General features: G+C 37.0%; 1 long non-coding RNA gene across 7 annotated transcripts; it reads left to right on the top strand.

The window, feature by feature from the left end:
• Positions 1 to 59533: 59533 nt before the first annotated feature.
• On the top strand, positions 59534 to 115941 carry LOC129058785 (uncharacterized). 7 transcript variants are annotated; one of them, XR_008524178.2, is made up of 8 exons: positions 59534 to 64923; positions 66281 to 66373; positions 70584 to 70639; positions 71058 to 71106; positions 81760 to 82267; positions 84950 to 85039; positions 91657 to 91826; positions 100014 to 100858. It is a non-coding gene; the product is annotated as an uncharacterized LOC129058785 (long non-coding RNA). The 7 variants fall into 7 exon arrangements; XR_010139862.1 differs by lacking the exon at positions 59534 to 64923 and adding an exon at positions 115360 to 115941 and having other exon boundaries at positions 65296 to 66373; positions 100014 to 100411; XR_008524180.1 differs by lacking the exon at positions 59534 to 64923 and having other exon boundaries at positions 65296 to 66373; positions 100014 to 100067; positions 100369 to 100858.
• Positions 115942 to 137814: the final 21873 nt, after the last annotated feature.

Genomic DNA, 137814 nt, shown 5'->3' with positions numbered 1-137814 from the left:
CTTGTGAGGCTGAGGCAGGAGGATTGCTTGAGCCCAGGAGGTTGAGGCTGCAGTGAGCCATAATTGCACCACCGCACTCCAGTCTGGGCAACAGAGTGAGACAGAAGGTTGACTTTTTAATAGAAGTTTTCTGTTCACTTGAAGATATGGTCAGGATTGTGGCATATGAAAATTCTTCATAAAATAACTATCTAACTCAATTAACGCTGGAATTGGGAACAGCAGAAGTGTCATCTCAGAGCTACTCACAATGAAAGGTGATGTCTGGGGCTCAGGTGTGTTGAGGTCCCCATGCCTGGACTATGGGTGCTGAGTGGGATTTACTTGTTCATCATTTTCTATATTCCAGCACTGGGAAACTAGGGTTTATCCATCTTGATAAGATGTCATTTAAATTCCACTTCACAAGAACGACAAATGGAAGAAAGGTCATGAAACCACAGGACAGTACTTGTTCTCAAGGGAATCTTCAGCTTAGGTGGCTCTGCAAAAGAGAAATTACATTGTTGAAAAATCGTTGCAGGTCAGGTGAGGTGGCTCATATCTATAATCCCAGCCCACTGGGAGACTAAGGCAGGAGGATCCCGTGAGGCCAGGAGTTCAAGACCAGCCTGAGCAACACAGTGAAACCTCATCTCTACAAAAAATTAGAAAATGAACTGGGTGCGGTAAAACATTCGTATAGTCCCAGCTACTCTGGAGGCTGAAATAGGAGGATCGCTTGAGCCCAGGAAGTGGAAGCTGCAGTGAGCTCTGATCTCACCACTGCACTCCAGGCTGGGTGACACAGTGAGACCCTGTCTCAAGACAGACACACAAACACACACACACACACACACACACACACACACACACACACACACACACACACACACACCCCTAATCTCAGTCTGTCCAGCCTTGACTAATCAAAAGGGCCTTCTGGGTTACAGAAGACGTATGCTCTTTTGTAGGACAGGGAGAAACCAGCAAGCTTGTTCACAGACTTTTCCTCATCCTCTGCTTAGTTTTCCAAGAACCCTCACAGTGGAAATGGAGTCTCTGGGAAAACGACCTAAATCTTTGGGTTACCAGGGGAGAAATATGCCTCCTTTGTCAATTAATAAATGGAACACCTGCCTTAAGATCCAGGGAGTTCTGCTAGAATGAATCACTCCCTAAGACCCTGACCTATGCATGGAACATGAAAAACTGAAGTTTAACTGGGCACGGTGGATCGCACCCGTAATCCCAACACTTTGGGAGGCTGAGGCAGGTGGATCACCTGAGGTCAAAAGTTCTAGACCAGCCTGGCCGACATGGTGAAACCCCATCTCTACTAAAAATACAAAAATTAGTTGAGCATGGTGGTGGACGCCTGTAATCCCAGCTACTCGGGAGGCTGAGGCAGGAAAATCGCTTGAACCTGGAAGGCGGAGGTTGCAGTTACTTCTAGAAGAATTTCCATTAGCCCTTTGAAATCCTTCAACATTCATGAAGGCCAAAGGGTTTTCACCTAATTTAATCTGATGGGTATGTGACCAAAGTCTTTCTAGGGAATACAGACTCCCAAACCGTTCAGCTGGGAAGTGAGGAGAGAATTTATTACTCAAAATCAAAGGGAAATGAAAAGAGGACAACATAGAATTGTCACTATTCTTTCTTGGCGGGGAATGGATTCCAGAGTCATTCTGTGACCTTTACATGACCTCCTTATTGGCATCTAAAAGCTTCCAGTGTAGGATGCAGCCAGCTAGGTTCTCTTCTAATGTAATAAAATTTGCTTCAGCAAATCTTATGCAGAGCCATCTCCAGGCTCCAGAAATAATAGGCTATAAATTACTGGATCTCCCATTTGATATAATGAAGTATAAGCACGGTCCTGAATGACTCTTCTACATACTACTCTGGGTGGCTTGAAGTGAATTTGATACAAGAACTGGAGCGAGCGCAAAGCAGAGCTAGATCTAGGATTAATGTGCTTGGGCCCAGCTCTTCACTACTCACCTATGAGTCCAGTTCCAGAACCCAAGTAGAGGGTGGGGAAAGAAGGCTCCTGACTTTTTTCCCTAATGTCTGCATCTCTTTCACATTTCTTATCTCCTTGCAAAGAAACTAAACAGGCTCAACTGAAATAACTAAATGATTAAACCCTATACAGAGAATCTCCAAAGACTGACAAAACATCATTCAAGACTGTTACACAGACAACCTTGAGGATGACTTGATGTACCAATACCATATTTGGGAACATTCCAAATTCCCATCAAGGATCTGCCTATATCAACACAGGAGCCAAGGACCAACCATTCAAATGGGCCCTGCTGCCAAGCCTTTTTTTTTTTTTTTTTTACAATGCCATCTCTTCATGTTGTTCCATTTAACAAAACTGCAGCCCTTCATCTATCCTTAAGTCCCTTGGCCAATGGTACAGAGCCAGAGTATGCTACTCCCTAGCAGGAAATCAACAGGATGACCTACTAAATACCATTCAGAAGATGCTAAGACCCATGAATTGCAACAAGAAAGAAAAGACGGAGAATTAGTCAGATAGGTACATGCTGTGCCAAAAATGCACTACAGCCCCCACCCAATTCTGCCTAATCCTAGCTGGGCTGACACCAACCTGATGAGACAGGCCTATAAGATCTCAAACTAAAACAGAAACTCCTGAACTGGGTTCTTTCGAACCCAGGAAGCAGCAGTAAATCATTAAAGAACAGATAAGTTCTTAAGGTGAGGGAGAGTTTCAGATAAATGGAATGCTGGTAGAACACAGGGCCCAAAGGAGCAAAAGTTAACCTAAGCCCAGGTAGAACCTTGTTTACTAGAGTATTAGGCATGGGTTGGGGCAACTATTCTAACCAGAGAAACTGGCTTCAGTGAGGGCAAGTTGGCAATCCAAGGTATAGCATGCATAGGGCTGGCAAAATTCAGGGTGACTGAAGCAAAAGCTTCAGAACCAGAAAGACCACATCTGGGGGTAGAGCACAAAACTCTCAAGAGATGAATCTTTGTAAGAGTGAGGCAGAACTATATAGCAGTTTTAGGAGACCTGCTGGTGCCCAGCAAGAGCTCCAAACAGGCTATATGCAGGGATGCAGGCTGTAGTCTCAGGAGAGGAGGTTCACAAAAGTCATTCAGTCCAAGACCTCAAACTGTGTTCTCTACTAAAAGGAATCAAGGTTCCCTAGAGAAACGGCTGACTCCATGTATGGTGCAGTATATTGATCCTGGAACATCTTTTTTGCCAGAAAGCAAGGAAGCCATCAAAGTCCAACAGGATCACATCAAAAAGACATGAAAGTCAACTTGAAGAGATAATTATTAACCTAGATGAGACAATGTAAGCATCCAAAACAATAAAGACTGCAATGGCCTGAAATACATCAAATGCAAACAATAATCTATGAGTTCATAATGGTATTCAGAAAAAAAACTACTGGTCATTAGAGGGAAGGTTACTAGGTCACTAACTCACTACTCTGAAAAGTGACTTAAGATGAGAGGTAGGGTGGAGAATTAGCCATTTATTCAGTTTTTCCTGTACAAACATAAATTTTTAGGGAGATTGAAGCAGATGAAACAAATCTGGAAAAATGGAGGTAACTGCTTAATCTGCGGGTTGGGTGCATGGAGGTTCAACATATTTCTTTTGTGTGTATTTGAACCCCCTACAAAAAAAGCACATGATAGAATGTGAGCCAAGCAGCTTAGGGTTTAGGCAAGGCTTCTGCCTACAAGAGACACTAGGATATGAGGGGTAGTTTTAGCCCTGATGGGCTGAGCCAACTGGAGGTATATACGGAGGTGCTAAATTGCAGTGGTATCATGTTGCCCAGCACTTGATCAAATCCTAGATCCTAGGTCTCCTTGGTAGCATGCTTCCTAGGTAGTGGATCTGAGGCTATCTATAGAACTTCCTTTGCCGTCATAATTCGCTCAGAAACTACAAAAGTGCTTGCTCTTGAAAATGGAGTCTGTCTTTGTCCATTTCATGCTTCTATAAAAGAATACCACAGACTGCATAATTTATAAAAAGGAAAAAAGGAAGGAAGGAGGGAAGGAGGGAAGGAAAGGAAGGAAGAGAAAGAAGGAAAGGAAGGAAGGGAAAGAGGGAAAGAGGGAAGGAGGAAGTGAGGGAAGGAGGGAGGGAGAGAGAGAGGGAGGGAGGGGAAGGGAAGAAAAGGGAGGAGAAGGGAAAGGAGGAAGAAAAGGAAAGGAAAGGAAAGGAATAAATTTTATTTCTTAACAGTTCTGGATGTTAGAAAGTCCAAGGTTGAGGGGCCTGCATCTGGTAAAGGTCTTCTTGCTGCATCATCCCACTACAGAAGGCAGAAGGAAAAGAGAGCGCAAGAAAGCAAGAGGGTAAAAGGGGCTGAATTCTGTTTTATAATGTGCCCACTCTGTGATTCCTAATCTATTACCACAATAACAACATTAACTCATTCATAAAGGCTATTTTATTAGGCCCCACACCCCAACTGTTGCATTGAGGATTGAGTTTCCAGCACATAAACTTTGGGGGACACATTTAAACCATAGCAGAGCACTTAATTCAACCAAGAGGAGCTGGGAAAATCAAAGGCATGAGAAAGACAGCAAAAGCTAGCAGACAGAAATGCACAGGTTAAGGGAAAAAGTCACAATGAATCCTGTAGTGCAGGCTACTTTATCAAAAGCACCTAAAAAAGATCTCATTAACTCCCCCAGCTCACCTCCAACCACATCTAAAGAGCCACACACAGCACCACCAAAGACAGCACAATGAGAACAGCATTTTCCTCAACAGACAAGCTGGGAGTATCTAGACACCTGACCTCTATAGCTCCAGAACAGCCCTAAAACAGCTCCTCCCTAACCACCACTCAAGTCACCAGCTTGGAAAGTATTCAGAAAACCCAAATCCTGACACACCACTATGAAACAACTTAAAACAGCAAAGAACAACCCATTTAAACAGCAATGCCAGCTGCTGGGAAAAAAAGGAACAATAAGTAGAGGAGAAACAGACCTCTTGTGGTCCACCAAGACCCAGTCTCTCAGCTTCAGCACTTTCAAATGCAGAATCCATACCCCTCTGGGGCCTGTGGAGCTCCACAAGGCATGTCGTCCTCAAAGATAAATGAGCAGGCAAGCTGGCTAGAAAACCACTAAGGGTATTATTCTTTAAAGAATCTTTATAGGGTCAAAGAGGAATGGGTCTTAACTGGCTATGTGAACTCCCCACAGATTCTGAGGATGATGTCAGTATCCCTTTCCAGATGTGCTTAACACTTTGCAGTCACTTGTATTCCTGCCACCGAGTGCCAGTGCTTTGCTAATTTGAACTGATTCCAGCTCACGCTGACCCCAGCTCCCTGGATGTTACCATTAGCCAAGACTGTCACCCATACTGTACCCTTTCAAAGAGTCCTAAAAACAGCTCTTCACCTACTCTTCCAAGACAAGTAAAAATGTCTGCCAAAGAAATGGGGAAAAAAGATTCACAGAGTGAAAACAATTAAAATACTAACAAGAGAGCAAAAAGCAAAGGGGGAGGAGAAACTAGGAAAATCATATATGGGCTCACATCTATTTCCAAAGCTGGGCTAATGTCCTTTTGCTTGTGTCTGAATAAGGCACCAATTTTAAGCTGCTAATGAAACAAAAAGAAAAAGAGAAAGAAGCAGGCCCAGGCCGGGCGTGGTGGCTCATGCCTGTAATCCCAGCTACTTAGGAGGCCGAGGCAGGGAGAATTGCTTGAACCCAGGAGGTGAGCTTGCCATGAGCTGAGATCATACCACTGCACTCCAGCGTGGGCGACAGAACAAAACTTCAACTTCCCAAAAAAAAAAAAAAAAAAGAAAAACCAACAACAAAAAAAAACAGCTAGCAGGTGACATTTGCTACGGGGAGACTACAGATATGATCTTGCTGCAATCCTTCGATTTTAGTAAATCTAAACAGTGTGAATCCATTCTGTTTCATCCCCACTCCACTCCAGAGCCAAAACAAGAAAATCAATTATATTTCTATTTCTTTAAAAACATATCTAACTAAATCATCTAATTAAAAGATAATATGCATGGTTCCATACTCTAAAAGAAATCTTATGTCCTGCATATCATGGACATTTGATGAATGCTTATTCAGTTGACTGGTGTAGACTTCAATAATAACCTGTTCAATGCATTATGCCAGATGAATCTTGCATCTCAAAAGTAGAACAAATATTGTTCTTTCAGTTTTGTCTACCCATAAATGCAATATCTACTAATAAAAAGAAAATGAGTTCATTGTTCTAGAGAGTATGAGAATTTTGACAACATGAATTCTCCTGTCCTAGGACATAATTAATACTTTGAGGCATACTATTTCATGTGGAAGCTACCATTAAATCAATGTTAAGTGTTAATTACGTCACATAATCTTCTAATCTGACTTAAGACTGAAGATGTACCTCACAAAGCTGATTTATCAAGTTGTAAATCTTCACCTGTTGAATTCATAAGTTCATGTCTGAAAGGTGAGAATACTTAATATTCACTAGGCAATATTCAGCAAAGTAATATCCACTAATACATATTTAATATTTCATCATGAACTGTGGGTGTGAAGAGAAAAGACAGGCTGGGCACAGTGGCTCACACCTGTAATCCCAGCAGTTTGGGAGGCCGAGGCAGGCAGATCATTAGGTTGGGAGTTCGAGACCAGCCTGGCCAACATGGTAAAACCCCATCTGTACTAAAAATACAATAATTAGCTGGGCATGGTGGCAGGCACCTCTAATCCCAGCTACTCGCGAGGCTGAGGCAGGAGAATTGCCTGAACCCAGGAGGTGGAGGTTGCAGAAACCACGATCACGCCACTGCATTCCAGCCTGGACAAAAGAGCAAGATTCTGTCTCAATCAATTAATCAATAAAAATATAAGGAGGAAGCATTTACTGTGTATGTATATGTCTGGTATTATGTGAAGCACTTTACTATCTTATGAAATCTTCGGGACAGATCTTCAGTTCTCATGACCACAAAAGAGGATACTAAAGCTCAGACAGGACAGGAGACATGGCCAGCCTGTGTCCCCAGGGCCTATGGTCTTACCACTAGGTTACAGTGTTTCCAGGTGTCACATGTTGTGAGATTTTTGTTTTAAAATGAACCAAAAAAAAAAACCAAAGGCGAAAAAGGCATAAGCTATTAAAAAGTGGGAGAAACACTAAGAGAACCTTAAGCATGTAACTAAAAATATTATGGAAATGTTATTGAATTCATTAGCAAATTTAATGCTAGGTTTTCATTGAGGAGTAGGTTATATTACTCATGATGAAGAAAAATGTTCATTTTAAGTATATTAACGTAAATACCATCAATATGGTTTATCATGTTTAAATGTCCACTTAAAGCAATTCAGTTAAAATTCTGCATATCATACAATTTTATAGTTTGCTAGTAGGTTACAAGTAGTCATCCAAATAAAAACATCATGTGTTTTCCACTGGTTGTTGCTCTTTTTAGGTGAGCATTTGATGTATACCAACAGAGAGGATAATAACAAATCGCTAATTTCTTTCATCATTATATAAAGGTGGCTTCAGCATAGAATAGTATAAGGGCAATGATGAATTTGAAATCTAACATCAATTCAGTGATGCATCAAGATAAAGTAGAGACAACAGGGGCATCTTGGTGAGTACTGAACATTTTATTTATTTATTTATTTTGAGACGGAGTTTTGCTCTTTTTGCCCAGGCTAGAGTGCAATGGTGCAACCTCGGCTCACCGCAACCTCTGCCTCCTGGGTTCAAGTGATTCTCCTGCCTTGGCCTTCCGAATAGCTGGGATTACAGACATGCACCACCACGCTCGTCTAATTTTGTATTTTCAGTAGAGACGGGGTTTCTCCATGTTGGTCAGGCTAGCCTCGAACTCCTGACCTAGATATCTGCCTGCCTTGGCCTCCCAAAGTACTGGGATTACAGGTGTGAGCCACTGCACCCAGATGAATTCCAAATTTAACAAAGCAGACTAAGAGAAACAATTCATTTAAAAAAAAAAAAACATTTGGCCAGGCATGGCGGCTCACACCTGTAATCCCAGAACTTTGGGAGGCTGAGGTGAGTGGATCAGGAGGTCAGCAGTTCAAGACCAGCCTAGCCAAGATCATGAAACCCTGTCTCTACTAAAAATACAAAAATCAGCCAGGCGTGGTGGCTGGCGCCTGTAATCCCAGCTGCTCGGGAGGCTGAGGCAGAGAACTGCTTGAACCTGGGAGGTGGAGGTTGCAGTGAGCCGAGATCGTGCCACTGCACTCCAGCCTGGGCGACAGAGTGAGGCTCCGTCTCAAAAAAAATGAATAAATAATTCAATGAAATCCCTAAGATCCAGGGCTTTGCAATAAATATGTAAATAAATTTCCAATCTCCATACTGAAAGTTTAAAAGAAATGCTAACTAATAATTAAAGAAATACAACTTTTCCCCAGCTTTGCAGCAATCTAGAAACAAAGTGTGTAGACACTACAAACCACCTTACAAGGAGAAACGTGTAAGGATGGCATGACTCGCCGGCAGCCCTGGGCTTGTCCATGGTACCCCCATGATGAACAGTAACTCCGTTGTGCAAATGCCCATGAACATAAGATTACAGGACTTTTCCAGTTTAGACATACCATATTTTCTTTCAGACAATTCTTGAATTTGTTTACGTAGATCAGCAATACGATTATTCCATTTCTCTGAAAATCAAGCAAAAGTTGATTCTCAATAATGCGTCCCTATGTCAGAGCAGCACTAACATATAATGACTTATTTCATATATTTTACATTCTAACAGTCCATGTCATTTTACTGCTTTTAAAAAAAAAATTTCCCTTTTTTGGTGGTTCTTAGAATTGATTTAATGGGAGACTATTAGAGAAGCTGAAAAGCAGGAGGGCAGAAAAGTTCAATCAAATTAAACACAACAACAGGGAGGTCACAATGAGGAGGTCTCCAGAGGTCTTTTAGCAAACTTCCTAAAACATGTGTCAGCTGTGTGAAATAAGACTTTACAGCAGCCAGGTGCAGTGGTGCAGGCCTGTAATCCCAACACTTTGGCAGCAGAGGCAGGTGGATCGCTTTGAGCTCAGGGCAACATAGCCAAAACCCCCCCTCCCTAGCCCGACCCCCACCCCGTCCCTACCAAAAATACAAAACAGCAGGGCATGGTGGCGGGCGCCTGTAGTCCCAGCTACTCAGGAGGCTGAGGCAGGAGAATCACTTGAACCCAGGAGGCAGACATTGCAGTGAGCCAAGACCACGCCACTGCCAGCCTGGATGACAGAGCAAGACTCCACCTCAAAAAAACAAAAACAAAAACACAAGGTTAAGTGGGACCCCAGACCTTACAGATACAAGTTTAAGAGGGACCCCTAAGCAAAAAATGCCAACCCTTTTTCTCCCAATCACTGAAACACCAGGAGGGTGTAACAGTTTTGCAGCCTAGCTGTAGCAGGCTGATGCCCCCAAGATGCCCATATCCTAATCCCGGGAACTGGTGAACATGACCTTATATGGCAAAATGGGCTTTGCAGATATAATGAAGTTAAGGGTCTTTGGCTTTTGGGGTTGATGTACTCACCCGGATCCTTACAAGAGCAGAGCAGGTGATGGAGAGGGTGGGCGGTGTAGTGACAGAGCAGGAATCTCCAGTCCTTTGAGACGGGCAGCACAAGCTGAGGAGAGCAGGCCACCTCCACGGCCAGGAAACGGATTCTCCCGCAGAGCCTCGGAAGCCACTGAGCCTGCTCCCACTTTGACTCAGCAGGACTTACTGTAGAATTCTGGCCTTCAGACCTGTAAGGGAATACATTTTGGTTGTTTTAAGTCACTAAGTTTGTGGTAATTTTTTGCAGCAGCCACAGGAAACTGGTATTGTAGTGGAGCCTCAAAACCCCCCTGAAGGGGCTGGGCTCAGTGGCTCATGCCTGTCATCCCAGCACTTTGGGAGGCTGAGGTGGGTGATCACTTGAGGTCAGGAGTTCGAGACCAGCCTGGCCAACATGGCGAAATGCCATCTATACAAAAAATACAAAAATTAGCCGGGCATGGTGGCACATGCCTGTAATCTCAGCTACTCAGGAGGTTGAGACAGGAGAACTGTTTGAACCCAGAGGGGCGGAGGTTGCAGTGAACTGAGATTCCACCACTGCACTCCAGCCTGGGTGACAGAGCGACACTCCATCTCGAAAACAAAACAAAGCAAAAAAACCCCACCTGAAGGTTTCCAGGTCTGCCAGCAGTCTCCCACCCAACCCCCAGAAGCAGACATTCCATTGCTGTGGGCCACGGACAGGCAGAAGGAAGTGCCTCCTCATGGCAGAGGCCTACCCAGGAGAAACCCAAGGGGAGGCACTGCCAGAATGGCCCCTCTCTGCCAAGGCCATATTCTTTTCTTTTTTTGAGGCCCAGTTTCACTCTGTCTCCCAGACTGGAGTGCAGGGGCACAATCTTGGCTCACTTCGACCTCTGCCTCCCCAGTTCAAGTGATTCTCCTGCCTCAGCCTCCTGAGTAACTGGGATTACAGGAGTGTAGCATGCCTAGCTAATTTTTGTATTTCTAGTAGAGATGGGGTTTTGCCATGTTGCCTAGGCTTGACTCGAACTCCTTGCCTCAAGTAGTCCACCTGTCTGAGCCCCACAAAGTGCTGGGATTACAGGAGTGAGCCACCGCACCCAGCATTTGCCAAGACCTTTGATGGCAGGCTTTTTCCAGGTGATCAGTCCTTGTCTGGTCTGGCTCTGCCCCGCTCTCCTACTTACCTAGTTGGAATCCCTAGCTACTTTGCAGTAGAGGAGAGTGTGTACCTCAGTCCCAGCTTGGTTCAGATCTGCATTTAACTCATGGAACCTGGCTGCTCCCCAGGTCCTGAAGAAAAAAAGGGTCTCTCTGTGGGTATGATAAAGGATGGGCCTGTCCCCAGGACCCTGTAAGAGGGAAGCCCAATGTCCCACCAGGTTGGCAGGGCTGGGGAAGGGAAAGTGTTATGGTAGCCCCAAGGAATAAAAGAGGCAGCAGAGGGAGGAGGACAGCACTCACATGGAACTCATGCCACTGCCTGAGTGAGGGGAGGGAGGAGTGCACGCCAGTGACATCGGGGGCAGAGAGGCGCAGTTCCAGGGTGGCTTTCCCCCTCACTTCCTGCCATGTTACTCTGATCACCTCCAGGTGAGCCTGCCTACTTTGTGCCCAGGGGCCTGTAGAAAACCACAGCTCCCCATGGTTATGGCCCCAGGAGTGGGGCACAGCAGGGAGGAGTCCTGGACAGAGGAGAGGCAGGGGCAGGAGGGAGTGGGCCTCAAACTCTAGGAGGGGGCCCTTCTCATGGGTCCTGCTTTCTGGCTTCTCCTTCCTTACCCCTGGGCTGATCACTCGGGGTAAAACTGAGACAAAGTTTCTCACCCTCAGGCCCAGGGGGTTTAATTACTGGGCCCTTAGGGAGGTGTGAGCCCCCTGAAAGGATGCAAGGTTTTGTTTTGTTTTGTTTTTTTGAGACAGAGTTTCGCTCCTGTCGCCCAGGCTGGAGTGCAGTGGCGTGATCTCACCACACTATAACCTGCGCCTCCCGGGTTCAAGTGATTCTCCTGCCTCAGCTGCCAGAGTAGCTGGGATTACAGGTGGCTGCCACCACGCCTGGCTAATTTTTTGTATTTTTAGTAGAGACAGGGTTTTGCCATGTTGGGCAGGCTGGTCTTGAACTCCTGACCTCAGGTCATCCGACTGGCTCCACCTCCCAAAGTTCTGGGATTACATGAGCCACTGTGCTTGGCCACGATGAAAGGTTTTGTGTGGAGAGCATGTACATGCCTTTCTGGGAAAACAGTCCACAGCTCTTATTCTCAGCAGGCTTCAGGGTCAAAAAAGGTTAGAACTCTTGCTACACAGCTGTGGAAGCAGCTAGGTGAGAGGCCTGCCAAGGGCACTCTGGGCACTACCTGGGCACTCTCGAGCCCATCATCCCCTAGGCAGGCTGCACTACTTGGTATTTGCAGAGCTGAGGGGGTGGGGCATGTGGGGACTGTGAAATCGCCCTGAGACGACCCACAGTCCTCAGCTGGGAAGTGAGCGGTGCATCTCCTGCAGCATCCTCCATCCCTAGAGCCATGGGGCCAGGAGAACTGGCCCTTGCAGCAAGTGAAAAGCCTATTATTGACTCCCTCCCTAGTCATGTAGACAGTGAACCAAGACACTCATATCAGGTAAATGCCTTGGTCTCTGTCACCGAGGTCACCAGTAGGCATTCCCAGATACAGTGAAGGTCCTCACACCAAGATATGCACCTGGCCACCTGAGGAAAGAGAAAGGACTATCTGAGGGGATGGGGCTGAGCTGGGTGTGGAGTGGTCCTTGTGGGTCTTGGTGAGAGGGAGGGGGTGCAGCATGAGCCAGGCCTCAAGGCAGAAGGACAACCAGGAGACAGCCTGGAAAAAGTGCTGGGCCCACAAGGGCTCAAGGCTGGACAGAGGGGAGGTGGGATAGGCTGCAAAGTCCTGAGGTCTGAAGATTGGCCCTGGCAGGAAGAAACCAGGTAAGGTGGGGAGTTACCTACACCCTCGGGGCCAGATGCAGGCCAGAGCCAGCCAATTACCAGGCCCTTAGGGAGGTGTGAGCCCCTTGAAATGATGCAAGGGTTTTTGTTTTTGTTTTGGAGACGGAGTTTCACTCTTGTCGCACAGGCTGGCACCTTTGCCCAGAGCAGGCACCAAGATTTCTGGCTCTGGGTGTGACCTCAGTCTGGCGAAAAGCCCCAGCCCCCACCAGGACCACCTACCCCCTAGACTACTTCAGGTGCTGAGCCCAAGCCAGGGGCAGGAAGCTAGACTGATGCCTAGGGTAATCCCAACAAAGTCCCTGGTTCCCTGCAGCTATGGGGCTGATGGGGAATTACAGCCCAAACCCCAGATGCTGGCTCTCAAACTAACACTGAGCCCTTAGTGCCCACAGGGAGATACAATCAGCACACTTTCCAGATGGGGAAATGGGCTCAGAGAAGTGCAACAGCCTTGCCCAATGCCCCAGACCAGGGCTCCAGGCCCAGAGTGTTCTTTTGTCACTATGTCCAGAGGGCAGCAGCTGCTGTGATGTACCCACCTGAGCCTGGCAGCTTTCTCCAACTTTGGAAGCCCAGGAGCATGGCCCCTGTCCACAGATGCAACCTGGCATGAGGCGTGCCCAGAGGGACAGAGGCAGATGATTTTCGTCTCCTCCACTGGATTGTGAGGGCCTAGAAGGAGACAAGGGTCTGCTTGAGAAGGCAGTGAATAGTGAGCAACCTCAGGCAGTGCCCCTCTGGATGGATCCGCAGTGCCTGGATGGAACCTGGCTCAGAGAGAGCTCAGTTCTGCAGGTCCCTGAGGCATGGAGAGTTCACAGCTACCAAGTGTAGGAGTCTGGATTCAAAGCCAACAGCGTGACTCCAAAGTCCCTGCCCTAGCCCCTGGACCACCCTTGCAGGCCCATCAGATGCTCAGGCCAGCAGCACAGCCGGCCAAGACCAGGGAAACTTGGGGAGCCTCAGAGCACCCCCAGGTATTCCAACCTAATCCTGGTACCCCTGCCTCTCACCACCCTTCTTCCTGCTTTAACCTCAACCCCTACACAAAGCCTGGGCCACTTAATGTGGCATCAAACAAATGCCTCAATAAATCAGAGTCTAATCTTGAAAAAAAAAAAAAAGACTTAACAGATATACAATTGCACATTAGAATGCTAAAGACCATAAACATATAACAACTTAAAGTACATATAAATTCAATATATATCCAATCATTGTGACTATGACACAGTAGAATATTAAAATACTATTTTCAAAATGTATACAAGCTTAATGTTCTGTGTATTCAAACTATTTATTCAAAATACAAATCATCAACATAATTTGCCACTAATATTCAGTCCCTTCACAGGACACATGATTCACTGGGAGTTAATAAATTAGCAGCCGGCAGGCAGTGACACACAGCAAAAATGAAAACCAAGAGGTGAAATAGTTCTGAAATAAAGGTTTTAATGCTAACAGAAATCACTGAATTACTAAGTCATTAGCACTAATTTTGAGCCAACTAACTAATTAATATGAGATGATACAATGTCCTATACTTTGGTAAATACGGACTATGTTTAAACAATGTCTGTAACGTGACTTTCAAAATGCTCCTGGCTTTACAAAGATGTGATTAAGATGTAGTAATACACGCTAAACCATTTCCCCCTGCAGAGCATGTGGTAACTTTCATCAGTCACATTGAGAGTCCAGAAGATAAAGGAAAAGGTCGTGGATTTCGCTGAGAACTTACCAGAGTTGAACTCCCTCATTTTCCATTCCCCAGCATTGGCGGGTTCTGGGACTGGTGGCTACGGTGGCTTGTTGATCTCTGTCTCTTAGAAGGTGGGGAATAATCATCATCTTGAAAAAGAAAAAATGGTCATTACTGAAGGAATCATCTTTGGTTACAGCCACCTCTGGGTCAATTCCCAACATTCAAAAGCTGAGCAGGGCTTTAAAGCTATCTTATTAATAATTATTTCTGTATTGCAAACTTCAGCATACTTTTTTCTAGTTACATTTGAAATGTTATTCTTTTGGGATGTGCTCAAGTGAATACTGCTTTTTCCTCTGTCTTGCTTCATTATTTTTTAGTTTGCTTCATTTGAATCATCACTGTAAGTCTCCCCTTCTCCTCAAATAACTTTCAAATTGCTGCCAAGAACTATGTTCTATTTTAAGGCATTTGAGAAAAAACTTTCAATGAAGATAGCCACCTGAAGTTATATAAATATAGAAGAAACAGGATAAAATAAAGCTTAGATTGGAAAAAATATTTAAGATTATACAAAATTCAAGCTAAACAAGGGAAGCTGAGTAATTGTATGTTCAAATACTTTTAACAAGTGCAAAACATGTAGGCTTAAAGAAATAGAGCTGGCCAGGCACGGTGGTTCACACCTGTAATTCCAACATTTGGGAGGCCGAGGCAGGCAGATAACTTGAGGTCAGGAATTCGAGACCAGCCTGGCCAACATAGTGAAACCCCCTCTCTACTAAAAATACAAAAATTAGGCCAGGAGCGATGGCTCAATGCTTGTGATCCCAGCACTTTGAGAGGCTGAGGCGTGTAGATCACCTGAGGTCAGGAGTTTGAGACCAGCCTAACCAACACAGAGAAACCCCGTCTCTACTAAAAATACAACATTAGCCGGGTGTGGTGGCACATGACTGTAATCCCAGCTACTCGGGAGGCTGAGGCAGGAGAATCCCTTGAATCCGAAAGGCAAAGATTGTGGTGAGCCGAGATTGCGCCATTGCACTCCAGCCTGGGCAACAACAGCGAAACTCCATCTCAAAAAAAAAAAAAAGAAAAAATTAGCCAGGCGTGGTGGTGCATGCCTGTAATCCCAGCTACTTGGGAGGCTGAGGCAGGAGAATCGCTTGAACCCAGGAGGCTGAAGTTGCGGTGAGCCAAGACTGCACCATTGCACTCCAGCCTGGGTAACAGAGCAAGACCCTGTCTCAAAAAAAAAAAAAAAAAAAAAAAAAAAAAAGAGAGAGAGAGAGAGAAAGAAAGAAAGAAAGAAAGAGGGCTACATTATTTATGAAACAGATACTGTTAACTCAGTCACCAGAAAGCCTGTGTATAAATGAGCAGTGAGATATTCAAGCACAGCACACACACACTTCTCAGGACAGCTGTTGTGAGAGTTCCATGCTTGTTTCCTTCTGGATACATCAGCAACTCACTCTGCTATGATCCTGCAATATATCTCATGTTAGAATTAGAGACATCTGGGCCAGGTACAGTGGCTGACGCCTGTAATCCTAACACTTTGGGAAGCCGAGGCAGGCAGATCACCTAAGGTCAGGAGTTCGAGACCAGCCTGGCCAACATGGTGAAACGCTGTCTCTACCAAAAATACAAAAAATTAGCTGGGCATGGTGGCAGACGCCTGTAATCCCAGCTACTCGGGAGCCTGAGGCAGGAGAATCTCTTGAACCCGGGAGGTGGAGGTTGCAGTGAGCCAAGATCGTGCCACTGCACTCCGGCATGCGTAACAGAGCAAGGCTGTCAAAAAAAAAAAAAAAAAAAACAGAAAAAGAAAAAGAAAAAAGAATTAGAGACATCTGGATCAAATCAGCTGCCAGTCTCGCAAAGTGTTGGGTAACATCCGATTAAGATTGCTGCTTACACATCATCTATAAAATACTGAAAATATCATTTTAAGAAATCTCTTTTTTATTTTGAGACAGAGTTTTGTTCTTGTTGCCCAGGCTGGAGTGCAATGGTGCGATCTCAGCTCACTGCAACCTCTGCCCCCTGGGTTCAAGCAATTCTCTTTCCTCAGCCTCCTGAGTAGCTGGGATTACAGGCATGCACCACCACGCTTGGCTAATTTTGTATTTTCAGTAGAGACAGGGTTTCTCTATATTGGTCAGGCTGGTCTCAAACTCCTGACCTCAGGTGATCCACTGACCTTGGCCTCCCAAAGTGCTGGGATTACAGGTGTGAGCCACCATGCCTAGCCAAGAAACCCTTATTTGAAAACAAGCCAGGCGCAGTGGCTCATGCCTATAATCCCAGCACTTGGGAAGCCAAGGCAGGTGGATCACTTGACGTCAGTAGTTTGAGACCAGCATGGGCAACATGTTATAACCCCACCTCTACTAAAAATATATTAAAAAAATTAGCTGGGTGTGGTGGCGGGCACCTGTAATCCCAGCTTCTCAGGAGGCTGAGGCAGGAGAATCACTTGAACCTGGGAGGTGGAGGTTGCAGTGAGCAGAGATCATGCCACTGCACTCCAGCCTGGGTGACAATAGAAAGACTCCATCTCAAAAACAAAACAAAACAAAACAAAACAAAAAACCACTAAAAAAAAGACTCCATTTCAAAAACAAAACTAAAACCAAAAACACAACACAAATGAAGTATACAAATGAAAATAATTACTGTGTTAAACACAGTTTCATAGAAAATAAAAGACCAATCAAATACAATAAGCTGCCTTCTTAGATGGGTATGTTATTCTTTTACAGCTAAAGAAACGGGCTCAGAGAATGTTCTTTGATTGGACTGTGTTGCATCTCTGGACAGTGCAGCTGAGATCAGACTTTGTGTGTAACTCCACTAGCCTATCAGGGTGCCTCTCATAAAGGTAAGAAATGTAAATTTGGCCTAATATACAAAGTTGCCAGGGCAGCACTGGGTCAATTCTACATACAGTACTTCTATGTTCATCAAGGGAAACCTTAAAGGAAAGTGAAAATGCTTCTAGAAGGTGACTGGACACCAGCGTCTTTGCTTGTTGCCTTTGGGCTCTTCTTCTAAGGCCAACAGTGACCTGAAATTATTGACTAACTTTTCCAATCAAGTGGACAAAATGGTACCAAGGTTGCCAACATCAGACAAATTCACTTGAGGGCCTTATCTATGTACTTTGAAAGACAAAACTGCTTTTGTAAAGGATACTGTATTTCAGAAAAAAATCATATTAACAACTAATAACACTGTAAAATGCTGATGTGTTGAATGCTACTTCAGAAAAACATGTTCAAATCTAGGGAAAAAATTTGATTCAAAACTACATATCAATTATCTAGCTAGCTAGCTAGCTATCTAGAGACATGCTTTCATTCTATTGCTCAGGATGGGAAGCAGTGGGATTACCATAGCTCACTGCAGCCTTGAGCTTCTGGCCTCAAGTGATCCTCCTGCCTCAGCCTCCTAACTAGCTAGGGCCACAGGTGGACACAGTTACGCCTGGGTTTTTGTTTGTTTTGTAGAGACAGGGTTTCACTATATTGCCCAGGCTGGTGTCAAACTGGAGTCTCGCTGTGTCGCCCAGGCTGGGGTGCAGTGGTGCGATCTCGGCCCAATGCAACCTCCGCCTCCCAGGTTCAAGTAATTCTCCTTTATCAGCCTCCCAAGTAGCTGGGACTACAGGCATGCGCCACCAGGCCTGGCTAATTTTTGTATTTTTTGTAGAGACTGGGTTTCACCATGGCCAGGCTGGTCTCCAACTCCTGACCTCAGGTGATCCACCCGCCTCGGCCTCCCAAAGTGTTGGGATTACAAGCGTCAGCCACTGAGCCTGGCGGAGCACTTTCTTCTCTTATTAAGTAGCCTAACCCAGGTGGGGCGCGGTCCCTCACGCCTGTAATCCCGACAACTCTGATGGCCAAGGTGAGAAGATCGCTTCAACTCAGGAGTTCGAAACTGGCCCGGGCAACATAGCGAGCCCCCCCCCCCCCCATCTCTAGAAAAATACAAAAACTAGGCCAGGTGCGCACCACGCCCGGCTAATTTTTGTATCTTTTGTAGAGACAGGGTTTCGTCATGTTGCCCAGGCTGGTCTCGAACTCCTGAGCCCAAGCCATCCATCCTCCCGCCTCGGCCTCCCAAAGTGCTGGGATTACAGTAGGGCCCAGCCAGCCTCATGTTTTATTTAGCAGTCCCTCCCTGTTGCACACTTTGATAGTTTCTTAATTTTTTTAGACAGGGTTTACCTCAATCTCGCAGGCTGGAATGCTATGGTTGGATCATAGCTCACTGGAGCCTTGAACCTTTGGGCTCAAGTAGCTGGGGGGCTGAGGTAGGACTACAGAGATGGGGTTGCACCATGTTGCTAGGCTGCTCTTGGCCTGAAGGGTCCTCCCGCTTCGGTGGCGCCAGACATAGTTTTCTATTTTTGATCAACATAAACACTGTGCTGGGTCTGAATTTTTCAGCTACCTTTCTTCAGCCGGCAACACACAGACCTGGCGGGGAGGTCGCTGTTACCAGCACCCACTCTGACGAGAAGACTGCCCAGCCCCAGGCACTGTAGCGCCCCAGTGAGGTAGCCGAACACCCGGCGCCTGTGACGTCGCCGAGGCCCACCTCTACGGTGTCGGCGAAGACGCGCGCTTGTGACGTCACAGAAGGCGCGCCCTTGTGACGTCTCAGGGAACCGCCACTCACGCGGAGCCAATCGGAACTCGCGGCGGGGCTGCTGGGTCTTCCAGAAGCGCGCATGAGCGGACGCTGGCTACGGGTGGCCGGTCGGGATGTAACCGGCTGCTGAGCTGGCAGTTCTGTGTCCCGAGGCTTCTGCCCGGCAGCAGCCGCACATACGCTGCGAGGAGGAGCTTTACGACTTCCCGGTCTTCGGGGCCGGGCGCAGCAAGGGCCAGACGCTGCCCTAGCAGGCGCTCCGCGCCAACCGGCCGGCACCTGTCGCAGAAGGTGCAACCGATCGCACTGTCGCGCAGAAGCTCCTCAATGGCCAGCTCCAGCTGCAGCCCCAGCCGCCCACTCGCCTCTCCTGAGCCTGGGTACCTGCGTCCCACAACACCTCCCCCAGCCAGGGCCCGGGGACCCCCGGGAGCGTCCCCGGCTACCTGGCGCCGCTCATCCTGGGCAGGGTCGGCCCCCTCTGAGGCTGCCGGGCATGAGGGAGCTGCACCGCTGAGCTTGACCTCTGACGGCCTTTTGTAATAGCATTAAGTCTTTGAAACTTTGTGGCGAGGTAGAAGGGGCTAGGAAACGAAGAAAACATCTTTTTAAAAATATAAGCGATTGGCTGGGCGAGGTAGCCCACGCCTGTAATCCCAGCACTTTGGGAGGTCGAGGCGGGTGGATCACGAGGTCGGGAGTTCAAGACCAGCCTGGCCAGCATGGTTTCACTGAAACCCCATCTGTACTAAAAACACAAAAATTAGTCAGGCGTGGTGGCGGGTGCCTGTAATCCCAGCTACTCGGGAGGCTGAGGCAGAGAATTGTTTGAACCGGGGATGCGGAGGTTGCAGTGAGCGGAGATCGCGCCACTGCACTCCAGCCTGGGCAACAGACCAAGACTCTGTCTAAACAAACAAATATATGTGTGTATATATGCGATCGAGCCCGGGAGGTTGAGATTACAGTGAGCTGAGATTATATAAGCGATCAAGCACGGGAGGTTGAGGTTACAGTGAGCTGAGATTGCGCCGTTGCACTCCAGCCCGTGTAACAGAGGGAGACTCTGTCTCTAAAAAATTATATGCAAGTGAGAGCTTTTCTTCCAGCCTTCATGCTCAGACTGAAGAAAGTAATTAGGCCAGGCCCTGTGGCTCACGCCTGTAATCCCAGCATTTTGGGAGGCGGAAGCGGAAGCGAGTGGATCGCTTGAGATCAGGAGTTCCAGACTAGTTTGGGCAACATGGTGAAACCCTGTCTCTACAAAAATACAAAAAATTAGCTGGGCATGGTGGCACGCACTTGTAGTCTCTGCTACTTGCCGGGCTGAGGCGGGAGGATCGCTCAGCTGCAGCCTCGACCTCCTGGGGCAATCCATTTCAGCCTCCCAAAGTGCTGAGATTACAGGAATGAGCCATCGTGCCTGGCTTTACACTATCTTTTAATACTTTTTTTGAAAATGGAAACTTTTACAGGCAATTCACTTCCTTCAAACTAATGATAAGGAAGTGATGCTGTTCTGTTCTGTTTTGTTTTTTGTTTTTGTGGTTTTTTTTTCTTTTTTGAGATGGGGTCTTGCCCAAGTTGGAGTGAGGTGGTGCAAACAAGGCTCACTGCAGCCTTGACCTTCGGGCTCAAGGAATCCTTCCCCGTCAGCCTCCCCAGTAGCTAGGACTACAGGTGCATGCTACCACGCTTGGCTAATTCTTTTTTTGAAATGGAGTCTCACTCTGTCTCCCAGGCTGGAGTGCAGTGGTGCAATCTCGGCTCACTGCAGGCTGGTCTCAACCTCTGACTCGGATGGTCCACCCACTTCTGCATCCCAAAGTGCTGGGATTACAAGTGTGACCCATTGCGCCTGGCGATATTGCTCATTTTAGATACTAGAACTTTTTAATTTAAATTTTTTTTTTTTTTTCTGAGATGGAGTCTTACTTTGTCTCCAGGCTGGAGTGCAGTGGTGTAATCTCGGCTCACTGCAACCTCCGCCTCCTGAGTTCAAGCGATTCTCCTGCCTCAGCCTGCCAGAGTTGCTGGGACTACAGGTGCGCACCACCACACCCAGGAGTTCAAGGCTGCAGTGAGCCATGATCGTGCGACTGCACTCCAGCCTGGGCAACACAGCGAGACCCTGACTCCACAAATAAATAAATCAACATCATATGATCTGTACCAGGGTATAGGCAGGTGCTATGATCCCCACTTTTCATCCTCAACTCTAAGTTGAGTCATACATCAACCTCTAGTAAAAAGTGGCATGCTCTCAATCAAAGGGGTAAGCCCAAACCACGTGGAGAGAATCTTATCTCTTTTGAGAGCTAATATAAAAAGAATTCCTCCTAGGCGTAAAAATATTGTGACATCAGTTACTTAGGCTAAACATGCCTATTATGCTAAGTGAGTTATTAACAATAAATACTTTAACTCTGTGCCATGTTAATTATCATAATCTGATTTATAATTTGTTTTAACCTTAGGTTAAACAATAACCTAAGTAATAAAGTAAACAATATCTTAAAACTTGAAATATATGCTTATTTGTTAAAATAAAAAACAGTTTAATTTGTTTGAGACATTTGTTTGGCATGATCATTTCTTTTCTCATAAAATATATATTAGTGCTTAAGAATTTTAAGAGGTATAGTCTTTCCTTTTATAATGGTGGTTGTTTTTAAAATGAATCTGTTATTTCTGTTACATGAATACAGATACTCCTTGACTTACGATGGAGTTACATCGCAATAAACCCATCGTAAGTTGAAAATACTGTAAGTCAAAAATGCACTTAATACACCTAACTTACAAACAGCACACCTTTGCATAGCCTATCGTAAACATCCTCAGAACACTTACATTAATATTTGGGCAAAATTATCTATCACAAAGCCTATTTTATAATAAAGTGCTGAATATCTCATGCAATTTATTGAATAGTGAACTGAAAGTAAACAACAGAATGATTGTATAGGTACTCTTAAGTATGTTTTTAAATGTGGATCACTGCATGCAGATGACATTCATACTATTGTAAAGTCAAAAAAAAGTAAATTGTACCATCATAACTGAGGAAGTCTGCAGTTTATGATAATGTAAGGATTTTGGAAAACTGTTGCAAATATGTTAAAATTAATTTGTACTAATCTCTTGCACATTTGTATATTAATTGATTAAATGCTTCACCTATAGTTTTTTTCACAGAATTCATTTCATTTAAAATTTTAAGCTCAACTTTGAAAATTATAAACTGTGGGTTGAAATATTATAAATAATACTTTTTGCTTATTTTCTTTAAAAATATAAACCTATATCAAAATATATACATGATATATGTGTGTTTTTATGTATAGACACTCTGAATGCAACACATATTTTTATTTTACACTACATCTTTTCTTTTATTCCACAAATCTTGTATTAATACTAAATATCAGTCGAATTCCCAAGATACTTTTTTATGTGCCTGCAAATAAGAATTATCCTAGCTGATCTTTTCAAAGTAACTTTACCAATGAAATAAATTTGACTTTGTTTAAACATTTCCAATCTTGAGAGCTTCAGAAATCTCATGACAGAAGGTGTCCCTCCATTTGGTATTTGGCAAGTTACAATTTCCGAGTTTCTTGTTTCCCTTCTGAGACACATCAGGCAAATGAGCTTTTTACTTGGAATTAAACAGATTGTTTTGTACGTTGTGCTTCTATCGTGTTAATAAAAAGTTTCATTAGTCTGTCCCTAGTGACTAAATGTGGTAATTAATAGCAACAGTATTGGGTGGGTGACTGTGTGAGTGTGCATGTAGTATATATTTGTGGTCTTTAAAGCTATTTGTTTCAATAAAGATGACAGCATCCAAGATCCCCAAAGTTTCCATTCTGAAAGTATTTTAACAATACAGTTTCTAAAACAACCTGCTAACTTTTCTGTTAATGCACCTGTTGTTCTCTGACATGAGAAATGCTGCACTCACATAAATTGAACTGAAAATGTTTAAGTTCTTCCCTAAAGTGAGAAATTAGCTTCCCCTCAAAATCATCAGCATAATAAAAACATTATATCATGAGATGAAAGTAATTCAGCAACTAATATTCTCTAAAGAGCTAGGCCAAGATGTATTTGACACATAATGTGCTAGACATTTTGAAGAAAGTAATACAGTTCTTGACTTAACCAGAGTATAGCTAGGCACCTTCAGTGCTCAACTTCACTGAAATATCAACCATCTATTAAGAAACTTGACGCATAGTGGGCAAAGTTTAATATGTTTCAGATATGGAAGGGAATCTAAAGTAGTGAGGGGACAAGTGCAAGTTATAAGACACAGAATGAATATTGTTTTGTGTCACTAAGTGAAAAGCCAAATGTACACTATGAGATTTATGACATAAGCCAGAAACAAGAAAACATTTGCAGTCCTGAACATCAATATTTTCTTCAACTATGTGAGCCAATGAAAGAGAAACTCTGAAGAAAGATTTATACAAAAGTCACAGCTTAAAAGGGGCCAATGGTAATAGTAATCTTTTAAATAACTCTATAAAACATAACAATTCAGGTGAAAGACGGGCCGTGGACATAGACCACATATTCTATCTCTGTCACCAAATGAGTTAGTTTTCTACCCCAATATAGTTATCTTAGGTTATATATACACAATAATTTAGCAAAGAAGGGAGTGGCCATTAAGGGAACAAATCTATAACTAGGAAGAAATTTTCCCTGATAAAAGGTCCTGACAGTAGCTTTAAAAATACAAAACTGATGACTGCTATCACTCTGCTAACTTTCCATTATTACAGCTGTTTTGACAGATATGTAACTATCTTCAGCTATGAAGCATAAATTTTATGTCAAGCAAGGTAATGTCTGTTAGTGACAACCTAGCCATATTTCAAAAACTGTTGCTGCAGCGCGGGCAATGAAATGTTTAACTCTAGTAACTCTTTTAAATGATATGGTCAAGGCAACTCAGCGGAGTATGTCCAGGGGGCTTGCAACTTTCATAGCAACCATCACTTGATGGCATGTTACCTCCTCATTCATGAGAAGCTGTGGACAGAGACAGAAAAATCAAGGAAACTGGAGCAAAGTAAACCTGTGTTCTCCAGACTGCTTAATAGGGGTGGTAGCATAGCGTTTTAGTTTTGTTTTGTTTTCAGCTTTGGCATTAATTACAGAGATAGAGAGAGGAAAACGATTACAGATACACTAGGATTCTTCATTTTAGCAGTTGTGTTTTCTGAATACAATAGGCAGCGAGCCATATGTTTAAATACCGTAACCTAATGACCCCTTTGCACACTCAAACCCCTTACAGGACGGGGAGCATGCAGACTGGCAGGTACATGAGCTTAGACGAGTGCTTTGGGGCTCCAGCGCTGTGTTAGCATTTAGAGGTGAGTGCCTGTGACTCCCAAAGCCCACATGGGTGTGGCCTGTCTTACCGTGTGCTCTTTTAGCTTTGCCATCCACATACGGCTTAAGTGTTCAGCAGCTCAGTGCCCTCTTGGCACCCAGGTCTTTGTCCAATATCCAGGAAGAATCAGGTCACACATGAACGTGAAGATTGTGAATGCAGGGGTTTTACTGAGTGGTGGAGGTGGCGCTCAGCAGGATGGATGGGGAGCTGGAAGGGGATGGAGTAGGGAAGATCATCTTCCCTAGGAATTTGGCTGTTCGGTGGCCAATCTCCTCTCTGACCACCGACAGCCAAACTCCTCTCAGCATTCAGACGCTCTTTCTCTTCTTTCTGCTGCGCCGCTCTGCTGTTCTCCGGCTCTTCTGTTTGTCTCCTTCTCATCTGCTTGTAGAGCCTGGGGTCTGGGGTTTATATGAGTATAGGATGGGGGTCATGACAGGCCAAAAGGTAACTTTTGGGAACAAAAACAGGAATGTCTGTTCTCATTTAGGGCCACAGGTTTCCAGGATTGAAGGCGGGGCCTTTGCCAGGGAACTACCCTCTTCAACCCAATATTTCCCTGTCTCCTGTCCGTATCAATTGCTGGGAGAATTAATTTGAATTTAATAGCTTTTCTGAAGCCTGTGAGTCCTTCTAGTGAGTCAGTGAGCCTTCATGTTGTATTGAGAATCCCTGACACCCTATGCAATTTTAATTGTTTTCTTCTACACAATTGAAAATTTTAATTACTTTTAAAGGAATGGGGTTTTACATTTATTCATTCATTAATAAATTATTATTGAGTGCCTTGTATGTATCAGTCTTATTTTAGGTTGTAGAAATACCACAAAGTATGAAATAAAATTTCTATCTTTAATATCCATTTAAAACACAGAATAAAAAAGGAAACAAATTAAAATAATATTCTAATATAATTTGCATTTTACCAAATAAATAGACTGTGTGTGAAGAATTTATATTAAAGCTATTGGAGAGAACTGATCCCCCTTAAGGAATTTCTTTTTTGTATAGCAGATTATCTGAAGGTGTAATATCAGGGCTTTCTTCCCTGCTAGGAGTTTGATTTCAATTAATGCAAGTATCAGATGTAAAGAAGGGCAATAGCAAGTGATAAAGACTTACACTCAAGTGCTACTCTATTATACTTGGGGATGAATATTTCATGGTCAATTCTGGAAGGGGTTAAGTATAGAAATTGAACAGTGGTAAGTGGCTGCCTCAGGAGAAAAGGTAGCAGTAATTACCTCTGAAGGGAAGAAGATTCAATAAACAAGGATGTTGGAGAGCTTTGGAAATAAGCTTGACATATCACAAACTATCTATTAGTGGAATGTGCCTAGTAAAAAAGAATAAAAAATGTAATTTCCACAGGATTCTCTATGCAGAAACAAAACACAAAAAGGGGAAAAAAATGGCCTTTTCTTCCCACCCACTCAGGGTAATTTCTTAAGTCTTTTATGATCTGATAAGAAATGGAAAAGAAATTCAATTTGTAGTTAGAAAAGAAACTAAAAATTAATCACCTAAAGAAAAAAGTTTACAAATTTTTCATAGGTATAATTTTTTAAAGGTTCCATTGTGCTTCCTTTAGAAAACTTAAATATGATTTAACAATTTGGCATTTTGGTGAAAGAACTATTTTATTTCTTTTATAGACCCATTGATTTTGTCCTCTAAATTACTGCAACTAAATGGTTTTCTTCTCAACAAATGATGATTTTTTCTTCCTTTTGTTCAAAGTTGTGAGGGTTTTTCTTTGCTATTTACATCTGTGAATTCCATTCATTTGAACAAACTGTAAAAATGTAAATGAAAATAAAGGAGTAGGTGTGGAGAATTATAAGTTTGTAGTAGAGTGGGATTTCTCAGTCTCAAATCTGTTCATATTTGTTGAAATTTATTTAAAGTTTAACACTTTGGAAAAAATCAAAATTAACAAAAACATTCTTAACACCTACAAATTTCTATTCACCTCTTAATTTTACTTTCAAAAACATTTTAATCCATATATTTTATTAGAATGTATTCAATAAAGAAGAGAAATATTTTTCTATGGTACATATTCCCAGGTCTTCTTATTTCCTATAACTAAATAAAATGAGAATGGAAAATAGTCAGTGAAGACTGAACTTCTCTTCCACTAAAAGAAGATATCAAAATATTTTATTAGAAATCACAAAGAAACTGGTGAGCTCACTGTTCCTATTTTAAGTATGAAAACTAAAAACAGGTACACAAAATAATTTATAATCTTTAATTTTCTAAGTTAACTATATTCATTTATTTCTTTGTATATTTTATGTTATTACTCACATGCATATAAACATGTTTAAGCAAAAATTTATGTAAAATATCATTGTTACCAGCTGAATTGTTCCTGTCTTGTCCCCCTCCTCAAAAACATTTCTATGTTGAACCTCCCGGTATCTCAGAATGTGACTTTATGTGGAGACAGGTGTGGGGTTGAGATAGGTAAGTAAGCAGGAAGGAGGAAGGGGCCCCAGGTTGGGACAAACAATTGTTCTGAGAGACAGCTAATCACAATCCATTGGCACAACATTCTGTTCCCAAATACCTGGTTCCCCACATAGTCTCTTCAGCACCACCTTATAAAACTTCCCTCCAGCCCCTGCCACTTTCCAGGCAGCCCCTTCTCTGCCATACTGCCCATTGCTTTTTTGCAATGTACTTTTCCTCTAATAAATCTGCCTTTCTTCCCCAACAACTGTGTTGCTAGATTCCTTTACCAACAGCAATGCTGGCCGTGGCCATTGCATCCATGACAATAGGGTAGTTGCAGAAGTGGTTAAGTTAAAATAAGGCCCTTAGGGTGGGACCTAATCCAATATAACTGGTGTCCTTATAAGAAGAGGAAACTTGGACACACAAAGAGACACCAGAAATGTGCACACACTGAATACCATGTGAATATATAGCAAGAAGGTAGCCATCTGCTAACCAAAGACAGTGGCCTCAGGAGAAACCAGACAAATCAATCCTTTGGTCTTGGACTTTCAGTCTCCAGAACTTAGAGAAATAAATTTCTAGTGTTTTTTGTTGTTTTAGCCAAGCAATCTGTGGCATTTTCTTATGACCATCCTGGCTAACTAATACAATTATTAAACAATTAAACTTTCTATAAAAATTATGCTTAATGTTCTATTATGATGATTAAAGAATACTCTATCAAAGAGTGTTATATTTAATGTAAAAAAGTAAGACATATACAAATATAAAGAACAAAAGTAAAATAAGGTACTCTCTTACTGCAAAGATCCAAGAATCTATTGTAAATTTCAGTATGACAGTGGAAGCCCCAGTGTATTTGGTTCCTAAAGAAAGAGAGATTTGGGAAACTTTGGAACATTTCATAACTGTGGGCCAAATAGGAATGTGACTAGACCATGTGAAAAATAACAATAAAGAAATCATCATATTTTAGAATCTTGGAACAGAGCTAAAGTAGTATACAAATGAAAACGGAGCATAAAATACATGTTCTACAAGAATATAAGCCTTGTATAAGAAAAATAGATTAATGGAATGTCTGACTCCAGTAAACACTCAAAAAAGAAACAGTGACATAAACTATAGGAAAGAAAATGAAAGAGGTAGTAGAACATACGGATGAATAAGATTATAGTAAAATAGCAAAACTATAAAAAGTTTTATTTTTAGAGGAAATGATTAACATGTGTAAACTGACAATTAATATGCATTGGAGGGGAAAAATTAAGAAGGTATAACTTGCTCCAGAAGAGAAAGATCACCTAAAAAGGACTGAGTGAAATTAAAAAAAAAATGAAAAACAAATTGCTGAAGAGGCTCATGAAACATGTTCACCATGCATCAATTACCAACTTGTCTGAGTCCAGTGACACTGGACACCCCCCAACTCACAGAAGGAAATAGAACCAGTTTACTGGAACACAGGTCAGTAGTGCACATACAAACTAAAGCGCCAAGAAAAAAATATGAGAACAATTCAGAAACATTGCAAGAGGCATGAGGAGCATGCTGAATAAATCTGACTCATGTGTATTTGTGATTTAAGAGGAGAGGACAGGGACTACGGAGCAGAAGCAATGTTTGAAAAGATAATGAATAAGAATGTTCTAAAACTCATTAAAGTCAGCAACTCACATACTGAAGAATTCTGCAAACTTCAAGCAGGGTAAATAAACAAGAAAACACATTTAGGCCCAATGTGGTAAGAATGCGTAAAATAAGTACAAAGAAAAACATCTAAAAGCCTGAGATAAAAGGCAGATTACAATGAAAAGATAAACAATCAAATGAACCATGACTTTATTACGAGAAATTACGATTTCAATGCCACTCAGTCATATATCACCAGGAACACACCTGTAGTTGAACAAATTGGGTTTATTCTTTTCAGTGAGCAAGGACACACATCATGGGAAGTCAGCTGGCTTTTCAGTAGTGAGTATTAGGGAGGACTTTGATGGGATGATTTTGGAGACCATCCAAGGAAGCAGGCACTCACTATGCATTGGGTGCTCTTAGGAAGTAAGGACCATTCTATGACTGGTTATTTCAGTAAATCTTACCTAGGAAGAGGAGCCCCTAGAATGAAAATAGAGCTTCAATTTGCAAAGAAGAGCAGTCATATTAGCCAGGAGAGGATTGTGTGTGGTATTTTGTGGGTTGCACAGTGACTTTGGCTTTGCCCACTCTCAGACACAAAATTATAAAGTGAGCTCTTGTGTCTCACCTTCCCATGGCTGCAGAGTGGGCTTTGCTGGTGGTGGTGTGGGGTGAGAGTGTGTGCATCTAACAGGAAGACAGCATATCCTAGTTGTTTCCTTGCCAGGCCAGCCTTAAATGACACTGAGTCTAACAGTAAGTGCAGACCAGTTCCAGATGCCACCACTGCTTTTGAAAATTGTAAAATAATTGAGTGTCACCTTCAAAGTGTGAAGAAACAAAAACTGGAAATCCAGTATTCCAAACTAATGAAAGTGTCTTTCAAAATTAAAGAAGGCTGAAGACATTCTCAGACAGACAAAAAACTTTGGGAGCACTGTCTTCATTGGGTCTGCCCTGAAATTACTAAAAAGAACATCCGTCAGGCAGAAGAAAAATGATTCAAAATTATGAATCAAGGATAAAGAAAGAATTAAATGTAATATAAAAGATAAAGCTACAGATACATCTAAATAAATACTGACTATATTAAAATAAGAATACTAATGTCTGGTGGAGTGTTTGTGTGTGTACATATATACTTATGTATATGTGTGTGTATATATATATACTTATGTATCTATGTATACATATGTATATACATGTGTTTATATATACATGTATATATGTGTATATATACATATACTTAACATAATATCTAGTGTGGCAAAAGTGAAAGTAATACAATTAAAATATTCCAAGAGTCTTTTATTTTTTGGAAGGAAGAAAAAGTCCTAATTTGTTTTAGACTAAGGTAAGTTAGGATAAACTTTATGATGTCTACTAAAATAATAAAGAAATAGCAATAGTCTAATTATCACATTAATAAAATTGCAAAAGAAATGATAAATAGCTGATAAGGAGGAATAAATTCAAGAGATATTATTCAACATGGGGACTATAGTTAATAACAATATAAAAATGAAAGTAATAGATTAATCAAAAAGAGACAAGAAAGTAGAAAAAAAGTAACATAGAAAAGTGGCCTCAGTAGAAAAAGAATAGTAAGTTGGTATTAATCATGATATTAAAAACAAATGTATCACATGCTGAAATTAAAAGGCAAAGATTTACATATATACACATATACATAAATCATTTCTGTTCGACTTTCAAAATAAGGATGTTTTAAGTAAAAAGTATATAAAAAGGTATTTATGATTAGTAACCTAAGGAAATGGGTGCCTTTATACTAAAGCAAACTAACGTCTTCTTGAAACCAAGAAGCACAGCTAGAGTTAAGGTAGGACATTTCACAATAATGAATCAATTCATTGTGGAAATATTACAATTGTATACTGCTATGTACATAACATAGCTTCGTAGCCTTAAAATCTTAAAGAAATTCAAAGTAGCTAACACAAAATAGTAAGAAAAGCAGACTAAAGAAGTCAGTAAGGAAATAGAAAATTGGAATGTCATTAAGAAATGTAAGACAATAATGTCAAAAGTGAACATATGACTCCAGCACTCACGCTTGTCAACTGCACAAGGAGCACTTAGCAAACTTTTATGCTGAACAGCAGGCTATGAAGCAAAAACTTCAGTAATGTTGAGGAACTGAAATCATAATGGGTAGGTTTTCTTACCATTGTAGAATTAATCCAGAAATTAAGTACAAAACAATAACTTTTAAAATTCGAAAATGTTTAGTAATTAGCAATGCATTTAAACATAAAACATGTATCATAAAGGAATGATTAAGTTAGGACATATATTCCACTGAGTACACGCACACAAAAAATAGATACTTAAGGATGTGAAAGTCACCAAACACATCCAAAAGAGAAATATTTATAGACATTCATGCATCTATGATCAAAGAAAACCTGAAAATCAGTGATTCAAGCATTTTGTTCAAAGAAGGGAGATGTAATCTTAAAGAGAATAGCAGATAGATAATGAAATATAAAATATAATATGGATAATTAAATCAAAGTTGGGTCTTTTGAAAAGACTAATACATACTCTTCAAAATGCTGACAGTGTGGGCTAATAAAATGAAAAACAAATGCACAACACTCCCTCCCCTAAAGTAGTCTAGAGGCATAATTTGTCAGTACCAACAATAGAAACAGAGATATCCTTTAAAATTTATGGTCATCAAAAGAACAATAAGAGAATGGGATAAACACATGTATGTTAAAAATAAGTGAAATGAGGCCAGGTACATGGTTCACACCTATAATCTCAACATTTTGGGAGGCCCAGGTGGGTGGAGCACTTGAGGCCAGGAGTTCGAGACCAGTCTGGCCAACATGGTGAAACCCTGACTCTACTAAAAATACAAAAATTAGCAACGCACGGTGGTGCACAACTGTAGTCTCAGCTACTAGGGAGGCTGAGGCAGGAGAATCGCTTGAACCCGGGAGGCAGAGGTTGCAGTGAGCCAAGATTGCCCCACTGCATTCCAGCCTGGGTGACAGAGTGAGACTCTATCACAAATAATGATAATAATAATAATAATAATAATAAAATGAAATTAATCCTCATATAAAAATGAACGCAGTGACAGAAATGACAAAATGCTGCATCTTGATCAAGCTGGGATTATTCTTGAAATGCAAGAAGGATTTAGCATTCATATATCAACCAATATAATATGCCATATTCACAAAAGATAAGTAAACAATAGAATAGAAGCTAAGACAAATAGAAAACTTCTGTCGTATTTTCAATAAAGGCAGAAACAATCCATTTCATAAGATTCATAATATTATCATAACCTTTCTTATCCACCTAAAGATTGAAGAAACTTCCTATTTAAGAGCTTCAGTTTTGTTTTTTTGTTTTTTTGACGGAGTCTCGCTTTGTCGCCCAGGCTGGAGTGCAGTGGCATGATCTCGGCTCACTTCAACCTCTGCTTCCCGGGTTCACGTCATTCTCCTGCCTCGGCCTCCTGTGTAGCTGGGACTATAGGCACCCGCCACCACACCCGGCCAATTTTGTGTATTTTTTAGTAGAGACGGGGTTTCACCCTGTTAGCCAGGATGGTCTGGATCTCCTGACTTCGTGATCCACCCACCTCGGCCTCCCAAAGTGCTGGGATTACAGGCGTGAGCCACCGCACCCTGCCAGAGCTTCAGTTTTTGTTAGAGCCAAGGTGGGGTGCGGGGAAGAGGCAAAAAAAAAAAAAAAAAAAAAATCCTACGGTAAATATCAGATTAAATTAAAACAAATTAAAAACTTTCCTTGCAAGATCAGAAATAACACATTGCTGTCCACTGTTACTACTTTTATTCTCCTATGTAATATTGTAGTGAAGCCTCAGCTAGTTTAATCAAGCAAATAAATAAATGATAAATAAATATCAAATAGAAATATATAAATAGTATTACTTGATAGTTACATAAATATAAAATAGGATATTAAAAATCTACAAATAGGCTATTAGAATTTCTAAAGAAATTTAGCAAACTTACTGGATGCAAGTAAATATTTTTAAACACTGTGTTTCTAAACACCGTACCAACAACAGTTTAAGAAAAAAATATGGCTATTACTTCCAGTAACATCAAAAACATCCCATTCCTAGGAATAAGTTGAATGAAAGAGCTACAAAATCTCTATGCCAAAAATAACAAAAATAAGGGAGTAAAATTAAAGAACCAAATCAATGTAAAGACTATGTTCATTATTGAAAGACTCCGTATTCCAAAGGACAGAATTTTACCCACGTTGTTCTTCAGATTCCATGAAATCCCAATCAACATTTCAACACGTTGTTCGTGTGTGTGTGTGTGTGTGTGTGTGTGTGTGTAAATTAAGAAGATGATTTGTATGGAAATACAGTGCTCAGAATAGCTAAGAAAATCTAAAAGAAAGAATAGAATAAAGAACTTTCACTTCCAGACCTTAATACTTATTAGAAAGATCAGTAAAGTGACTGTGTGATACTAGTGTAAGCATAAACATTTAAGCCACCAAAATTGAATGACAAGCCCCCAAACAGAACCACACATGGACAGAGTCTTGATTTGTAATTAAGGTAGCACAACAGGACACTTAGGAAAGATTAGACTTTCCAATAAACCTTGCTGAGTAAACTGGTTAGCCATATCAGGAAAACAAAGCAAAAGAAAAAAAAAAGTTTGCCTAACTGTACACCCCCAAACACTTTAATTACAGATATCATTGTAGAAGATAAAAATATATAAATATTTTGGAATATAATATAGAAAAATATGTTTATGCCTTTGCCAAGACTAAACACCAGGAGCAATAAAAATAAAGAAGAATAAAACACAAAGAGCAATAAAAATAAATAAAAATTAAAAAAAATCAAGAGAGCAATAAAAATAAAGAAAAAGATTGGTAAATTTAGCCTTTAAAATTTAAAACAACTTTTCATAAAAAAACTACCTACAAAAAGAACAGAATATATTTATAGTACCATACCTAGCAAAGGACTTGTTTCTAGAATATAAAAAACCCTTTAAATAATCAAGAAATAGAAATGTGGTAGAGCAAATGGAGAGACATTGGAAAAAGGACTTCAGCTAAAACGCTTTGTAGATTAACAAAGACATACGAAAAGCTGCACCACCTGGTCATCAGGAAAATGCAAAATAAAACAACAGTGAGGTACGAACACATACATCAGTGCAGGTAATACATTCTTTTTTCAAAGACCGAAAACACCAATTTTAAGTGAGGACCTGAAGTAAGCAGAGCTCTTATACACTGCTGAGGGGAGTATCCATTTGGAGGATTTTTGATGTTATTGAGTGAATTGAACATGCATATCCCCAGCCATCCCTTACCAGCTTTATTGGACCCATTGATTTCCCTGGGATGACTCACCTGTGCTTGCACACAGTGGCTGTGCCCCAGGAACCACACATGGTCCTTCCTCTTGTTTCTCTACTCTTAATAAGTAACTCTTGCTTGCTTTCAAATACTCTTCTAATATTCTTACATAAAATGTTTTAAGACAGGTTGGAAACATTTGTCATAAATTCTCAATACTGGCAGGGGGTGGTGGCTCAAGCTTATAATTCAAACACTTTGGGAGGCTCAACCAAAAGGATCATTTGAGACCAGCCTGTGCAACATAGCCAGACCCTGTCTCCACAAAAGTAAATAAACAAATACACAATCAACGTCTTATGTTAAATACAACAAATCAGAAAACAGACCTTATTTTCATGTTGGAGATTTATCAGAAGAACTGTTCTAGCTAAGATAGTGAGGCAGCATGCCTATTACTTAAGAGAAGAAGCATCATAGTGAAGTTCCTTGGAGATCAAATCCTCATTCTACTATGTTCTGAGTCAGTGAACCTGGGCAAATTATTTAATCTACCAGTGGGAACTCATGGCTACATTCTACACAGCCTGCAGCAAACTGAGAACTGTGTGTGATCCTGTGGCATGAACACGTAGGTGTGTTCATATTGTGGAAAACATAGAGCTGCATTTATATAATTTCTGTATTTTTCTGAAATAAAGGTTTATTTTAATATTAAAAATTATGTTTTCAATTTAAGGATTTCATAGATTTTCGTAAAGTTTACTGCACTAAACTCCAGTGCTGAGCATCGCTCAGTGCCTCAGTTCAGGTGTGAAAATCTAGGAAGGAGAACCTGACCTGATTGGTTCCTCAAAATTTGGGGCAATTACATTTGCAGTTCCAATTTCCCACTGGGTGGGGGAGGGCTAATATAATTGGCGGTACTAACAGAATCTTCTAACGGGTGCATGGTAGATCAGCCCCCTAAGTCATCTGTGATGGTAATAATGTTGCCAAGAATCAATACTAGGCATGGAAAATGAATGAAAATCAAGAGGTGTCTACAACCCTAAATGTTCATCAACAGGCAGTGTTTAAATTAATTATTTTATGTCTACTCTATGTTGTATTAAAAAAAGATATATATGGCAAATAGTGACAAAGAATCACACCAGATTCAGGGGACGATGAAATGTAAATTTTATGGAAGTATTCATAGGCAGAAACATCAGTGTAGTCCACAGCTCTCTGATGTCTCAGCTTTCCTTGAAAGTGACATACCAGATACCACTGTGGAAATTGCTCCAAGGGAAGGATCCAACCTTCCTACCACTATATAAATCCATAGGCAAGTTGAGAAGAGCCCATGGCACATCCCTTGAGTAGTTCATTGTATAACAAAGGAACATCTCTTGACAGAGATATGGGCTTGTTAATCTAGAGTTCAGGTACCAGCTAGAGGTCTCCAGTTCTTCTGCTCTGATAATTCTGCAGATCTATCAAATTAGACAAGAGGAGAAAAAATTAGCCTCTGGGGACATCCAGGTTTGTCTCTCCTCTGACTGTCCTCTGTCCCTTGAGGACTTATTGGATACACGATCCTACATTCCAGTAAATGTCAGGTTGTAACAATTTCTACAACATGGTCTGTAAGTGGATAAATCAATATGTTTTCTTGCAGCTGGGTCCAGTACACTAAGTAACTTTCGTACCAACATTGCTACAAGTTCCCTTTATGTGCAACGGTCTAATGGCACTCAACTACCTGTAATCTCTCTTTTTCAACTTTTTTCCTCACCCATGGATATATATTTTATACATCTTTATGTAATCATAAATTCTCCTTTATCTTTCCCATATTTAACTTCATTTTAATATTGAAGTAATGCCATATTTATGAATGTTTTATATGTTGTATAATATCACGATCTCATGCTGTCCTAAAACGTGAAACGTTTTTGCCTTTTCTCAAATAGTTTGAGCTTTGGCTCAAAAATATTGTCATTATTTTTAAACTGTTTTCTAGTTTTTTGGTAGTTTAAAAATATTTTTATGATCAATTACATAGCTTTTAATTGAAATATTGATGGAATTAAAATATAAATCCTTTATTTTTCAAAATGTTGTATGGTGTAAAACATCATGGGGTCATAGAAACAATGAACAAATGTGACATTTAAAATATTTTATTTGATGTTTACCATAGCACAATATAATAATAATCAAAATAACAACAATAATAATATATAATATTTTAATTGATATTTACTCTTTTGGGGGTTATTGTAAGGGTTTTAGTTCAACCTATCATTTAAACTTCAAAAGACCTACCTGAACATATTATTATAATCATTTAACAGGTAGGTGAACCAATAACTGAAACACAGAGATTAAACAATTTGCCCAAGTTCACTTAATTGGAACATATTAGAAAGAGGATGTTACCCCAACTAGCCTTTCTCCAACACCTCTTCTCTTAACTAACATTGCCCAAAAGACAACCATGTTCTCTAAATAGTAGAAAAGAGAGCTTTATTGGTGACATCAGTTTGCACACTGGGAAGTGAAAGCCTCCATCATGGGTTAAAGGTACTCTGTATTTTTTTTTTATTTCCAACTTTTATTTTAAGTTCAGGGGTACATGTGCAGGATGTGGAGGTTTGTTACATAGGTAAATGTGTGCCATTGTGGTTTACTGAGTAGATCATCCCATCACCTAGGTATTAAGCCCAGCATCCACTAGCTATTCTTCCTAATACTCTCCCTCCTTCCACCCTCAACCCTCCAACAGGTCCCAGTGTGTGTTATTCCCCCGAATGTGTCCGTATGTTCTCATAATTCAGTTCCCGTTTACAAGTGAGAACATGTGGTGTTTGGTTTTCTGTTCCTATGTGAGTTTGCTGGGTGGTCTCTCTTCAAAACAGGTTGGTTTCATGCCTCACAGAACCTGTATCACACAGTAGAGTCATACATATTCAGCAGGTTTGAAGGTAAAAGCTATAGATATTTATGAGGTGAGCCAAGCACACGTGGAATGGATGAACATATATGTAACATATATCCCATGTTCACTTTGGGCCAGGTTTTAGTATTAAAATATGGTGGACTTTGGCTATTTAAACCAAAAGGTGAACTGGAGCACACAAAGACAGTTTGTGCACAGCCTCTGTAAGCTGCTGGAATGGGCTTAAGACCTGCAATTGCTTATCAGGAAAGAATGTCTGTAAGGCTGGTCATCTCTCCAATCAGAGTTGTAGTGGTCCAGGTTGTAAGTCAGAATTGGGAGGGGTCTAATAAATTGCATGACAGCTCTTATTATTAGGGTGTTTAGCAAGAGAGTGTTTTTGTCTTGTAGCTGTAGGAACTTGGAGAGTTGCCATGCCAGCAAACACCTGAGCCCTCAAACTGTAGAGAACTTTTGTTTCTTTAACTTCAGAGTCCACCTTGGTTGATAAAAGGGCATCTGTTTTTGTCTCTCAGATCACACTAATATGCAACCTACCTTCATAACTATCTTAGCTACCATGATGTTTCTGCTAAAGAGGAATAGACAAGACTTGTTGAAGTAGGAAAAGAAGAGGAATGAGGAGAAGGGAATGTGTAGTTCCCAGGGTAGACCATAGTAGTGTCAAGAAGGAACATCATATCAAATCAGTAGATCCAATCAAATCAAAGCTTAGTTGGGGGATGAGTCCAAGAACATGTCTACTGACTGTCATCTTTCTCTCTTTCAAAAATGTTCTTTAATCTGGTCCAATTTTCATGTCAACTGAAAAAAGAAAGGATAGCAGAAAACACTTTTTTTCTAAAAATGAAAACAATAACCAAATGGGACATTATATGTTGGCAGAAATGGGGTAAATAGTGTTAAAAAAAAACAAACATGAACACACACACACAGAGACACACACACACATACAAACTGAGAATTGAGATGCTTGACTGCCAGAAGGGAAATAACATCCTAGGAGACAAACAGGCAGAACATCAGACATAGGGAAGTGGAAAGAAGCCTGTGGGCAGAGAAGAGAGCCTGTGTTCCTTTGTAGAAGAGAGAGAATAAGAAGACAGAAAAATTAGACATTACCTGATGTGAATTAAAAAAGAAAGGAACGGTACGTTAGGCACGGGGGCTCATGCCTGTAATCCCAGCACTTTGGGAGGCCGAGGCTGGTTGATCACGAGGTCAAGGGATCAAGACCATCCTGTCTAACATGGTGAAACCCTGTCTCTATTAAACATACAAAAATTAGCTGGGTGTGGTGGCGGGTGCCTGTAGTCCCAGCTACTCAGGAGGCTGAGGCAGGAGAATCGCTTGAACTCGGGAGGCGGAGGTTGCAGTGAGCCGAGATCGCACCACTGTACTCCAGCCTGGCAACAAAATGAGACTCCATCTCAAAAAAAGAAAAAAACAAAACAAAAAAGAGAGAGAGAGAAAAAAAGGAAAGGAAAGGTAAGGGAAAAGTGATGTAACTGGAATTCTAAAAGATGCAAAAGTGAAGGGAATATATTCAAAAATCCAAATGAAAGCATAATTAGGTATAGTAAATGAATTCATAAGTAATTTGCACAGTAAATTTGAAATAATTTTACCAGCAAATTTAACTATAGACTGACCTATATAAGGTGATAAAACACATGCTAGATAATAAACAAAGGTAAATTATAGATAGGCAACTTCAATAGGATATGTGAATGGCATGATTCAATAAGAGCTTAATTTTCAAACAGTGAGCTTAATTTTCAAACAGTAAGCTTAATTTTTTAATTGTGAGAAATGTACATAACATAAAATTTACCATTTTAACCATTTCAAGTGTTCAGTTTAGTGGCATTAAATGCATTCACAGTGTTGCACAATCATCACCACCATCCTTCTCCATAAATCTTTTCATCTTGTAAATATTAAGTTTTATAAGCTACCAAGTTTAATTTTTTAAAAATGTGTGCAGTATGCAAACCTCTGTCATTTGAGGATTGCAACTAAAATCCCCAAACCTTAATTAACTAGACCAAATACATTTATTTATCTAATTTTTTTATTTACTCTCCATGTAAGTAAAGCTGACTTAATTCTCTTCAAATACCTTTTTTTTAGAAAGAGAAGAGAAGTCATTATTACTCTTATTTTAAAATAATACTGAAAAATTTGAAGAACTATGGTAAAATTGGTGCTGGGTTATCTCAATCCCTATCTGAAAAAATATTTTCATATGTCTCTGCCGATTATCAAGTTATTCAAAATAATTAAAATATAGCAGCTATCAGTGAAGTTGCTACACATTTGGCCCCATCAATTTCTCCAAGAACTTTAAAGGCAATGTCATGGACTTTTAATCAAATAGTATGGATGACATATTAATCTTTTCTGTACATAGAGCTTTTCTGATTACTAGAAGACCTCATTCTTTTCAGATCCTAACCTCGGTGAAGCTCAATTTAATCTGGAATTGCTTAAATATATCTTTACATTTTGGACTGGATTTATCTGATGTTATCACTTACTGCTGTTTGTTAACACCAAAATCAGTAAATTCATCTCAAGGACAAGAATTTTGTTGATATTTTAATGAATATAGGAATATTTGACTTGGAAATTTTTAATTTTGAAGGGGTGTGAATGCTGTTTACATTCAAATGTGACATTTAAAATATTTTATTTCATATTCACTCATATTGTAATTTGTGGATGCTTTCCAGAACTTCTGCCATAGCACAATATAAAAATAATAACCAAGAATAACAATGATAATAAAAAATATTTTAATTGATATTTACATTTTTGGGCTTTATTGTAAAGGTTTTAGTTCAACCTCTGATTTAAATTTCAAAAACCTACCTGAACATATTATTATAATCATTTAACAGGTAAGTGAACTAATAACTGAAACACAGAGATTAAACAATTTGCTCAAGGTCACTTCTCATTGGAACATATTAGAAACAGGGTGTGACCCCAAGACACATTACAACATTATGGAAGATGGTTTAACATAAGCAGCAAACATTATTATTATCCCATATTGTGACTTTCATGTTAGAATTACCATACATCCAAATCCTAGGAATTTGAGTCTCTGTTTTATTTTTTGAATTAGAGCCTTTGTTTTATTGTTGAATTTATACATATAACAACTGGTCTTAGCTTAACATGTTTACTTATTGAAACTACATTAATAAAATTTACAGCACTTGGGAAGTGAAGCACTGTGTGAAATTACCATTTACCTTAAATTTAAGTATAAAAATACAATCATGTTAATAACTTGTATTTTGCAGTAAGTGTGATATGCCAATATCAAAATTAGTACATTGTGTCAAAAAGAAAATGTGTTCACTACCAGCTTAACAGCCTATAGGAAGGGAGAAGAAAACATTTTTACATAAGATGCTATGTAAAGCCATTTTCCACTGCCTGAATCATAAATCACAGGACTAACCTAAAATAAAGAAATAGATTTGATTAGCATTAAGGGATCACTACATCAAGTTATTAAAATTTTGCAAAGTGCCGGGTTGTATATGGATTAATTTTAGCTATTCTAAGACTTATGAGTTATGTTTGAAAAATTAAATCTAAAAATGTATTTTAAAAAGTATGTAGGATATTTTCAGGGTTACATGGTATTAACCACTAGTGTAAATTAGAAAAATGAGATATTGGCCTTCTTACTAGTTATACATAACCCTATAAAAAATCATCAAAATATGCACAGATATATTAAATAAATGTTCTGTTATAAATACTATAATCCTAAGTAATGACAGATTAATAAATACTATAATCCTAAGTAATTACAGATTTTCAAATTTATATATTTTAGACTTATTATTAAAGTATAATACACATGTAGGAAAGTGCACATGTACATGTAATAAATAAATATGTAGTCCTTCAACATTACAAAATTTCCATGGCTAATGATAAAAGCTTATTTAAAATATTATGATATAATCTATGTATATATTCATTCTCTATTAACATAGAAGATATACATTGTTTTGTTCATGAAAAATTTACCTAAATAAAAATATAAAGTAAAAACATTATAGTTAATAATGTGTAAAACTTAAAAAATAGTAATTTTTAAATGTCTTGATAATAATTACTTTTATAAGTAAACTATATACACATAGATTTCAGTTCTCTTCCACACAGCCTTCAAGTGGACCTCATTGTGTAGTGTGGACCCATATGAGGGACCATGATATGTGTATGTGTGATTAGCAAGATTCTTTTCAGTTTATTGTCTTTTTGAAGTTTGTTGTATTGCGTATCACATCTGTCAAGAGTATCCTCCAGGTGATATTCTGAATTTATAGTTCTGTAGTTACAGAATTTCTTTTTTATTTTAAAGGCATTATGATCATTAATACTCCTGTAAGGAAATATTCTACTTGTTGTTTTTCAAAAGAACATATGTTCTCATACATATTTTCATGAACAACTTACTTTATTAAACTTCAGTTTTTGTTTTACTGAGAAAATTATTATTTGAAATTCTTACCATCATGCTGGAAAATCTTTTGTACAATACAGCAGTTGAAGTGACAACTTCATAGTCACAAGTGTTTGTAATTCCTATAAAATAAGGAGGAATGATCCATGTTTGATTAATGTTGTAATATAAAGCTACCTATAAGAAACAATATAAAGGACACTTTGATATCTGCCAAAATTATACTGCTTAAATTTCTTTTAAACACCCTAAGCTTGTCATTTTAAAATAATTAAGAAAACATTGAAAATTTATTTTGCCATTATTTATTTCTTCCTCATTTGTATATTAATTATAAGAAATTACAACATCTTAATTAAAATATTACTTATCCACTAAGTACTAACTCTTCATGTAGAGTATACTGGCACATAATTCATTTTCTCATGTTTGCAATTAGATATTTTCCATTATATAATTTTTTTTAAAAAATGCATAACCAAAACAAAATATTCTGTATAATAATTATATCTGATGAAGTCAGCTTATAATTGTCTTTAACAATAATATATTTGGATTTGACACATAATGTTTAGTTTTTATAGTTAAACATTAGTATTTTAAAGTTTCAGATAAATTAATATTTTAATTTTCACTGTTATTTTCCTTGAATAATAACATCCATTACCTTAGATGTTATCAACTATTACCATCAACCAGTGCTTCTGCAGCATAACAGTATTATAGCAGTTTCAATTCAAAGTAAAGCTAATGTTCTGTCAATCAAAGGAGACGCTGTAAAAACCTAACATTTGTTTATACTCATCACAGAAAATATAATATAAATCAGTAAAGTTTAATATGTTATTAAATTCTTATTCTTTGAACACAAGTAATCTATGCATTATGTACACTGAACCTTCCAATAAACTCTCATATTTGATTTATCACAGTGCTCAATAGTTTAACTCTTTTGCTTATAACTCATTGCAAGTAAATGTCTTTTGACATTAACAGAGACCACGGTTTGTGTATAAGAAATGAACACACATAGTCTATTTTTGTTTTGTTTAAATCCTTTTCCTCCTATTGTCATTCTTTATTTTGTCAACTTTTTTATTACACTGGTAGCTACTATCTTTTGAATATATTTCACACATCTTAATTTGTAAGGGGTAGCAATCCTCATTAATTACATTAAATAGTTAAATAATAAAACTGCTATTTGTTAAATACTGCTATATACTGGGGACTGTATTAGATTACTTATTCTCCCATTAAATTAATTACTATTTTTTAAAATCTGGGAAGTTTTGACTGTAATTGGGAGTTGAGATTCACATGGGTTTACCATGGCTTCCTTTGCACCATGATGATCATTGGAGAGTAATAGTGATATTACAACAAAGAAAATCTAAGTGAAGTGATATGATACAAAAACGTGTCATGTAATTTTGAAGGGGATGGATACTACGCATTATATTATATAGTGAGCTGAAGTACATAAATTTTAAACTAAGATAATGGAATGCCTTGGACAACGACACTAAACATCGGCTGAGTGAGAAAAAGTGGCCTACACTGTAGTGTATGTGGCCATAAAATTGATTTTTCCATTTTGTGCAAAAGCTTATCACTAAGCATGAGTTTCAGGGACAAAACTATAAGTAATAACATTGGAGCATTAATCTGCTATCATTCTATTTATAGAGAGCTGATAGAATTGGCCATCATATTTTGGTATTTCTAGTAAAATATAATTTCTGCTGATAAAACTATAATTATTCACCGTTGTAAAATTCCAATTAGAAAGATTTTATGTCAGAAAACATATGCTAGAAATAAATATAATGTCTAGAAATATATAGAATGTTATCTATGTAGAAATATGTATATAGAGAGTATACAGTCACCCCTTGAACAACATGAATTTGAACTGTGCACATTCACTTATACATGCATTTTCTTCTGCCTCTGCCACCCCTGAGACAGCAAGACCAACCCCACTTCCTCTTTTCCCTCAGCCTACTCAGCATGAAGATGATGAGGGTGAACATCTTTATGATAATCCACTTCCATCCAATGAACAGTCAATGTATTTTCTCTTTTTTGTGATTTTCTTAATAACATACATAAACACACATAATAATATACATACACACACATTTCTAAACATTGAAGAAAAGATCAAGCCCACTTAGTTATAATTGGATTTCTTTCCTAATTTCATAATAAAATAAAGATTAGTGATTTGATGTAGTATTCACCAAATTATTATTTGAAGCAATGGAAATTACAGTTATGAAAATACAGTTTTAGCACATTTCTTAGTGAGAGAAAAATCAGAATAACATGAAAGGATAATGAAAAGAGGATTACCATTAATGAAAATGAATGTATAACAATACTTTTTTTTTTTTACAAAATATGCTAATTTTACTACTTCGTCATACACTGGCAACCTGTTTAACATCTAGAGACTAGATGTTGAAAAATTAGGACTATTTGTCCATTATATACACTATATACAGAGCAAAACAAAATGCACAAAACATATAGAAAAATGGTGTCTGAAAATGTCCAAGTATGAACATACTAGTATATTACCTTTTGCAATTTCTTCCCTCCCACCTCCTCTAAACCGTTGAACAAGTATAGACATTACTATACTGCTCACAAAGGTGGCTTCACAATTCAATTTCCAAAAGTATTTCCTATGAATTTTAACAAAAAGATATTTACAAAGTGGTATTTTACTACCTCTACATTTAACATACATCGGGCACTTCTAAACATCTAGATAGACTAGATGTTTCAAGTAAGGAGTTAATTTGTCTACTATGTATACAGCAGTCTTGAATAAACTGCAAACATGTAACAACAGTTATAATTTGAAAGAGTCTTCCAAATGTGAACATTCTGGCCTAGAACCCTTCCCATCTCCATCAACCCAGAAGACATCAAATTTTCAGAAGACAATCTTTCCTAGGACTTGTAAAACAAAATGTACAAAATATATTAGTTTACTAACTCTACTTTTGTCATACACTGGCAACCTCTTTAACATCCAGAAAGACTAGATGTTGTCAATTAGGACTCGTCTGTCCTTTATGTACACTATATACACAGATAAGTAAAACAAAATGCACAGAGATAATGATTCATCTTGCCTCGCTGTAAACAGGATGGCATAAAGCTCTCTGCACCTCCCCCTCCTCTGTCCTCCCCTGAACCACTGCACAAACACAATGAGTATTACTCAACAGGTGATTTGGCCATTCCCCCCAAAAAACATTTCCTATGAATTGCAACAAAAAGGTATTTACAAAATGTGATTTTGCTACCTCTAATTTTAACATATCAGGCACTTCAGAACATCTAAAAAGAATAAACATCTCAAAAAAGCTTAACATTGTCAACTATATACACAGTAGTGAGGAATCAAATGCACACGAAACAATGGATAGAATATGAAAATGTCTTCTAAATATGACCAGTCTAGCATAGAACCTTCTTCTCTTCCTTCTCAGGTCTTCCAGCTCCATGTCATCTAACCCACTTAACAAACGTGGACGTATCGCTTCCAGAGGCCGTCTTAACTCCATTTCCAAAAGTCATCTCCAGAAGACATGTATTTTCTATGATTTCTTTTAAACAAATGAGAATTTACAAGATGTGTAACTTTCTAACTCTATTTTATCATACGTCGACAACCTCTTTCCATCTAGAAGGGCTAGATGTGACAAATGTTTTCTATTAAAAGGTTGGGGTGGAGTTGAGAGCAGCTTTTTCATATTATATACACAGGCCTTCCATAATCGGCCAGTAAATCTTCCCAGAGGGTGGTGGGCATTTCCAACGGGCCAAAAGTGGCCTGTCATTCTACCATTTCTCTCTTCCGACAGCAAAGTCTGGGAGAACTAAGACCAACCGCCCGATGGCCGCTAACCGTTCCACCCGTCGTCGTTCGCAACCTCGCTCACCTTCCAGGCCCCTTAAGGCCTTTGTCCGTTGTCGTCAGGACTAGGTAGGTCTCGCCCAATGGCGACAGAGTGGTCACCCGGGAACCGGATCTGCGCGGCTCCGTTGCCTAAAGAGGCGGCCGAGACTGCTTGCGTCCCTAGGCCGCCTTCCCGGGCCCTCCACGCCTTAATGGCCTCCGCCGCGCGGCGTTCGAGCGGCCGCCATACTTCCTGGCTCACCACGCCCAGCGCTGCCCAAAGGCGCTGCGTCCCGGCGGCTCTGCGGGGGTTTCGTCCAAGCCGAGCAGGCTTGGGTCGGGAGACCCTGCGGCCGGCGGGGTCCGGGCTGGGAGACGCCACGGCCGCCATCAGTCACCGAGGTGGGGTGGGAAAGAGAGGTTCGCTGCGGCTTCAAGGCCTGAGCACAGCCAGTGGGCAGCCACAGCAGAGGCCTCAGGTATCTGCAGGACAGAGGGCTCGGCCTGTCCCGGGGCCCCCCAGTTCACCCGCCGGCCCGGGGCCGGAGGGCCTGGAGGGTCCTGGAGGAGCGGGCTGCGTTCTGCGTCTCTCCGAGCTCTCTGCCTGACCGGAACTATAACAATACTTTTTAATTTAGTGTGAGATCCCTAAAATTGTGTGGCTACTAAAAACATGACTGGTGAAAATGTTGATGAGGAGTTTTTTAGGTTTCGGAAGAGAATGCTTTACCAATTGAAAATTCTACAGTTTGGATATTTGTTTCCAAAACCTCATGTTGAAATTTGATCCCCAGTGTTGGAGGTGGAACCTTGTGGGAGGTTTGTGACAGATCTCCCAGGAATGGCTTGATGCCTTTCTCACAGTAAGAGGTGTGTTCTCATTCTATTACTTCCCTTGAGAACAGGTTGTTAAAGAGAGCCTGGCACTTCCCTGCTCTCTCTCTCTCTTGCTTTCTCTCTCACCATATGATCTCTGCACATGCTGGCTTAAACATCCTGCATGAGTGAGAGCAACCTGAGGCTTTCACCTGATGTCCAATCTTCTAGCCTACAGAATACAGAAAAGCCAAATAAACTTTTCTTTATAAATTAACTAGCCTCAGGTATTTTTTTTAATAGCAGCACTAAACATACTAAGACAGAAAGCAACGGAAAGACTGATTAGTTTTAAAATTTGTTACCAGATGTTTATAAAATTATAAACATAGAATCTAAGAATTAAGATATTCTATTAACTCAGGTATTCCTTCAAATATTGCCACAACTTAAAATTCTATTTGGTTTGTTTCCCATTTACTGAGGCTGAACCATTCACACACCCACCCACACACACACACTTTATAATGTATTTGGCTAGAAGTCACCTAAACCTTACAATGCAAATTTATTTACAAAAATTCGTCAAACAATAAGTAATTACTAAGAAAATCAGAAAATTTGTTTGTATAAGACTTTTACAAAAAGCATTTGTACATGAAGAATTAAAAAAGTAATTTTCAACTAAATGATTTAACCACATATTCAAAAATTAAAAAGCTTGACTTTGTATTTATATTGTAATTGTACTAAGTATGAGAAATTATCATTGTGTTGTTAATTTGCAGTATTTAGTTGATTTCTGTAGGGACTTGTAGTAGAAAAAGCTTAAAAATATGACTACTATTGTCAGTGCTGGCTTTGACAAGTCAACGTGGATGTCTCTCCATCCCTCTGTGAATTCTAGGGATTAATATAGGGCTTTGGTTCCCTTCTTGTCAATCAATTTCTCATCTTTCTCTATCAATAAGTTCAACTTTATTAAGAAATAGATGTGTTCCCTGAAACATGTGCCCTTCTGGGATTTTAATTATTTGTCTTATTTCATTTCTGTCAATTCTCCTCAGTCTTCATCGTTGACCTTTTTTTTTTTTAACACTAATTAGGTCCACAGATTGTATAGAAATAGTTTATATTGCATATAGTTTTAAAAATATTTGACACTTTCTCCTGAACACATTTCTGAAAATATTGATTTCAATATAGTCCAGAGAACTCATTTCGCTTGCCAGCCAAGTATATTATTTAAGAATTCAATATTTTCTACTCTTGTATTTACACAAAGTATATCTTCAAAAACATCAAAAGTCTGATTATTATGGGCACTCATCTCTAAACAAGGCTCAGATCTAGAATTATTTATTTTACTATATTCAATTCCTAAGTTCCAAAAATTAAAATTGAATTAGTTCTTAAATTGTAAAATAAAATAGCTTTATTTTCCGTTGGGAATAATGTTCTGAACCTCAAATATTTTGCTTTATTTGATATTGTGATTAAATAATAGTCACTGAGTTAGTTTTTAATGTATGTATGAATATCTTAATACCTATTTGTATATTTAAGAAATACATTATTTTTATAAATATTGCTAACTCATTTTTTCTTTCATTTACCAAATATTTATTGACCACTTATAATGTACCAGTTATTTCTTCTCTGTATAGAGGTAATAGCAGTAAACAAGATAAGCCTTGCTACTTTCATATTTTTCCTATGAAGTTTTAAATATTTAATGATTAGTACTTTTTTTTGTATTATATTACTCTTATTACAGTCAAGGTTAACTTTGGGTAATTGTACATAATTTTTTTTTTAACTTATATTTCTGTTTCCTTTAAATGTATTCTCTTTCACAACACATCTTTTAAAAATGTATACCAAATGAATGTAGTTTTCAAAGCCAAGCAAAGAACAACCTCATTGCATATACCTACAAAATTAATAGTGGCACAAAAATTATGCGCAGCCAGCAAAACTAGCAAAATTAATGTGCTGATTCTGACCAGATTTGCAGAAATGCAAATACTGCAGTTTTCATCTCACATAGTTTAAAGAGAGAAACTTTAAGAGCAACTTTTTTTCTTTATAAAGTAATAATAAGTTTAAATAATTTTTGATACCAAAATATTTATAATGGCAAAATATGAAGACACTATTTGTCTGAGCCTTAGTGTCTCCCTCAGGAACAGATACTGTCCCAAATCTGTTTGAATAGGAAAAAATATATATGTATACATTTATTTATTTGTTTATAGGACTTTATTGTCCACATTATTTATTTACGAATACTACTGAACTTATAAGTAGGAGCATGTAGTTTTCAACAATTCATTTAACAGTTTAACTACTTATCTCTAATTACTATATGTCTGTGTATGTAACAGGGGATCTAATGTGAAAACTAATTACAAATTAGAACTTAAAATATGATGTCCTAAACATGCAGTAAGAATATTTTTTAGAAAGCTTCTTATCTATAATAAAGAAATAAATCAAATAGCTAGACTAGACTTCATGATTAGTAGAATAAGAAGGAATGGGGTACTAAAAAATAAAGATTTGGCTTCAACTAAGAAAAAAGGAAAGAAGTAATCTCCTTTAAAATTTATAGTCATACAGAAGGCACTTCTGAACCTGTGGGGGAAGGGGCATAAGAAAGAACTGGATGCTTGTATACTCCCCTCCCCTCCCCTCCCCTCCCCTTCCCTCCCCTCCTCTCCTCTCCTTGTATGCTCCCCTCCCCTCCCCTCTCCCCCCTCCCCTCCCCTCTCCCCCCTCCCCTCCCGTCTCCCCTCTTCCCTCCACTCCCCTCCCCTCTCCTCCCCTCCCCTCTCCTCCCCTCCCCTCTCCTCCCCTCCCCTCCCCTCCTCTTCTCTCCTCTCCTCTCCTCTCTTTTTCTTTTTAAGACAGAGTCCCACTCTCTAGCCCAGGCTGGAGTGCAGTGGTGCGATCTCGGCTCACTGCAACCTCCACCTCCCGGCTTCAAGTAATTCTCCTGCCTCAGTCTCTCACGTAGCTGAATTACAGGCGCCAGCCTCCACGCCTGAGCCACTGCACCTGTCTGCTTTTATTTTCATAGTTTCACAGATTTCTATATAACTTTATACACAAAGATACTTCTCAAATATGAATAATAAACTGGTAGAAGCCAAGAAAAGATAAATATTCTAAGAAAATTTTACCCAGAAAAGGTGTAAGAGCAATAACATGGAACATATATGACATAAAATTAAACACCAAGAGGTAAGAGTTGGCTGGGTGCAGTGGCTCAAGCCTGTAATCCCAGCACTTTGGGAGGCCGAGGCGGGCGGATCACGTCGTCAGGAGATCGAGACTATCCTGGCTAACACAGTGAAACTCCATCTCTACTAAAAATACAAAAAAATTAGCCGGGCGTGGTGTTGGGCGCCTGTAGTCCCAGCTACTCGGGAGGCTGAGGCAGGAGAATGGTGTGAACCCAGGAGGTGGAGCTTGCAGTCAGCCGAGATTGCGCCACTGCACTCCAGCCTGGGCAACACAGCCAGACTTCGTCTCACAAAAAAAAAAAAAAAAAAAAAAAGTAACAGTTTCTTTTTCTCTGAAAATGAAATTTGGGAGCTAAGTAATTTATATTTGGTTTTAATATCCTGGAATTTGGAGGATCAAGATTAGAAAAGTTCTTAGCTGGTAGATAAAACAGCTGAGATCGTTGAATAAATAAAGGTTTTGTTAGAATTTTCTGCATAGAAAATTAGCTAAATGACAGTAGAGATGTAGAGGTTAAGATCTCTCTATGTCTATCTCAAGATACATCAGATAGAGAAACAGACAGTCAGATAGATGGATAGATAGATAGATAGATAGATAGATAGATAGATAGATAGATAGAAACTTAAACATATATGATTGACAGCAGTGGTGTCCCATCTGGAGCAGCCTCTGTGGGGATTCCTGCTGCAGCTGGGGAGGTGTGGCCGGCGCTGCATGCCCCGTGGAGTTGGAGGGAGCCTGGAGCAGGTGGGAGCCCTGACCCTTTCCAAGTTGGCAGGTGGAGCCCTGCACTCCTGGGTACAGCTGCAGCCCCCTAGCTATGGCTGCCAACTTAAGGACCCGAGCATTCCTGTGCTCTCAAGGGCCTGGGAAGCCCCGCTTCCCTCACAGGCTCAGAAGTGTCTGCTGCCACTGCCTTGTCTCTCCCCAACTCCCAGCACCCACTGTGATTTCGGAGCAAAGTTAAAGCCAAGCATGGGTGCTGTCCCAACCTGGCCAGGTGTGTGCTTGAGGAGGCACTGACATGCCAGCCCCCTGCAGCCTTGGCTTTCTCTGGAATTTGGCACCGACGAGCACAAGAGGGCAGTCAAGGGGGCGCTGAGGATGGCTCTGCACAGGCCTTCTGGACTCCCTTGGCACAAACAGCCTGGGCCCCATGAATGACATGATTAATGGCAGCAGGAGGCAGAAACGTTCCTGGATGGAAAGGCATGGATCCTTGGTGAAGCCCCACCTTCAAGCCAGGGATCGCCTGAAGCCCAGAGCCAAGCTGTCAGTTCCGGGTAAGTCAGCCACTTATGGTGCTTTTTTTGTGCCCAGCCATGGCTGCCCATGGACCAATCAGCAGGCACTTCCTACCTTCTGAGCCCATAAAAACCCCCAGACCCAGCCAGACTCACACAGAGGGGACTACCAGCTGCGGGAAGGAGCTACCCATTTGGCACCTCCTCAGCCAGTCAGAAGGACCTGCCTGCAGAAAGGAGCTACCCACTGTGGGTCTTCTGTTTGCTGAGAGCTGGACACTCATCAGGATGACCTGCCTGTGGAAAGGAGCTACCCGCTTTGGCTCTCCTGAGAACTGTTCTGCCACTCAATGAAGCTCCTCTACACCTTGCTTACCCTTCACTCCAGTTGTCTGTGTACCTCATTCTTCCTGGATGTGGGACAAGAACTCGGGAACGCCTAAATGGCAGGACTAAAAGAGCTGTAACACAAACAGGCCTGAAACATGCCCCCTGCTTGCCACATTGTAGATGAGGAGAAGGAGAGAAGAGCTTTAGCCCTTCAGGTTGCCTAGACCTAGGAGCCCCCCAAAGCTAGGCCTGTGACACTCTCTTTGGGCTCTGCAGCTCCTGGCATCTCCAAACTTCCAGGTGCCACCGCATTCTCCTCATCCAGACATGGGTGCCCACAGTGGAAACCACGTGCAATACATCTGGTCCAGGCACACAGCTTGGCACAGAACTGGTACCTGTGCCAGCACCTGTAGCTGCCCACCCCACTGTGCACAGTAGCCAGACCATGCGCTTGCTTGCCCACACACTCCTCTCCACTACGTGCCTGGCACACCCTTGACAGGTGTGTGATTCTGGCTGGTAGCACAAGCCGAGCACAGTCTGCTGGGATGAGTGGACATAACAAGCCCAGGGGCACAATCAATTACTCAGGCAGACATGCTGCTGGCCACAGAGGTTTCTAGCTCGTGAAGTGACAGCCCAAGGATTCTGTGACAGGGATCACAAGGAAGATATGGTGAAACGATAATAATCACATATTGGGGGGCCAAGGTAGGCATTAGGGAAGGAATCAAAATCTTAGGCAGATTAAGTCAAGGCTCTGGTAAAGAACTGGAGAGGAGGCTTTTGTTAATGGAGAAGGCTCTGGGCATATTCCAGAAGAATTGCTCCTCCCACACCCACCCACTTGTCAAAGCCATGAGAAGATCTTTCTTAGATCCTCACAACAAGTAACTGGTGGGGCTCCTGGAAGTAAAACCCATGCTAGTTGGTGGTTGAGCATGAGATTATTCGTTCTCATGTTAGATCACACTCAACCACCAGCAGTTAACCAAATTACTAGCTAAGTGTTCCTACTAGAATGGCTCTAGCAGCTACTACCTTCAGGCAAGCAGACCTTGCATGTAACTATCTGGATTTTCCTTTCCAGGTTTACTGGGAATGTACATATGTGCTTTTTGAGTGTTATTTTCTGAGTGTTATGATTAACTTCCCTTTCTGAGTTAGTGACATGAACATATTCTTTGATAGTTTATTTTTTCCTTTGTAATGACAAACAAGTAACGAAAACTTGATGCGTAACTAGGGATTATCTGAAATAAGTGCACTTTGCTTTGAGTAACACTAATTAATTAATGTTTTATGCTAATGTTAAACATTAAATAATGTTTTTATATGAATCATGTAATTAAGATTAAAATCCCAATGAGTATATTAAACAAATATGTTGGAAAAATTTGAACTTCTTTCTCTAGGATAGCAGAGTGCAGTAATTTTAATAAATCATATGCATGTGTGTTTATATGCTCATGTATACACAGGTCTACATAGTACAAATGTAAATTTGTCTTCAAACTAAAATCTCTACCACGCGTAAGGGAAATATTTTTGCCAAATTTAATTATTTAATTAATTTTTAAATCTTTACTCTGGAAAAGACATATAAAAGAAACACTGAGAAGTAGCCTCATTTTCTTTTTAGTAACTACCTGATTAATTATATAAATTTATAAAAATTAGCATTAGTACACATTTTAGTAACAGGAAATAAATATACTATTTGGCTCAAATAGGATTTGCAGGTAAAAATATAGACTTATTAATGAAAACCTGTTGTTATGTAATTTTAAGTAATCTGTTGGTTGGATAAATTTGATTTCCAGAAAACTTGACCTTGTTGATAATGGGTAGTGAGCAGATTTTAGATCATGTAGTTAGTTTTGCATGTATTACACACCCATCTGCTTCTCCATCTGGCAGCAGACACAGAAGTGTTATGTACATTCTTCTCACCAACAGCCCAATTGTTAGCTTCCTGCTGATAGCCCTAGTGCAAGCTTCATTGGGTAATTATTTCAGGCAGAAAACAACCAACCCACATGTTCAAGAATAATTACTAGTTCAATTAACTAACCAAAAACAGGTGATATTTTACTGTCCAGGAGTAGAAACGATTTCAATTTCTGCAGCACTTCAATAAAAATATTTAGATAGCAGATGTGCTTTTTAGTACCTTGAGAGTATGAAAAAATAAAAATAAACATGACGTATATACCAACATAAGTTGACAGTAAATTATGAATCATTTTTTAAAAGTTATTATTCCACATTAGCCATTTAGCTTTAAAATAATATAAACACACAAAAAATCTACCAACATGATATGCTATCCAACAAATTTTTAAAGTCTGTATTTAAAAAACTTTTTTGTAGCAGTGACAGACATAATCAATATCAATGTTGTATATAATCATATTTGCATACGATTTTATTGTAAAATTGTATGCTATTTACTTTAAATATTGTCTGCATTTCAATATAAGAAATCTATAAACATCATGCATATTTATTAGCATATTTTAATACCATTTTAAAAGACATGTTCTAATATACATATATGAGTATTCATTTATAATATATTTTATACACCAGCATTATTCTGAGTTTTAATTGAAAATATATATTTTTGAATTAATACTGATGTAGTTAGTGGTGCTAATTTTTTTCATTTAAAAACTATATGATCTTTTTAACATGTATAATCTTTTCAGGAACTCAAATAGTAGGTCTAATATAATTTGTTTTAAATATAAGATTCAATTGAAAATTTAAAGAAACAATTCTACTAAATAGAAAATATGATATAATGAAGCACAAAATGCTGAGTCTTGGGAGTACGAGGTGGGCGGATGGCCTGAGGGCAGGAGTTCAAATACAGAATTTAGCTGGGAGAGGTGGCAGGCACCTGTAATCCCAGCTACTGGGGAGGCTGAGACAGGAGAATCACTTGAACTGGGGAGGCAAAGGTTGCAGTGAGCTGAGATCGTGCCATTGCACTCCAGCCTGTGCGACAAGAGTGAGCCTTTGTCTCAAAAAAAAAAAAAAGTGTTAGTGGTTCTCATTGTATCTCCAGTAAAGCAGAATTAGAAGACTTCTCCAGAGCAGTTACTGTATTTATTCTAGATTTTATTCTTGGCTTAATTTATTTTATGCAGATATTCTTACTCAAGTCTCTCTCTCTCTCTATGTATATATTCATATATTCATTCATTCTTAAAAATTATTTGATTGTTTACATAAATAAAATCCTCATAAAATTAAGTCATTAACAATTATCTTGGAGAAATCCTTGGATTGTATTAAAACTCTAGCACTCAGAGTGGACCACACTAGGAAAGGAGTGTGGAATTCTGCTTAGAATTCTGTCTCAATAAGTTTTACCAGGCTGCAGTTATTACTCATGCATTAGCACATCCCCTCCTGTGAACATTATCACAATCACTTCTCCATACATCAGGGAACAATCAGCTTATGTGGGTCAGCAGAGTGAGTGGACAGGGTATTCTGATGAGCTGGGAATGAGAATGGACTTCCTTAGTTCCCTATGAGAGGTGTGGAATCTTGGCATAGGCCTGCTTCAAAGGGACCCGGGAAGCTGGCTGAGAGGATCCACAATTCAAAGTAGAAATGTTAAGAATTTAGATGTAACTGATTACAGCAGGATATTCCTTTAATTCACATATTGGCTTTTAGCTAAGTGGGTAACGTTAAGTGAATTTAAAAATAGATTCTCAAAACCTAGTCTCTATCTAGCATTTTGTGCAAAAAAAGCTTTAGATATTTATTACTGTTTCATTCACTTAAGAAAGAAAAGGGTCAGAGGCACATTTACAAAATGAAAATCTTCTAACTAGTAACTAAATATAGTTTATTGTTTATTAACCAAATAATTAGGGATGCAAATAACATCTCCATGCCATCTGCCTCAGGGACTCTTACTGAAGCTTCATTACTTTCTGGGGCAGAGGCTTAGCTCTAAAAGACATAACTGGAAAAAAATGCAGAATAGCAAAAAAGAAATGTACATATTATCTGTGCATTAACAAAATCTATTATTAAACAGGCGATAATGTCAATGGTATATACAAATAGATGCAAAACAATATATACAAATTTGTCTGCCGTGTGTGCAGTGATATATTTAATTTACATATGCAAATTTTTGATATACAATGTTGCATTCAATGATGCAAAATTGCCAGTGATCTGTGCAACAATATAAGGAAAATGTATTGTCTATACAATGATTTTCAAGCTAGGTCTACCGTACATGAAAGTACAAAAAGATGAGGTCATTTTCAAGTAAAATCTCATGATAATTGAGACAGATGTTGCTTCTGACTTGCAGTAAGTGGAAAATTGCTTTGTGTCTCCACTTTTCATATTTGTACACTTGGTCTCAGACTATGATATAGTAATTTCATATACTTGAAAACATAGGTTATAAAGACTTTATCTGCTTTAGTTCATTTCTGAGGAAGAAATACAAAGGAATTGTTCTCAAGATCAATATGGTTAAATATAGTAAACAAATTCTTTAAGATCTAACTCAAATGCCTTTTATGAGTGCTCTGATCTTCCCCAGGACTCATGCATAGTGAGTGATTCCCTTCTCTTTGGCTGGCACTTTCTACACACATTACTTATTCCAATCCTAACCCTAGTTCCTGGATGGCAAGCATTATGCAGTTCTCAAGTTCATTCTTACAATCCCTCTGATTCCTATGAAGGTGAATGGCATACAGTATAGCCAGCTACTTCAATGATTAACTACTGTAACTACAGTATCTGTTTTGATAAAGGGGAGAGATTTTTGACATATGTATACTTGGCAACATGAAACAATTTCACCAAAAGCATTGTGGGTGTGTTTTGATATTAACTTAAAATGTGTATAGCAGTCCCATTTCACAAGGCTCTGAATGAGAAACAACATTAACAACACTAAGATAAGTACACACACACACACAGCGCACACACACACAGGACAGATAAGCCTTGTAAATATAGTTGCTTTCAGTGCAGTCTTCTGAAAGTGTTACATTCATATACACAGAGATATCAGTTCTTCTTGTAAAGAATTTCTTTAATAGGCTTTTTTCCCCCACAGGGCAAGCTGAAACTGGTTGACATAGCAATGGGCTAAAATGACAATGTAGAGAAAATAGTTGAAAATCAAATAAAAAAAAAAACAGGTCGAAAGTTCTTTGTACACCTTAATAAGGACAATGGCTTCTACTATCCTAAAAGTTTTCCCACATCTTTGTGACCACCACATCACTAATTTTAATTCCCCAAAATAGAATTGCATTTCCTGTCTGAGCTTTAACTAACATATTATAACAAAAAGCATACTGGACTAGAATTAAACCTAGTTATAAGATATGTTTGTCATATGAAAAAAAGCTAATGATCGCTGGTCATTAGAGAAATGCAAATCAAAACCACAATGAGATACCATCTCACACCAGTTAGAATGTCAATCATTAAAAGGTCAGGAAACAACAGATACTGAAGGGGATGTGGAGAAATAGGAATGTTTTCACACTGTTGGTAGGAGTGTAAATTAGTTCAACCATTGTGGAAGACAGTGTGGCGATTCCTCAAGGATCCAGAACCAGAAATACCATTTGACCCAACAATCCCATTACTAGGTATATACCCAAAGGATTATAAATCATTCTACTCTAAAGACACATGCACACATATGTTTGTTGCAACACTATTTATGATAGCAAAGACTTGGAAGCAACCCAAATGCCCATCAATGATAGACTGAATAAAGAAAATGTGTCACATATATATTTTGGAATACTATGCAGCCATAAAAAAAGAATGAGTTCGTGTCCTTTGCAGGGACATGGATAAAGCCAGAAACCATCACTCTTAGCAAACTAACACAGGAACAGAAAACCAAACACCGCATGTTCTCACTCATAAGTGGGAGCTGAACAATGAGAACAGATGGACACAGGAAGGGGAACATCACACACCAGGGCCTGTCAGGGGGTTGGAGGGCTGGGGGAGGGATAGCATTAGGAGAAATACCTAATGCATGTGGGGCTTAAAACGTAGATGACATATTAATTGGTGCAGCAAACCACCATGGCACATGTATACTTATGTAATAAACCTGCATGTTCTGCACATGTATCCCAGAACTTAAAGTAAAATTAAAAAAAAATTTTTGATTTATATGTCAGTGTGACATTATAGAATACGGGGTCCAAGTTATAAATCTCAACATTTTCATTCAGCCACAAAAAAATGGGAACAAAACATGTCATAATTTTTAAAATTATTGTTAGAAACCTAATTAGAAGATATACTACTGTATCAACTATTTAAATATACCGAAGAATGAGCATATTTATATTTAAATATACCGAAGGATGAGCATATTCATATTTAAATATACCGAAGGATGAGCATGTTTATATTTAAATATACCGAAGGATGAGCATGTTTATATTTAAATATACCGAAGGATGAGCATGTTTATATTTAAATATACCGAAGGATGAGCATGTTTATATTTAAATATACCGAAGGATGAGCATGTTTATATTTAAATATACCGAAGGATGAGCATGTTTATATTTAAATATACCGAAGGATGAGCATGTTTATATTTAAATATACCGAAGGATGAGCATGTTTATATTTAAATATACCGAAGGATGAGCATGTTTATATTTAAATATACCGAAGGATGAGCATGTTTATATTTAAATATACCGAAGGATGAGCATGTTTATATTTAAATATACCGAAGGATGAGCATGTTTATATTTAAATATACCGAAGGATGAGCATGTTTATATTTAAATATACCGAAGGATGAGCATGTTTATATTTAAATATACCGAAGGATGAGCATGTTTATACTTAAATATACCGAAGGATGAGCATGTTTATACTTAAATATACCGAAGGATGAGCATGTTTATACTTAAATATACCGAAGGATGAGCATGTTTATACTTAAATATACCGAAGGATGAGCATGTTTATACTTAAATATACCGAAGGATGAGCATGATTATACTTAAATATACCGAAGGATGAGCATGATTATACTTAAATATACCGAAGGATGAGCATGATTATACTTAAATATACCGAAGGATGAGTATGATTATACTTAAATATACCGAAGGATGAGTATATTTATACTTAAATATACCGAAGGATGAGTATATTTATATTTAAATATACCGAAGGATGAGTATATTTATATTTAAATATACTGAAGAATGAGTATACTTATATATAAATATTCTTAAGTATATATTTAAGTATATACTTAAGAATATTTATATTTAAATATACTTAAGAAGAAGTATATTTATATTTAAATATACTTAAGAAGAAGTATATTTATATTTAAATATACTTAAGAAGAAGTATATTTATATTTAAATATACTTAAGAAGAAGTATATTTATATTTAAATATACTTAAGAAGAAGTATATTTATATTTAAATATACTTAAGAAGAAGTATATTTAAATTTAAATATACTTAAGAAGAAGTATATTTATATTTAAATATACTTAAGAAGAAGTATATTTATATTTAAATATACTTAAGAAGAAGTATATTTATATTTAAATATACTTAAGAAGTATATTTATATTTAAATACACTTAAGAAGAAGTATATTTATATTTAAATACACTTAAGAAGAAGTATATTTATATATAAATATACTTAAGAAGAAGTATATTTATATTTAAATACACTTAAGAAGAAGTATATTTATATTTAAATACACTTAAGAAGAAGTATATTTATATTTAAATACACTTAAGAAGAAGTATATTTATATTTAAATATTTATTAGTATTTTGATAAGTAATGTTTTCACTCTTTTGTTAACCATCTAATTCACAAAAGGTCTCATTAGAAAATACTTAATACTCAGACACTGTAGGAACAAAACAACGAGCATTATTAAAAACAGGGGAAGGTGGGACAAATGTCTGAGTTTTTTAAAAAATTTTTTTAGTATTATTACACTTTAAGTTTTAGGGTATATGTGCACAATGTGCAGGTTTGTTACATATGTATACATGTGCCATGTTGGTGTGCTGCACCCATTAACTCGTCATTTAACATTAGGTATATCTCCTAATGCTATCCCTCCCCCCTTCCCCCACCCCACAACAGGCCCCAGAGTGTGATGTTCCCCTTCCTGTGTCCATGTGTTCTCGTTGCTCAACTCCCACCTATGAGTGAGAACATGCGGTGTTTGGTTTTTTGTCCTTGTGATAGTTTGCTGAGAATGATGGTTTCCGGTTTCATCCATGTCCCTACAAAGGACATGAACTCATCATTTTTTGTGGCTGCATAGTGTTCCATGGTGTATATGTGCCACACTTTCTTAATCCAGTCTATCATTGTTGGACATTTGGGTTGGTTCCAAGTCTTTGCTATTGTGAATAGTGCCGCAATGAACATACGAGTGCTTGTGTCTTTATAGCAGCATGATTTATAATCCTTTGGGTATATACCCACTAATGGGATGGCTGGGTCAAATGGTATGTCTAGTTCTAGATCTCTGAGGAATCGCCACACTGACTTCCACAATGGTTGAACTAGTTTACAGTCCCACCAACAGTGTAAAAGTGTTCCTATTTCTCTACATCCTCTCCAGCACCTGTTGTTTCCTGACTTTTTAATGATTGCCATTCTAACTGGTGTGAGATGGTATATCATGGTGGTTTTGATTTGCATTTCTCTGATGGCCAGTGATGATGAGCATTTTTTCATGTGTCTTTTGGCTGCATAAATGTCTTCTTTTGAGAAGTGTCTATTCGTATCCTTTGCCCACTTTTTGATGGGGTTGTTTGTTTTTTTCTTGTAAATTTGCTTGAGTTCATTGTAGATTCTCGATGTTAGCCCTTTGTCAGATGAGTAGGTTGCGAAAATTTTCTCCCATTTTGTAGGTTGCCTGTTCACTCTGATGGTAGTTTCTTTTGCTGTGCAGAAGCTCCAACATTCAACATTCTTAGAGAAAAGAATTTTCAACCCAGAATTTCATATCCAGCCAAACTAAGCTTCATAAGTGAAGGAGAAATAAAATACTTTACAGACAAGCAAATGCTGAGAGATTTTGTCACCACCAGGCCTGCCCTAAAAGACCTCCTGAAGGAAGCACTAAACATAGAAAGGAACAACCGGTACCAGCCACTGCAAAAACATGCCAAAATGTAAAGACCATCAAGGCTAGGAAGAAACTGCATCAACTAAAGAGCAAAATAACCAGCTAACATCATAATGACAGGACCAATTCACACATCACAATATTAACTTTAAATGTAAATGGGCTAAATTCCAGAGGAATTTGGCTTTTCCTAAATGGCTTTTCCTACTTGGAGTTATGGCCTTTCCTACTTGGAATTATGTTAAATTAGCACATTAAATTTGGGAGAGTTGAAATTTTCATGTTTTGGATTTTACTTTCAAAAATATCATATGGGCATTTATTTGTTTGCTTTCATAAACCTTCATAGATTAAGTAATATTGTTCTTTTATCCTGATAAACTATGTTATAATTTTATGAATATTAGAAATGGAAATTTCTTTCTACTTCATTTTGTTAATTTTTATTTTTAAACTAAGGAGCATTATAATTTTTATATTTATATTTTATCCTGTTAATTCATTAATCAACTTATTCTCATTTTCCTAGATAAACAAGTCTATCAAAAGAATAAAAACAACAGTGGAAAAAACTTCATCTACTTTTTTCCAAAGTTTGTAGCAGTTTCTTGACCCACTGTATTTGCTATAATCTTCAACACAGTATTTGAAGCCAGTATACATGAAAGGCTTCTGTCTCTATTTCTTATATGAAAGAAAAAAATTCATTTTGTTATTGTGGATAGTAAGGGATGTTTGTGTTTGATTATTAATTATGTAAGGTTCTATCACTATGATAAAATGATCAGAAAAAATGTTAAATGGCTAGGTGTTATTTTTTACAGACCAAATCAAAGTTTGCAAAGTATATGTAAATAAGAGAAAAAGAGATTATATTTGAAAAAAATAATTGTTAAAAGATGGAGCCCACAAAATATCCTTTCTTACTCTTTGTGTACATTAAGGGCATTTAGTGTTTTCATTCTCCTAAATAAAATCATATGCATATTTCTACTCCAGCTTTTCATAAAATACTCTTGTAATTGTAACTGTGAAGGATTAATCAAGAGAAGGAAATGTTAACGTCCTTTACACACTAATGCAATAGGGGAAAAGTGAATACAAGGCAATAATGCGCTTAAATGTCTTAATTTGACATTTATCAGAAGGCTGACTCTGTGAGAAGTAGAGAAATGTTCAAGAGCATAACTAATATTCCCTTATTTGAAGGAAGATAGCGGTGATAATATAAACTAGCACAGACCAAATGGAATGTAAATGGTGTAGAAAGAAAAAATTATTGGGATGTAGAGGAAACAATAAGGCATCAGGATGTATTGTGACTTAAACTGAACCCTGATGAAAGGGTGAAAGTGGATGAATGGTTGTCAAGCTGTGAGAAAATCCTTGTGGGCTTGTTGCCTTGTTTTGATCAACATGAAAACGTTGTCTTCGCAATAGCTAAATACATACATGTTTCCATATCTGGAAGACAAAAGATACGATTGAACCTATTGGAACAGATTATGTCACAAGGAATAGCAAGAAGAGAAAATTGCTGGATGTAAAAGGAAGAAGGTTAAGTAAATTGGGCACTTGTTAAGTGTAAAAATAACATTATATATATTGTCCTTACAAGAGGAAAAGGCAGTTAATTTCACTTAATTCCTGGGATTCTTCCTAAAAAGTATAAGGTTTACTTCTTGGAATATACAGGCTTTGTCTCAGAACTAAATGTGAGTGATTTTGAAGTGAACAGTTCTCCTTCAACAACATCATGCTGCACCCAAGCAAAGGGAAGTATCTATGGACAGATTTACAGACACTGAGGCATACTTATACTATAATAATGATTGAGCTGTTGGCTTGCTAATGACTTCAAAAGTTTTTAAGTCTTTCTTAAGTGTGCCAGCCAAAAATATCATTATTTGGAAGCTCATTGTCAATAGAATTAAGTTAAGAATCACTTAACTTAGTTGTGTGTGACTTCTGTGAACACTACCAAATGTGCAGAGCAGCAGATTCTTCAAGGGTTAACTTTTACGTGCTGCCTGTATGATCTATAGATGTTCTTTAAAGAATCAAAGATGTCTTTATCTTCTCTTAGAAGATAAAGGATAAATCACAATTGTTTTATAAGTACCATATATGTGAATTAGCTTATGAGAAACTCCTCAGCCAAGAATAATGAATGAGGTCCTTATTTCACAAGAAGATCTCAAAAAATAAGAAGAAAGAAAGATGTTGAACAGTCGTTTTAAAATTGTATACTTGCTATATATATGCAAAGGATATAATGGGATATTTCCTTTAAGAAGAATAAAATATGCTTGATGATCTTGGACCTCTATTCCCAAAAGATATATTGTACCAAGAGTGAAGTGGTGGCAAACTAGCAAGTGTTGATGTGGATGAATTTTAACCCGTTCTAGATAAAAATGGGAAGGTTGAGGGAGCATAGAGAAAGTTTGGAAGTAAGCTGAAGATGTTAGAGATGCAAAACCAGAGGCGAGTAGAGCAAAATCATGAAGGTTCTGACTCTAAGGGCGAGGATATAAAAATTACCTGGACACTAAATGGTGGTATTAATAAATTCATGCCTTCTGTAATCCTTGGGACCCTCTTAATTTTTTCATCTTGTTCCTCCTTTTCAACAACTGGCTGATTCTTCTTTCCAGATAAGGGACGATGAGGGTTTGGCTGGCAGTGGTCAAGGCGGATAGTAAAATGCCAAAAAAAAAAAAGGAAGTTGATAGTGTTGTCCTGGTCATTCTCTTCTCATTAACCTGCATAGCATAATTAAATGGTTCTCACCATTCAGATCTCAACTCTAAGTTTACTCCCTCAATGTGACAAGTGACTAGGTCTCTATAACTTGCTGTATGAATTCTAACATTTCATCATTGCAAAGGCAATCTAGGAAGGCAATCTAGGATGCAAAGGCAATCTAGGATGATCTATTATAGTTACAGTTTGTATTTTGGATAACCTTTTGACTAATGTCTTTCTGCCTCTTTAGTCAATATGCTCTTTGAGAGTAGAAAGCATGCTTCTTTTGCTTAGCACCTCATGTAACACCGGACTTAGGTACAAAAATATTTTTGAACAAAAAAAGAATGTAGCAATGAAATTCCATGAGAAGCATTTAGACTTGTTTTCTATAATGTATAAACTTTTCTATTGATAAAGTACTGAATAAAATTGAAAATATAAATCTCCCATACTCAGAATGGAACTTGAAAGTAGGGTCAGAGATGACTGATGAACAGAATTTCTTTTAATTTAAACATTTCTTTTTTGCTTGTTGTGGTTTCCATTTTATCTAAGTAAAAGCGATAATTCAATTTATGTGTGTAGTTTCAAAATAAAAAAATTGCCATACTCTAAAAAGTATTAAAAAGGAATGTAGAATGAGACAATAAATGAATTGAAAGTGTAACTTGGAAAAACGTTCACATTTAGGGTAATGGAGAAAAAAGATAACAGTAGGAAAGGAGATAAAGAAATATTAAACAGTTAATATAATCACAAGACAATTGTGTGACATCATTAATTAAAGGGGAAACATCTGAGATCTTATTAACTTCACAAAAAGGCAAGGAAAATAAGTGTTCATTGAGCACCTGCTACTTGCTGTGCTTTGCAAGCACTTTAGTATAACTTATGTCTCATGATTACTTTTCTTTTTTTTATCAGATGAGGTAGCCACTTGTCAGAAAACTTAAATAATTCACTTGCTGCAATAAAGCGAGTAGACTATGAATTTTAAAGTGAGACTTAGGTTCAACCAGAACTCATTGTCATGGACATTCTATCTCTTTTTAAAGATTATGCAGTTCTATAATATTTCCAAAAACTTAATAAAATCCTTATCAACTCCTGTAAGAACAACACTTCCAAAAAAGGATATACAGCTGCTGTGTTTATAGAGATTCATAGGAAAATAAATAGATCAACAGAAGGTAATTTACTGTGTGGAAACTTGGAAAGGAAAGGGCCTGTGCCTCATTCCTTTCCTACTGGGGAAGCTTAGGAAATGAGCAACCTCAACCAGTTCTCATTTGTAAACATGCTATTAACCTTGACCCAGCATCTCTTACTAACCTGATACTGTACTTACATAGAAAAGAGGAGTCCCAGGGCTGGACGTGGTGGCTCATGCCTGTCATCCCAGAACTATGGGAAGCCATGGTGGGTGGATCACTTGAGGTCTGGAGCTTGAGACCAGCCTGGCCAACATGGCGAAACCCTATCTCTACTAAAAATAAAAAAATTACCTGGGTGTGGTGGCACATGCCTGTAATCCCAGCTACTCAGGAGGCTGACACAGGAGAATCACTTGAATCCAGGAGGCGGAGGTTGCAGCAGTGAGAGGAGATCTCGCCACTGCACTCCAGCCTGGGCAACAGAGTGAGACACTGCCTCAAAAAAAAAAAAAGGAGTCCTTATCTAATAAATAGTTATATCAGGATATATCCAGTATCCAGACAGCCCAGATTGCAATATTGTAAATGAAGCTGCCATTGTCAATTTATGCTGCAGGGCTGCCTGGAGAATGAGAGCTAGTGAGTTGTACAATTAACAGAGTATAAAAAGATGTTTCCCCCAAATTAAAGTGGAACCTTTTGTGAGCTATATTTTTATGTATCTGTTCCAAAAAATTCTGTTATTCTGAAAACAAAAGGTGTTCTAAGAAAAAAGAAAGTGGACATTTTGGCATGTTGTCTGACAGTTTCAGCCTCTTCTAGGAAAGGCTGTTTCATCTGTATTTGTTTGCGGTATTATTAGTAAAGATTGGTGCTGGGTAATAGCTGTGATTACTACGAATCTGCTTTGAGGATTTAAATGTTTGTGCTATTACAGAAATCAAAAGCAAAAGTGAAGAAGAGAGAGAATACTGACAAGAGGGGAGATGGCAGGACAAATATCCTGGGAGTCCTGCTTTCCATGATCAGCTAAGTATACACAAGTGAAGCATCCAAAAATTGTTCAATAAAAATGTTTAAGAGTAACTCATTAGGCTGACATTTCCCTTATATACTCTCTGTAAATGTGAGCCTTTTAAGTACAAATAGCTTATTTTATGGGAAATTAAGTTATTATATTAAAATTAAATGTTTACTGTGCATATGCAAAGATTTCCAGTGACTTCCAGAAATAACATACTTGCTCGCAATATGTGACTCTGGTAATGAAAATAAGTTTTTAAAATAATATCTTCCTATAAGTCAGATTCTCCCAATACATGAGTTTAACACTCTGCAGGCAAAACTTTTTGAAACTTCAGGGTCAGTTTATTTTGATGACTAAGGAACTAACCCTTCTATAAGAATGGCATTATTCCAGAAGTGTAAAACAGATGTACTTCCAAATAGCCAACATAGTAAAGAAATAAGCACATAAATGACAGGGAGATTACCAAATTCTAGCCATAGCAATGTGATTCTTGACCTTAATTGGTTTATAGAAAAATGAACTCAGTTTACTCTGTGCTAAATAGTCTAAATAGTCTCCTAATCATTGTTTAAAATCATTAACCAATTTTAGATTCAAAAATCCCTATAGAGCTAGTCCTGCCCTCCCCACCACTCTTCAGCTGTGCATTATGTATAAATGCTTTCATCTGAGAAACATCTCAATGGCAAAACCGTTTGCAATTCACAGCATCTGCCTTAATGGTTTATTCCTGGGGGCTAATATTTAAAACAACTCCTATTTTGTACAGCGCTTTACTACACCACTTGGAATGTTTCTTCTGATAGACAAGTAAAGGGACAATTTTCAGTATCTCTACTTTAACTCCAGGGTCCCCAAAAATGAATTTGGCATATGTCATGTAGCCTCTATTTCACAGACTTCCTTAAAATGGAGTCTCCAAATTTGTTGAAAAAATCCACCCATATTATTGCATGATAACAATAATAAACAGAATGGACTATTTTGTGTATATCTTGCAATAATTTTAGCTTCACCAGTACTTTCGATGTTTATTATTGTCGATTATTTTATAGAATTTTAACTTCTAACTGGAAAAGTTTTAAAAATATGTATATTTTCTGTTAAGTTTTAAAATAAGATTAAGGTAGACAGTAAAATGGATTCATACTAATGAACACCTTCTGTTATAAACAATAATATGGAGTCACCTATTCCAATTTGTGTTTTTGTAGGAATGTAGGAAGCTTTGGTCTGTAATAGATACCCCTCAGGTCACTTGTCCATTTTTGGCACAGCGTGATCTTATCAACTAGATCTTCATTATATGGAATGTAAAACTTTTATGAGCCTGAAATGGAATTCTGCTTGTATAACATTTGTGATTACAGCAAACTGATTACAGTGTCTTCACATATCCCTGGACTCATTAATCTCAGAATTTGAGAGATTTGAGGAACTGTAGTTCGACCCCCTCATCTATGGTAAGAATCCTTCCATAACAACTCCAACAGATGTCACTAAGCTTCTAGTTTAACACTTTCATGTCACTAAGCTTCTAGTTTAACACGTTCATGTCAGAAAAATCACCAAGTCCCAAGGAATTATATTATTTTGTGGGAAAATTATAATGGTTAAAGTGCACTGTTTTTTTTAAATGTTAAGAAATTTGTATTCTATTAATTTTGTCACTTGAATAGTTCTACATTACTGTATAAGATCACCTGAATCCAACTTCTTCATTTATAACAGACCCAATATATCTCAATTGGCTCTCTCTCCCTCCCTCCCTCCCTCTCTCCCTCTGTTACCTATAGCCATTAAAATCCTATTTAATACAGAGTCATCCTATCCTTAAGACTCATAGAAACCAATTCATAGGCTTGGAAAATCATTCTTCTGGTTTCTAAATAATACTTAGAGAACCAGCCTTTGATGACTACGCATCTTTGTAGTCATGTGGATTAATCTTTTTATATCTTAATTTTACCAATAAAATATGGTGATTATAATAGTCCATATTATTATTTTAGGATAGACTATTAATAATATAGAAAAGAAAATGCCTAGGAATTAGACAGTGTGCTGAATGAGCTAATACTCATGCAATCACATTGGGATCTTTGTGACAAGTCTATTGATCTGTGAATCATCAGGTAGCATTTGTAAAAATATTCAAATATTAACAGTTAACAAATTCATTATCTATTTATTGAAGATCCACTAAACTTCAGTGAGTTTTATAGATGGTAGGGATAAGAAAGTGAGCAAGAAATCCTGTGGTCTAGCAGGCTGACTAAGACCAAACAGGCAATGACAAACAGCATGAAAAGTGAGAAGTGAGACAAAGATTGCTATGTGAAGATACAGGAGGGTCATCTAGCAGAGACTGTGGAAGATGTAGACTCTTCCAGGTGAACTATTTAAAATTAATGAACAGTAAAGAATAAATCTGTTAACTAAATGAATTGAAAAAAAGGCAAGATGTTTCTGTTAGGAGAAAAATTCTGTGTGAAGACTGATGATAATATACTTTATGAGACGAGTTACAGAAAGGTTATTGAGGTTGGAGAATGGGAGAGGATAGTGGATCAGTGCTGGAGGGACACAAAGGATCCAGGTCAGAGGGACTTAGAAAGCAAGCTAAAGAATGTTGACTTTATGGGTTATGATGGTATTTTCCATGCCCTCCACATACTAGGTATTATAAAACATTTAATCTTTGCTAAATTCATAGGCAAAATGTAAAATCTCCTCCTTTTTATTTTAAATTTCATTCAGTTGTGGATAGAAGCATCTTTAGGAGAGGGCTTCATTGGCTGTGATGTATCTTTCACTATGAACTGCGCGTTCATGTTCTCCATCCCTTTAGTGATTGCGTTGTTCATCTTTTGCTTACTGATTCTTAAGAAATTGCTGGAGACTATGAGTATCAATTGTTCTTAAGGATTTTTTTCCAGTCTTTTTTTTTTTAATTTGTTACTCTTTAAAAAATGCTAACTAGAGATTTTATAATTATATAAATACATTTGTAGCTTCATAGACTTCAAGGATGTATGCAAGGTAGAAAAATGCATGTGTGTGTGTGTGTGTGTGTGTGTGATTCAAATTTTTATATGTACTTGTATAGATAGTCTAGCTACCACTTGGAGAAATAAGTGGAACGGAGCAAAACTGAAAACAGATAGACTAGTAAGAAATTTGCTGTGGTCATATCTAGATTAATGGAAGGGGTCATCTCTAACAGGAAGAACTGGAATTATTATTAAGGGTGATATTAATAGTTAAACTAAAATTAGAATCTCTACTAAACGTATGTTTTGGTGAAGAAGCCCATCAGTAACAGCCAGTACTTTGTCTTTCAATTAATGTGTTAGTCAAATACCAGTCATGCCAATACCCTCTATAAGGAAGGAGAAGGAAATAAACTTTCCTGAATCACCATGTAACATGAATTTTGTATATTCATTCATTTACTTGGTACAAGAAAACTGTGGGATTGAGATTATATCCCATATTTTTACAGATGAAGGAATTGAGGTTTATGAAGTTTAAATAACATTTCCAGTCATCGAAAACCAGGATATAACAGAAGATATTTGGTTCAAAACCTGAAAATTGGTACTGTCATATAATAAGAGAGAGAGGAATAATCCAGAAAGTGAAAAGAATTAAAAATGTGACCAAGTATGAATAAAGAAACTTGGCAAAGAGACTTGGCCACATTGAATTATCATTAGTTGGTATAATTAAGATTTAGAAGTCAAAAAGGGAAAGCTCAATGTCAAAACCATTATCTGAATATAAATTTTCAATAACTGCTCAGGGGTTAGGAAATCAGAGGACTAGCAAGCCATCCAGGAAAGCACCACCTTATGAGGTGTCCATTAAAACACAAAAAGAGAAAGAACAGAGACCATTTACACAAATAAAACAGGAGAAGTGAGACTTGGAGATGGAGAAAGGAAACCAAAAGCAAAAAGGGAGATATGAGTGTTTAACAAAATAAGAAGATTTAATAAATGAAGGAATTAAATTTGTACTCAGAACCAACCAAACATAAAAGAGCAACACAAGGTCAATGTGTGATATACAACTTTTGATGGTCATGAATAGGCTCACACATCTAAAGATACCTCAATTAATATCTTCCCTACCAGAATCACTTCATAGAGTGATAGCATGGTTAATTTGAATCTAAATCATCGTGGACTGACAGGACGTTTGCCTGCTTCTATTCGCTAGTGCAGTTTAGTTTGTCAAACTGGAAGACTGCAACACAAACAGGCCAAAACTCTGAGGTTTGGGTGCAAAGGGTAGATAATGCATATGACACATTAGATATGAAAAACTGTTCTTAAGAGACAATTTTTGAAATTTATATTGGAAAGGTATTCATGAAGAATAACGACCTAACTGTCCTTTAAGCCTATGTCCCAAGAATCAGTTCCTCAGATATAATCTGCAATAATTCCTAGGGAGTGTGTCAGTTATTTTTAACACATGAGAGTGAAGTGTACAGGGCAAGAAATGTTCTCTGCACATTTCCCTGTAATTAAGAGAGAGACTCTTCTTTAACTAAGATCCTGGATCATACATTGCTCATTATACTTCATATTTCAAATTCTTCATTCATTGGGAATTAATGAAATAACATTGTTGGATTCTAAAAACCGATAAGCAAGCAGGAAAGAGAACATGCAAACAACCAAAACACCCAGGCGATTACTCTGTGACTAACATGAATAATGTCAGTTATATGGGACAAACCATTGGGATGTTATGTACTCCCTGGAGAAATAAAGACTTTTCCAGATGGCTAGAGTTATCCAATATTTGACCTTCTATAGCAATGGTCTTCAGTCATGATATACTCTAGTTCATAGTTTTATTACTGTATTACTGAGGAACAAATATTTACTAATCCTTACATAGACTTCAAATTAGCATACTGGCCTAGGGCCTGTGATTAATGAGACTGGATCTGAAAAACCATGCCATGGGTAATTAATATTGAAAAGCACGATCCAGTGAATTCATAATGCATTTCTGACAACAACTAATAATCATTTATACCAGATGTAGCTTCTCTGTAATAATAAACTGCTGAAATGTTTTAAGCTTCTAAAGTAGTTTGTTTGCCAGGACTTAAAAAAAATAGAACCTGTTCAAATACATTTAGATGAATAACATATCTCTAAATCACCTACCTGTAAGTTTATGGTTTTTATAAAATAATTTAGATTCTATAAAAGTGCCATGATATTCTATTGTATATGAGAACACAAAGTTACTATCTATTCTGATGGGTGGACTTTTAGTCTGTTTACTGACAGTAGATTACTAAGCAGCAGAAAAAGGCTTTTAGAATAATAAATGAGTGGCACAAGAGTCATCAATAATATTATCAAAAAATTATACTTTTAAAAAATATGAAAATCTATAAGGTTAAAATATGACTTGAAATAAGTTCTCTAACCCATGGATACTTCTACGCCTCAAACATAACTATTTTTATTCTTTTAAAATTTATTTCCAAATCTTGTCTACATAATAGATCACACATATATATGCACTTTTTTTACATTGAACCATATGACCTTGCCATTTTTTACCTACAAAAATAGCAATTTCATAGAGCTGAAGCCACTATTTCCACCATTTCCCATCAATATATTTTCTTATTTGTTTTAGATTTACTTTTGCAGCAGCGTATTTTTCCCAAAGCCATTTCGAGGAAAATTGTCTCTGTAAGTAACATGGTAAATCAATGCTGAAATTTTTACCCCAACAGTCTTAAAATATAAAGCCACTTTTCAAAATTTGTAAACCTAGCTTGAGAAATATAAGAATTGAAAAAAATATTTTATATTATTACTGAATTTTTGTATATTTTATGTAGTCATGGTCTACCAATTGCTCCTAGCAATAATGTATTGAAATTGTATTTGGTACTTAGTTTTCCTTTTATTGTTTTTAATGGTCCCTTCACTTTGATTCCAAAACTATTGGTTATATTTGTTAAGTGAAAATGAATTATCTCTCCTCCAAGAGCCATGGAAAAATATTATTTAATACTAATTATGATTTTTATCTCTAATCTATAACAAAATTTTGGATATACATCTTAATATAGATTATAATCAGTAATATCTTTCATTTAAGCAGTTAAATTAAACATCGACCCTTCATAAATCTGATATGGATTTAATACAAGGTAATATATGTTTATTATGCAAAATAACTAGATAGATAATTCTACAGAAAGATCAGAAACAATTGATATTTTTAGAGAAATTTAATTTTTTATTAAATTTTTTGGCAATGATTTCTACTGTATTTTTATGTAGTACATAATTAAATGGGAGTAAAAGGTGGCATTGTATCTATATAATTTTAATGTCTATTAAAATTTTCATGTCTATTAAAATGTCTTTATTTTCAATACTGCAGTCATATTACAGCATAATGTTTAAAGGGGTTTTACATATTATGAACTTAGTAAAATATGCTTTCAAAATAGTTTTATTTAGGGATACTATGTGATCTAATGCAACAATACATCCCTAAGAAATGTTACATGCTTAGAAACAATATTAAGAAACCCATCTAACTTGCCTGAAGCAGAAAACCACTTAAGTTAGCTAAGCTCAAAATAGAGAAATTGCTAATGGGATCTATTGCAGATTCGTCACCTAAGGGAAAGGGAAATATAGCTAGCCACAGGAAGACTGGAAATAAAATCATGGATGGAAGCTTTTCTTCTGTTGCCCACTGTCTCTAATGCACTTGTCTCTATCATACTGGTCTTTCCTTCTTCTCTCTGCTTATGTGCCAAGCATCCCTGTCCAAGAATCATTCTATGTAAATTCGCCTTGTACTGATCCATGTGTGTGTTTGGGGACATTTTTATAAATGGCGAAGTTTTTACATATATATTGGGATTATATTTGGTTTATTTTTTGCTATGGTCAGATGTACATACATCTAGATTACAGGGATGCACATCATTTATCATGGAGATCACAGGACCTATGATATTCATATTTGTATGAAGAAATAGAAAGATAAACATATGTTTAAATATATTTCAGAAAATAGAGTAGATACAGAAGCCCCCAGATATGCAAATTGACACTTTTTAAATGTTTAATTTTGAGCATGCATACCAGATATCATTTCTTTGTAACAATCATAAATTTTTCAGGAACAAGTTCAATAAGCCAAGTTAAATTTTTATGGATATTTGAACTACATGTTTTCAGCATGTTTTCATAGTTTGCCACTTGTGTTTTTAAATCAAATATTATTAAAATGTAAAAAGTTATTGTAAAAAGACTTGTATTTAAAATAAAAGAAAATAATTTGTTTCATTTTAAGTACCATATATTAAGTAGGCAGTTGCTAGATCCTGAGAAGCAAATCTGCATGAATCTCAAGCAATATACAATTTATAATCACTTACTGCACTTAAATAATTAATTGAGTAATGACTTTGTTGACTAAGTAGAATGTTTGTCTACAGAACGTTGCTAGTAATGTGGGTTACTCTCCAATGCATCCTTATTTGTAAAATGATAGAGTTTTTACTGCAATATTAACTATTATAAAAACATAAATTCTATTTTTCATAACATGTTCATGTTTTTTATTACAAATTATTTTAAAACTTTAAAAAGTTAATTTATCTTATACAACAATAAAAACTCTTTTCATTGTTTTTCAAATATATTTTTCCACTATATCTTATATATTCTTTAAAATATTCAGTTAATATTCAAATTATATTTTCTTCATATTAAGCTTTGATATAGTTAGAGAATTTTTTTTTTTTTTTTTTTTTTTTTTTTTTGCGACGGAGTCTATCTCTGTCGCCCAGGCTGGAGTGCAGCGGTGCGATCTCGGCTCACTGCAAGCTCCACCTCCTGGGTTCACGCCATTCTCCTGCCTCAGCCTCCTGAGTAGTTAGGACTACAGGCGCCCGCCACCACGCCCGGCAAATTTTTTGTATTTTTAGTAGAGATGGGGTTTCACTGTGTTAGCCAGGATGGTCTCGATCTCCTGACCTCATGATCCCCCACCTCGGCCTCCCAAAGTGCTGGGATTACAGGCGTGAGCCACCGCAGCCCACCAGTTAGAGAAATTTTAAATGGCTAAAGTAGAGGAAAATACTGAGAAATATTATTTTGTGTAAATAATCTTAAGTACAGTTTTCAAGTGTTGAATGGCTTGATAACAAGTTTTCTGTTTGTAATTTAAAAAGTCACTAAAATTATGTGCACTGCAATGGGATTAAGTTAATAAATGTAGGTTTTAAAATATTTTAAATTTATTTTTCTTGGAAATTAGGATAAAATCAAATTACAATGGTGATATATCCTGCTTTTTATCTGATCCATGTTTCATCACATTAGTAAAAACTGATAATGTAACTATTGATTCAGAACTTACTCTTTATCAAGCAAAGTGTTAAGTCAATGTACTGTTTCATTTCAATTTCCGTCAACTCTATGTATTAGGTATTATTATCCCCTCCCACACCTGCCTATTAGCATAGTAGGAAGCAGGGGTTCAGAAATATTAGCATCTTGTGCAAAACCACTATTTTTGCACAAGTAGCATTTTGTTGTTGTTTTGTTTTGCACAATGTTTTTGTTTTGTTTTGTTTTGTTTAGTTTTTGCTACTGGTGGTGGAGCCAGGATTCTAATGGGCTGTCTCTCCACAGCTCTGATCTAAGCCTCCCATTATGGAGAATCTTCAGAGGAGCACACGTCTTTTCTGGCTAGCATATCAACATTCATGATCCTGGCATGTGGAAGAATACTCAGATTATTGCCCAAGACATTAGCATTAAAAATTCCTTCTAAGGCATTTCTTTATTCTTAAGTAAATCCTGTTAAGGAAAAATAGGAATGTATAAGCAATTAATAAATTAATGTGAGTTACTTTCTAATTTGACAGAATCGGGAGCTTTTAGCAAATAAGGACATTGCCCAGAGAGGAAAAGCAGATAATTCAGAGTGCTTAGAAGCTAGAGTTGGCTTTTTAGGGGAACTAACTTAAGAGTAAAGAGGCTCCTTTATGTCTATTTATTGTTTATGAGATTGATGTAGATGTTACTTTAATAATTGACTTACATAACATTATTGATATTTTTCTACCCTGATTTTTCAACTGATCTGTGTTCTTTATATTTTGACTTCTCTATAATACTTTGCACAAATGATAGTCAATCAGAAATCACAATGTGCTAAGTCTAAATGAACTTGAGAAAGAGAATGACAATTTGATTCAAGATTAACATTATAATTGACATTCTTAAAAATTTCAGCATTACTAGGTAAGGATCATGTTACTTTTGTAATTTTTCTATTGATATGTGATAAATCAAAGGGGTAAAGAAAAATAAAGGATACAACACAAATGATTAGAGTTCATTGTAAGCTGGGAAGAAAGCAATTCTTGTTAACTAAGTCAAACTGAAAGAGAATACACCTAAGAAAGTGTAAAGATCACTATTACATTTTGTCTAATTGGTACATCAAATTAATGCAAATTACTCCTGCCCCCAAAAAGGGTTCATAAATGAGAGGTTTTCTAAGGCAGAAGTGTCATTGTAGTGTAACTTTGAGTAGGTACATGTCCCTATCAGCTGATCTTATCTTCCAAGCCTACAATTATTAATCCTCTGTGTGTAGTGCTTAAAATGTGGTACTTCACATAAGAGGGCCGTAAAGAAAGAACAAAGACTTGTAAAGTGCCAAAGGAAGAGGATCTCAGGTCCATTTGGTTGATTAACAGTCGTTAGTACGAGGAAAATTACAGGAAAGAATCTGTAGCCCAGGACGGTGCTCTTAACTCCAGATTGCATGATATTGGGAATATAACCAGAACAGAGTTCAGATGAAAAGCCTGGCAGCGGTGACCAGTGGTATTAAAACACATAGTGATCTAATAAATACCCCTTCATGTTGCTCAGTGGTTGGGGAAGGCATCTAATTCATAAGGCGAGTTACTCTCTAATAATTGGAAACTATTATCTGGCTTCTAAAATCCACTTCAAACATCTGTTTGGCCACAACACAATCTGATAAGATCTTGATGAACAAGATGAAACAGCTCCACCTTAAGCAGGTGAGTGGGACATAGCACACTCGCCACCTAGTGGATATTCACTGTACTTTTCGTCTTTTTTATTCATCTGTTCTAGAATAAATGTAAACCACACATTTCATTTTATAAAATGAAAGTGTGTGTGTGTTTGTTTCTGTTGCCTGATACTGTGGTCAAGACTATTCTGACATACATTTTACAATCTGAATAGTTTGTAAAATGTGAAAATAAAAATCCCTTACACAGATGAATATAAAATTTATTTGGCTAGATCAGATTAATCAAAGCTTGTCCTGTAAAGAGGGTCAACCCTTGTAAAAGTTTCTCCTGCTGATTCTTCCTTTTATTTATGACCTTTATCTAATCTTGGGGTCACTGAAAATGCATCGTCCCTGCTGGACCTTTTATCTAGTTTCTATCCAATATCCATGTGAGGTGGGTTTGCTCTCTCTCTCATCTAAATGTCTTGATTTGAAAACAGAGTTCCTTTCTTCCATGAGTTGGGAATAACTAATGCAGTTTTACCTTTTTAAAATCTTTTCCCCTGCTATATTTCCTCTTCATCAAGGTACTCATTCAAGACCCAAAAATATAAATCTCCAATATTGTAAATTTAAGCTTGATGATACATCAAAGAGCAGCTGTTTTAGGATTTTTCAGGCCTTCCCAGCACCTATCAGATTGCAGGAGAGCTGCCAATCTGCTCTTTCACAATGCTAGTCATGGCCTCAGAGCTTCATTTTACCATCTGGCACATCAGGATCACCTCCCCAGATAGTAATCATCATCCCAACAGTAATATAGTGAAATCAGAGTTGGAGGATTGTAAAGAATTTTAAAGATTATTGCATACGCTACCAGAGTTTTCAGGACTGCTTGGTACTTGTCAATTTCATAACCCCATATCTGATGACTGGCTAAGTTTTCTCCGCTTTGTCCTCAGAAGCCTAACACCCATGCCACTGATATGTACTCATGAAGGCGGTTTTATGAGTGACCCTCTGCTGTCCCATACTAGGCAGAGAGTGAGTTACCCAGAAGTATCCACCTAAATGCTAACATTTCCCCTACACTGCTGAATAAAATTTATTTCCCCATACTTGTATTTGAGGGCCAATAATAATTGATGGCTTCTGTTGTTGCCATAATCCACTTTTCTAAGAACCTTTTATATCACTCCAAATTTCACTTCCGCTTTGGTACATTTATGCTCCTTGTGTAAAACCCCTACCCTAATCTCAGTTTACCTAGTGTAAACTTTTCACCACATGAATCAAACATCAACCCATACAATGAATTTCGCTTGGCAAAAAACAATCACAGCAAAATAGAATCAGGAAAAATAATGTAGCTCATAGGAGGAAATGGCATTAATATATAGTTAACAACATTAATGACAATATGGTTATAGATTTACCATTAAATATAATTAGGTTCTCTTATACATTGTAGTATGGTGATGATTCTGTAGTATAAGTGTTATACTTCATCAGCAAAAGTTTTTACATGAAAACTCTGGGACTGAATTCTAGCAAATGTTCATACAGACTAAACAAGTTTGCAAGCCTGGAAACCCAGGACCAAGAAGCATAAAATGGAGAGATAAGACGGTGTGTGTGTGTGTGTGTGTGTGTGTGTGTGTGTGTGTGTGCACGTGCTCATAGGTTAAAAAAAATGCTAAGAAAGTGACTATTTTTTCAGAAACTTCAGGCAATCGCCTAAAATTTAAACATTTTCAGTCCTGCAGCCTATATCACTTGTGCCCAATTTGATATAGATATCAAACTATTTCTCTCTTCTCTCTTTTTCTCTTTTTTTCATCACATGCCAGTGAAAACAAAATTGAGAAGATTCATATTGGAAACATTTTCAACCACCCAAAATGACACATCAATATTTTTGGTGACCCAGTGGTGTGACGGGATCAGCTTGTACCAGCTTACAAGAGCTGTATGAACCAAGTGTTAAATAGTCAGGAATCAGTCAGTTGTTAAACACAGCCATTCTTAATTTCTTAAAGGTTATATGCCTTTACAATTGAATAAATTCTATAAACAACAATTATCTACTAACATTAAAAAATCACCAATTCTTAATTTTAAATGTTTTATTATCTATGCTTTTGAGATTATTTATGTCTATTTCAACAATACAACAGAAATCATGTAAAATGATGAACTACTGTAAATCCCTTTGTAACTCCTTATTCAGTGATGTCATGGTAATATGTTTAAATCAGCCTTGGTGAGGGTACTTACAGCATGAAAATCAACATATGCTATAATTCAAGGCTTTTTACTCTAGGGAGCTAGCTTCAAACATCTACCAGCATCTCAGTGGATGATAACATAATGCGGATACACAAGGCCCAGATTCCAAACTTAGTTCTATGATATTGGCCTGTTTATTAGACTTTAAAGCCTCATTATACTGATCTACAAAATGAAATGTCGAAGACATTGATTCTTGTAAAGACATTACATTTTAAAATCGAGTTCAACTTTGCTTCCTAATGGGCATAAAGGTAGCATAAAGCAATGACATCAAACCTACAGAAAGACAACGTATTTTAAAATGGCATATAATATATCTCAATAATGTACCTACTTTAGTGGGAGAAGTTTTATTTAAAAAAAGAGATGTTCAGGAAAAAATTCAGATGACTTGATGAGCAAATAGGTTATATTTATAAAATATATAACAATTTAACTTTGCCCATGTGGTTACTTTATCCTACGTGGAAATTGACTTATTTTTTTCCATATTACTTTTTGAAGGAGCTGAAACTCAAATAAAATAGAAATCCACAAATGATGTTTTCCTATTAGTAGGTTAAATTTATTAAACATTATGTAACTATAGTATTTAAATTGACCATTGAAATGCATTTATCATACTTTATTTCATTTCCTTCTGTTATAGACACACTGAAACTTTGCTTGCAATAGAGAGATGTTTCTGTTTTAAATCCTTTCACATCTTAATTGCAACATGACAATGTTTAAGAGAATCTTTTTTATAAAGGAAAATTGTTCTTTTCAAAAAAGTAAATAGTAGCTCCATTCTTATATGATAGGGAGTAGAAAGAATAGTAGAAAAAACATTTGACAACATATCTGAAAAACTAAGTGTTTGTCCCAGTTTCATAACTTATATGCTGTCTGAAGAAGAAAAAAAAGTATCTTGGGTAGAATGAACTCTCAGTAAAAACATGTATTTTCAGGAAAATGAATTTAGTTTTTAAATAAACACTTCCTCTTACAATTTATTAATATAAAATCTTCTAAATGTCATAGAAATCAGTACAAATGTTAACCGCTGCTAACTTACTTTTGAATATATCTACATTGACAAATATTAGAACACTTTACTTCTTAAAAATATAGAGGTTGCTTTGCAGAAATGGAGTCAATCAGGCATCTCTGATACTGGCATGTGGTAGATACTCAGTAAAACACGTGGAGTGAATGAACACTGAGGTGGGTGCTAATCATTTCTTTTACTGAGATTCACCCTCACAGTCCCAAGTGAAGAAACAAAGTCAGAAGGGCCTTAGAGTTGAAAAGGTAATTTAACATTAATAGCAAAATGCAAACATACATTCCACTTTGATTCTTTCTATTCTTCACTGGTTTGAAACACTTACAGTCACCAAGTCAACTGGACTTAATTGAGTGCCATCATGCATTGTGCTGCGCTAGGTACCATGCAGAGGAAGGCAGAGTCATAGTCCCTGTCTGGGGAAATCCATAATGGAATATCCATAAGAGTACCACCGCTGTAGGATTTTATATATATGTGTGTGTATTTGTGTGTGTGTGTGTATACACACACATACATACATATATAATACAATATATGTATATACATATATATATCAAGCTTCCCAACCCAGCATTATAAGGCAATTTCTTAAGGTTGATTTGTGATTGAGTACAAGATTTAACACTTGCTCTTTTTGTAAGCATCATGGTTCCTAAGCCTTGTATGTTCAAGACACCTGTCTACGGTGAAGGCTGCAGGCTGTGAATTTCAAAGTGGAATGATCTCTGCCACCTCACACTCACAAAACTCCTGAGCCCTGATGTACCTCTGCTTGCGGTGATCTCATATTCTCATGGAGGCCCCTCACATGGGAAGACTTAATTTCCTGACTATTCTCTCAGTCTTGGGTCTTTCCCCAGAGATGTGATCAGTTGTGGCGGCAGAGAAGCTGAAGGACTTGGGAACATTATTCAGTGTTCCAATTATTAGGAAAAATGCAAGCAGATGGAGCAGGGAAATAATATCTTTTGCTAATTATTTGAATGGATGAGCTGACAGAACTTTACACTCTCCCAAGAGAGCCAAAGGGTCATGGATCTCCAGCCAATTCTGGCCAAGCTGGCCAGCTGCCACTGAGCACAGAGGCTGCCATCTGCCTTTCTCTTCTGCTCACCTGAGGCATTTGTGGGAGAGCCCTTACACTTTTTCTTTCTTTCTTTCTTTGGCTTTTGCTGTTGTTTTAATGATAGTTTGAGTCAATGACAGATCCTCTGTTAAGTGTTAGAAAAACATTTTAAAATCTAGTTTACTAAATGTAGAAGCCTAAATGTATGCTTAAACATCTACATGTGCTTTTGGAATATGTCATAATATTTCTGTACATTATTTTTCTTGCAAATAGTGTATAGAAATATCATGATTTTCCCATTCTCTGAGGTATTCATTAATCCCCCCAAATGCTCCACATCCCTAAAGATTTCCCTTCCTACCTCGCTCCGGTTGCTCAGCATTTCCACAGAGCACTGATGGCACTACACTTACAAGTTTAATTTGTGCACAAGCCTGTTAGCTCCCTTCTGTTCAACAGCTTTCAGCTGCCCTCCTAACCCTACACAGATGTCTCACAAACTCATGTTCCTGCTCACGGAGGACAGGCAAACTGAGCAGGGTAAATCTATCACCCCAACAATGCAAAGCCCTTGACCTGGTGAAGGTGAGTCAATAACACCATGCCCATATGCAAAGCAAGCACATCACACACTACATGCTCTTCCCAGGTTTAGTATTGCAAATTCTACACATTTGCAGAAAATATGTAAGCTCTCTATCTACCTTTTCCACTTCATTGAGCCTCTCAAAGGCCCTAGCATTACCTATCTCTCACACCATTACCTCCGGTACAAATGAGCTACTTCTGAGGTTCATGCTCCTTGTCTTCCAAGAAATACTCTCTTTCCTATCATGCCACAAGACCCCTTTTTAAAATCCAAGGAAACATTCTGTACTAAGAAAAATAACGTGATGAAGTGAACCACTTAATTTCAGGTAATGTTTCCAACCATTCATAACGTAAAGATATCAAAATGAGAGTTTTCCAACAAAAAAGTTCAGGAAAGCAATACATAAATGTGAAATGATAAAAACGTAGAATTCCATTTCTCTTATTAGCATGAATGATTTCTTTGTTAACAGAATTTGACCCTTAACACAGTAAAAGGTTAAGTCTACTTCATTGGGCATTGTAAAAATAATTCTCTGATGAAGTATATTACCAAAGAAATAACATACATCACGGCATTCATCAGTTCTTGGAGAAAAAAAGTAGCTTTACAAATGACTCAGTGACTCAACACACAAAGTGGATTTTGCTTCTTCAATCGTGCATTATCAGAATATGCAGGATTTCTTTCTGTCCTTTTGTATCTGATGGGGATGTACAATCACAGACTTAAAGTTGGAAGGGACCAAATATTACTATTATCTCTGGCTCACAGAAAATTTAAAAAATAAGACTTCACGCCTGTAATCCCAGCATTTTGGGAGGCCAAGGCGGGCGGATCACGAGGTCAGGAGATCCAGACCAGCCTGGCTAACACGGTGAAACCTTGTCTCTACTAAAAATACAAAAAATTAGCCGGGCGTGGTGGCGGGCGCCTGTAGTCCCAGCTACTCCGGAGGCTGAGGCAGGAGAATGGCGTGAACCCATGAGGCGGAGCTTGCAGTGAGCCGAGATCGCGTCACTGCACTCCAGCCTGGGTGACAGAGCGAGACTCCATCTCAAAAAAAAAAGGCTTTTTTTTTTTTTTTTTTTTGAGACAGAGTCTCACTCTTGTTGCCTAGGCTGGAGTGCAGTGGCGCGATCTCGGCTCACTGCAACCTCCGTCTCCCGGGTTCAAGTGATTCTCCTGCCTCAGCTTCCCGAGTAGCTGGGGTTACAGGCGCCCGCCACCACGCCTGGCTAATTTTTTTATTTTTAGTAGAGACAGGGTTTCTCCATGTTGGTCAGGCTGGTCTCAAACTCCCGACCTCTGGTGATTCGCCAGTCTCGGCATCCCAAACTGCTGGGATTACAGTCTTAAGCCACCACACCCGGCCAATATTATTTAAAGAAGAAAGGTCTTGCCTCTATTCACGTGTCTATTCTGTGCTTGAGTTGAAATGTGGACATAATTCGTGGCTAGCACTTTTTAGACACATTGCTATGTATACTTACCTGCAAGCATGGGTGCGTGCACACACACACACACGCACGCAGCACACACACTCTCTCTCTTAATATTTGTCCTAATTAGCAATCATGGAATGCTGTATTATGTTCTATTTTGCCTGTTATCTTGACAATAATTAAAAACAGCAAATCTAATGTTAGAAAGTTATAGGAATATTTAAATTCATATACATTACTAGGGGTATATTTAAATTGTGAAGAAAATGTGACAATATATTCCAAATGCTTAAAATGTCGCTGTATCCCTTTGCCTATTCTATCAGATTCAGATAGAAAATAGATGACCTACTCAACAGATATAAATAAGGGGAGATTGATGGAGGTGCTATTTACAGAAGTGTGGCCAAGAGTAAAAGAATCAAAGCATATAAAGCATTTAGCGACTAACAACATGGGAAGCCATTTCCACCTCTAAGGCAGAAGAGGTAAGTCTAGTGACTGATGAAACCCAAGCATGAAGAGAGGATAGGAGATTAAACCACAGAACTCAGCTGTTGTCAAACCCGAGGCCAGCCACTAGGAGGTGGAAGCAAGCACTACAGAAGAAGCACCCCAACTTCTCTTTCCTCCCACCAGCTAATCTGCCAGAGCCAGCGGCTCTCATTGTTGTCAGGGGAACGATGGAAAGCCAAGGTCCCAAGTGATGAAGCTCCTGAGGGTTACCCTGCTTTGGAACGAGGCAGGACAAAGAAGGGCAGTAAATGGATCTTCGGGGTGTTCTCATGGAAAACAGAGAGTGATCTGCATACTCATCAAGCCATCCCTGAAGAAGTAAGCTGAGATTAGTGCAAAACTGTATACACAAAATGCTAATGCTAACGCTAACATTATTTAGAAACATAAGATCGTGGGAATACTATATATAATCAGAAGTAAGGTATTGGTGAACTAAAATTTAGAAGTGACCCATACATTTTCAGTTGCAAATCACGAAATAATTTAAATAGCATGGTTCAATGGAATATGTGTTGGAGGGCACATATTCATGCTATATTAAGTTGAAATGAGAAGGCTACAAAACATGTACATATATGTGTGGGTATGAATATAATTACTGCATATTTATATTAACTCTTATATAAAAACTAAATTCATTTGAAAGACCTAAAATTAAGAGTTTAGAGAAGATTGAAAGGAGGATGAACTAACCAATAAGAGTGTAACATTATTCCCTAAAGAACTTTAAATGTTATTTGTTCCCTTTCAAGTTTAATTAGAATCATGGGGCGGAGTGCGAGTAAAAGTCTTTGTATTGAAATGAATGCGATATTATTATTTCATGAGCACTGAATACATTTTTTCTATATAAGAACAAATGTAAAGGTTATTAATATAAACAGAATATGGATTTCTTCTAAGTCAAGGTCAGTTGGTAGAAAAACAATCGACCAATAATCCTAGTTGCAGTGTGGCTTTGAGACCAGGAATATAGAATGTTTAAAAACTGTATTGTTGACTATTGTCAAATAAGATCAATTGAGAAAAGCGGACATCTTGCAATCAAGATTTATGATTACTTATCATTCTAATACATTCGTGCCTGTAGCTTCTGATTTTTATACACTCTATCATTTCTACTTGTATGAATTTTAACTGAAAAATCTATCACAGCTTTTTTCAACTAATCATTATGACTCCAGTAGAAAGATAGTGACTACACATTGAGAAACTTATATTCTCTACAATTAAATAAGTAATCATATATACATCTGGAGCATTTCAACACCAAAATCCTCAGGTTAAAGAGACCATATATAGGTAGATATTTATTCACCAGGGGTCATTATCTTTACTGTAAACTTTTATATGAATTTAATCAACAAAAATATAAGAAACATTGTTTTGAATAGCCTAAGTAGACAATATATTATTTCATAATCTAATGGTAGGACATACAAGTATTTCAGTCTAGGACTAATGTTAACCTTGCTGAGTTAAAAATAAAAGCAGTATCATTGAAAAGAAAACAACAAGAAATATCAATGCTATGAAACATTGGAAAAATATGAAGCAAAGACTCCCAATTCTAAGTGCTCAAAATAACAAAACAAAGTTATATGGCTGTCATATTCAAAAGAGATTATTCTAGAGGGAAAGAAACATGACATTGAAACGTAAATATTGACCAAATGGTGATATTTGGAAATCAATAAAAGACAACAGGCTATGTGAACACTAAAACGATGACAATTACAAAATAATAATAACAGAGGAAACTTAAGAATTAACTGCAAAAGTTAATAATAACAAAATTAATAAATATTTCCATGCAGCGGAAACTTTCATTTTTTACTGTTTGCCTTCTACTATTGCTGCTTCACCAGAATCTTCTAATAATAATCTGAATTCATTGATATCTGCAAGTAGCTTGCTTTCCTTTAGCAATGCCCAACAACAACTTCTATCCATAAACAGCCATTGATGCACAGTGCTGAATCATTTTAGTAAATGTTAACATAAAATTATTATAATATTTATAACATTATAAATATTATAATGTTATATTAATAACATTATAACATTACATTATAATATTATAACATTATAACATTACATTATAATATAACATTATAACATTACGTTATAATATTATAACATTATAACATTACGTTATAACATTATAACATTATGTTATAACATTATAACATTATAACATTATGTTATAATCACTTCCACAGATTAAAATATTATATGCACATTTTAAAAACAGAAGCTATGACAAAGATCTAATTGTATTATATGATCAAAAGGAGGATGTTACAGAAAGGGGATGTATAAAGAAAATCAATGAAGGTGCATCTGTCTGGAAAGGAGTATTATGATTGTTCCATTATTGTTCCAGCTTTTCCAGCTCCTGAAAACTGGAGGCACGGTGGGAGTGGGGCGCTGGTAAATGAGCTGGTTAAAAACAGAATCCTTTTAAAATAAGCATTTGAATGAGAAAAGAAAATAATCTAAAACACCAGAAATTTGCCTAGACTAGGCGGACAAGAAATGGCCAGATTTCTCACTTATAATAAAGTCAGTAATCATTGCTCTCTTTTCACGTTTTTTCCCTGCTTGCTTGTACCTTTTACCTTCCATTCTCTCTCTCACTTTCTCTCTATCTGTCTGTCTCTCTTTCCCCTCCCCCACTTTGTCTCTTCTTTCCTTTCTTGCCCAAATAATATGTCTAATAATAGCTATTGAGTTGTTTATTTCTTTCTCCTCATTTAAAAGGCAATTGCAATTGAAAATGTTTATGGTTCTCTATTTATCATAAACAATTAAATTAATTCTTATTTGAAGGTGGTCTTCCATTGATTATTCATACTTGATATAGGATGATGAATTTAACATAAGTGGAAACTTAAAGATTCCTTTATGAAAAAAGCAATATCATCTAATTCTGTTTTCTCATTAATCCTTTTACTGCCATGTTCTTTCTCGTTTGCTATATTGCAACCTTTGAAGGCAGTGTAACATAATTAGCTAAGCCCATGGCCTCCATGGCCAGACAACTGTGTCCAGGCTCTGCAATTTACTGGATATCACCGACTTTTGGTAAGTTAACATGTCTCTTCCTCAGTTTCCTCTTTTGTGTAGTGGGGATAAAGTAGTTGCTGTGAAGATAAATGAGCTAATCTTTGTAGTTTTGGAATGGTTCCTGGAATTGCCACATGCAACTGTGAAATAATAAATCAAAACTCTTAATTTCATAGAACTTACCCGGGTAGCAAAACCAGCTACTAAGCAGCCAAAATAGTTACCACTAATCATTCTACATTTCAGGTCTAAGATTAAAACAATGGAAAAACGTGCTTACTAATGAAAGTATATTGAGAATTCCTTCACTGGGATGATGGCCTTCATTCTATTATTCAATAGCTCTTGAAGGGGTTGCCAGTTTGAACAGAAACAGTCACGCTTGTAGTTTTCTTCCTTCCCAGTCACTCCAAATTAGAAAATAGTTCAGAAATTCAACTTTCAAGACAATTTCTGTTCGGGTTTTAAAGGTTTGCAGGTGCATAACTGCAGTAAGACTGAGTTAAAGGCAAGTCCCAGAGGCAATTCTAGACACACAGCACCACTTTACACAAATATTTTATAATACTATCTGAAACAAAGGTTATAGATAGTATAACCCATTATACAATTTCACAGAATTTCAAAAAAAATGTTCAAAAATATTTTGAAAATAATGCCTAAACTCTAATATAAATAAAAATGTAAGAAAAATAATTTATAATAAGATAATATGCATTTCTTAATGTTAATATGCAGGTACAGAGAAGGTAGAAAACATAATGAAGTTTGCAGAGCCCCATTGCTACTCGGATTCACCATGATTGTTTGAAATACATAAGCAGCAGAAGTAGGAATACTATTAGTGGTATACTTTAGTCTCACAGCTAGTGTTGCCATCAGTGACATGATTTTCTAAAATGGTATTTAATGTTAAGTAAAGTTCTGTTAAGAAAAAATAATAGTTTTTTCTCTCAATTTCCACTATATTTGCATTTCGGGAAAATTCAGTGTATATTGAAACCATGCAGAAAATACTTTGAATTCATGTTAACACTAATTTGGGCTCTATAATCATTAATTATAAATGAATGTTCCACCGTACAATGCACAGTGTCTACCATCCCTCACTCAATAAGTGCAGAAATACTTCACAACATTGTGACCACAAAAGACTGATTCAATTTTGCAAACTTCTTCCTAGAGATAGGGCCACCCGTATTTGTAATCTTCTTACTAAAGTATATAATACATCCTTTAAAAATGAAAAGAAATATAGTTTTATAGTCTGAGTCTTCTGAAAACGTAAATGTACTCTGATAACAGGAACTAAGAAATTTTAAAAGGAAATGGTTGGTGGTTGAATGTCTGAGAATGGTTAAACTTTTCAAAGGAAGACACTTGACATAGACCTGTCTTTTTTGTTTTTGTTGTTAATTTTTATTTCTATAGAGTTTGGGCTACAAGTGGTTTTTTTGTTAGTGAATGAATTTATGATAGTGAATTCTGAGAGTTTAATACACCCATCACTTGAGCAGTGTACATTGTACCTAATATGTAGTTTTTTATCATAGCCCTCCTCCTTGCCTCCCCATCTGAGCCTCTAGAATCTATTATATGACCCTGTATGCCTTTGTGTACTCAAAGCTTAGCTTGCACTTATAAGTGAGAGCTTACAGTTTTTGGTTTTCCACTCTTGAGTTACTTCACTTGGAATAATAGTGGAAGAAATTAAAATGTCAAAAGACCTGTGTTTACCAAAGACTACCATGCAGTATAGAGATTATATCCATAGCTAGGGTTCTAGAATAGATTCTAGAGACTGCAAATGGGTTAAACTCATTTCCATATGTGTATACTAGCAATCTGGTGCAATCTATAATAAAAAGCAGCTTCACTGAGCACTTAACCAAACATCAACTATTGCAAGAAAGACAACACAGTTCCTGACCACAGATGCTATGCCTGACTATTCTACTAAGTGACATAGCGTAACTCTTGTTGCATTCAATTCTCTTGCTTACACATCAAGAGAAAGATGAAAAGTGAAAAAGAGAATTCAAAAAAACTGTCTTTAGGACAGGAGATTGGACTTTTGTAATTCTTTATCTTGACTGAATCTAGGTAGAAAGCTATTTTTCCCTGGATCAGTTTTCGAAGATTGTCATAACAAAGTCCCACAGAATGTGTGGTTTAAAAATCAGGCATGTATTTTTTCACAGTCCTGAAGGCTAGAAGTCTAAAATCAAGATGTCATCAACGTAAGTTTCTTTTGAGGTCTCTCTCCTTGGCTTGTAGATAGCTGTCTTTCCCCCTAAGTCTTCACATGGCCTACTCTCATGATATTTCTGTGTACAAATTTTCTCCTCATACAAGGGACTCAGTCATATTGAATCAGGCCCCACCCTAACTCATTTAGAGTTAATTACCTCTTCAATGGTCTTCTCTCCAAATATAGTTATATTTTCAAGTACTGAGGGTTAGGAGTTCAACATAGAAATTTTGACGGGGCACAATTTAGCCCACAACACTCCCTACTTGTGGTTGCCATGAAAATCATTAAGGAGCACGATAGAACATATCAAAGACCCTGAATTAAAGTGCAATTCTCCAAAAACACTCTTATGTTACTTAGGTAAATATGAGCTGTACTGAGATGGGAGTGATTTCATTCTTGCTCTGCAATCTCAATGCTGGCTCTATAACCAGATGGATTATTTTCCTCTGGAACCAGAAGCAGATCTAGTGCCAAGTTATATATGTGTACACTGAATTATTTAGCGTAACATCTTCCCTCTTCACCATTCTTTAACTCATACTGATGATCACATGGTGTGTCAATCATGAACAAAAAAACTGCCTTTTCTTTTTTATTAATATTATTTTTGATTGAAGAATCATAATCTTATACATTTATGGGGTAAACTGTGATGTTTTGATAGATGTATATAATGTGGGATGATTAAATCAAGCTAATTAATATATCAATCATCTCACTTGCTTATCACTTTTTGTGGTGAAATATTTGAGATTTGCTAAATTTCTTTGAAATATATATTATTATTGAATATTGTCACTCTCCCATGCTATAGATCTCTGCTATCTAACTGAAAATTTGTACCATTTGACCAAAAACAGCTCGCCATTTTCTCCCACCCCCTAACCCTGATAACTGTCGTTTTACACTTTACTTCTGTATTAGTCTGTTCTCACACTGCTAATAAAGACATATCCAAGATTGGGTAATTTATACAGAAAAGGAGGCTTAATGTACTCACAGTTCCACATGGCTGGGGGAGGTCTCACAATAATGGCAGGAGGTGAAGGAGGAGCAAAGTCACATCTTACCTGGTGGCAGGAAACAGAATGTGTGCAGTGAAACTCTCCTTTATAAAACCATCAAATCACATGAGACTTACTATCACGAGAACAGCAAGGGAAAGGCTTGCCCCCATGATTCAATTACCTCCCACTGGGTCCCTCCCAGGACATGTGGGAATTATGGGAGCTACAATTCAAGATGAGGTTTGGGTGGGGACATAGCTAAAGCATATCAACTACTATGAGTTTGACTTTTTTCCATTCCACTTGTAAGGGAGATCACGTAGTGTTTGTCTTTCTGTTCCTGGCTTATTTCACAAAGCATAATGTCCTCCAGGTTCATCCATTATCAGAAAGGACAGAATTTCCTTTTTTTAAGGCCCAATAGTATTTCATTTTGTATATTGCCATCTTTTTTATCCATTTATCTGCTTATGAACACTAACGTTTTTTCCATAGCTTGGCTATTCTTATGAATAATGTTGCAATGAACATGGGTGTGCACATATCCCTTTGACATATTGATTTCACTTTTTTTGGATACATACTCAGAAGTGGCTGGATCATATGGTAGTTCTATTCTCTTTCTTTTTTTTTTTTTGTAAATTGACACTTCACGTCCACTCTCCTAGCATTTTTCAAGAACACAATATGTTGTTAACTATGGTTACCATGTTGTACAATAGGTCTCTTGAATTTATTTCTCCTATCTAACTGAAATGTTGTGTTCTTTGGCCAATACATCCCCAGGTACCCCAGCTCAACCACTGGGGTATGAGATCAACTTTTTTAGATTCCACATATGAGTGAAATTATGCAGTATCTGCCTTTCTGTGCCTGGCTTATTCTTCTTAACATAATTTTCAGTTTTTTTTGTGGACCCTCCATATCATTTTCCATAATGGTTGTACATTTACATTTTTTATAATGTATTTTTTATGTACTTACATTTTTTTCTCCATCCTCACCAAGACTTATCATAATATATCCTTTTGATAACAGCTATTCAAACAGGTGTGAGGTAATATCTCACTGGGATTTCAATTTGCTTTCACCTAATAATGAGTAATACTCAATATTATTTATAAACCTACTAACCATTTCCATGTCTTCTTTTGAAAATGTCTGTTCAGGTCCTTTGCTCATTTCTGAATCAGGTTATTTGTTTTCTTGCTGTTGAGTTGAGTTCCTTATATATTTTGGATATTAACCCCTTATCGGGTATATCATTTATAAATATATTCTCTTACTTTTTATTTTTATTTTCAATGTAAGTACTGCATCTTCTGTATTTTCTTCCCTTATGTGACAGGTAGTAGAGACTGTTTGGTGACATAAAACAGAATTTGACTGGACAGTGACTTACTGATGGATTTTGGATTAGTCAGTCATTGTTTTCTCTCTTTAGTGTTTCAAAATACCTATGTTATTTTACAGTATTTCCTACTAGAGCAAAGGAAGAAGTCACTCACTTTTTTTTTTTTCTAAAATCAATCTGTGCACGTTGTTCTTAATCTCATACTCTGCTCACTATGGGACTATGAACCATAAATCATGTCTTTTTTGGAAAACTTTTTAGTTTTAATTTATCTTGTTCTCTTCCTTTGATTTCTTCTCTAAAGTTTTTTTTAAATAATAAGTGCTATTCAAGAGTATAATCTTGGGATTAATTTAAATATTAAGGGTTTTGAAACCCTTCCTCTAATGTTTTAATAAACATTAAAGTTTAATAAATGTTGAAGTTAACTGATCATGCTCTGCATTCACAGAACTATGTGAAAAAGAGGAAAGAATACAAAAGTTGATATATTTTCATTTGATATACTTCTTATGTTTAAAATTGATATCATTCTTCTTAAGAATCTAAAATAACCAAGTTGTAATGTACTATTTTGTTCACCTAACTTCAGTCCATTGATTTTATGTACTTAATGTTACAGACACTGTGGAATATGAGCTAAAGGTCTGAATTCAGGAATACAAGTTTCAAAGCTTAGACTTTTACACACTCTTTTATGTTCTAATGATATTTTGTTTGCTTGGTTTTTTTTTTATTGTAGTTGTTTATTGTAAAATGAGAAATGGAATAGTGTCATCATATTCTTTAAATTTCCTCCTATGATAAGCAATTTCTGCACAGTAGAGAGAAGCCAAAGGTAGTTATTCAGATGATGGTCTTCAACAGAGATAAGCAAGCAAAAGTATCTGATGGCAGTAATTATCTGGGTAACTTTCCTCCTCACTTTGCTTGGAGAAGCTAAAACATCCCTTTCTCTGTCTCTCTCTCTCTCTCCATCTCTTTCTGTTTCTCCCTCTCTCCTGAAAATAAGAACCATACACTCTATGGTCTTTGAAGTCAAATAAGGGGAAAAGTTACCTAACTTCTCTCTACGTGACTCTTTCCAGAGTAACCTGGAGTAGATAATTAGTTTGTTAATTATTTTAAAGCAATTTTTTCAAGTTTTACATTATCTTCAAATGTTGAATGAAATGAGATGAGAAGGATTAAGTTGAGAACTGAAATTTGAGAAATGAATTACTGTGATTGCTTCACATAGTGAATCATATATTGATGCGGTACAGAATACATTGCTTGTCTCCGTAAAGATGAATAGTTCTGCCATGTAACTAAATACAATATTTATTATGAAAGGTACTCACCAGAGCATTAGGGAAATACAATTGTCATTTTCACCACTGAAGACAGGGACGTTGGACTCAGGTTTGAAATTTGAATTTAGTTGTATAAAATCCTACTTTATTTTCGAATGAAAACTTTGGGAACATTCTGGCTAGAGGTTTTTTGAATCATGAAAGGATAAATCTTTGTGAACCTAGTCAATTAGAAATCGTTGAGGTCAAGGGGGAATAATGTCAATGCAATTTCCACAGGAGGAGAGCCCCGCAAACCTCAGTGTGTGCTTCTTTTCCCCTTTTGCCCCACTTCTCCACTTGTCCTGATTGTATCTCTTAGTGAGTGGTAAATGACAGGCAAATTGTATACTAAGAAAGACGTCAAGTTGTATGAGGGAGAAAGGATGGAATAGATTGCGCTATTTATTTGGTGTGGTGATGGTGGTGACTTTCCAGGGGAGGGCTGAGTGGAGAGAGCACGAAGCCACTATTGATTGCATACAATAGCTATGGTTCTTTACAAACACATTTGTGAGGTCACCAAACATCTTGTTCCTATTTCAGTTTAATTTTCTACGTGTTCACCCTCCTCTGTACAGAGGCAATGGACAATAGTCAGAATTATCTTAGGCAAGTTAATCATTTTAGGGTGAAGTTGATTATTTTAGTGTAAAGTTTTCCTATGTTTTTTCCTATCACAGGACCAACATTAACAAGAAGAAAAAAAATGTGCTTACAGTTTCTTGGTCAATAAAATTGAGAGAATTCTTATTAAGACACTTTGATTGCATATGTTAACTAATAACAAATGACTTAGAACAAGAACTGCATTCTAATCAATTAGGAATACTTTATTGAGTGTATATTAAAGGTAAGCTTAAACTATTCCCATCCCAATTCATTCCTCTCTGTTTCCAGTGGAATTTAAGTAGTAGGCTCTAGTAGAATAGAGAGCAGAAAAGTCTCCCTTGAGCCTATCCTTCTGGTTACTCAACCCAATGTGAACGTAAATAACACTTCCACAGTACATGAATTTAAAAAGTAATATGAAGAAAGGTCGTCTTGTTAACTCAAGATGTCATAAATTGTAAAAATGACCATTGTCTTATTTCAAATGTGTTAAGAGCCGATGATGGTGGTTTTTACACTTAAATTACAAAACTATAAAAAGTGTTCTACACAATGGACTGTCAGCATATAAAATTACTTATTATCGATTAAATGTAAAGCACATTTGTAGATTATACCTAAAATAATGAGTATCATATCCATAGCCTTGTAAAAATTAGATACATGTGCCTTTCTTTTAGTTAGATATGCCATTCCCCCCACACTCACACATTCACATGGAAATAAATTACACCTAACTTGTTTCTGCCACTCCCAGTATTAAATTATTTTTAATACTTAATTTATTTTTATTCTTAAATTATTTTTATTTAAATTATTATTTAATTTATTTTTATAATAATTATAAAATTATTTTTATTCTTAAAATATTTTTTAAGAATAAATTATTTTTATTCTTTTTTATTTTATTTTTATTTATTATTATTATAGTTTAGGTGTATCTCCCAATGCTATCCCTCCCCCCTCCCCCCACCCCACAACAGTCCCCAGAGTGTGATGTTCCCCTTCCTGTGTCCATGTGTTCTCATTGTTCACTTCCCACTTATGAGTGAGAATATGTGGTGTTTGGTTTTTTGTTCTTGCGATAGTTTACTGAGAATGATGATTTCCAATTTCATCCATGTCCCTACAAAGGACATGAACTCATCATTTTTCTATGGCTGCATAGTATTCCATGGTGTATATGTGCCACATTTTCTTAATCCAGTCTATCATTGTTGGACATTTGGGTTGGTTCCAAGTCTTTGCTATTGTGAATAGTGCCGCAGTAAACATATGTGTGCATGTGTCTTTATAGCAGCATGATTTACAGTCCTTTGGGTATATACCCAGTAATGGGATGGCTGGGTCAAATGATATTTCTAGTTCTAGATCCCTGAGGAATCGCCACACTGACTTCCACAATGGTATTTTTATTCTTAAATTATTTCTATTCTCGGCTTGGGATTCCAAGATGATGGACAAAATGATCCAGGGCCTTCTAAATAAAGAAAATACCAACTTGTCAGTCCATAATCCTTACAGTAACCAAATGTTGTTACCTGAATGTCAGTAATTGAAACTCCACAAAAAAATAGCATTGTCTTCCATACTTGGCATTTATGAAAATGACATAAGATCAAAGAATTTGAATTAGGATACATATGGTATATTTGAAGTTAATTTTTTTAAGACAATAGAGGCTTAGACTTTTACAAGTAGCTATACATGCATTCTAGTCCCAAAGAAATATAAGCAAGACAATATTTTTAAAATTACTGTTTAGTACTACCTGGTGTTTGGGCTAATTCTTGACCACTGGAATTGCAGAACTCTGAAAAAACACACACACACAGATACACACACACACACACACACACACACACACACAAAGGAGTGAAATTAGATCAGCCTGCCCCAAAGATCTCAGGCAGAGATTGCTCCATTCACCTCTCCTGCCTCTCAGACACAGCTTTATTCCTATTTGGTCTTTCAGGGAACTAAAGAATTACCTTCCAAGTGGTAAGCAACCTCAGTTTCAACTTGCTGCATGGACTCTTGAAGATTTAAGGAGATGAAGAGAAGTAGAGAAAAAGCAATTTTAACATAAAGTCACACTAACTCTGGAATCAGAAATATTTCAATCTAATTCAATTTTAGTACATAAAGTTGAAATGATAATTGCATTATCAAATTAATGAATTCTTAAAGAAAGATTAAATTACATTCAATCTACTCAACATACTAAAGCAGATATGTGAGCTGGTGTACATTAGAAATATTCTTAAACAAGATATAAATGAAAAAACCATCTCTCTCTCCTCCCTGTTCCTGGATAAATGGTAATCATGTGGAAATTTCAATAGACTAAGTTATCATTAATTATTATATTATCACATAAACTACCGTGATGATCATTCAATTGTAATAACACAGTTATTTGGATCGTAGCAGAATTACTATAATAGGAGAACTTTAAAATTTATATATTCAAGTGAGAAAACATATTTGAAAAGACGAATTAAACATGTTTGTACTAAAGCATTTAGTTAAAGCCGTTTCTGAAATGTATTTTATAATCATCACATAGTTCAAACTGAAGTAAAATTTATTATTTGTTCTAGGTATTTGATATAAAAGACAACTTTAGGTTCCATAATTGCCTTCAGCTCTGCAAAAGTGAAAGAGGGCTTCGTGTTTCCTATTGTTTGATGGGAGGGTGCATCCTTACATGAAATTAGGTTCAGTAAGAACTATGGAAGCAAGCTGTAAATGTTTTGGCAGTAACTATGCAAACTAACTTAAAACATTTAGGCAGTAATTATTATCTCAAATTTTGCTGCACTATATAGCTCCACTATTGCAAATTGAGGACATAGTAAATAAATTTGTAGAGAGATTTAAATCAATTCATCTTTCCAGATGAAAAAAATTTAGTAATCTTTAGTTTCAAATCAGTAATGTCGACTCCTACCATGTGAACAATAAATGATCATTTGTTCTTTTGTTTACTTTGTTCTTAAAATGTCCAGATTCTCCAGAATAATATGCCCTGTTTGCTATATTATTTTGTCCGGTCTATCTGACTGCTGACTTCAATCTAATCACTGGATTGGGTTTTGGATGCTACCTAATGTCATTCAACTTTGTCAGTAGATCTAGCATTTTCAAAAACTAATAAGAGGAAAACAGAATATGAAATTCCAAGAAATACTCCAGGAAAATATTGAGGATCTCAGATGTTTGGACATTCAACAAGCAGACATCATATTGTATGGAATGTAAAGAGGTAACAACTGGGAAATTGCTGTAGTCTGAATGTGTACCCTCAGACGTCATATCTTGAAATCCTAAGCCTCAAGTTAATAGTATTAGAAGATGAGGTGTTTGGTGGTTGGATCCATTATGAGGACAGAACACATGTGAAAGAGATTAGTGTCCTTATGAAAGTGGCCTGGGAGAATTTTTATTCTTCTATCAAGGGAGGACACAGCTAGAAGGTACCATTTATGAGAGACAAGCCCTCACCAGACACCACATCTGCAGGCACATTATCTTGAACTTCTCAGCCTCCAAAACTGAAAAATAAATGCTTGTTGTTTATAAGCCAGCCATTTTATGGGTTTTTTCTAAGAAACCATCTCCTAAAATTGAGTTAAGCGTTTATAATTTATTTGCTAGATGGTGTGTTTTCTTAACTTTTATTTGTTGTAAATGATGTTGCTGCTACTAAAAGTTGATTTTTGGCTTTTGCATGAACCCCATTATAACTATGTACTCTCCAATTTGCTATATGTCTAGAAGAACACTAACAATAAAGAATATGGGACCTGCCAGCATCATCCTAGACTCTACATCTCAGAAATGAGCTTATTCTTTTCTAGACAGAGCATATAGCACTAGCCCTAATATTCAATATGGCTGGAGTGTACCATTTTTCTTTACTGACACGAAAAGCTTCTTAGTGCAAGGGTTTTCTCTCCTTAAATCAACTGAAGATACTATAGTTGATCTTGGTCCAGAAATATCTCCTTGAGGGTGAGGCGGAATGATAAACTTTTATCAACCCAGGAAAAAGACAATGTCTGTAAATTCTTCTAGATGAACTTACTTCTTCCAAATATCCTTTGTCTGTCACCACCCTAATTCCATTTTCCTTTTTATTCCACTGAGTTGCTAAATTTTGTCAAGAATGTGACAATTTAGGCAAGCTTGTTTGTCAAATGTCTAAATCCATCTTTTGCCCCAAATAAAACAACTCTGCATCCTTCCCATGGCTATCTACACAATATTCTTTATCATCAGTCTCACCCTATTTTGAAAGTTTGAGGATTTTATGAGTTTTCTTAGAAACCAAATGAAGTACCATACATGAGAATGTGTGTCAACATTAAGTAGATTTGGAGCATTTCATAATATTTCTCTAGTTCCACTTAGACCAAAGATGATAGTCTGTATCAGCTACTGCCTTTTTTTCTTCCTGTAGTCCTCACAAATCATTTTTAATTTTATTTACATTTGTTCTTTACATACAAGCTCATCTCCTCTTAAGTACCTGAACAAAGTATCACAATACCTCTCCTCCATTATTTAGAACCAGATAATATCCCAGGGATGGAATCCAGTGGTCATGACTATTGTTTTCATTTGCTATTTCAATATGCACCTCTGTATTCACTTACTACCAAAAAGATTTCACAGGCCCCATTCCAAGAGGAAGTCACAGACATAGACATAACCCTCCAGTTCAAGTCATTTCTATCTTTAATCTGAATCAAAGAAATTGTATTTGGAATGAAGGCTGTTGCCTAATTCTTCATAGAATTTTATCCATCTCCTCTTCTATGCTCTCACTCACCCTCGTTCCCCAGAGATGAAATCATATTAACTCTTGATATTTATTAACCCAAATATTTTCTGTGGACTTACTGATCTCCTATTTGGGAGTAAATTCTACCCAATTCCCTGTGGTCTAAAATGTATAATCATGACATCAGTAGAAGGATAAAAGTTTTAATAACCTGTCTGACAAGAAAAGTCCACATAAAACTTTACACAATCTGCTGTTAACATAGTAATAGCACACATCTCTAAATTCAGACTAAGATACTTTCCACAGCCTAGCTACTCATACCACAAATTTCACACAAAAGTCAGCAAAACGTGCATTGGCCTATGTGATTTAGACATATTACTCAATTCTATCAAATCAAATGACCTGAGTTATAAAATCTAAAGGTCTTTAAGCCCTTGCCCATAAGACGGTGCTTCATAAATGTACTCAACAGCCTTCCTATTATAGTTTAGTATTTTGTATTAAAACAAACCTTTGATGATAAATTGCAAACTGTGAGCGGGTTATACTGTAACAAATCCTACTTCCTAAAGCCTGCTGTAGGCAGTCTGCTTTGGGTAGTCATACTGATTAGACCCACTACCCTCCAACTTAATCCTGGATTTTTCAGGAAACAATCCACTCATAAACTTGAATATTTCAGCAGCAACCACTCCTGGAACTGCAATTCTGAGAGCCTGACTGCCTCTCTGTAACCAGCCTATAATGCTGAAAGGCCTTTTTCTCCCCTCTCCTTCATCTCCTGAAACTATTGCTTTAGGAAATGGGTCCTCCTTGTTGCTTAGACAGTCTGTACATCTATAACATAAGGTCTAGTCTCAATGGAGTAGTAATACTTTAATGCTCAGAATAATTTTAAACAACTCTATTTTTCTCTCTTTTAATTGAAACAAAGATAATTTTCAAAATCTTAAGAAGTGATCTTTGTTGGAAAATATGTACTTCAGTTCACAAGCCCCACATCTTGCCTTATGTTTCTATAGACCTTACTTTCTCATAGTTCTTTCAAATTCCAAATATATTTCCAAAATTTTCTTCCAATATGCATTTTATTTTTTCACACTGCTTTCACATTAACACATAAATTGATCTTAACGTTCAGACAATTTGAAATAACTTCTCATTGATAAAAGATTTTTTCTAATCCAGAAAAAAATCTAAATGATTTTGCAATATGAATTTATTGAGGGATAAACTTAAGATTCTAGAACTTCAGTTTAGAACTTTGAGGTATATTAATTTATCTGGATAATAATAATAGTACTAGTAGTCAATCTATAGAGAACACTTTCTGTGCCTGGTATAATATATAAATTATGTTTAATTCCCAAAATAATCAAGTTTTATAGGTATAAATACTACTCTGATCTCATAGGTGAGAAAATGAAAGCATCCAGTGTGTGGGTAAGGTCACACAAAGAGTTCGTAGGCCTATACACAAATCCCAGAGAGCAGGCTCAATTTCCACTCTAACTTGCTTCCTGAATGACCGTCTGTTTCTTCCTAATTTCTATGTGATTATGACACTCAAAAGAAATTCACTTAAAATCTGGGCAACAGAGCTAGGCTGTGACCCCCACCTCACCCCACAGAACATAAAGAATGCAATAAGTATTAAGGTCAAGTTTTATATTCTAAATATACAAATTAGTTTAACCATTTTTCCTCCCAGTTTCTTATACTAATTGAAAGTATGTTTACCAGTGCATTAAGACCACCCTTTGCTGATTTTACCTTTCCTACTAACATTAAACAGCCAAAACATGAATTGTTTCTTTAGCAATATATTCAAGGTGTTTAGTCCAAATAACACTCAGTGTGATGCATTTCCCTGAGACCTTTAAAATAAAGTGAAATCTTGGAAATCCCTTTAAGTTTATGCATCTTCCTCAGTATGTCATTCGAATTGATACTTGATTATGATATGAAGTATCTCAGAGTGCCCAGGGACAATTAGCAGGGCTAAAGGACCAAAATCCAGGTAGATTTTTCAGCTCACCAGAGGTCTTACTATGGGACTCTACTTTATCCTGTTCATGCTCACTAAAGAATAACATTCCAGACAGCTTGTATATTTTCAGAGAAGCAGGTGCTAAAGCCTTCTTAGAGGGTGCAATCAGACTGGCAAATGTATCTACTCTAATTTGACCGATTTTTCAGCAGGCATTCACTGATTTCTGGGCGTAGTTGGACAGCTCCCTTTACAGAAGGAAATTCTACTCCAAGGCACTCACCTAGACATATACCAATTTTTTTTAACCTATTGAAAATTCCTGAATTTTTCCAGTGCTTCATGCAATCACTTCAAACTGTTAGGATTGAAATATTTTGACTCTTTTTCTTCACTTAAGTTCCAAAATTTGGGCAGACTTTTGAGATAATTTACATTGCGGCAGACTATTTACAGAACTCTGGAATAATAATGATGATTGTGATAACAATAATTTTTATATTTGTTGAGGATATTAATTTTAAGAATGTAGTAAGATATTGGAAAAAATAGCCAGTCAAGATTTACTTGAATTAATGTTAGCATAAAGATGATATGGACTTATTTTGGTCCCTTTATTCAACCACTCACCACCAATGTAATATCTGTCTTGGTCATAGGCATAATCTCTATGTAGCATAATGCCAAACCCAATAATAGTAGATATTCAATTAATATTGGGGATGCAAATGAAGAATGTGTATACTGCTAATGAAGCCACTACTCATGGGATCAAGCTAACACTTTTAAAAAATCTGTTGAAGTAAAGAGGACGTGAGCAGTGGGAAAGAGAAAATGTCTATTCTTTGTTATTTTCCATTGCTCTACTTCTAAAATAATGCAAATTGCCCACTGTCTTTTCTGGTCATGCTGTGTGTTTGGGGGAGGTGGGGCTGGGGTGCGGGGGCGGTGGGTGGGTTTGTGTGTGTGTACCTTTGGTCTGCTTAGTTTTACTACTTTCAAGCTTTAATTGACCTTACTCCCAACTAAGGAGACATATGTTCAAATCATTATTAGCTGTCTTCAATTATTTGCAAACATGAATGTAATATAGAAATCAATAATGAATTCACTCTTGGAAACAAGAAATTTCATGCTTGTCATATCTACTAGACATCTGGTTGGACTGTTGTAAGTCCATTGACTGGATTACCAGTTTTGCTGGACCGTGTAGTTTGACCAGAACAAACAGACTTACTAATTCCTACCTTCTCACTAAAAGTCATACTGATAACTGAAGGAAGAAGAAGCTTAATTCTAAATTCTAATTGTAATAATGATGAAAATATAAACTCTAATGGAGTTGGATAGGAAGAACATAGCATTATACTCTAGGGAATCTCTGATTTGGCAACAATTAAAGTCTTAAGACTTTAAGTATTTTGAGTTCCAGATGTCCATACCTAATTAACACAAATCGAAGGCAGAGGTAGTTGTGTTATAAATGATGTGACATAACTTTCAAACCTGACAAAGTGCATTGAAAACAGATTAAAGCAGGCTCTTAGCTCATACTGGCATGAAATAAGACCATCCTATATGGCACAGAGGTGGTGCAGGTATTTACATGTGTCATTAAATTGAGTTTTGTTGTTTCTCATTAGGAGAAATTACTGAAAACTGATGAGAATGCTTTTTGGAGAAGAATACACCCTCAGGTATATCATTTTCTGTTACAAAATAATTAAATAGATGTCTATTGCATGTCTTTTAGTTTGGTAATCTGGGAAATGGAATTGTTTCAGTTCTGCTTGAGATACCCATGGAATAGCATTCATTGAGTTACTGAAATGGTAATACTTTCAATCGTTGCCTTTTTTCTTCTATTGAAAATACTTTAATGCTATGTTACTGGAGTTCAGTATGATAGTTAAAATGGAGAGGCATAGTTAAATAATAGATTGTTCTGAAAAGTTACGCTTTCTGACAGTATTTTTTCCTATGACTTGTTTCTTTGAGCTCTTAGAAATGGCTGATGGCAGTTCTTTACTGGAGTGTTTTGGTAAGTGGTCATTGACTTTTGACAGTCTGTGGTAATTCAAACAGCAAAGGGACATTTTATAATCCATAAGAATGCATTTGCTGTATTATTTTACAGGAGGAGTATTTTATAGAATGAGGAGGCAGTTTACCTCCCGTTAGTCATCTGTGTGTTTCTTCATTTTCCATATTGTACCCAATCTGCAGTTCTTACTAGGACAAAGCATCCTTTTAAATTAACAAGAAACAAAGATCAAATAAAAAGTGCTGAATCAGACCCATTAACACCATATTAATTATGCAGTGAATACACAGTACTATTTACAGTGGACCTTTCTAAGACCAAACAATGACGTTAAAAACTCAGTTTATTCCAGGAGTAGGCAAGCCTCCATAAATTTTCTATTTATCTTTAAATGCAAATGCTTATTCATTGCATAACATTGAAAGACATGGTTACTCCTATTTAGTCCTCCACAAACATCATTAGATATTTAGATGACCAATGATTTTTAATTGTGTCAATAAAGTCAGTGGAATGCTTGGCTCTGCAGAGACATAAGAATTCAAATACTTTAAGTAGACTAGATGGAAGAAAAACATATAGAGGGTAGAGTGTGAAGAGCTGTGAGCTAGGGAGAAGAGCTTGATAATTATTATTAAAATTATCTAAATCTGAAAAGAAAATCTAGGTCTCTCTAAACATTCTTAATTCTTAGTGCTTGCAATGCCTCAGGTACCTTGAAATAGTTACCCATATGCCTGCTTATGTATTTCCGTTTTGTGTTTGTGTTTGTATGCGTGTTTGCCTAAGTGTAGTTTCTCCTGGCAGCAGCGTGTTTGGTGTACGTGTGCATATGTATGAGTACGAATTAATTACATATCGAAAACATGTGCATTAACGGCATCTGCAGTCCTCCCTCGCTGCTCCAGTCAGTCGGGATGTTTAGCACCGTCACTTGGTGTTAGGACCACTCGGAAGACCTGCCTGTCGGACGCCTGATTGTGGTTCCCGGGGTGCCGGAGCTCCAGGAGCCTGTACCATCTCTATCTGAAGGGGAGGAGAGAAGGAAAGGAGAAGGCATCTGAGCGAGGGTGTTCTCCTTACGGCAGCCGGGTAGGGGGCAGCCAGGTTTGGAGCAGGGTTCTAGGATTACACAGCAAATCTCCAACTTCAGCACCGCGCACAGCATCACCTCCCGCCCCGGGAGAGGCGCGCGCCTCCTTGCTCCGCCCCCGCCCCAGCTGATGCACCACGACCGGTAGGCTCAGTCTCCCTTTTGCTTTCAAACGAGGCCAGGGCAGGGCAGAAGGGTTTTGACAGCCAGAGGGGTACGGTAAGGAGGAGGAAGAGGAGGAGGAGGCGGCGGCGGAGGAGGAGCCGAGGAGGGGACCGAGAAGGGAAGAGAAGGGAGGGCTTCCCTCCGCCTCGCTAGCCGCCCGGGCTCACAGGCGCTGGCGGCGGCGGCGGCGGCGGCGGCGGCGTCTCCTGCTCTCCGCGGCTGTTGCTGCTGCTCGCGCTCCGCCGCCCGGGAAATGCTTCCCCGCGCCGCCCAGCGCTGAGGCCGTGCGTGCGCCCCGGCTGCGCTGCGCGCTCCCCACATGCACAAGCTCTCCATGTGAGCTGACGGGCGACTGGAAACCCCCCGAGTCACGCTGCCCGGCGGTGGAGGGAGCGCTCGCCCGCAGTGGCAACAGCTGCACCACCGTCTCCGTCGCTCTGCCTTCCTCTTCTGCAGCCTCCGCTCTTCTGATTACCTCCCTCCCCCGTCCTTTGGTGATTTTTTTTTTTTCAAGAAGGAGAGGGCAGGGTAGATGTCCGTCCCCTCCCCTCTTCCCCCTCCTTTGCCTTCTTGGTTTGAATTTCCTCCCCCGGCATTGCACTGGCACACAGTGCAAGAGGCAATACTCGCACGGAGGGAGAACGAAGGCTGACTCGACTGCCGCTCCAAGCCCAGAAGAACTGGAGCCTGGAGGGGGGTGAAGGGAGAAGAGGAAGCGGGAGGGGCTTGGCTTCCTCGCGTATTTGAGGACAGCCCATCTCCCTTCATGAACTCTACGGAGAGACGGACTGCATCTCCGCAGCGAGCTCTTGGAGCGCCGCCGGCCAGGAGGCGAAGGATGCGGGCGGCTCCGCGCGCCGGCTGCGGGGCAGCGCTCCTGCTGTGGACTGTCAGCTGCTGCCTCTGCAGAGCCTGGACGGCTCCCTCTACGTCCCGTAAGTAGCCGTCTCCTCGCTCTGCTCTGGAGCAGTTTCAGTGCGGCATTGATGTTTGGCACCAGGGTATCAACTCCGAAGCGCATCGCAGTGCTCGCACCCTGATGTGTTTGTGTCTCCGCTGTCACACACTTGCAGCCACTGCAGTAGACAAACTCGAAACCTAGCGTTTTTGTTTTGGAAGACACAGGGTTGTGACGCTGGTGATGTTTCTGGAAAGTTGTTCCTGGTCTTGGTGATCGGTTGGCAAGAGCTTGGCTAGAGAGACTGGTGTAGATGGCAGCTTCTTAGGAGTTGTTTGTGCAGGGAGAGTTAACTGCATTTGGCTTAGGTAGGTCAGTGAATGAAAAGTGAAGACCATGGCAAAACGAAGTTTCTTATTTTTATTTATGGTTATAACTTAATGAGCACGGGGTTGAGGTTAACAAGAGGAGCATGTTTTAAACAGTTTGGGCACCTATAGGGTCTCTTTAACCTCTCCCGTTCTCTTAAAAAGTTAATGCCCCTTTGGTACTTGCTTATTAAAATGGAAGGCAGCGAAATTGTAACTGAAATTGCTTTAATTCTTTGATACTTTGATATCATGGATATGACTGATGCAGTACGGGACTTGGGACACTCAGTGCAAAGCGTCGTTAATGTAGTAATAAACAGATTCTTAATAGGGTTTTCAGGAAAATAATTCTATTCAATATGTGTATCTCTGCATTTTAATCAACTGTGTGTGTGTATGTGTGTGTGTGTGTGTGTGTGTGTGTGTATGTGTGTGTTTAAGACTGCCCGTGTTTTCATGAGGTTTAGAAAGAAATGGAAGATTCTGGCCCATTTTCTGCATTCCTTTAGAAGTGCATACTGTGCATGTAGAGAGGAAATGCATGATTGTTCCTTTGGTTCAGAAAGAGTTAAAACACTAGAAAGACTGCCTATAGGAATCTTAGGATAATATTCATAAGCGCATACTAGTTTCTGAGAATGAGTAAGTTGGTAAATAATTATCATGGAGATTTCAGAGTTTAAAAGGAAGATTTTTTTGTCCATTTAGGAAAAGAAAAGTTTAATATTTTCCAGAAATCGTCATATGCGAAGTAGTCTTCTCTTTGTTTATAAGATTTTGGGATGTATTAATGCATCTTTGTTAATAATGTTCTTATTGTAGTGGTAACTATCAACAAGAATAGCATTGAAAAAGGACATTATAAGTTGTAATAAGGAATCTACTATATAATATCCGGTTATGAGCCAGTATTACTGTTTCGACATATCTTCCTAAGTACAGTATTAGCTTTTCTTTTCTCACAATGTATAAAGATAAGAAGATAAACGAACTGGCAATCTAAGTTTGTAATGAACTTGAAAACATTGTATAGCATTTTTTATAACACAAATTAAATCACAAAGAGTTAAATATTGTTAATATTTATGTCAATTTTATAAATTTAAGCAAATTGTGGGGATATAATGCTTGCTGTTGATATTTACACAAATATGTAACTCTATCATTGGGAAACTAGTTTGATGAAATTTCTGTTTCCATTTCAAGGTCTGGTTATATAGAATTTCCTGCCACTTTTCCTGGAAAATAAACTCCTTATATGTTAAATTTATTATATTCACTGATTGAAGGTCCTCATATCCAGGGTTTTTCCTGGGTTCCGTGTTCCGTCATTCTGTATACTTTAATTCTGATGGGTCCATCTGAAACATCTGCCATGCATAGCAAATGGAACACTGGCAGCCATTGGGTTAATGCATTTTAAGATAAAAAAGTTGTTATTTCATAAATATTTTCCGAGTTTTTAACTTTTTAATTAGAATTTGAAGACAGAGAACACAGAAACAATTACTTTTAAGATGGTTAATAGTTACGGCCATTAAGATTTTTTACTAACTTGGCTTTCATTCTCTATTGTTTAAAAATGCGTAATGGCTTAATTAAGGTGGCTTTTTATTTCGTTTGAATTTAAACTGTGTAACCAAAATGCAAAGTTGCCCTATATGCTGGAAATGAATTAAATAATAAGGATGCTACAGAACTTTATTGATTAGAATGAGCTTCGTGGATTCAGTACTTTAAATATCAACTGTACTTTACATTAGTGAACATTTTTATTTACATTATATGTAGCTCTGAAGGAAAGTATGATAGTTATATTCTTAATATAAAACATTCAAAGGAGAAAAAGATGGAAACTACATGAATCTAAGATAATGAGCAACTCAACCAGGAGAGGTCATCACAAGACAAAAAGTAGCGTGAAAATCTAAAACTATCATTTTTCTTTGGTACACATTTTTAAAATGTGACGAGTATGCTAAAACTTTCTGTTCCTAAATACCTTTTTAATATGAGGGACAGAAGATGTTTATTTCACAACAACTGCATTTCAAATATGTATTTGCTTATGACTTATTTCTTTTTCTCTGTTGACACACATATAAAAACTGTTAATACTATGTGTTGTACAAGCAGACTAGAATAAACTTGAAAACAAAGCTCATCACTATGGTTATGTAAAAATATAATCTGATTTCTTTGCAGATAGTGAAAATGAACTGCTGCTGAGCTGATGTAACTAATCGTGTATCTTCCCTTCCTGTAGATGTAGATACACGGGACACACGTGGGAAGTTTAAAGAAAATATTTTACTCTTAGGGAGTTGCATTTATTTGAACATATTATAAAGACCTTGATGGTGCAGTTCTAAATGATGAGGAGTTTAAGCTAGTGTCTAATAAATTCACTTTTTAGAGTTAACTGAATTTTCACTTAAATAAATGATCTCTCATAAAGGCCAATTTACATCGTTTAGTAGAACTATTAACCTATAATTTCATTGACCATCACATTTGGGAAACGTGTTTTGAATTGATTCAAATATTCTCTAACAAATATGATTTTATACGTGTATATATACACACACATTAATATATATGTGTATAAATATATATGTATTTGTTCATATATGTTTTATAAAAACATTTGAATACATGTTATAAAGTACATAGATACATATTTAATATAGCACATATATTAAGTATTATATGTAAAAATGTGTATATTTGTATATTTTCTAAAACACCATTCAAGGAATTTAAGTTGTTTACAAGTTTATAGAAAGGTCTTTTCCAGTGCAATTATTTTAAGTAACTAATGCAACAGTATTAAGCAATAGTATATTAGTCTATTTTCTCTTCCTCAATTCATATATTTCTCCCAAAATGGTATATTTTAAATATAAAATCTGTAAATGCATATTAAAACAAATACTGCTGGTTTATAGAGACCTTGAACGTAGTAATGAACTTGTCTTAATGAAAACAATTTAAACTTAAAAGGAGCTTTAGGCAAGCAAAATTCATTGGTTGATAAAGCATAGCACATTATTTGCTTAATGCAAACTAATAATTATTAACTAATTGGAGAAAAATATATAATCTCGATTTTATTATAGCATGGATATTCAGGAATTAAGAATCATTGTTCAAATTTTACTCTTTACCATCAATATATGGCAAAATTAGGTAAAAAAATTAATCCAAAAATTTAATTTAGGTCTTATTAACCTTTATGCAGTTATAAACCTACAACATATCATTTTAGATGATATCAAAGTTGTTTGGTGCATATCATATTTTAAATCTTACAGTTATGTGCCCCATAATGACATTTCAGTTCAATGATGGACCACGTGTATGTTGGTGTTTCCATAAAATTATAATGGAGCTGTCATATATAGGTGTGCCATTTTTCATCTTGTATATTATATTTTTACTGTATCTTTTCCATGTTTAGGTATGATGAGATGCACAAAGAGGCATTGTGTTATAATTGCCTATAGTATTCAGTATAATAACATGCAGTACAGGTTTGTAGCCCAGAAGTAACAACCCATACCATACAGTCTATGCTATGTGTGTAGAAGGCTACACTATCTAGGTTTGTGAGTGTGTACTCTATGACGTTGGCACAAAGACAAAATTGCCTAAGGATACATTTCTCAAAATATATCCTTATTGTTAAGAAATGCATGATGATATATGTTTTTTGTCTATTTTAAGTGGCAAAACCTTTCAAGTTCTATAATTTCTTTGAGATTTAATTCACTGTTCCTTATTAGTAAATTCTTCTAGACAAAAACTTACTCAAATCTCTTAAAGTTTACAAAAGCTTCTTGTCTTGTTAATGTTTTTTATGATTGAAAGAAAATAAATGTGACATGTCTACACTTGTCATCTCTTTTTAAGAAGTAGATTTTTGTATTTGTTGTAAATGGTATACAGAATAAGGAGAGAGTCTAGGCTCAGAAATTCTTCATTCAAATGTGCTTTTCTTTAAAATATTAAACATATGGAGATCCAACTTGTACAAGTTGTCTGTTTAGTGACTGATGTCAGTGGGATGAAGAAATAAAACATGTACTGTAAAGATTTTCCCATCTCTAGTCCTGATTTGTGAAGTGCTTTACTTTATCATTTTTTACTACTTGCAAAGTTATAAAACAGCGTATATAGTAATTTTAAGCCTCAAAACCAGTGTTGTGTGAAATAAAATAAAATTTTATGTTTATGTCTATACCAGTATCTGAAACTGGCTGTTACCTGTTTCTAGAGAGATACATATTTTAAGATAAGTAGTTATCAGAAACATAAGGTATATTTCTACAACCAATATTGGACTGCTGAAATAAATTATATGCTTATTTTTGCCATTTTAATAAGTAAGAATAATGACGCAATCATTTATATACAGCTGTTAATTTTCAAATGAAAGCCTTGAAAAGAATACTTGTAACAGAGTGATTCACTAAAACACTGGATTTTCCCATCTCCTGGGCTCTATAGAACCTATATGTTTTAGTTGTGAGCAGATAACAATGTTGGAATGTGGAGGTGCTTCCTCTTTCTCCATCCTAACGGTTCGTTTTATGGGAAGAAAAGTCCGTCTATCACACTCTTAGAGTCTATGTCTACAGTTCATTCATTCCTTCCTATGTTAGGTAGAGTTACTTATCTGTTTGGTGACTATGGGAAAAGGACCTAGATGTGCTTAGCTCAGCCTCTCCTTTCTCCTTTCAGGCTGCCTGCAGAAAGAATAGATTCTGTTGAACAATAGATAAAAGTAGGCTTTGCCTCTGCACTAATAGTGATAGCACGAAGAGCCTTATGGTGTTCGGTTCTTCCTATGGCTTGAGACTCTGTTTAATTTTAGAAATAAGGTTAATGAATCCCACTGTATCACACATTTAAGCCTTATTCTTTTGTATCAGCAATACTTATATAAAGAATGTTATTTCCTCTCTGTGAGTTATTTTCTAATCTAGAACTCAGAGAAGGGACTGAGATTTACTGTACTCAGTAAAACCACAAATATATTGAAATTGCCAACAATAAGGTTGATATTAAACTAAATGAACATGAAATAATTTCTGCATAGTTTAGAAACCAGTAAAGAATAAGACTTGGTTTTTCCATTGATATTGAGTTGAAGATTTGGTGTTACTCTGGTTAAGACTTCCAAACTCTCCCATTCATTCATTCATTCATATTCCTACCCAGTGCTATTAGTGGTATTATTTTACAGAGATGCTTAGAATACCATTTCTTTATCTGTGGTAAATAACATTGCCATTTAAAATACAGCCTATTTACAAACTTTAGCCAGTACACATCCAATTTTATCCTGTCCATGTAACTATTTAGTAAATTATATATGCCTTTAGTTGGCTGTTACATCATGATCCTTCTGTAAAATCATGAAGGTTAAATGTTTTAAGCCAATTATTCTTTCCAACAAAGCATTTGCACTTAGAAAACAAAGTTGATTCTTTCTTCAATTGTAAGTTTTGAAAAATATCTTCTTAAACTCTTCTTTAGTTCACTTTGGAGGTAGCTATTCATAATAACAGCTTGAAGTAACTGATTTTTTATGACACTGCAGATTTTTTTTTCTTTTATTATTATTATTATTGTTATTATTATACTTTAGGTTTTATGGTACATGTGCGCAATGTGCAGGTAAGTTACATATGTATACATGTGCCATGCTGGTGCGCTGCACCCACCAACTCGTCATCTTTCATTAGGTATATCTCCCAATGCTATCCCTCCCCCCTCCCCCCACCCCACAACAGTCCCCGAAGTGTGATGTTCCCCTTCCTGTGTCCATGTGTTCTCATTGTTCAATTCCCACCTATGAGTGAGAATATGCGGTGTTTGGTTTTTTGTTCTTGCGATAGTTTACTGAGAATGATGATTTCCAATTTCATCCATGTCCCTACAAAGGACGTGAACTCATCATTTTTTATGGCTGCATAGTATTCCATGGTGTATATGTGCCACATTTTCTTAATCCAGTCTATCATTGTTGGACATTTCGGTTGGTTCCAAGTCTTTGCTATTGTGAATAATGCCGCAATAAACATACGTGTGCATGTGTCTTTATAGCAGCATGATTTATAGTCCTTTGGGTATATACCCAGTAATGGGATGGCTGGGTCGAATGGAATTTCTAGTTCTGGATCCCTGAGGAATCGCCACACTGACTTCCACAAGGGTTGAACTAGTTTACAGTCCCACCAACAGTGTAAAAGTGTTCCTATTTCTCCACATCCTCTCCAGCACCTGTTGTTTCCTGACTTTTTAATGATTGCCATTCTAACTGGTGTGAGATGGTATCTCATTGTGGTTTTGATTTGCATTTCTCTGATGGCCAGTGATGGGGAGCATTTTTTCATGTGTTTTTTGGCTGCCTAAATGTCTTCTTTTGAGAAGTGTCTGTTCATGTCCTTCGCCCACTTTTTGATGGGGTTGTTTGTTTTTTTCTTGTAAATTTGTTGGAGTTCATTGTAGATTCTGGATATTAGCCCTTTGTCAGATGAGTAGGTTGCGAAAATTTTCTCCCATTTTGTAGGTTGCCTGTTCACTCTGATGGTAGTTTCTTTTGCTGTGCAGAAGCTCTTGAGTTTAATTAGATCCCATTTGTCAATTTTGGCTTTTGTTGCCATTGCTTTTGGTGTTTTAGACATGAAGTCCTTGCCCATGCCTATGTCCTGAATGGTAATGCCTAGGTTTTCTTCTAGGGTTTTTATGGTTTTAGGTCTAACATTTAAGTCTTTAATCCATCTTGAATTGATTTTTGTATAAGGTGTAAGGAAGGGATCCAGTTTCAGCTTTCTACATATGGCTAGCCAGTTTTCCCAGCACCATTTATTAAATAGGGAATCCTTTCCCCATTTCTTGTTTTTGTCAGGTTTGTCAAAGATCAGATACTTGTAGACATGTGGCATTATTTCTGACGGCTCTGTTCTGTTCCATTGATCTATATCTCTGTTTTGGTACCAGTACCATGCTGTTTTGGTTACTGTAGCCTTGTAGTATAGTTTGAAGTCAGGTAGTGTGATGCCTCCAGCTTTGTTCTTTTGGCTTAGGATTGACTTGGCGATGCGGGCTCTTTTTTGGTTCCATATGAACTTTAAAGTAGTTTTTTCCAATTCTGTGAGGAAAGTCATTGGTAGCTTGATGGGGATGGCATTGAATCTGTAAATTACCTTGGGAAGGATGGCCATTTTCATGATATTGATTCTTCCTACCCATGAGCATGGAATGTTCTTCCATTTGTTTGTATCCTCTTTTATTTCCTTGAGCAGTGGTTTGTAGTTCTCCTTGAAGAGGTCTTTCACATCCCTTGTAAGCTGGATTCCTAGGTATTTTATTCTCTTTGAAGCAATTGTGAATGGGAGTTCACTCATGATTTGGCTCTCTGTTTGTCTGTTATTGATGTATAAGAATGCTTGTGATTTTTGCACATTGATTTTGTATCCTGAGACTTTGCTGAAGTTGCTTATCAGCTTAAGGAGATTTTGGGCTGAGACAATGGGGTTTTCTAGATATACTATCATGTCATCTGCAAACAGGGACAATTTGACTTCCTCTTTTCCTAATTGAATACCCTTGATTTCCTTCTCCTGCCTAATTGCCCTGGCCAGAACTTCCAACACTATGTTGAATAGAAGTGGTGAGAGAGGGCATCCCTGTCTTGTGCCAGTTTTCAAAGGGAATGCTTCCAGTTTTTGCCCATTCAGTATGATATTGGCTGTGGGTTTGTCATAAATAGCTCTTATTATTTTGAGATACGTCCCATCAATTCCTAATTTATTGAGAGTTTTTAGCATGAAGCGTTGTTGAATTTTGTCAAAGGCCTTTTCTGCATCTATTGAGATAATCATGTGGTTTTTGTCTTTCGTTCTGTTTATATGCTGGATTACATTTATTGATTTGCGTATATTGAACCAGCCTTGCATCCCAGGGATGAAGCCCACTTGATCATGGTGGATAAGCTTTTTGATGTGCTGCTGGATTCTGTTTGCCAGTATTTTATTGAGGATTTTTGCATCAATGTTCATCAAGGATATTGGTCTGAAATTCTCTTTTTTTGTTGTGTCTCTGCCAGGCTTTGGTATCAGGATGATGCTGGCCTCATAAAATGAGTTAGGGAGGATTCCCTCTTTTTCTATTGATTGGAATAGTTTCAGAAGGAATGGTACCAGCTCCTCCTTGTACCTCTGGTAGAATTCAGCTGTGAATCCATCTGGACCTGGACTTTTTTTGGTTGGTAAGCTATTGATTATTGCCACAATTTCAGCTCCTGTTATTGGTCTATTCAGAGATTCAACTTCTTCCTGGTTTAGTCTTGGGAGGGTGTATGTGTTGAGGAATTTATCCATTTCTTCTAGATTTTCTAGTTTATTCGCATAGAGGTGTTTGTAATATTCTCTGATGGTAGTTTGTATTTCTGTGGGATCGGTGGTGATATCCCCTTTATCATTTTTTATTGCATCTATTTGATTTTTCTCTCTTTTTTTCTTTATTAATCTTGCTAGCGGTCTATCAATTTTGTTGATCCTTTCAAAAAACCAGCTCCTGGATTCATTTATTTTTTGAAGGGTTTTTTGTGTCTCCATTTCCTTCAGTTCTGCTCTGATTTTAGTTATTTCTTGCCTTCTGCTAGCTTTTGAATGTGTTTGCTCTTGCTTTTCTAGTTCTTTTAATTGTGATGTTAGGGTGTCAATTTTGGATCTTTCCTGCTTTCTCTTGTGGGCATTTAGTGCTATAAATTTCCCTCTACACACTGCTTTGAATGCATCCCAGAGATTCTGGTATGTTGTGTCTTGGTTCTCGTTGGTTTCAAAGAACATCTTTATTTCTGCCTTCATTTCGTTATGTACCCAGTAGTCATTCAGGAGCAGGTTGTTCAGTTTCCATGCAGTTGAGCGGTTTTGAGTGAGATTCTTAATCCTGAGTTCTAGCTTGATTGCACTGTGATCTGAGAGACAGTTTGTTACAATTTCTGTTCTTTTACATTTATTGAGGAGAGCTTTACTTCCAAGTATATGGTCAATTTTGGAATAGGTGTGGTGTGGTGCTGAAAAAAATGTATATTCTGTTGATTTGGGGTGGAGAGTTCTGTAGATGTCTATTAGGTCCGCTTGGTGCAGAGCTGAGTTCAATTCCTGGGTATCCTTGTTGACTTTCTGTCTCGTTGATCTGTCTAATGTTGATAGTGGGGTGTTAAAGTCTCCCATTATTAATGTGTGGGAGTCTAAGTCTCTTTGTAGGTCACTCAGGACTTGCTTTATGAATCTGGGTGCTCCTGTATTGGGTGCATATATATTTAGGATAGTTAGCTCTTCTTGTTGAATTAATCCCTTTACCATTATGTAATGGTCTTCTTGTCTCTTTTGATCTTTGTTGGTTTAAAGTCTGTTTTATCAGAGACTAGGATTGCAACCCCTGCCTTTTTTTGTTTTCCATTTGCTTGGTAGATCTTCCTCCATCCTTTTATTTTGAGCCTATGTGTGTCTCTGCATGTGAGATGGGTTTCCTGAATACAGCACACTGATGGGTCTTGAGTCTTTATACAGTTTGCCAGTCTGTGTCTTTTAATTGGAGCATTTAGTCCATTTACATTTAAAGTTAATATTGTTATGTGTGAATTTGATCCTGTCATTATGATGTTAGCTGGATATTTTGCTCGTTAGTTGATGCAGTCTCTTCCTAGTCTCAATGTTCTTTACATTTCGGTATGATTTTGCAGTGGCTGGTACCGGTTGTGCCTTTCCATGTTTAGCGCTTCCTTCAGGAGCTCTTTTAGGGCAGGCCTGGTGGTGACAAAATCTCTCAGCATTTGCTTGTCTGTAAAGTATTTTATTTCTCCTTCACTTATGAAGCTTAGTTTGGCAGGATATGAAATTCTGGGTTGAAAATTCTTTTCTTTAAGAATGTTGAATATTGGCCCCCACTCTCTTCTGGCTTGTAGGGTTTCTGCCGAGAGGTCCGCTGTTAGTCTGATGGGCTTCCCTTTGATGGTAACCCGACCTTTCTCTCTGGCTGCCCTTAACATTTTTTCCTTCATTTCAACTTTGGTGAATCTGACAATTATGTGTCTTGGAGTTGCTCTTCTCGAGGAGTATCTTTGTGGCGTTCTCTGTATTTCCTGAATCTGAATGTTGGCCTGCCTTGCTAGATTGGGGAAGTTCTCCTGGATAATATCCTGCAGAGTGTTTTCCAACTTGTTTCCATTCTCCCCGTCACTTTCAGATACACCAATCAGACGTAGATTTGGTCTTTTCACATAGTCCCACATTTCTTGGAGGCTTTGCTCGTTTCTTTTTATTCTTTTTTCTCTAAACTTCCCTTCTCACTTCATTTCATTCATTTCATCTTCCAGGGCTGATACCCTTTCTTCCATTTGATCGCATCGGCTCCTGAGGCTTCTGCATTCTTCACGTAGTTCTCGAGCCTTGGTTTTCAGCTCCATCAGCTCCTTTAAGCACTTCTCTGTATTGGTTATTCTAGTTATACATTCTTCTAAATTTTTTTCAAAGTTTTCAACTTCTTTGCCTTTGGTTTGAATATCCTCCCGTAGCTCGGAGTAGTTTGATCGTCTGAAGCCTTCTTCTCTCAGCTCGTCAAAGTCATTCTCCGTCCAGCTTTGTTCCGTTGCTGGTGAGGAACTGCGTTCCTTTGGAGGAGGAGAGGTACTCGGGTTTTTAGAGTTTCCAGTTTTTCTGCTCTGTTTTTTCCCCATCTTTGTGGTTTTATCTACTTTTGGTCTTTGATGATGGTGATGTACAGATGGGTTTTTGGTGTGGATGTCCTTTCTGTTAGTTTTCCTTCTAACAGACAGAACCCTCAGCTGCAGGTCTGTTGGAGTACCTGGCCGGCCGTGTGAGGTGTCAGTCTGCCCCTGCTGGGGGGTGCCTCCCAGTTAGGCTGCTCGGGGGTCAGGGGTCAGGGACCCACTTGAGGAGGCAGTCAGCCCGTTCTCAGATCTCCAGCTGCGTGCTGGGAGAACCACTGCTCTCCTCACAGCTGTCAGACAGGGACATTTAAGTCTGCAGAGGTTACTGCTGTCTTTTTGTTTGTCTGTGCCCTGCCCCCAGAGGTGGAGCCTACAGAGGCAGGCAGGCCTCCTTGAGCTGTGGTGGGCTCCACCCAGTTCAAGCTTCCAGGCTGCTTTATTTACCTAAGCGAGCCTGGGCAATGGCGGGCGCCCCTCCCCCAGCCTCGCTGCCGACTTGCTGTTTGATCTCAGACTGCTGTGCTAGCAATCAGCGAGACTCCGTGGGCATAGGACCCTCTGAGCCAGGTGCGGGCTACACTCTCCTGGGGCACCGTTTCCTAAGCCCGTCGGAAAAGCACAGTATTCGGGTGGGAGTGGCCCGATTTTCCAGGTGCCGTCTGTCACCCCTGGAAAGGGAACTCCCTGACCCCTTGCGCTTCCCGAGTTAGGCAACGCCTCGCCCCTGCTTCGGCTGGCGCACGGTGCGCTCACCCACTGACCGGCGCCCACTGTCTGGCACTCCCTAGTGAGATGAACACGGTACCTCAGATGGAAATGCAGAAATCACCCGTCTTCTGCGTCGCTCGCGCTGGGAGCTGTAGACCGGAGCTGTTCCTATTCGGCCATCTTGGCTCCTCCCCCCGACACTGCAGATTTTAAAGCCTCCCCTGATAGTAGGAAATCTAGATATAAAGATGTGATTGTTGGCTCTGAATTTGCTTGCTGAAGATCACATATTTTGGGTATACTGTAAAAATGTTGAAAAAATAAAGAGGAGCTCCTGGGGGCCGTATTCTGTATTTACCTTGTGATTTAGATTTGCTTGAAATACCCTCATAAACATAAATAATGATATATGCTTTAATGTTTTTACGTTTAGGAAAGAGGTGAAATTAGATTTTGAGAATACTTTTACCAGGAAAAATTCCCCAAACATATATAAGTTTTTCCTTACCTTTTCTAGTACATTCACAACCTTCTTCATCTGCAGTGGAATGGTGATCTGGAAATGTGAATCATAGAAAATGGCAGGCAATAGAGGTGTGACCTGCATACGCACTGTCAAAGTTACTAAACCTGTGTTGTCTGGGACGTCTAAGATGGAATCAAGTTACATAAAGTTTAGTTAAATTCAGGAAGGATTTGTTCACCTCTGTGCATTAGATGTCATATTGAAATAGTATGTGAAAAGGAAAATCTTGCCTGGACTCATAATTTTTATTTACTGTTATAATGTCATCTATGCTGTTCAATTATAGTATTATTTGAAAGGAATACATGAAAAAAAATAGGCACAGTTTGTATTGTTAAAAAACAGTCTGTTAAGTGGTGAAATACCATGATATGCCAAATAAAATAATACCTGTAAGAAAATTCTCTTAAAATTAAAGGTGCTTCTATTTTTAACAGCAAAGGCTTGAAATCAACCCAAATGCCCATCAGTGATAGACTGGACAAATAAAATGTGACAAGTACACACCATGGAATACTATGCAGCCATAAAAAAGGATGAGTTCATTTCTTTGCATGGACATGGATGAAGCTGGAAACCATCATTGTCAGCAAACTAACACAGGAACACAAAACCAAACGTTGCATGTTCTCACTCATAAGTGGGAGTTGAATAATGAGAACACATCGGCACAGGGAGGGGAACATCACACACCTGGGCCTGTTGAGGGGTGGAGGGCTAGGGGAGGGATAGCATTAGGATAAATACCTAATGTAGATAACGGGTTGATGGGTGCAGCAAACCACCATGGCACATGTATACGTGTGTAACAAACCTTCATGTTCTGCACATGTATCCCAGAACTTAAAGTAAAATTAAAAAAAAAAGGTGCTTATTGTCACTTCTATATCATAGACTGAAGTAGTTATTTTGAACTAACAGAAAACCCATGGGGATTAAATTTTATCACTGTTAACTCATTTTTCTAAGCAGTCACCTCTTAATGGGAACCAAATTATTAAGTAACATTATAAGTACAGACTGTCTACAAATATATATGTCTTTTTCAGACATTGGTCAAAAATTTATAAACAGAACTACATGAAAAAATTTCAGCCTAATTATGTCACATAGCGAAATTATAGCATATTTTATGGGTCTTATTTTTAAAAATTTATAAAGTACATGTTAAATAATGGCCTATGATGCATTAAATTACTTAATTGCTAATAAATTCTAAGTTAAAATGTAAATTGTTACGTAGCATATTTGAAACATTTTTTGGTTCAAATAAAAATATGTCTGGACTATAAAATATGACTATCAGATTTTTAGATTATGAAACTATTATGCTAGCTTAGTGTTTTTAATGCCAACCAACTGAAGAAAACATGATTCAGGTGTTTTTTTCTATGTATTCATAGCAACAATAACACAAGGAGTTCGATGCTGCCATCAATACTAATGTTACTAATTCTCATGGTATTTTACTCAGTGGATTTGAATATGGCCATAGAATCTTTCTCCACAGAATATGCCAGACAGCCACGTATAATCCCATGAGATTTGGTATTTAATATAAAACTTTATTTTTTTACTCAAGTTGTATATATTGCCACCACCAGCAGTTTTTCAGCTAATAAAGTATACTTATGATTTAAGTCACTTGGTTAATGTCCTCATACCTAAAGAATATGTTAAAACGAATGCTTAACTTACAGTAGAAGAGATTTTCAATGGCAGTGATGAAATTTCCAAAAATGAAATTTCATCATGCCTCATGCACTTCTGTAGTATATGTAAGTTTTATTTATATATCTTAACATAAGCATTTAAGTTATTATGTTATGACTAGTTAAAAGGAAATAGTAGCATAGTTAATTGTGTTTTTGTATGTTCACAGTACAGAATTAAGAATAACTATTTTGGCCAGGCGCGGTGGCTCACGCCTGTAATCCCAGCACTTTGGGAGGCCGAGGCAGGCAGATCACGAGGTCAGGAGATCGAGACCATCCTGGCTAACACGGTGAAACCCCATCTCTACTAAAAATACAAAAAATTAGCCGGGCGTTGTGGTGGGCACCTGTAGTCCCAGCTACTTGGAAGGCTGAGGCAGGAGAGTGGTGTGAACCCAGGAGGCGGAGCTTGCAGTGAGCCAAGATCGCACCACTGCACTCCAGCCTGGGTGACAGAGTGAGACTCTGTCTCCAAAAAAAAAAAAAAAAAAGAAAAAAAGCTATTTTATTGTGTCAGTTGACAAAAATAGTACTGTGTCAGAGATAAAAATGTGCCATGGTGGGGTGTTAACATTGCTTCTGCCATTAAGAACATAAACAAAAACAACCTTATTCCAATATTCTAGATACTGAGGGGGTTATTTTTGTGGAATTGATTCCAAAGACAGGGATGCTTGATCAAAGAAGATGTTTAGTTTTTGGCTAATAAATGTTGCCTGATTTGAGTTCCACAAATTCTGCAAAAATTTACATTTTCAGCATCAATCAATGAGTGTCCTTTTCTAGAACTCCAGGCAGCAGTACATATTATACTTATAAAACGTTCTGCTTGTATTACATAAATAGCTAATATTTGTTGTGTTGACTTCTTATTAAATCTTTCTTCCCAGCCTTTCAAATCAGGCACTACTCTTTATGTGTACTAGGTCACTTATTTCTTATAATAATGCTTCAGTTTGCAAATGAAAAAATCAGAGACACATGGAGAAGTGACTTCCCTGGGCCACCAGCTTGGCCTATTTCCGGATCCAGTGCTCTTCACCGTGGCATAGCTGGCTGAGAGTGAAGTGCTGTCTCTGTGTTCAAGTTCTCTAACTAAGAAGTTTCAGCTTGCATCTAGGCAACATTTTAAGGCTTGATTGCTTGTATATAAAGGAAAAAGCCTATTGGCATAATGTTTCTATCTTTTTGTTTACTTATTCCTTGATGACACTGTGATATGTTCTGGAGACTTAAAAATTACATTGGTAAAAAATAAAGAAATATATTTGAAATAAAGAGAGGAATGCAGCTCTTTCAATGGTAGCACATTAAATCTTAATATATATGTCATTTGTGTTCTTCTTCACAATAAGGTACTTTTGCAATGTAGTTCTATCATTTGAGTACTATTGAAATACATGTAATAGTCATGTAGTGAAAACATTTATTTAAAGCTATGTAAAATATTTCTGAAAATGCTTTGTCAGGTATACATAAAAGCTGTTTTTAAATCAGTTGTCAGGAAATGTTGAAGTCTGTGTCGAAAACTGTAAACATGATTGCTATTACTAAAGTTAAAAGATGATAATTGTTTAATGTATAAGCACAGTTTTGAGTATTCATTTCATACAATAGCTAATCCATAAAGCTTTTCTTGAGAGTGCTGTTGAGAAAATAACTTTTTCTTTTGCTTTCATGGCAGTGGGAAAATATTTGTCTTTAAAATATTTGCCAGTCCTAATGCTGAAATATTTCTTGTATCCATCCCCTGCTCTCCATTCCTATCACAGCTTCTATAGTTAAGATTTTCAGCATTTCCCTCCAGGCATTAATTTAGTAGCCTCCTGGTATGTCTCCTGGATTCTAATCTTTCCCCCTCTAGCTTATCATCTATATCTATGCCAGAAATACTTTCCCAAAACACAAATCTTGTTATAGTACTGCATTTGTCTAGTTCTTCCCTGTCTCTTAAATTTAGTCTTCTCCTAACCCAACATTTGCACCCTATAATCTAACCGACCATACTGAGATCTTTGCAGTTTCTCTAACACAACATGCTGTTTCGAATCATATTTCTCTTACACCTTCTGACATTTTGTCCCCTCCTTTCATTTTTCCTGTTTTATCTATGCTGATTTAGAGGAAACTCATTTATGGTCCAAGCCTCAGAATCTTGGAGCAGATTGATGTATCAACACCTCCCTGTGGCAATTTGCTCTAATCACAGGTGAAATACTAAGACGCGGCAGGCAAATTCTTTGGTTTCTGGACTTATAAGGAACACAGTGATCACAAATAATGAAAACCACCTCCAATTATCTAATATTAAAGTGATAAATTACCCCATAGTATCAACAACAGAAGGAAGGCGAGAAATATATTTTCAAAGAATAAACCACAAATATTTTCCTCATTTTATAAGTAAATGTGTATCTATCGTAAGGGAAATTTGAAACCATGCTGTGAAAGCTTACAACTTCTGCAACCCTTTTTCTACCGGATTTTATTTTAAAAGATTTTCTGTGCTTTTCTTAAGCCACATGGCTGATCACGTGCCTTTAAACCCAAGCCTGACTGTCCTTTCCACAAGCTATTATCTTAAGAATTATTTGTTATCTGCATGCAAATTAAAGACATGTGTCAACAAAAGAATTATTGCATCTAACAAGTACTTTAAATAGAGTACTTAAGATGTCACCAAATCTTCTAAATGATAGCTGTAGCTTCCGAAAATCTTGATAATTACATGTATTTAGTGTGTAATAATCCAGCAGATGAGTTGATATTGTTGAAGTTGTTATGAAATGTCAATGAATTTCATTTCCATTTTTAATATGACAAAAATATAATTTTATAAGTATAAAAATAAGTACTTCTATTCTATTTGTTTATATTTTAAACTCTCTCTTCATCCTTACCTTTGCAACTTAGTACACACTTCTGAACCATTTCAAAGTTGGCCAGTCTAGCGAAGCCTGTTTCAAATTTTATATTCTTCACAATGATCCCTGCAGTGATGCCTACTAAAAACACATTACCCTCTTTTCTATTAGTCCATAATCTGCATGAGCAGAGCCTGTACTTTTTCCCTTAGGCTGATAGGTATTAGGGAATGGTTGTATTAAAGGAACTAGACTTTAGTAAACATGTTTCATCATACTAGGTACTGTACTGGTTGCATTATACCATTACATGAAATTAGCCCAAATACCTCTGTGCTGTAATATTCAAAGTATAAGGATGCTCAAACATTTTAAAGCTCACTGGTTCCATTTTTATACAGTTCTTACTTTTGTCAAGTTCTTCCCTTACATTGACACAGATTTACACTCCCATAAATTGCAGCCAGTAGTTCTAGTTGGGCTTCTCAGATAATAAAAGCTTAATATTTACCCAATATTCTACTGCCGTAAAATACTTGAAGACAAATATAGAATCTAATTAAATATAATTTAATACTTAGTCGCTACTACTTTTATAGATAGCCAACTGATAACTTGAAGACAAACACATTCCTTAAGATAAAACACTGTGATTTATATATTTACTTATGTCCTCCAAATTACCCAAATATTTCTAGGTACGCAACGAGTGTTAAATAAATACAATTGAAAATGGAATTGAAATGGGTTAGCTCTGTATACAAATTGTTCCTTAAAGTGCATATAGCTAGGTTATAGCAACAAATATACATTTATTTGTTGTGTTTTGATAGCTAAAAACATCGTACTAAGAAGTATTATGATTGTAATATAATGTTAGTTGCAAACAAGTGTGTTTGTAAGTAATCTTGGTATTACAGAAAAAAGAACTGCCTTAAAACTGACATATCTGTATGAGTCAAAACCAAAAATGAAACAGAAATATTCAAAGGGACTGTTGTTTAATAGGACAACTACAGTTATTTTAAAAGATAGTTTATACTTATTTGCTCAGTGTGAAATAAAACATTTTTAAATTTTAATTTATTATCTACTCTTTGCCCAAAGTATATCAGAAAAATATTACTGCAATTTGAGTAGTCTTCATATTGTGAGAAAATGGGTAATTATTATATGCAATAATCTGAGGCATTTTCGTTTTACAGACCGTATAATCACCCCACATATCAATTTTTGGAATTTAAAATGTGGTGTTGGCAAAATTAGAATCATGTATCTACTTTCAAAGAGAGATTTCAGCATATTGCAAGTAAAAATGACATTGTTTCTTTTATCAAATTGGCATCAATAGGGCCTTTTTTTCAAAAAAAGCTTTTAGATCTGCTATTTGTTCATTTATATGTGTATAATTACAGTATTTAGAGGATCTCTCATACTGTGTTTGTTTCCACATATGGATTTTCAAATGACAAAGTCTCAAGTGGTGGCGCTAAAGACAAACCATGCTAGCTACTCAACCATTTCCTTTCTGGAGTTGTACTGTGTCAACCACTCCCTAAGAAATGGGTAAAGAGGGACTACTCAGAAACATGCATTGAGCATCAGCATGTTTTTGAAAGATTAATCATCTAGGCCTGGAACTGAAAGTATCTTCCAGTTATTTTCTTTATTATCTGCTTTCTCAACTTCCACATAACACATTCAGTTTTCTACATTTTAATTTAAAAATTGCCATTTAATTCTATGCTCCTATGAAGTCACATATCCTACTTATGCTTTCTTAATTTCAAAATTATTTGCACTGTCCATTTTATAGTATTTTATCTTAATAATTTACCTTCAAGTTCTCTTTTATTGAATATGTATGACAACATAGAAATTAAAATTATTGAATCATTCCAATTAGTCCACAGGTAAGGTCATCAGTGAGTGATTAAGGAAACTCTTTCTATTATAACATTTTAGCTAAAACCTAAAGAAAAAGCCAAGCAAACAGCAGGAAAAGACTGTTCCAAGAAAAAGAGGACAACCTCACAATTCCAACATTGGCCATGTTTGGAAGTCACTTTGATGAGGAGCTATTTAGTGGTTTTGGAATTAGTCTTCTGTTAAACATGTAATGAAAAGAAAATTTTGAAAGAGTAAATTATCCCGCTTAATTGTCTATCAGCAAATAGAAAAGAAATTTTCACTGGTTAGAAATATAGGCAGTTGGGCCAGGTGCAGTGGCTCACACCTGTAATCTCAGCACTTTGGGAGGCCAAGGCGGGCGGATTGCCTGAGGCCAGGAGTTTGAGACCAGCCTGGCCCACGTAGTGATACCCCGTCTCTACTAAAATTACAATTAGCAGGGCATGGTGGTGTGTGTCTGTAGTCCCAGCTAGTTGGGAGGTTGAGGCAGGAGAATCGCTTGAGCCCAGCAGGCAGAGGTTGCAGTGAGCCGAGATCACGCCACTGCGCTCCAGCCTGGGTGACAGTGTGAAACTCCATCTCCAAAAAAAAAAAAAAACAAAGAAATATGGGCAGTAAGCATTTATTATCTTTAATAAGACAGAATAATATATGTTTTACCAGTTTTCTTAAACATCAGCATTACAAAAGCTGTATGTTCCACAGATGCGCTTGACTGCCAAACTGTGTATCTCAGGGGTCCCCAACCCCGGGGGTTCATGTTAGGAACTGGGCCGCACAGCAAGAGGTGAGCAGTGGCCTGGGGAGCTAAGCTTCATCTGTATTTCCAGCTGCTCCCCATCGCTACCATTACCCTCTTAGCTCCACCTCCTGTCAGATCAGCAGCAGCATTAAATTCTCATAGAGTGTGAACTCTATTTTGCTGTTCATGCTAGGCTGTGTGCTCCTTAGGAGAATCTAATGCCAGATGATCTGTCACTGCATTCCATCACAGCAGATGGGCTCATCTAGTTGCAGGGAAACAAACTCAGGACTCCCACTGATTCTACTTTATAATAAGTTGTATAATTATTTCTTTATGTATTACGATGTAGTAATAATAGAAATAAAGTGCACAATAAATGTAATGCACTTGAATCATCCTGAAAACATCCCCTCACCCCCTCCCAACACCCAACCCTCATCTGTGGAAAATTGTCTTCCATAAAACCAGTCCCTGGTGCTAAAAAGGACTGGGACTCTTGGGCTATCTAGAATGAAAAGCATATGCATTGCTATACATGGAATGCACTGCACAGATTTAGGTGTGGGGAGGGATAATTGTGGGGAGGTATAAGTTTGTTCTTTAAATTGTATTTTGAAGTCTATTCAGTCTTAAAAGGATTTTGCAAAATTGTATCTGTTTCTGTTTGGCCTCCTTTTTTTTATAGGTGTCTGATTATATAAACCAAAAATATTTGAAATCTACTTTAATTCAGCTTAAAATGTAAGATTTGATTAGACCAACTTCATGAAAGCAAGCAAAAATTGGAATACTATTATGCGTTTTATAAATGTATGCATGTATTTATTGATCCATCATTGATGAGTTTAAAATATTAGGTAACTTCTCTATGGCAGGGTGCCCAACTCTCTTCATTATCTGTGGCAAGTTGTCTCCACCGTCAAAGCTAATCTCCATGTATGTAAGAAATCAACAGTCCTTTACTATGAATGGGTATCCTATCCTACAAGCTCCTAAAATAAAGATCACTGCAATCTAATGTTCTGTAGCATTGCTGAAAGTAATTTTTATAGTAATTACTTGCTGAAATGTGTTGACATTGATTTGGTAGAAGTACTAATGGTGTTTGAAAATAGTCTACATATTCTTTGGGGAAAGTATTTTGCAGTGGTTATCAGCACACAGGCATTTGTCTCCGAAAAGCTGGGGTTTGGTTGGCTCTGTTCCTGAGTGACCTTGGACAAATTATGTGAACTTTTGAGACCCAGATTTCTAACATGCAAAATTGCAAAATAAAGGCACTTTATCAAAGGCTTGCCATAGGATTAAATACAGAATGTGCAGACACAGGCACACGATGGTAATCAGTTTTAGTGATTTTTACTTTTTGTTATTTTAAAATACATTAAATATTTATTATGCAGTTACTATGGGTATAATACTAGAATACAGTCTATAAATAATCTTGCAAAATAATTTGTAATTGCCTCTTACATTTACTTCAGAATTTATTTGGGAAGCTAGAAATTACAGTTAAGCAGAATTAGCAAAGATTAGACCAGTATATTTTCTAATATCCACATAATAACTCATGTAAATGGCCAAAAAGTGAGATAAAAATATCATTCAAATACATTAAGATATGCTTAATTAAAGGAAGGATGGCATATAAAATCTATGTTAATTGAATTTTTATATTTTCATATTATATGCAACAATATATGATGTTGCTATATTCTGCCAAATGACATGCTAACATCACTTAATAAAAAGTATACTGAAATATTATAAAACATGATAAAAATTATTAAATAATGCAAAATATCTACTTAGTAGAGATTATTTTACAGTGTAATAGCTATTCAGTTACCTTACTCATGAATGTTTCTGAAAAGTGACATTTGCAAATTGGAGAGCTTTGTGAGCAGGAAGAACATATCCAAACGCATAAACATTTTTACCCTAACTTGTTGGCCATATGGGTAGATGATATGAAGCTTGTTTTCTGATGTGCCGTGGAAAGTATAGAAATAAATTAGACATTTGTTTCTCATTTTTGAATTTGAGACTATCCAAATAATTAGACAGCTGAGACATCCAACAGTGGAAATTACTTTAACTCCTTGAAAATAGTGGTCAGATGTTTTGGAGGTTTGGCTGAAATGACTTATAGACATTTTTTGCATTATTAAAGAAAACATTTGACTGTGGTAGGCTCTGGAGATTCCAAAAGCTTGAGATACAAGGTCTCCGTCCTGAGATTTTTATAATCCCTAGAAAGGTAGAAAATATTTATAATTAGGAATTTATGATAAGCAGCTTTACGTGTAATAAAAATTTTGTAGTTTTCTTGCAAAGGTCTAGGCAAAATAAACAATTACCTTTTGCTACATAGATAATGAAGGCATGAATTAGAAATGATAGGATCATAAAAAATGATGATGAAAGTTGGCCACTGGAAAATTATATTCTGGGACATATACTACGGCCCTATTGATAAGTCGTAGTGACTTCTTGTCATTCTATGTCCTGGGATTTGGGCAGAGCTCTCGGGCCTGTCTATGAGACCCTTGACTGCGCCCTGCCTTTCAGCCAGCCTCAGTTGGTGCAGGAAGCTTTATTTATCATCGTCTGTCAGAGATTGGTAAGGTATCTGTATAATGTATTTTTTTTTTACAATTACAAAACTTCTGGAAATAGAGACTGAAAGGCTTAGGATAAAGTCAATTAACGTGGAAAACATTTGTCTTTTTCCCTCCTAAATTTTTGAATATTCTTTTCCATAAAGGGAGAAAACATTACAATTTCATTTACAGGAAAATAAACAGAGAATGAAGATCAGCACTCTGGTTTCTACCTCTGGGAAATGTTAAATAAATCTCAAGTATCTCTTGCAGTTTACTTTGCTCTGGTTTCTTCATTTACTCCTGTGCCCTTCTCTTAACACTCCCATTAGCCAGGAAGATAGGCAAAGATGAGGGAGAAAGACATGGTTACACGAGGAAGAGAAAAAACACTGGTCCAGGCATCTTCAAACACTAAATATTGGCAATAAGGAAAAATATCAGGACTGTTTTATATCAAATAATCCATTGTTCTTTCTCCCTGGACCCTTGGATCTCAAACACAAAGGAGTTAAACACTGCTTTTTATTTCAAAATTTATTATTTAACACATTGACACAAAATGCATTTAAATCCAAAAGAAATTCAGGACAATTGAGCAACAGTCATTCCAAAATATCTTTTGATAAAAGTCTAATTTTTAACTGTTGAAGAAAGACTGGCATTGTTAAATGAACTTTTCAGTGCTTTAGCATATAGTTATATTGCATGCCTGTGGTTTCCAAAAGTTTATATTAATTTTTATACTTATATCATAGTCAATATGTGTTGCCTAAATACATTTAATATCAAAAAAGGAACGTTTGTTTTATTATGTTAAAAAATTATTTTGTTTGTGGATGATATTTTCAACATGAGATATAGTTCAAGGGTTACTTAGAAATGTCAGCACTGGCCAGGCACGGTGGCTTACACCTGTAATCCCAGGACTTTGGGAGGCCAAGGCAAGAGGATTGCTTGAGGCCAGAAGTTTGAGACCAGCCTGGACAACATAGCAAGACTTCCTCTCTACAAAGAAATATTTAAAAACTAGCCAAGTGTGGTGGTGTGTGTCTGTAGTCCTACCTACTGGAGAGGCTGAGGTGGAAGGATTGCATGAGCCCCGGAGTTCGAAGCTACAGTGAATAATGATTGCACCACTGCATTTCAGCCAGCTGAGACAACAGAGTGAGACTCTGCTTCCTAATAATATTTTTAAAAAGAATTTAGGTCACTGTTAAATTTGTGATAATTCAATTATATTTAGCTTAGAGAATTTTGCTAATGAAAAATAACTTTGATAATTTAACACATATGTATGTTATTGAAACAGCAAGCATTTTGAAGAGACAATTTTCTAAATGACCTTTATTTCAAAGTGTATTGTTTATTGCTGTGTTATTTTGTTTTCACGCTGCTATAAAGGAATACCAGAGACTGGGTAATTGATAAAGGGAAGAGGTGTAATTGACTCACAGTTCTGCATGGCTGGGGAGGCCTCCGACAACTTACAATCATGGCAGAAGGCAAAGGGGAAGCAAAGGCACGTCTTACATGGTGGCAGATGAGAGAGAAGAGCATTAAGCGGGAGGATCCCCACACTTAGGAAACAACCAGATCTTGTGAGAATTCACTCACTATCATGAGAACAGCATAGGGGAACCATCCCTATGATCCAGTCACCCCTAACCAGGTTTCACCCTGGGCACTTGGGGATTAAGAGGGTTACAATTCAAGATGAGATTTGGGTGGGTTCACAGAGCCAAACCATATCAATTGCTGCCTTTAAAGAAAATGAATAATATTGTTTCCAATCTTAACATACTTTCACATAACATTTTTGAGAGTATAACTGTAACCCAACATTTACAATATATTTGTAGTTATTTTTTAATGTGAATAAAGGTAATATGACTCATATTCTTAAGAATTTCCCCTTGGCATTACTATGTTCTACTGTTTCAAAAGTTTGCTTATTTTAATAAGATTTCAATTATTTGGATTGTTAATACTTTCAGATAGATAGCGACTGAGGTTTATTCTCTCATTTAAGTTATTTTTCTTCCTATAAATGTAAGGTGTACAATATAATATTTTGATATACAGAGTAAACTGATTACTAAAATCAGAACACTAATATATTCATTATCTCGCATAGTTTTTATTAGAGATGTATGCATTTATAAGCTGCCAACAAGTCCAAGGATTGTTTTAAAATGTATCTTTCATTCTTATTACATTGCGACTTCCTGGGTTCCAAGCCAATTGTTTGTTTTTAAGAAATGTAGTGTTATAACAAGATTGTTTCAGAACTTCAATAATATGCACCTTCAAATAGAATATTATAGGTCTTGCTTTATAATTTGTAAACTTTCAGCATCTTTGCAGCTTAACTTTGCAACATACATCAAAGGCTTAGGCTTTATCTAATTTGACATAAAATAAACAATAACCAGCAAGTACTAGATGATTATGCATCTGATATGGTTTGGCTCTGTGTCCCCAAACAAATCTCATCTTGAATTGTGATTTCCACGTGTCGAGGGAGGGAGGTAATTGGATTGTGAGGGCGGTTTCCCCCATGCTGTTCTCGTGATAGTGAGTAAGTCTTGATCTGATGGTGTTAAAAGTGGCAGTTGTTTCCTGTGCTCGAATTTACTCTCCTGCCACCTTGTGAAGAAGGTGTCTTCTTTCCCTTCTGCCGTGATTGTAAGTTTCCTGAGGACTCCCCAGTTATGTGGAACAGTGAGTCAATTAAACTTTCTTTGTTTATAAATTACCCAATCTCAGGTAGTTTCTTTATAGCAGTGTGAGAATGGACTAATACAGAATCTGTAATAAACTCATGCAGTATCTATATCTCAGATTGTATCTGAGATTACAGTCTCTGCTAAAATACGTTCTTTACAGATGATCAGTTTACTTAGAACATAGGCCAATAAGTGGTTATACACAGATGTCTGTTGGCCTTGAATAATAGCACTGGCCATTGTTAGAGTTGGTATTGGGGAGGTTGGTGTATAAAGAGTAGGAACTTCATAGAGCAGCAATTCTCATATGCTAATATGCATATAAACTACTTGGCAGATTCTGATTCAGTACATCTGGAGTGGAACCTATAATGTAACATTTCTAATATGCTCCCAGATGATGCTAATGCTGAGACTGATCTATGGACCACACATTGAGTAGCAATATTTTAAACTTTGAATCTATAACGAAAGATGTCGTAGAAAATGTCCTACTTATTTTAAAATTAAGAAGCACACTTTAGAGGAAGAAAATTTTAAAAATATATAATTATGATATCTCATTATTAGGTATTTTGGGTATAAATAAAAGGTATAATAGTGTAGTTCTATGATATGATTAGATGAAAAAATTCAAAAAGATGTAGATACTCCACTAACGTTGGATAGCCTTAGACAATTTATATGATCTCTCAAAGTTTAAGTTTTTGTAGTTATGAGAGAATAAAACTAGATTATCTCTAAAATCCATTGCAGTTTTTAAAATCTATGATTCTAGTATCCTAGGCTTCTGAGTCTGAGAATGGAGAAGCATGTCTTATAAACCTCAGTCTTGCTTTTATATCTAACTGGAGATTTGGAGTAGAGTTTCCAGGTTATTTATGAAATTTAAATAATATCACGCATATGAGGTGCTTAACAAATTGCCTTACCAATAACAAGTGCCTAACTAATGTTATTAATGTTTCCTATTGACAATATTATTACGTACCTTAGTAAAACTGAATCTTAGAAAGTGAGTTAACTTCTTCCAGGACATACAGGTTTCTAGACATATGCTAAATCACAGTATAATAACAAAATACTTTTGTAATTGGTAATATATTAGAAATATACCTTTAACTAAATCCAGTAATTATAATGAAATAAGAAAAATACCAAGGAAGAAAAAAATGCTTGTCTCTCTATGTTCAAGCTGGTAAAATTCCATCAAAATCAAGCTAATCTCAATTACCCGAATACTCTGTCCTCTTGTTTGATAGTCTGTGTGTGCATACTCCTTTTTATTCTAATATAATAGTGAGAATATTAAGCTTACCGATATGTAAATACCCCCCAATTATATTGTGTGATGTCCTGTTTGTAAAGCACACATTCATTTACTAAAATTATTCATTGTTTATTATTTATAGCTATTATTTCTACTAATGAAAAGCATTTCCACACATGAGCAAATGTATCAAAAAAAGTCTAAGAAGATGATCAGATTGATCAGTGTACTTACTCTGTGCCCTTCTTAATAGTAACTGAGTGTGGTTTTAACATTGTATACTACCAGAAATCACCACATGTAGCATGGCAGATGGCTGCCAATAGTCTTGTTATCCTTCCATAAATTATGTGGCATTTATGCCATTAGGGTGATTTTGCAGTTTAGAAAAGACAACTAGGGGTCAGTCTTTTCTATGATAGTGGACTCACAAGGGACCTCAAAACTTTACCATGAAGAATATTTTATATCTTCAGTTATCTTCCAGAGACTTTGAATGTTTGAAGCTGGTTGAGGTGGGGAAGTCAGGACAGAAGAGGGAGTAGAGCACACCTGCTCTAAGTATAGGCATTTCAATGTTCAGAGGAAATCAGTGTGGCTTGGAGGGGCACCAGGGGTGGTAGAGAGTTCACGCTGTGCTCTCTCAAGAGGTCTGATTCTACAGAAACTCAGAGTTGGTGTGATTGTTGGTGAGTCTGGTGTGGTTTGGTTTGGTTCTTTAGTAGGTGGGGCTCCCTAAGAACCTGAGTAATGTCCCCATGCACTAGTTCTGTAAACGCGGAAGCAGGTGGTGGGAGTTAAGTGACTCACGCTCATTTAGGCTCTAAGCCGGCCCTTCATTCAATATCCAGCAATTCGATTTCTACTGTTGGGTTTACGTTGCTTTGCTAGTCTGGGGCCTGCTTCGAAGTGTCAAAATAGCAGTGCCGTTGTTCGTGGTGAATTCCCAGCAAAAGAAACAGACAGAAAGTTTTAGCACCAAGTTGTGTGATTTGAGATTAAAATGCTCTGCATGGCTATTCCTCATGATGGCACTTTTGAGTGATTACTACAAGAAAAGCAAACTGTTAAAACTTGAAAAGGGGAAAATGTTGGATGCAGCTCAAATGATCCATATCAACTACTCAATTATTCACCTGTGTTAGGTATTGCCCAACTTTTCTTGGGGTCTCCATTATAGAGTAGCCTTTGTCAAGTCTCATAAAAACAGAACTAATATACTTCCACAGTATGCAATATGAATTTTATATTTTGATTTGCTCTGAAACTTTGTTCTCTCTTGAGACTAACAAGTAAATCATAAAGTGAATATTTTTCAATGTCGAAGTTGTTATAAAAGTATAATTTTAAAAGTTCTTTCGGGCCATAATATATGCCTTTGGAGAAGTTAATATATTATTGAAATATCTACTTATTTCATCTGCCACATGAAAATAGGAATGTTTCATCTGTCCTTAAAAGCAAGGTGGAATATTTGCTTCTTTTGAAATGTCTGTGGCATTTTTTTTCTTTTGCATATTCTGCAACACAAAGAAATATTTAGGACTTGAAAGAAGAAGGTGAGCTGCTTGATTACGCTGTACTAGCAAACTGTGAATTTTTGTTATTTACAAATTATAATTAAAAGCCTAAGAAGAAAATGCATGTATTATTTTATTTAAATAAAAGCCTCTGCATAAAAACACTCATGAAAGAGTTATTTTCAATTTAGAAAATAGATGATTATGTGTACCATAAAATCGATGATTTTGTGTACCATAAACTACTATAGTAATTTGCCAAGAGATAAGACCAAGGTTAGTTTTTTTTCAAAATTAACTTTTAATTACAATTTAAATTAAATCACTTTAAGTAAAATCATAATTTAAAATTATTCTTTTAATCAAAAGCTTTTTATTTTAAAAATAAACATGTAGAAAAGAATTATATATACTTAATATTTAATTCTTTAAAAGTTTACTGAAAGGTCATCTAGTTACTTCTTAATGAGCACCATATTTAAATATATTTATAATGAGGTTTAGGTTTTTTTATTCTTTTCAAATTATGCTTAAATATTTTTCAGTTAAATTTGGTTTTTGCAAACTACATTCCTTGCATATCATGAGGCTAAAGCCAGATATGTGACATAATATAAGAAAAGCATCCTAAGAGAGAAAACATTCTCAAGCTCTAAAACCATAAAACTTAAGTATAAATTGATGATAAATGTCACATTGTTATTTTAACATTTTTTGTCTGGGAATTCTATGAAGAAGTAGGTGCAAAATGTTACTATGTGGAAAATGTAATATACTTTGTGCATTGAATTTTAAAATGACATGGAAGGTCTGAAGAAAGGTTGACAGCTCACCACAAATTTATTAACTATATTCAGGTTTTCACCTCAAGTTTTTTTTAATTACTTGAGTTTGGTATTGATAAATTTGTTGTTGTTATTACTGAGAACTTAATATGTTACTGTGTAGATTTCCTAAGTTCCCTTTCAATATTACTACTAAATTTGTAAATGATAAGTGATCATGAAATAAACTTATATGTTGAACAATATAGACAATATCATTTACAGGTATTAGGGACATTTCAGTATGAGTAAGAAATATAACCTTTGGACATGCAGACCTTGGAGTCCGTTTCAGTTTGACTAATCAACATGTTCAGTTTATAACATGTTTGATCCTCTATATCTCTTTCTAAGAATATATGTGTTTGTGTGCGTGTACATATGTGTGTGTGTAGACAGATTTTATTTAGTTGATATCATGGGGAAATCTGTTGCTCACATAGTTGACATTTCTTTATAAATACAACTCACCTCATCAAAACGACATACCAAAAGAACTTTAAGAAACACATTTGTAAATGGCTTACATATTCTATGCTTTCTTAACCCAAACACAGTGCAAAAATAATTCTGAGTACTTTGGAATGTAACCACAAACACTTACCAAATATATGCTCCCCAAGTTGCAGTTGGGTCCTGATAAATCCACTGTAAGTTGAAAATATAGTTAAGTCGAAAACACGTTGAATACAGCTAGCCTACAGAACAGCATAGATAAGCCTCACCTACCTTAAACATGCTCAGAACACTGACATTAGCTTAAAACAAGGCAAAATCATCTGGCAGCATGATCCACTATAGTGTGTTGGTTGTTAACCCTCGTGATTGCGTGGGTGACTAGGAGCTTTGACCCACTGCTTCCCCCGAGCATGTGAGAAATTATGATAACACAGACCGCAAGCACAGAAAGAGATCAAAATTCAAAATTTGGAGTGCAGTTTCTACTGAATGAGTGTTGCTTTCACACCATTGTAAAGTCAAAATATCTTAAGTTGAACCCTTGTAAGTTAGGAGTCACTTATATGCCATTTTAATTATGATTGCAATGACCAATCAGGTCTGTGGAGCTGTTTTTTCCCACCACAAAATGGCTTAAGAGTGCTGTGTTTTGCTATCTTTTCTTATTGATATTAGAATAACTTTTTGACTATTGACACTTAAATTTAAAAGGGCTTCTAAAAATCAATGAGAAAGATTATGGAAGATGTGTTTGTATTAGAACATGTAATAAACTTCCATTTGAACAAAACTGTGCCCACCTTAAGAGTTTCTTCTGTGTTTATGATTAATTTTCTTCAAGATTTCTGTTTGTGGCTGTTGAGTTATCATTCTTTTTTTTTTTTCTCAGTGTGCTCATTCCTTCATTCAGTCTGTCAGTTATTTTAAAAAATATTAATTTGTTGCACAAATGTAATATGTCTTTGTATAAGACAGACCTAAATTCAACTAAGGGACTCTATTTAAGAAGTTTGTGGAATTGGAAGCGTTTTTAAGGTCCATGAACATCAGTTTTCTCATTTGTAAAATAATTGGGGCAATAATACATGCTTGATCAAGTTCATAGAAAGTACGTAGCACAGTGAATAGCACAATTTGGGGGGTATTTAACAAATGTCAGTCATCTTTGCATTATCTTTGTATGAAATTAACATGTAATTCATAACCAGTTTTAGGTATCTAGCATTTCCATTAGCTCCAGCGTCCAGTCAAAGCCCTCTGTTGGAATAGTTTTGCAGCTACAGGAGTCTGACTTGATAAAATGTAACACTTTCATACCTGTGTCCCTCCCACCCTTTCATTTGCTTGACTGGCTTCTTTGTATCAGACTATGACTCAGTAGATTTTTCCTTTTCTATTGCTGAAGAAAGCTCCATTTCCAAAAATTCTATTCAACAATTCACTACAGCAGACGACTTATAAAAGAGAAAATGAGATATCATCCTGTGTTTTCAAGACTAGATAAAGAAGTAGTAGGGTTCTTGCACAGTCCCAGGGTTGATGGCAGTCTTCTTCCTGTTCAATGTCTCAAGTTTCATCTGTCCATCTCCTATTGGTGCACACTGATGCCATCCTCTGCCATGCTCCCTCATCACACTTTTGCCACACGTGTCTCTGTCCTGGGGCATCTAATGTCTGTGGCAAGTAAAGTCTCAGAACCATGCCATGAAGATCTATGGTGAACGAAATAATTAGGTAGACACTAAGACAGAGCATTTAAAATATATTCTCATTTATTAATTCTCATTCTTAGCCATTAAAATATCTATACCCTCAAGTGTTCGGCTTGAAGTTGAAAAATCTGAAGGACTGACAGCATCTCTCATTATTTCTTTTGGGTAATTAATAAATGCTTGGATTTCAGTTCTTGATAGGGACAAATGATATTTTGTTGATAATGGATCTTCACTTAAATCCCATCATTCAGTTTACTCTCTACATCACAAACAACCATGAGAAGAAAGAAAAAGAATCAGTGATTTTTCTCTTCCAAGGAAGAGATTTTCGTAGCAGAAACAAAGGGAATATTTTGGAAATTTACTGTGGTGATTTTCTGGATTATTATGAAGGGGGTGGTGGCTATTGACATTTACAGGGGGAAAATCGGAACAACTAGAACATCTTGCAATCTGCATGTCTGGCCTACCCTACAAAGAATTTCCCACCACCCAATGACTGTAGGTTTGTGCAATTCCAAAATCTCTTTACAAATTTCTGAATCTAGAAACAAATTCAAATTTGTATATAGATACAAAGTATATTGCATAGTTTTAATGTGCACTAATTTTCTAGATGTAACTACAGTGTCAATGGAGGAAACATACTTTGCTCAGGTCACAACTGTGAGTTTTCACCATTTCAGAAAGTCACAAATACCAATGCTGCTCATGGTGCCTGAGTGGCACATACGGCACCTGTGTGTCAGCCTACATTTGTCGTTATTATATTGAAGGTGATTCTAGGTGTGAGTAAAACATCTGACTACTTGATTATGTCTTCTAATGTGGAGGTGCTTGAATATTTACATATCACTATCCTTTTATTGCATTGAAACAATGTTTAAATTTTCTGTGTAGATAGACTGTATTTTTTATGGATTTACTTCAGGCTGAGGGACAGATTGTTCTGGTAGCCATTTGTTATTTGGTTGTCAAGAAGCAAGCTAGGTTGATGGTGAAACACTATAAGAAATATAGTTTTCATTTTCTTTAACGTTTGTATAAAAGTGTTCTATATTTAAATAACAATTACATAATTAAAAGTTTTAGATTCACTTGTGAATTATTTATTAATTGTAAGATTGTACCTTTCAAGAAAACTCAACCTTATTTTTTCCCACATTAAGTGGTTTTCTTTTCAAGCATTAAAAATAATGTTATTGAGTTCTATTGATGAAATTAAAAATCTGATTTCCTTTTATTTTATAATTCATTAGGCATTATTACATTTTCACTAAAGTTGCAACTTGAAAATTCCTATAAGACACACATCATTCCATATAGGAAAAACGTAAAATTCAAATATTGTGCAACTCAAGGTAAATTTTCAAAATAAATTTAGTAAGCATTATTAAAGACTCATAGCCTTTAGGTTACTATTATTTAATATTATAGTCCACCGGGAAAGATGATCTCAAAGAGGGCTCAGTATTGATTTGCTTGTTGGTATTTCAGAGATACTGACAGCTGCTATGACTTCTGCTGTTTTTTCTTAGCTTTGCACATACTGAGTTTGCTTTGTATTTCCTTGTTATTAACCCACATCTCACCATATTGCAATTAACTTTCACAATAAGCACTCCATTGAATATATTAGAAATATTTGGAATGTGAGTAGAAACTCTTAATAAGAGCAGGCCTGCTGCTAGATGATAAGAGGTCTCCATGAATTAGAAAAAGTTGCCCTTCCATATCCTGAACAGATGTAGCCCCAAAGTTCAGGGGTTAGTGAAGAGAGGGCTTCTTTCTTCACTCCCCTCATTCTTTTCCTCTGGGGAGACACTGCCTTTCACAACTTCGTGGACAGCATGTGGACTAAATTTCAGACAGACACTTGCCCCTTCAGCGGGGCATCTTTGTGCAAGGTACAAACTTTATACACCGGCATGATGATCCCTAACACAAATGTGTCTATGAAAGAAAAGAGAAAAATAAAAAACACCCAAGTTTTCATGAAAGAGCAGTTATACAGGAATGAAAGAAGCTTTCTAACAAGAAGGAAACAGTTGAGAGGGAGGAATTAAAGATAGAAAAATCTATTCATACCCAATCTAATTTCCCTGTTTTTAAAATTCAAGGGTGATTCACTCTACCACTTATAAACAGAAAACAAACCTTAGAACATAGATTACATGATTACGATCTATGTAAATTTTCACTTCGTATTACCCTAATTGGGTTCTCTTCTAATTCTGTGTAAAATAATACATCTTTTGGTTTACGGTAAGAGAGAGCCATCCTACTATGACTGTCAAATTTCGATTATTCCCAAATTGAGACAAAGGAAGGAAAGTGTTTACATTTGTCATATTGTAAAATTTGCAATATGTATTTATAGCCCATTTTAGAAATGTTGCTTTTTTTTCTTTTTATTATTATTATTATTATTATACTTTAGGTTTTATGGTACATGTGCACAATGTGCAGGTTAGTTACATATGTATACATGTGCCATGCTGGTGCGCTGCACCCACTAACTCGTCATCTAGCATTAGGTATATCTCCCAATGCTATCCCTCCCCCCTCCCCCCACCCCACAACAGTCCCCAGAGTGTGATGTTCCCCTTCCTGTGTCCATGTGTTCTCATTGTTCAATTCCCACTTATGAGTGAGAATATGCGGTGTTTGGTTTTTTGTTCTTGCAATAGTTTACTGAGAATGATGATTTCCAATTTCATCCATGTCCCTACAAAGGACATGAACTCCTCATTTTTTATGGCTGCATAGTATTCCATGGTGTATATGTGCCACATTTTCTTAATCCAGTCTATCATTGTTGGACATTTGGGTTGGTTCCAAGTCTTTGCTATTGTGAATAGTGCTGCAATAAACATACGTGTGCATGTGTCTTTATAGCAGCATGATTTATAGTCCTTTGGGTATATACCCAGTAATGGGATGGCTGGGTTGAATGGAATTTCTAGTTCTAGATCCCTGAGGAATCGCCACACTGACTTCCACAATGGTTGAACTAGTTTACAGTCCCACCAACAGTGTAAAAGTGTTCCTATTTCTCCACATCCTTTCTAGCACCTGTTGTTTCCTGACTTTTGAATGATTGCCATTCTAACTGGTGTGAGATGGTATCTCATTGTGGTTTTGATTTGCATTTCTCTGATGGCCAGTGATGGTGAGCATTTTTTCATGTGTTTTTTGGCTGCATAAATGTCTTCTTTTGAGAAGTGTCTGTTCATGTCCTTCGCCCACTCTTTGATGGGGTTGTTTGTTTTTTTCTTGTCAATGTGTTTGAGTTCATTGTAGATTCTGGATATTAGCCCTTTGTCAGATGAGTAGGTTGCGAAAATTTTCTCCCATTTTGTAGGTTGCCTGTTCACTCTGATGGTAGTTTCTTTTGCTGTGCAGAAGCTCTTTAGTTTAATTAGATCCCATTTGTCAATTTTGGCTTTTGTTGCCATTGTTTTTGGTGTTTTAGACATGAAGTCCTTGCCCATGCCTATGTCCTGAATGGTAATGCCTAGGTTTTCTTCTAGGGTTTTTATGGTTTTAGGTCTAACATTTAAGTCTTAGAAATGTTTCAATGTAAGAAAATGACTTTTAAAAAGAAGTCCAATGTCTAGAATGGCATCCAGTAGTTAGTATGACTGAAGTACATAGTTTCTGAAGAACTTTGCCTTTTTGGTATTTTTCCTTTTAGGGAATAAATAAAATCAAGCCTCTCAAATGATTTTCCAAATCCAGAGCCATGAAGTTACAGGATGTGGATTGCTAGGCTGCCATTGTTGTCTGTGTCAGTGGTGCTCTTGGAATCATACTGTATGGCTCTATGTTGTGGCCCTGTGTGCACCGCCTAAAGAATGACTTCATTGCTGTTTGACTTTTCAAATTTCCTTCGAAATTGAAAACTCAAGAAATTTTTCTTCACGTTTTATTTTCTTTTTATTATGCCAGTTTAAAAGTCTTTGAAAATAAAGAACTGAAACTCACCTTCTCCTGAAGTCACAAGTGAGCAAACAGAAATAATGGATTGGAGTTTGCTAATGATATGCCTAAAATTAGATATTAAGTCATTAAAATTTTAGTTTTCCATGAATAAGGACAAAAACCTCATTTCTAAAAACTTGTCACATTTAAATTACGCTGTCTCATTTGAGTCTCCAGAAAATTATGTCCAGTCTTCTGATTGTCACTCCTATAAACTTATTTTTATTCAAATGACATAACCTCCAGAAGTATAAAATGTTGAAACTCTTTTCAGAATGACTTGCATTATAACTTTTCCCTCCTGTGGTATTGAAATACTATGTTTCATATTAGAATGTTTTCAATTATCTACTCTCCTAAATAAATTAGTTAATGGTATTGTGTTTCCTGAAATAATCTGTGTAATGAATAAGAACATTTCTACAATAAGTTTACAGTCTTCTTACTTTAGAATATCATAGGTCTAAATTCTAATTTACTTTTCCTTTTTTTTTTTTTTTTGAGATGGAGTCTCCTTCTGTCGCCCAGGCTGGAGTGCAGTGGCACAATCTCA

This window comes from Pongo abelii, chromosome 3, assembly GCF_028885655.2.
Source record: "Pongo abelii isolate AG06213 chromosome 3, NHGRI_mPonAbe1-v2.0_pri, whole genome shotgun sequence".
Taxonomy (NCBI): domain Eukaryota; kingdom Metazoa; phylum Chordata; class Mammalia; order Primates; family Hominidae; genus Pongo; species Pongo abelii.
This window is presented reverse-complemented; position numbering and strand designations above follow the sequence as displayed.